The sequence below is a fragment of the Malus sylvestris genome, chromosome 11, assembly GCF_916048215.2.
Source record: "Malus sylvestris chromosome 11, drMalSylv7.2, whole genome shotgun sequence".
In the NCBI taxonomy this organism is placed as follows: Eukaryota; Viridiplantae; Streptophyta; class Magnoliopsida; order Rosales; family Rosaceae; genus Malus; species Malus sylvestris.
In genome coordinates, this window is record NC_062270.1 from 29,518,849 (window position 1) to 29,663,027 (window position 144,179).

General features: G+C 37.1%; 9 protein-coding genes, 4 long non-coding RNA genes and 1 pseudogene across 17 annotated transcripts; 4 read left to right on the forward strand and 10 right to left on the reverse strand.

The window, feature by feature from the left end:
* Positions 1 to 21,539: 21,539 nt before the first annotated feature.
* On the forward strand, positions 21,540 to 22,163 carry LOC126590364 (uncharacterized). Its single transcript, XM_050255835.1, has one exon. It carries the CDS (start codon positions 21,540 to 21,542, stop codon positions 22,161 to 22,163), a length of 624 nt encoding a protein of 207 aa, XP_050111792.1.
* A 15,028-nt stretch (positions 22,164 to 37,191) lies between these two features.
* Positions 37,192 to 38,830, forward strand: LOC126588244 (uncharacterized). The gene is made up of 4 exons (XM_050253334.1): positions 37,192 to 37,477; positions 37,637 to 37,697; positions 37,808 to 38,031; positions 38,347 to 38,830. Exons 1-4 carry the CDS (start codon positions 37,328 to 37,330, stop codon positions 38,443 to 38,445), a joined length of 534 nt encoding a protein of 177 aa, XP_050109291.1. The 5' UTR covers positions 37,192 to 37,327; the 3' UTR covers positions 38,446 to 38,830.
* LOC126588246 (uncharacterized) lies at positions 38,107 to 41,789 on the reverse strand. Of its 2 annotated transcripts, XR_007611379.1 has the most exons (3): positions 40,967 to 41,476; positions 39,588 to 40,053; positions 38,107 to 38,441 (listed from the first exon to the last, which is right to left on the reverse strand). It is a non-coding gene; the product is annotated as an uncharacterized LOC126588246 (long non-coding RNA). The 2 variants fall into 2 exon arrangements; XR_007611378.1 differs by lacking the exon at positions 38,107 to 38,441 and having other exon boundaries at positions 39,385 to 40,053; positions 40,967 to 41,789.
* A 144-nt stretch (positions 41,790 to 41,933) lies between these two features.
* On the reverse strand, positions 41,934 to 42,831 carry LOC126588249 (uncharacterized). The gene is made up of 2 exons (XR_007611382.1): positions 42,603 to 42,831; positions 41,934 to 42,522 (listed from the first exon to the last, which is right to left on the reverse strand). It is a non-coding gene; the product is annotated as an uncharacterized LOC126588249 (long non-coding RNA).
* A 2,017-nt stretch (positions 42,832 to 44,848) lies between these two features.
* LOC126590365 (uncharacterized) lies at positions 44,849 to 54,848 on the reverse strand. Its single transcript, XM_050255836.1, has 6 exons — positions 53,676 to 54,848; positions 53,279 to 53,320; positions 53,098 to 53,178; positions 52,469 to 52,500; positions 45,390 to 45,580; positions 44,849 to 44,938 (listed from the first exon to the last, which is right to left on the reverse strand). Exons 1-6 carry the CDS (start codon positions 53,687 to 53,689, stop codon positions 44,849 to 44,851), a joined length of 450 nt encoding a protein of 149 aa, XP_050111793.1. The 5' UTR covers positions 53,690 to 54,848.
* A 134-nt stretch (positions 54,849 to 54,982) lies between these two features.
* Positions 54,983 to 56,922, reverse strand: LOC126588243 (uncharacterized). Its single transcript, XM_050253333.1, has 2 exons — positions 55,924 to 56,922; positions 54,983 to 55,113 (listed from the first exon to the last, which is right to left on the reverse strand). The coding sequence occupies exons 1-2, from the start codon at positions 56,276 to 56,278 to the stop codon at positions 55,085 to 55,087; spliced, it is 384 nt and encodes a 127-aa protein (XP_050109290.1). The 5' UTR covers positions 56,279 to 56,922; the 3' UTR covers positions 54,983 to 55,084.
* Positions 56,923 to 57,109: 187 nt separating this feature from the next.
* On the reverse strand, positions 57,110 to 60,650 carry LOC126588241 (GDSL esterase/lipase At5g55050-like). Its single transcript, XM_050253330.1, has 5 exons — positions 60,275 to 60,650; positions 60,022 to 60,164; positions 58,575 to 58,808; positions 58,236 to 58,479; positions 57,110 to 58,038 (listed from the first exon to the last, which is right to left on the reverse strand). Exons 1-5 carry the CDS (start codon positions 60,537 to 60,539, stop codon positions 57,818 to 57,820), a joined length of 1,107 nt encoding a protein of 368 aa, XP_050109287.1. The 5' UTR covers positions 60,540 to 60,650; the 3' UTR covers positions 57,110 to 57,817.
* Positions 60,651 to 78,075: 17,425 nt separating this feature from the next.
* Positions 78,076 to 79,826, forward strand: LOC126590366 (uncharacterized). Its single transcript, XM_050255837.1, has 3 exons — positions 78,076 to 78,586; positions 78,798 to 79,708; positions 79,803 to 79,826. Exons 1-3 carry the CDS (start codon positions 78,076 to 78,078, stop codon positions 79,824 to 79,826), a joined length of 1,446 nt encoding a protein of 481 aa, XP_050111794.1.
* A 59-nt stretch (positions 79,827 to 79,885) lies between these two features.
* LOC126590368 (5'-adenylylsulfate reductase 3, chloroplastic-like) lies at positions 79,886 to 82,486 on the reverse strand (annotated as a pseudogene).
* Positions 82,487 to 83,200: 714 nt separating this feature from the next.
* Positions 83,201 to 85,518, reverse strand: LOC126590369 (uncharacterized). The gene is made up of 2 exons (XM_050255838.1): positions 84,003 to 85,518; positions 83,201 to 83,640 (listed from the first exon to the last, which is right to left on the reverse strand). Exons 1-2 carry the CDS (start codon positions 85,516 to 85,518, stop codon positions 83,201 to 83,203), a joined length of 1,956 nt encoding a protein of 651 aa, XP_050111795.1.
* Positions 85,519 to 85,608: 90 nt separating this feature from the next.
* Positions 85,609 to 85,803, reverse strand: LOC126588402 (uncharacterized). Its single transcript, XR_007611450.1, has 2 exons — positions 85,758 to 85,803; positions 85,609 to 85,690 (listed from the first exon to the last, which is right to left on the reverse strand). It is a non-coding gene; the product is annotated as an uncharacterized LOC126588402 (long non-coding RNA).
* A 21,787-nt stretch (positions 85,804 to 107,590) lies between these two features.
* On the forward strand, positions 107,591 to 110,940 carry LOC126588221 (lactoylglutathione lyase GLX1-like). Its single transcript, XM_050253290.1, has 9 exons — positions 107,591 to 107,717; positions 108,062 to 108,183; positions 108,294 to 108,421; positions 108,577 to 108,641; positions 108,759 to 108,974; positions 109,076 to 109,123; positions 109,448 to 109,558; positions 110,240 to 110,392; positions 110,626 to 110,940. Exons 1-9 carry the CDS (start codon positions 107,646 to 107,648, stop codon positions 110,689 to 110,691), a joined length of 981 nt encoding a protein of 326 aa, XP_050109247.1. The 5' UTR covers positions 107,591 to 107,645; the 3' UTR covers positions 110,692 to 110,940.
* Positions 110,522 to 114,045, reverse strand: LOC126588220 (probable tetraacyldisaccharide 4'-kinase, mitochondrial). Of its 4 annotated transcripts, none has more exons than XM_050253287.1 (9): positions 113,798 to 114,045; positions 113,249 to 113,372; positions 112,898 to 113,134; positions 112,414 to 112,563; positions 112,068 to 112,277; positions 111,786 to 111,845; positions 111,359 to 111,439; positions 110,941 to 111,090; positions 110,522 to 110,649 (listed from the first exon to the last, which is right to left on the reverse strand). In XM_050253287.1, exons 1-8 carry the CDS (start codon positions 113,968 to 113,970, stop codon positions 110,956 to 110,958), a joined length of 1,170 nt encoding a protein of 389 aa, XP_050109244.1. In that variant the 5' UTR covers positions 113,971 to 114,045; the 3' UTR covers positions 110,522 to 110,649; positions 110,941 to 110,955. The 4 variants fall into 4 exon arrangements, with proteins under 4 accessions (XP_050109244.1, XP_050109245.1, XP_050109243.1 ...); XM_050253288.1 differs by lacking the exon at positions 110,522 to 110,649 and having other exon boundaries at positions 110,675 to 111,090; positions 112,068 to 112,093; positions 112,232 to 112,277; XM_050253286.1 differs by lacking the exon at positions 110,522 to 110,649 and having other exon boundaries at positions 110,675 to 111,090.
* Positions 114,046 to 129,093: 15,048 nt separating this feature from the next.
* LOC126588252 (uncharacterized) lies at positions 129,094 to 133,094 on the reverse strand. Its single transcript, XR_007611383.1, has 2 exons — positions 131,037 to 133,094; positions 129,094 to 129,443 (listed from the first exon to the last, which is right to left on the reverse strand). It is a non-coding gene; the product is annotated as an uncharacterized LOC126588252 (long non-coding RNA).
* Positions 133,095 to 144,179: the final 11,085 nt, after the last annotated feature.

Genomic DNA, 144,179 nt, shown 5'->3' on the forward strand with positions numbered 1-144,179 from the left:
ACCCACCCAACCCATTTATTTTCGGTTCGATTGGGTGGGTTTTGCGGTTGAAGATGAACTAGGATTGCCTACTGGTAGCTTAGAAGATATTGCCACCTCAAGTCTACCAACGCCATGATATTATGATAAGAAAGATGGTTATGGCCTGTGGGTCTGATTTAGTGGTTACAAATTATCTATGGTTCACTAAACTCTAAAAAGTGAAGGTGAAGATTATATAAGGAGATTATAAGAAGGAATCTTTCATAAGGCTAGTACTTAGGCCATCTCCAACCGAAGGTTGGCCAGATGACTCGTTTTAACCCTCAGGCCCTCCAAGATATTAATATTTTAATGAATAGTATAGGGCCATATTTGCCTCTATCTCCAATCGAGGGCCAAAGGGCCATAGGGCTTGTTTTAGCCCTGTCACAAAAAACTGTCTCTAACCTAGGGCTAAACATAATTTATTATTTAAAAACTACAACTTAAATTCAAATCTAATGGCTAAGTGACGTTAGCATGACGTCAGCTAGCCGTTGGATTTGAATTTGAATTTGAATTTTTTTTTGGCTATAAATAGGGTGGATATTGGGCTATAATTCACATAACTTTGAATTCAATCTATTTCAATTCAATCTCTTTCAATTCAATCTCTTTAGTTGGATCCTCTTCGGATTCCAACTGGGGGTCCTCATCCAATTCCAAATTTGAAGAAAAATAGGCGCAAATGAGACGAGAAGATGAGGAGTCTGATGACGAAGTTCAAGTAAGGTGTAACAAACAAAATAGAGCAGCAGCTATGGCTGCGGCCATGGTGTGTTAGCTAACTGAGGAACAACCTCAATAGGGTGGCTTTGTTGCTGGTCGCTCTTACAAACCACGAAACAGAGCGATGACGCATGCCAATCTGATGAACAACTACTTCAACCCCAACTCGGTGTACACAGAAGAGGATTTCAGACGTCGCTTCAGAATGAGGCGTTATGTCTTTGAGCTTTTACTTCGTGATGTCCAGCAGGTCAATCTATACTTTCGACAGAAGCAGGACATAGTAGGCCGCCCTAGTTTCTCACCTCATCATAAAGTTATTGTTGCACTCTGAATGATGGCTTATGACTCCCTAGTTGATTCGATGGATGAAACCCATGGTATGTTTGTGTCTACATGCCTTGATACTCTTGAACAATTCTATGACACAATCATTCAGGTTTACAAAGACGAGTACCTCCGCGAGCTAAATCAAGAAGATCTGAATCGAATCATTCGCAAAGCTAAAGACCGTGGGTTTCCGGGCATGATAGGGTCATTAGATTGCATGCATTGGGATTGGAAGAACTGTCCCACCGAATGGCAAAGAGGCTTATGCGGAAGGTCAAGAAAGCCAATTGTTGTGTTAGAGGCGGTTGCCTCATACGACACATGGATCTGGCATGCTTTCTTTGGAGTCCCTGGATCCCAAAATGACATTACAGTTCTTGGGCGTTCACCATTATTCAATCACCTGACGGAAGGTAAAGCACCTTAACTTGACTACTACATCAATGGCCGTCAATACTATATGAGGTATTACTTGGTAAATGGCATTTACCCAAAGTGGGCGACACTTGTCCAAGCAATTCCAAACCCTAGGAATGATGTGGAAAAACTGTTTACCTTATACCAAGAGGCATCCCAGAAAGATGTTGAGAGAGCTTTCGGTATTCTACAAGCACAGTAGAAGATCATCAGCGAACCGGCAAGAAGGTGGAGTCGAGAAAATTTGGACTCCATCATGATGTCTTGCATCATATTATACAATATGATAGTGGAAGATGAGCGAGATGGGTATATTGATGGAGAGTCCGATGATGACCACGAAGATCCAAATAGGTCAAGAATGGCTCGTGCAAAAATATATGATGGACCTAATTTGCCTTTCAATCCAAGAATTGGTAGTATCTCTATAAATGAGTACATGAGGTATTATAGAATGATATGTTCCCGTGCCACAAACAAGTACCTACAACAGGATCTTGTTGCACATCTTTGGGCTAAAAATAGCATGGAGTAGGCATTTAAGTTTTATGTTGTTAAATGTTTTTAAAAATGTTGTTTAAGTTTTATGTTGTTAAATGTTTATTTTTATTTTTTATGTTTGCTAATGTTATTTAATGTTGTTTCATATTGTTTAATGTTGTATAATGACTTAGCAAGTTATAGGAAAAAAAATAGAATTTAAAAAATATATGAAACAAATTTTGTAAAATAGAAGTTATAGGAAAAAAAATAGAATTTTAAAAAAATATGAAACAAATTTTGTAAAATAGAAGTTGTAGGAAAAAAATAGAATTTAGAAAAAAATATAAAACAAATTTTGTAAAATAGAAGTTAGAGGAAAAAAATTGTGTAAAAAAGAAAAAATTCAAAAATAACGGCTAGCCGTTGCATTTGAAATTTGGCCTAGAATTCTTGTCGGATTGGGTCAGCCGTTGGCCCTTTGGCCCTTTTAGATTCCATGGGGCCCATGAGCGCTCTGGCCTAGCCCTCGGTTGGAGATGGTTTTCGGGGTATTTTCGACCCTCTGGCTCTCTGGACTCTTCGGTTGGAGATGACATTAGAAGTTGGAGCAACGATTGGATGAGTCGTGGTGTCTTGGTGCGGCGGTCCAGCGGCAATTCCAACAAGGGTGAAAGAGATAGTGGGCCATGGCGATATGACGAGTAATGCTAGAGAGACTAAATTTGTAAATTAAATGATGTGTCACCAATAGAAAATGGGCACATTTATCAATGATTAAGTAATAATCCACTCATTAATTTTCATGTCATTTAGTTTCCCTAGCATTACTCGGGCTATGACTTGCTCAATGGAAGAATATCACATAATGGGTTTGTTAAAGCCAATTAGATCATGACACATGTAAAGAAAAAAATATGTTTCTGATGGCTAATGGACGGGTTTGGTTAATAACGGGTTACAACTTTTGTACACTGAACACTAATCTCCAGGTTTAAAACCGACCCAATGCAGGCAGTCATGGGTGGGTCGGGTGGGTTGATCGGTTTCTTCAAATAAGTGCCCACCGCTATCGTCTATTAAGTGAAAAATGTAATACACTAATTTTTCTGGTGCCGGAGTCTCATCTTTTGATTGTTGCGTGGATGCACTGTCCCGACTCTCACACTCCACACTCCACACTCCACACTCCACGCACCATCAAACTTCTTCTTCTTTCTATATTCTTCCATAGAGAAATTATATTCACACACCCCAAATTACTTTTCCCACACTTTTTTATTTTTTTAATATTTTCTACACACCACTAACACTTGATAAATAAATATTAAAAAATTAAAAGAGTGTGGGAGAAGTAATTTAAGGTGTGTGAATATAATCTCCCTCTTCCATATTGGAACACTTGTTTGTATTTTTGTGCATTTTTTAATCTTATTTGATGACACAAAACAATTGTTTACAGATTTCTCATATGTTGCAATCTTGCATCTTTGTCGTTCTGACTTTTATAATTGATAGAGATTTTTGCACCTGAATTAGAAAATACATGTTAGGGTTCTGACTTTCTCTGCAAAATCTATATCTTAAATGGTTTATGTGATGATGTTTACGATTACTACTCTTCCTGTAAAACTGCTAAGGAACTCTGGGATGCACTCTAAAAAAAATATGATACTGAAGAAGCGGGAGCCAAGAAATTTGCAGTCAGTCGCTACCTCAAGTTCCAAATGACAGATGATAAATCTATGGAGGCCCAATCGCATGAGTTACAGAAGATTGCTCATGAGATCATATTTGAAGGAAGAAACCTGGATGAACAGTTCCAGGTTGTTGTGATCATTGACAAGTTGCCACAAAGCTGGAAGAAGTTCAAGAAGGATCTGTGACACAAGACAAAAGAGTTTTCTCTTGAAAGCTTGATTACTTATCTTCGAATCGAGGAATAAGCCATGAAGCAAGATTTAAGAGAAGAGGTCATTGTCATCTCGAATACCAACAAGAAGTCATACTCGAAGAACCATGCTACTGTTGTTCTCAAACTTAATGGTAAGAATCTGAAGAATGTCACCAAGACTCGCTCCAACAATAAGAACCCTATGAAGCTACAAAACACCTATCGCAATAACAACAGAAAAGTACCCCCTCAAGAGATGAAACCGTTGAGCCATTTCTGTGCTATAAGTGTGACAAGCCTAGACACCTTGCACGTAACTGTTGCAACAAACGGAGAACTGCTCCACAAGCCAATCTCACAGAGGATCAGCTTGTTGCAATGGTGTCAGAGATCAACTTAGTTGATGGATCTGAGGGGTGGTGGGTGGACACTGGTGCTTCATGCCATGTCTGCTATGATTTTGGACTTTTTAAGTCCTACACTGAGGCGGAAGACATAAGGGTTCTATTGGGTGACTCTCACTCAACACATGTTGCTGGAGTTGGAGAAGTGGAGCTCAAGTTCACTTCATGGAAAACTGTAATATTGAAGGAGGCGCTGCATGTTCCAGAGATCAGGAAGAATTTGGTTTCAGGTTACCTAATCAATAAGGCTGGGTTCACACAAACTATTGGGGCTGACTTGTATACTCTCACAAAGAATGGTGTCTTTGTGGGAAAGAGGTATGTCACTGATGGAATGTTCAAACTCAATGTTGATGCTATGAATAAAACTGTTGTTTCTGCTTACATGTCATCTTCTTTCAATGTGTGGCATGCTAGGTTATGTCATGTAAATAAGAGGTTAGTAAATCAGATGAGTAGCTTAGGACTAATTCTTGAAATCTCAGTAAAATATTTTGAAAAATGTGAATACTGTAGTCAGGCAAAAATCATGAAAAAACCACACAAATCAGTACATAGAGAAACTGAACTACTTGACTTAATCCACTCTGATATATGTGAGTTTGATGGTGTAATCACAAGAAATGGGAAACGTTACTTCATCACCTTTATTGATGATTGTTCAAACTATTGCTTTGTCTATCTGATGAAAAACAAGATTGAAGCACTTGACATGTTTAAACTTTTCTTAACTGAAGTAGAGAATCAATTTAGTCGAAAATTTAAAAGGCTTCGAAGTGATAGGGGACTTGAATATGAATCTGCTGCCTTCAATGATCATTGTTAAAATCTAGGCATATTACATGAAACAGCTGCACTTTACTCCCAAAAAATGAATGGCAAAGTAGAAAGAAAAAAATAGGACACTTTGTGAATAAACAATTGCTGTGCTTCTTAACTCTGGTTGTGCTTCATATGGGTGGGGTGAAATTATTTTAACTGTCTGTTATGTTTTCAACAAGGTTCCCTCCTCAGAAACTAAAATTGCACCGTATGAAATATGGAGAAATAGGAAGCCTAATGTGTCCTACTTAAGAACATGGGACTGCTTAGCTTATGTATGAAAACCTGACCCAAAAAGGTCAAAACTAGAGAGTAGAGCTCTTGAGTGTGTCTTTATTGGTTATGCATTCCATAGTAAAGCATATAAATTTTATGATTTAAAGAACCATGTTGTTATTGAATCTAATGATGCTGATTTCTTTGAAAACAAATTTCCTTTCATGTCAAGGAATAGTGGGGGTTTAACCTCAACTAATTTAAGGAAGGATGGAACGAGCAATCATGCTCTTAATGATTCGGTCGAAACTAGTTTCGAACCAAGGAAAAGTAAGAGAACCAAAGTCATCAAGGATTTTGGGGGAGTCTTCCAAACTTATGCTTTGGAAGAAGATCCTTCAACGCTTTAAGAGGCTTTGTCTTCTGTGGATACATACTCATGGCAAGAAGCTATAAACGATGAGATGGATTCACAGGAATTAAATAGAACTTGGCATTTGGTTGAGCTACCTCTAGGATGCAAAACCATTGGCTGCAAATAGGTGCTGAGGAAGAAGCTAAAATCCGATGGCACAATTGACAAGTTTAAAGCCAGGTCTGTAGCTCAAGGTTTTAGGCAAAGAGAAAATGTCGATTTCTTTGACACTTTCTCACCAGTATCTAGAATTACATCCATTCGAGTCATGTTTGTATTAGCATCTTTACATAATCTTGTTGTGCATCAAATGGACATTAAAACTACTTTTCTAAATGGAGAACTAGAGGAAGAAATTTACATGGATCAACCTGATGGTTTTGTAATACCTGGGCAAGAGCATAAAGTTTGTAGATTAAATAAGTCACTTTATGGTTTAAAACAAGCACCTAAACAATGACATGCTAAATTTGATTGTTTACTTCTTGATAATGGTTTCAAAATTACTGAAAGTGATAAGTGCATGTACGTTAAAACTGAGGGTAATCTATGTGTTGTAATTTGTTTGTATGTTGATGACATGCTTATTTTTGGCTCTAATATTCAATTGGTTAATGAAGTAAAAACCATGTTATGCAATAACTTTGATATGAAGGATTTAGGAGAGGCAACTTTAATTCATGGAATAAAGGTTAACAAAATTGAGAAGGGATTTTCTCTAAGTCAGTCACATTGGTACCCTCAGATATGCTACCAAAACTGAGAAGGTTAACAAATATTTTGATTGTAAGCCTGCTTGTACACCGTTTGATCCTAGTGTGAAGTTTTTTAAGAACATTGGTGAAAGTGTTAGACAAACTGAGTATGCAGGCATCATTGGTAGCCTCAGATATGCTACTGATTGCACTAGGCCAGACATAGCCTATGCAGTTGGTGTTCTGTGTAGGTACACGAGTAGTCCCAATATGGAACACTGGTATGCAATTGAAAGGGTAATGAGATACCTTAAGAGGACCATCAATTTTGGTATGTGTTATGAAAAGTTTCCTGCTGTTCTTGAAGGATACAACAATGCTGATTGGAATACACTATCAGAAGACTCTAAAGCCACGAGTGGCTATGTTTTTAATATAGCTAGAGCTACAGTCTCGTGGAAATCTAAGAAACAGACCATACTTGCTCAATCAACAATGGAATCTGAAATGATTGCCTTAGCAACAACTAGTGAAGAAGCAGGATGGTTGAGAGATCTTTTGTCAGACATTCCATTATGTGAGAAACCAGTTCCTGCTGTGCTTATTCACTGTGATAGCACATCAGCTATTGCAAAAGTGAAAAATCGATATTTTAATGGAAAGAGACGACAAATTCGTCGAAAACACAGCATAGTAACTGGGTTTCTTTCCAAAGGGACTGTTAGAATAGATCATGTCAGGTCTGAAGATAAACTTGTTAACCCTTTGATGAAAGGATTAGCACGAGAAAAAGTTTGGAAAACCTTTAGCGGAAAGGGGTTAAAGCCTTTGATAAGTTGAGTCACTTGTGATGGTAACCTAACCTTTGGACTGGAGATCCCAAGAAATTGGTTCAACAAGTAATAACAAGTCATGAAGTGATATGGACTCATGCCATACTTTTTGTAGAAGTCGTCTGCAAAGGCATGAAATCCTGTAGCACGAATAAAGGATGAGTTATGAAACTCTTAATGAAAACTATACTCTAGTTGAGTAGGATATTTAGCTATAGGAGTATCCTTGATAGTTTCACCTTTGTGATAGTAAAGGTGAGGCCGCCACTATGAAGTTCCTAGGGCTAACTTCTAGCACTATCACTAAACTGGGATACAAGCACATGGCCGAACTGTGCTTGCCTCGAGCTTCACCCAAGAAGAGTCGTGTGTGCTTTGTTGTCAGAGATTGAGTTCAAAACTAAGTGTTACTCTTGTTATTCTAGAGCAATGTCACTATGTTTTGGTTCAAGTTGAATAACACCATCATTTATGCACGACTCTATCACAGTTTTCCCAATGTTCAAGTTTAAATAACCAAGTGGGGGATTGTTAGGGTTGTGTGTTTATTTACAATTTAGAATTAGTCAGATAGGTTAACGTTGGATTCCTAATTTTATGGAGAATCTTTTTTCAACAGAAAGTTTTGTTTTGTTAAGAAGACCTATTCTTTCTCAACTAATTGATTTGCTTCCTGATTTAATGGCCGGATTTTATGAGCATTTTCTCCTCAACTATCCCAATGTTAATATCTCTCTAAGTAGTATTTAAATGCTAGGGTTCTAGTCGAGAAAGACACTACTGAAAAATGAAAAAATATTTTGAGAACATTGAGTTGAAGAGTGGGTGAAAGCTTTGGATCTTTCTTAGTGCAAAGGAAGGTCTATTCAGTTGTGATTCTAGGCTGTTTTATCCTGGGGACGGCGTGTCACTTGTGACTGCTTGCACATCTTGGGCAGAGCCGCGAAACGTCTTAAAGAAAGCGACATTGTCCGCGACTCAACCCAAGATATCTCTGTGGTCTTTGGTTCTTCAATTTTCCTGGTAATCTCGTTCCTTGTCTTTGATTTTGTGCAGTGTTTTCAACAATACAAAATGTTATTATTGTTAAAATATTCGAATGCATATAGTAATCGAAAACAATAAGTACTTCAAACCAGTGACGGATTCAAAGTTTTAATCTTGGGTCCTAGTGCAAAAGTAAATGTTTTTTTAGTTGGGCATTTCATTGAGCACTGATGAGCATGTTGTCCTCTACCAAGCTATATTGCTCGCATGCTAACATATGTAAAAAATTGACGAGTGCTATCAAGTGATCCTAGTGACGTTTGTCGAGACCCCTTGCCGAATAATGTCGACCCATTATGTCGAGTGTTTTAAAGATATGTCAAACATGCATTTCATCAAGCACTTGATGAGAACAAAAGAGTCATACCAGACATTTGAAAGGTCACAAGAGAACCACACCAGTTGTTTCTTTGGACTCTGGACAGTCCCTGTGGACCCACACGTGCTGACTAATATTAGTAAGGATAATACTTGCATTCTCTTATAGGGGAATGTACATATTTCACCTTTTATGAATAACGTCTGTTCATCATATAAATTTTATAATTAGAACAAACCAATTTTTTAATCCTCTTGAAAGAACATACGCATTAAAAAAAAAAAATTCAAATTGAAGATTGTTTATGCATTGAAAGTAATGCAAGTATTACCTATTGATAATAATACTTGAGGAGTACTAAATCAACACATTATTCTAGTGGAAATGCACACAATAATTTACAGTGTTGGAGCTAGGAATGCCATCTCTAGTTCCTTATTAATCAAATCATCTAACTCATCTGTACAAATGATATTACGTCTCTTTTAAGGCCACTGGGATTAGCTCAGTGGTGTCGGTAGTGGATGGGGATGGCTACAATTGAAAATTTGGTGCGTGTGACACAAATTGCCTTCCCACACAAAATGAGTAAACCGTGGAATAGTCGATATTTGGTGTGGACAATGTGTCAATATCACACTTTGTTTCGTTCGGAATGGGGGTATATATTTTTAAGCGGGAAATGACAAACACATATTTTAGTCTTTTACACAAATGTATTTGTTGTTTTCGTTTAATTTATTTAATCTGATAACGAAAAATAAAGAGGAATATGTGAGATGCAAAAAGAGTGTGTGACAATCACTTCCCTCAAACAAAACCATCACCACCACAAAATGGTGAGCATTTTTCTTCAAACGGACTTCACTTCCACATGGTCACATACATAGCATCCTAATCTATTAATATGTCATGTAAAAGGAAAATTACATACACATTTTATTATGAAACGAAAATGTCACATGACAATAAACTTGTTTTATATAATTCCTTCACAAAATAAGTAAACTGTGAGATAGTCGATTCTGCGGCCAAAGTATCAATATCACAATCTTTGTTCCTGTGGGAATGTGTTTACCATTTTCTGGTGCATGGGAACATCGATCTGTGATAGTGAGATATGGGATTTACAGCTTGGCAAAATAAATTGCAGATGATATTTATCCAAACAAAACAATTATTATAAATATGTGAGGAGGACAACGAATGGTTGCCAATTGGAATAGTAAGTGTCGAAATTCAAACCCCTCAAGAGTCGAAATTCAAACCCCTTAAGAGTCAAAATATATGTATATATTGGACTATAGTCCTGTCGACACGTCGGTCCAACGATTTGGGCTCCACAAGAAGATGAGGCCACTAACCCATTTTTGGAAGGGAAGCATCTAGGTCAAGGGGGCCACGGATGATTGATTGATTCTGCAGGACATCTGCATTAGTTGTCATGTGTGTTCCATTTTGTTGATTTTTTGGATGTTGATTTTCAGTTTGACAACCATGTTGTTTGTCAACCGACGGTATTTTCAGCACAAGCTTATTACAATATGGAGAGGGGAAGAGTTTCAACGAAGCAGTGGGTTGAAAAAGACGTTATTGCTATGGACATTCACCACTTGCTTTGTCAATCGACATTTTGTTTATTTCAAAATTGTTAAAATAGGGTATGTTCATATAATGTGGACGTTTGATCGAATCCAAAGGTTGGCTAGTTGGTTAGGCCTCCTCTTAATATATCTAGTGTTGTGTTTGAAACCCACACTTGTTATTTTAGTTGTGGCTTTTAGTTTGGGCTAGAAAACGGCTTTTTTTTACAGTTGAAAATGGCCTTTAATTGTATTTACAACATAATCCTTATAGTTTCTTTTTGTGATAGGACAATCCTAATACTAAATAATTTTGAGATTATACCATAAAATTAATTAACAATGTAACCAATTTGGATATTTGTCGTTCGCATTTGCACAAATACAATCAAGAGATTCAAACTTCATATTTTATTTGAAAAAAAAATTAGACACAAAAAAGACTATATTTTCATTAATTATGTGGTAATTCAACTTGAATACTCAATTTCTTCCCTCCGCTTTCATATATTCATATAACTCTTTTATCTACAAGTTATTCTATATAGTTTCATACAAAAATACATTATTCACTGAGCAGAAAAAATAAAATCCAAAAAAAAAAAAAAAAAGGTCTCCTTCTTATTTTCTGTCTAAGCCGCACTAGTCCTGGGATATCCCTTGATAATGAATTCTTATATAATTTGCACATGTATTTCTGGTAAATAAACACAAGCACCAACCATTATTCACGGTTAATATTTTTATATTTAGCAAATGGACCTTGTCACAATATATTATCATCACAATTTTTTATTACAAGTCTGCAACCAGAAAATAAAGTAAAAAGAAAAATAATTCGAAGTTACAAAATGGCAATAGTGATGCTTATCGGGAAGTTTATTTTTAAATTGAAAATCATTGCTTGTGGTCAATGTCATCGACGACTGCAAGCACAATGAAATTCAGTACTTATCGGTGATGAGCAGAGCACTATTATTCGCCATTCTGTGATTTCAAGTTCTTTTTATCTCTTCACTTTGTTTTCTGGTTGTAGAATTGAAGTTTTTTTTTTAATTTTTAATTATTATTATTATTTTTTAAATACTGGATATATTAACCAGGGCAAAAATGCTAAGAGTACAACACAAGCTCACTACGAAGCAAGCAAACAAAAAACAAATCGGAGGTGCAAGGGGAAGGAAAGCCGACTCTAAAAGGAAGCAACTAGCATCACCCCTGCCACTCCCAAACAACATTACTGTGGGCAAGGTAGACCATCATGGTGAAGTAAATGAACAAGTGAAGATGGGGGTTTGTCAACCCAAGTGAAGTCACACATCTCCATTGAACTCCTCGACGCCAAACAGTCTGTCGCCGTATTGTGGACTTCGCCATACGTAACCTTATAAATAGTTTGTTTTCATTAGTGCCCCTAGTAATATATTGTGGCAAAGTCTATTTGCTAAATATCCTACTAGGTATAGCCAGAAAAAAAAAAAAATTAACCTACATAATGGTTGATGCTTGTGTCTATTTACAACAAATACGTGCAAATTATAAACTACAAAATTTCTTCCAATTCAGGCCTTTGGTTTGTTGGAGCAGTAAGATCCTAGACATTCTGTGACAACCCGTCCCTAATTTTACGAATTTATTAATTTTAAAAGAGTGAATTGACAAAAATGCCCTAGAGGTGAGGCTGTTGACTTTTGTTGACCGTCTTTACGTGACGCGTACGAGCCACTATTTTACCGTACTCTCAAAAAAGACAGTCAACAAAAGTCAACAACCTTGCCTCTAGGGCATTTTCGTGAATTCATTCTTTTAAAATTAATAAATTCGCAAAATTAGGGACGGGTTGTGTCACAATCTACCCACTTTAAAAAAAATTTCGTCCCTGAAATTTGAAATAACTTGCCATACATAAAATACTCAAAGATAGAAAGAAAAAAAATATATAAGAGGAAATCAAGTTAGAGCGGTTGCATAAAAGATAATGCCATTCTGTCACGATTAGATTGCTATGATTCCTCTTTCATGCCTCCAAACTCAAACTTTTCTTCTCCTTCAATACAATACTATAATATAATACTTTTATAAAAACATAAGGTCAAAAATAGATATATAATAACATAACATCAAAATACATATATACAATAACATAGAATTAAAATAGTTGTACTGAAATCAAAATTGAACATAGAAAAATTTCACCTACACACTCGTAGCGTCACGTACTTCGAAGATATGTGTGTAGCATCCTTGGGTCAAGCCCAAACAATAAATAAATAGATAAATAAATAAAAATACTAATGTAAACAGGCCTACTTGCCCACTTACTTAATGAATCCAACAAATAAGTTATCGATATTACAGTCTGCAGCTCGCAATACCAACAACCCACTGTTGTCACAATAAGCAAGCAAATAATTCCTGAGGGTGAAATATTACCATCTTGCCCCCACTAGAAAATACGTATAAATCAACCGAATAACGCCTTGATCGTGCTCACGTACTACCTTCTCGAGTGACAACGTCAATAGCACACAATATTTGCTACATCGTAATCTCGATCATTTGAATACATGTTCGCAAAACTTTATTGTCTATCATGTATTGTTCGTAGAATATCTATACAACGTCTCCAACGGTGCCTGTAATGCCCTGAAAAATTAAAATATAAATTAGTTATGTTTATGGTTATGTGGAGGAAATTGCAAATAAATTGAATTAGGGTTATGAATTTTGAATGGGGAAAATGTGGAATCCCGTTCCTTGATTTGATTATTATTTATGTTGTATAATTTTTCATTATGTAGAAAAGACAAAAATGCCCTAGTTGGTTTAACGTAATTATATGAGGACGTATTTTATCCTCATATATTTTAAACTATTTCTTGTCATATTTGGATAAAGCTCGGTCCCACAAGCGTGTAGGCGAAAATCGTTCGCCAAACGGAGTTATAACGAATGAAATAGAAATGAACGAGGATAAGGGCAAAATCATTTTGCCGTGAATCTGGAATGCTCCAGATTTGCTGGAGCTTTGTCTTGGTGTAGAAAAGCCACGTGGTGGATGTGGGTTGAAGGGGGGGTGGAAAAAGAGACCAATGGGGGAGGGGGTGAAACAGATAAAGAATGGAAAGGAGGAAGAATGAGAGGGGGGCTGCCTAATCGGGGAGAAGGAAAAAGAGAGAGTGACCAATGAGAAGGGGGAGCAAGGAGGGGAAGGAAAGAAGGAAAAGAAACGAAAAAAGAAGAAGGGGAGAACGGGTGTTATTCCTGACCCAACCCGGCGACAAGCAACCCGATGCCATTCGCGGTGTTTCATGGCGAATGGCTGGAAACACCTACCCAATCTCCCCTCTACCATTTTCACCCAAAATCAGAAGAAATTTAGTTGAAGTTTGGTGGAAAACCCACCGTGCGTGCCGCGGGAAACCTTGGCTAAGATGCTCCATTTGTGAAATGATTTCCTTCAATCACCATCACCAAAACACTTCTCTTGAGGCTTGCAACAAAACCCAAACAACTATAGGGGTGGCGGAGCAGGGGAGGTGAAGGATCGAAGCCACCAATTTCTAGGGTTTCCAGCGAGTTCGAGTGAAATTGGGACCTTTCCCAGCTGAATTGGACTTCGACCCAAGTATGAAATTTGTTCCTCTCATTGAACTCTACTTGCTTGTAAAATTTGGTAATTTTTAGAGTTAGTCGGAAAATTAGGTTTTCGTTCGTCGGAAACCACCACCTGCGACGGCGCGTGACTAATGGGCCGACGTTGCCTTTTCATACAAATTTTGATATTTTAAATCCATAATTGGTACCCATTTGAGGTGATTCGATTGTGAAAGCTAATGTTGAATATTTTCATTACTAGAATATTTTCGGAAATGGATAAAAGAATGAATGGTGAACTACGAAAGGCTTGATCCCGCATCAAGAGTACGTAGGTAGTCTAACAGGGGTTAGATGCAGCCTTAAATAATTGAGATTAATCTTTTGTTGGGAATTTGATTGAAGAAGAGAAATTTTGGTGAATTATTTGAGAATTTAATCTTATGTTTTTGGTAAGTAAATTCTGGTTATAGATTTTGTGAGTGATTAAGAAATTTAAATAAAGAATTGTGATTAATGGCAGTTGGTTAAACAAGAGTTTAATTTTGGCCTATCATCGAAATTAATTTCCGAAATAAAAATTTCGGGTAGAGGCGTTACAGTGCCAATCCAAAACCGAAATTGTAACCGTAGTTACATGCAACTCTAATAAAGATAAAAGTCTGTTACAACCATACTAAGTTGGCAGAACGGAAAAAACGCAACATGTACACTAAGGTCTAGATGGTTCGTTCAGATTGGTTGTTAATTTGAGGGTGAAATGTGATAGTGGATAACAACTTTGTACCCATGGCTTTCAAGAATACTTCCCAAGACTTGGAAGTGAAACGCGCATCAAAGTGAGATACTATAATGACATGCAACTATGTAGCTGAACAATGTAGTTCACAACGCCTTATCAGCAGATTCATAATGAATTTTGCTCGGGTTTAGCGAAAAACTATGCCGAGAAGACTAAAAGAACACTCAAGAATTTGAGGGTCAAAACAAGTCCATCAGATCTAAAGTACAAGATAACTGGATTGAATGCATAACATCTCGGTACAACAGTAGCTTCTGAAATATTCAATCACCAATGGTAAAGATTTGTTTAGCAAAGTAATTGTTGGGTGATTAAGGAATTAATAGCCACAACTAAAATTTCAATGTCCGAGCGATTCTCCTAGACGGTTGGTCTGCTTAAAAGAAATAATATGAAGTGCAATAGGGTAGACACGTATCCAAGGTCGACTGGAATGTCTTCCTGCACTAAGAGGTGAATATGGAATCACAGTCAGAGTAGATGCCAATCAAAATGCCATAAAATCTGAAGAAAAAAAAATCAAAATTAGAAATTTTATTAAGTGGTAAAAAATGTAGTCCCTCTGGACCAACGGAAAGTAAGCTGACTTGTCAAGTCGGTTGATAATCACCACAACATTATCATAATCTCCACATGTACAAGATACCTCGTACCGAGACCTTTATGATGATATTTCCCCATCTCCATTTGGATACAGGGAAGTGATTATAACCACTCGAACGATTTCTTGATGATTTGTAAATAACGTCAAATCGATACTGGTGAATTCCAACTGAAATGGAATAGGAAAGGCCTAAAGTGTTCAAAGGTAGATATGTCTTTTGTTGTAGTAACCAGCAATTTCGTTTGCATAACCAGGGTAATACACGATAGTGCAATGGTAAACGTTGATTTGGTTTTTCCATTGCCATTGTCAGAAATCTAGTTCATTTCAAATAAAGATGCATTTTAGAAGTCTAAGGTTAGTAGAGATTTTGGAAACGTTCCTCCACAGAGAAGTGTTATCCAATTTTTAAGTAAAGATGGTAATTGTTGACTTTGGGGGGTAAAACGATAAGGCCAACTTGGGGGTAAAAATGCTACAACTGAAAAGTCGCTAACAAACTGCTGATAAAATCGATAAGGCCAAGGATATATCATATTTCACAGTGCTTTGTGAAGATTTCAACTTTCTTCTGCTACAACCTTTTGGGGAAAAGAAAGGACTATCGTCTATTGAGATCACGTCTCCCAAGAAAAGTACCAATCCAACAAAGCTAACATTTGAGGAATTTGGTATAAAACTAACTGCCGGTATTTGGAGAACTTGATATCGTTGCTGAAATAGGTGAGAAAGTCACCGTCACCTGATTGAGTCATTAAAATATAGGTACGATCCTAAGGTTCAGTCTTTCACCTTCTTAGATAGGTTTAAGGTTCCCTAGATAAAGTGTTTGGTTGGGTAAATTCCTAATCGGTATTTTGATCGAAGTCCCTGACATTAATGTAAGTTACTATATTTTTTAAATTAAAAATGAAAAATTGAAATTTGTATTTGTTTATATTAATGAGATTTTAAATATAACCCATAATTTGTGAGATTAAAATTAATAAAATATAAATTATACTCTCTATTATATTGCGTGTGTGTGTGTATGTAAATATGGGTACATTCATCAAAATTAACAAAAAAAATTATTGTACCAAAACATGGGTACATTCTTCAAAACATAGAAAAAAAGAAAATATTTGGTTTAATAACATTAGTAAATTTTTTCGATTAAACTTGATATAGATACATTCTCAAATCAACGAAAAGGAATGTACCCATATAAGTTTAAAAATGGATTAAAAAATTTGAATGGATTTTATATTAAAAAATTGGGTACATTTTATATTGAAAAAATGGTACAGTTTACTTATAACAAATTGGTATATTTAAAAATAGGTACATTTAAGATTAAAAAAATTGAAAATTATATGAATGGGTACATTTAAGATTAAAAAACTGAGAATATTTTTATAAAAAAACTAATCGGTACAAACTTATTCTAATTTATTTATTTATTTTATTTTGGAAATGTTTGAATTGAAAATTAATTAGGAGTTTAATAGAGGTGTGATTATTAAAATCCTACATCAGTTACTAATTTTTATTTTTAAAATATGTAATAAACATGTAAATTCATTATCATATTAATGCTAGAGACTCCAATCAAAATTTAAAAACTAATAAGGCTTCAATCAATAAACATTAGTAACTAGGGACCGGATACTAATTTTTCCTTTATATAATCATAACTTAATTATAGAACAACACTTTTGATAAGGTTCTGAAAGATGCAAGCTTTGTGAGCAACCTTACTACGACAATTAGTTAACACAAAAGCATCTTACCGCATAATTTTATTTTTCTTTTATGTTTCTTTAACATGCAAGAAATCACATTATCAATAAAAAAAAGTCACAAAAGTATCACAATCTTTTATGCACAAGATATTCCAATTTTTCCTTGGTATTCATCTAAGCATGTATGATGAAACCATACCAAAGACAATCAAACGGTACGAAACAATTGGACCATAAACGTTTCGATATCAAACATTAGTTCGTATTAGCTTCACACTCCTTATAAAGACCAACATGTAACCATCCAATGCAACCATATGCAATAGACAAAGACGATAGACAATGCACATAAACATCATATATACATTATATATAGTCAAGCAATTTAACCATGTTGTCATCTTTAAGATTATAATTCAACTTGAGTCATACTAGCTTGAATCAGGGTGAGGTTCCTTACACTACATTTTAGCAAATTATGGTGCAAAATTATGAAACCCTTGCTCTATAGCATGAAACTGATGAAACCTTGCTCTACAGCCTAAAACTGATCGCGTTGGAAATGATAACTTTCCATTTGATTCATGTCATGATGGTATATGCCATATGCATGCGTACATTAGTTACTGTTGCAAGACTTGGATGGTAGAGCATGCTAAAACACTCATTAATTTATTATTCACCAAAATTCAGCATACTAGTTGCTTAAAATTTTAAACACAATAGAATAGAAATCCGAAACAAGTTTCCATGAGTGCGTTCCGATTACTCTAGATTTACTATAATTAATATATATATATATAAGACTAATCCTCAAGTTATGTAAAATAAACCAGATACACTTATTATTCATATAACATGTTAAGAAGTCACGTTTGTCCTATTAATAACCAAGAGACAAGCAAAGAGGACTAACCAGAAACTGCCAGCATAGGTTTCTTTATGAGCACCGATTACTTATAAATTTATAACAAATAAAATACATAACCAATGACCACGAAAATGTGAATTGTAAAAGAAGACACATATACGTACAACATATCAAAAAGTCAAGCATTTTCATGCTCCATATATGTGCCATTGATTAAGCTTTATTCATAATTTGCCAAGAAATTTATGTGCATCGACATCTCTCATGAAGAGAAATATATATAACAACGTGATTTCCCACGCCAAAAAAAAAAAAATTATGACATGGCAAAAAATATTTTTATCTCACGCTTTCATTAACATTGGTCCCTTACATGCCTATAATGAGGCTCATAGCAGAAGCATTGGTACATAAAAACAAAGAACTCTACTTCTTGATCACGCATTACATGGGTTAACTCATGAAAAACTTTCAACACCTGTGGCAAAATTTTCACAAACTTTTATGAAATAAATTCATACTATGCCATCCTAATTGAACCAAAAATAATGATCTACACCTTTGGGCAAGAAGATCGTCGATCCCTTTGTTATAATTAAAATGCAAGTTTGATCAAAGAACCTTGAAATCACTAGTTCTAATATCAACCAAGGTCTATGTGCCAATACACACACACACACACACACACATCAACATTATTGTAGTGTAGTCAAGAAGACATTATCTGTATGCAAAAAGTGCAGCAGCAAACAACATATTGGAAGTGTTAAAAGATAAATGATTACCTACTTGGAGAAGTCATAGACGAAACCAAAGAATAGCTTCTACTTTGCAAACCTAGATGTGAAACAACTTCAAATATTAAACATAGATTTATGTTACACCTTTCACTACAAAAAATATGGGCACTGTGCACAATAAATTATATGTGCCCTTTGAGGCTAAAGAGCACCAACAATTGTTCCCACAAACCAAGAGCAATAGTGTAGCAACTATATTTCTATTTGTGCCCTCTATGGGCGTTGCCTTTTATTAGAGGGCATGATATGGCCATGTGTCCTCAAAGAGTTGAGCACATATAAGGTTTTTTTTCCCTTGTTCTGACATATGCCATTTTAGATGCATGTTAGCACAATTTTTGTAATTGTGCCCTATCAATTAAATTGTAAAAAAAAATAAAAAATTCGAAATACCTTCAACCCACATCAAACATAGAATCTAGTTACGAAAAACCCTAAAAACTGAACAATTTTTTTATAGACTTTCACCGCTGGAACTCAAAATACATACTCCTATTGATCATCACATAAAATTTTCTTTTAGAAACAGAGCATGATTGATTGACTGTAAGAACTGTCTTGATGAATATCGATACCTTTTTTCTTGTATATCAGAATTAGTAATCTTGATCTTCGGGAAGAATTTCGGTCTGTTCCGTATTAACGTTCCTCTTCTTCTACTTCCTCATTTTCCGTTTCTTTCGTTTCGGCTTCCGAACTACTGCTTCTTCTTTCACTTCTTCTGCTTCCTCTTCTTCTCATCCTCCTCCATCTTCTTGTTTTTCTTCCACTTCTTTCCCCTTACCCTTCTCATTGATCTTTCTTTTCCCTGGCTCCACATTCTTAGCGGTGCTTTCACTCAACTGCGAATTGAGTTCTGTCATGGCGGGGGCAGGAGGAAGCACATCGTTCTTATTATAGGGAGCAAATAAAGAAGGATCCCCAATCGCCATATCTTTAAGTTTAGCCTGTTGAACTTGAGTCCAACAGTACTAGCGACAATGCGACCTGCAGCCACTCCAGGGGTTTTAGATTCCATTTTGGTCCAAAACACAACCATTTTCAACAATTCAAAAGCTAAAACAAAGGTACAAAGGTAAGTATTCAAAATTTACCTTCTTTAGGCCCATTGAATGGCCGATGATAACCTAAAATCAGCCTGAAATATGAGCCCTCGCAGGAAATCTGGGGAATTTGTCCTTGAGTTGAAACTGTAAAATAATAATCAAGTATAACATATTAACAGCGAAATAATGCAAACACATAACCAAGATAATCACTAACTTGTTTGAGACATCTCGAAGGTACAAAGGGTCTTCTACGACTCTTCTTCCGCTGTATGCAATGTCTTAGTGAATGGGGCCTGAGCTTTAGGGTTTCTTGCGTAAGAAGAGAGTGTAGGGAACCCAAGTATTTATAATATCAACAGCAGTAATCAATAAGGACACTACCCATTGTGTGACTGCTTATTAATCTAACCTTATCACTGTTATCACTTATCATTCATATTCTATATAATAGTTGTAATTCTATCATGACTGTTTAAGCTATAAACCTTAATACATATTGTTTATCAGCTTACAAACATAGTTATTGTTAATCTCTAATAGTCTCACGTGTCTGATAAGATCCATCCAAGTGTTTAGCTCTCTTTAGAACTTACATTCTCCCACTAGATCTTACACTTGGAATGGTTCTGATTATCTGGAATGAAAACTATTCTTAATTGGCCATGAGATTAGCATAACATAGTCACGGTTTCAAGTCTAGGTCATTAATCAACATCTACAAAGAACTAAAGGGTAACATACTTATCACTCTAAATAATATCCCCATAGTCACTCGTGTAGAGCTGAGCAACACATTAAACTCCAGTGACTATGGGGATATTATTTAGAGTGATAAGTATGTTACCATTTAGTTCTTTGTAGATGTTGATTAATGACCTAGACTTGAAACCGTGACTATGTTATGTTAATCCCATGGCCAATTAAGAATAGTTTTCATTCCAGATAATCAGAACCATTCCAAGTGTAAGATCTAGTGGGAGAATGTAAGTTCTAAAGAGAGCTAAACACTTGGATGGATCTTATTAGACACGTGAGACTATTAGAGATTAACAATCACTATGTTTGTAAGCTGATAAGGAATATGTATTAAGGTTTATAGCTTAAACAGTCATGATAGAATTACAACTATTATATAGAATATGAATGATAAGTGATAACAGTGATAAGGTTAGATTAATAAGGAGTCACACAATGGGTAGTGTCCTTATTGATTACTGATGTTGATATTATAAATACTTGGGGTCCTTGCACTCTCTTCTTATGCAAGAAACCCTAAAGCTCAGGCCCCATTCACTGAGACATTGCATACAGCAGAAGAAGAGTCGCAGAAGACCCTTTGTACCTTCGATATGTCTCCAACAGGTTAGTGGTTATCTTGGTTATGTGTTTGCATTATTCCACTGTTAATATGTTATACTTGATTATTATCTTACATTTGATATCAGAGCTTTCACATACCAATTAACCCTAAAAGGAAAGCATAAAGAATTGTTTTAAATTTCAGGTTAAGGACAAATTGTGTATTATGCAGGATGAACATCTGTATACATGTGATAGCTAAAGCTATCTATGTAACATGGATGTTTTTCATTAAGAATACAAATTAGTATTGGCACTAGGGATTGAAGCATCGTCACTGATCATCTAAAGATGTTCAGTAGTCCATGTTTTGATCTTGAGTGGCATGACACTTCACATTCCAAGGTATGAACACAGTCACTTCTTGCAATCCATAAAGGGTTGTAACAATGGCTACATAAAATCATATGTTGGCTGTGAAGGTGTTATGACTAAAGAAAACCTTCATATAACTCACTAATCCAAAGATTCTTAAGTCAGTGATATAAAGAATGGGAATTAAATATTAACATTTTCCATGTTGCAGCCATGAACTCTAGCTCCATGAACCGCAACACAGTTGAACCACTCACTGGTGTCAACTACAAAAAATGGAAACAAGACTTGGAGATAGTTTTAGGTGTCATTGATATGGACCTAGCACTGAGAACTGAGGAACCCCCATTGCCTATTGATGGTTGCACTTCGAGCCAAAGATCAAAGTATGAAAAGTGGCAGAAGTCAAACAGAATTTCATTGATAATAATCAAGAGATCCATGACAGATGTTATTCATGGAGGATTTCCAAAGTCTTCAAATGCACATGAGTTTATGAAATCCACCGAGGAGAAGTACAAAGAATCCAAGAAGACTAAAACTGGCAATCTTATGAATTCACTCACATCAATCAGGTATGATGGTGAAGGAAGTGTACGTGAATATATACTCATAGTAATCGACATTGCTGGAAAGCTAAGAAACCTTGAGGTACCAATTTTTGAAACCTTTTTGGTTCATGTCATGAACTCTCTGCCAGATTTTTATACTCAGTTGAAGGTCTCTTATAATGCTTTGCAAGCTAAATGGGATGTGAATGAATTGATTTCGATTTGTGTGGGTGAAGAAGTGAGAATTAAAAAGGAAATAACTGAAAGGAGAAGATTGAATCTGTGAATTATGTTCAAAGTTACACTAAGGGCAATAAAAACTACATGCCTGATGCCAACAAAATGGAGGGTACCAGAAACATTCCCACCTCTAGAAAGACTTTCAAACTTAATTCCAACTCCACTGTTTTCAAATGTTATTTTTGCAAAAAGACAGGCCACATGAAGAGGAATTGTCCTAAGCATAAAGCGTGGCTTGCAAAACAAGAAGCAAAAAAAGGTAAAAATAAATTTTCAAACATTTTTGCTTGTTTTGAATCAAATTTGATTGATGTACCTAGCAATGCTTGGTGGCTTGACTCCGGCTCTTCTATTCATGTAACGAATTCATTGCAAGACTTCATAACAATAGAGCACCAAATAAGGATGAAGTTAAAGTCTATGTTGGCAATGGAAGAGGAGTTGAAGTCAAGGCTCTAGGGACTGTTAGGTTAAAACTAGATTTTGGGTTTTGTTTAGAACTTGAGAATGTGGTTTATGTACCTCCATGAGAAGGAAATTGGTTTTGCTAGGTTTTTATTCCACTTTGAATAATATTGGCTTCAATGTTTTTTATAAATCTTCTCATATATATGCACCGGCTCTTTATATGATGGAATGTTCAAATTCCAACTAAATAAAAGTGAAAATATTTTCAATGTTGAAAAGGAAGTCTCAAGTCCAAAAAACTCATCAAACCTTTGGCATAAAAGGCTCGGCCACATCTCCAAACCTAGAATGGAACTATTAGTCAAAAACCAGATTTTCCATCCATTAAACTTTAATGATTTTAAATTTTGTGTTGATTATGTCAAGGGAAAGTTAGTGAATAAAAGAAAGGATCAACTAGGAGCAAAACAACTCCTAGAAATCATTCATACAGATATTTGCGGCCCTTTCCCTACGTAAACAATTGAAGGAAACAAGTATTTTATTACATTCATAGACGATTTCTCTAGGTACTGTAACATATATTTGATCATCGAGAAATCTAAAGCATTGGAAGTTTTCAAAATTTTTAAAACTGAGGTTGAAAACCAGTTGGAAAAGAAAATTAAAATTGTAAGGTCTGATAGAGGTGGTGAATACTATGGAATGTATACTCAGACTGGGACGCATCCTGGTCCTTTCGCTTTGCTCTTGCAAGAAAATGGAATTGTTGCGCAATACACAAATCCAGGCACACTTGAACAAAATGAGGTTGCAGAGAGGAGAAATCGAACTTTATTGGACATGGTACAGAGCATGATGTGCTGAGTGAATCTTTCTAAGTTTCTGTGGGGAAAGGCAGTCAAGACTTCCAACTATATTATCAACAGAGTTCATTCGAAGTCCGTCAACAAAACTCCCTTTGAATTACGGACTACAAGAAAACCCAGTTTGAATCACATGCATGTTTGAGGGTGTAAAGCTGAAGCTAAACTGTACAATCCTAATGGTAAGAAACTTGATCCAAAGACTGTAAGTTGCTTTTTTATTGGATACTCAGAAAGATCGAAGGGCTTTAGATTCTATTGCCCTAATAATCATGAGACTAAAATAGTTGAAATTGGGAGGGCAATGTTCATGGAAAATGACATGGAGTTTGATTCTGGGACAAGGAAAGATGATTTTATATTTGATGAAGAATCTGAGATAATGATTGAATCGCAACCCACTTCCACTTCAATTGAAGGCCCTACACCTATACCAATTACTGAACTAAATGGAAGCCCTATTGAAGAGATTGAAGAAACTGAAGATAACCTGCAAAGATAACCTGCAACAAGGGCAAAATAATGGTGAAGAGATTACAGATGTCCCTGACACAACAAACGAAAATACTATGCAATAAGATATTATGACGGAGCCTACACAGACAATAGAAGATAATGTTGCCACTATTAATTCCCCTATCATCTTGAGAAAGTCAACTAGGGTAAAAAGATCAATTGCCCTAGCTAATTTTGTGTATATGACTGAAGCTTCAGAGAACGTTATAGACTTGTCAGAGTTTGATGATCCAAAACTTTCAAGGAAGCTGTCACTAGTTTAAATTCTGAAAAGTGGTTGGAGGCCATGCACAGTGAGTTAATCTTTATGAAAGACAATGGAGTGTGGGAGTTGGTTGAACAAACTGATGCAATCAAACCAATTGGTTGCAAGTTGGTAGTCAAGACTAAAAGAGGCTCAAATGGAAATATAGAAAGACATAAAGCTAGACTCGAAGCAAAAGGGTTTACTCAAAGAGAAGGGGTTGATTACAAGGAAACGTTTAGACTTGTGTCAACCAAAGATGCGTTTACGGTTATAATGGCAACAGTAGCTCATTTTGATTTAGCTTCGCACCAAATGGACGTTAAAACTATGTTCTTGAATGGTGATTTGGAGGAAGACATATAAATGAAGCAACCAGAAGGTTTTGAAGTGGAAGGAAGGGATAAATTAGTCTGCAGGTTGAAGAAATCAATATATGGTCTCAAGCAAACATCAAGGCAATGGTACCTAAAATTTTAGAAAGTAATGAAGGAACATGGATTTACTGAAAATCCTTCAGACACTTGTATCTACCTGAAAATCAGTGGGAGCAGCTTTATCATGTTGGTTCTCTATGTAGATGATATTCTCAATGACATAAGTTGGTTGGATGAAACCAAGACTCTCTTGCATCAAAACTTTGAAATAAAAGATCTTGGGGATGCCTCATATGTTCTTGGCATTGAAATCAAAAGGGACAGAAAGAGAGGTTTGTTGGGGTTGTCACAAAAAGGGTTCATAGAAAAGGTACTTAAAAGATTCAATATGTTTTCATGTGGCATTACTGAGATGCCTATCTCAAAGGGTGACAAGTTAAGCAAAGCTCAGTGTCCCAAGAATGATTTAGAAAGGAAAATCATGGAAGAGAAACCGTATGCTTCTCTTGTTGGCAACCTTATGTATGCTCAAGTCTGTACAAGGCTTGACCTTGCTTTCACAATCAGTGTACTTGGGAGATTTCAGGCCAATGCAGGTGAAGCTCACTAGAATGCAGCTAAACGAGTATTGAGATACCTTCAGAGAACCAAAAAGCATATGTTAATCTATGAGAAGACAGATAATCTGGTTTTGTAAGGGTATAGTGATTCAGACTTTGCTGGATGCCCAGATGATCTCAAGTCAACTTCAGGTTTTGTTTTTACCATGGCTGGTGGAGCTGTGAGTTGGAGGAGTGTGAAACAAGCCACAGTTGTAGCTTCAACCATGGTGGCTGAATATCTTTCTTGTTGGGAAGCAATGGGCCAAGCCATTTGGACCTAAAATAAGAACTTAAAATTTGGGTTAAACTTAAATTTGGGTTTCGAATATAAACATCCAATGATAAATAAATAAAATTAATTATATTTGATTTGATTCGGTTCAGTTTAGTTTTTGAATCATTGAAACTGAACAAATAACTTTCGGTTCGGTTCGGTATTCTTAATTTGTTTCAATTTTTTTTGTTCATTTTTTCGGTTTCGGTTCCGTTTTCGGTTTTTCAAACCCACCCCTTCTTTCCGTTGTGCTTTATGCGTCTCTCTTGGATTTAACTCGTCTTGTTTTGTTAGGGGAATGTGAAGGGCTTTTATTACTCAGATTTTTAACCAGGACAATAATCAAAGAAACAACAAGAAAATTGAAATTTGAAAGAGCCAAATTGATAGCACAGTGGTTGGATTGATTCCTTTTCTAGAGGGAGAAATCAGGGAGCTAAGTTTTCGCCGATGGAGAAATCAGGGAGGAGAAGACGGAACCAACGTTGAAAAGCCTGGCTACAATGGCGTCGTTTAGGAGGATGGCCATTCCCTTAGTTTGAGGAACACAGAGTAAGCTTGACTTTCCTCCATTTGCTTCAATCGGTGCTAGAGAAATCTGATGTTTCTTTTTTGTTTGTTTTCCCTATTTTTTTTTTCTTCCATGAGAGAGCTGGTGTAAGTGAGGAGAGATTATCTGTTGTAACCATGGTATAGTTTTAGTGGTGTTGCTCATTCAATAGATACTTGTCACGTGTTCAAAAATTGCATCAACTGTTTGTGACGGATCTAACCTTGGTTGGGTTGGGTTATAGCCCAATTGAGAGTTTGGAGAAAAATGTAATACTTGTTATAAAACTAATGAGAAAATAGTAGAGAAGTGAGATGTAGATAGTAGAGAAAGACAACAGAAAAATGTTCTCCATACTATCTTTCATCTTTGAAAGGCATCTATTTATAAGCTTACGGTGAATTGGAATTTAACCCCTACTTAGTACAATAATAAGAGCACTGGTTACAAAACATTAAGGCCTCGTTTGGCACACCGTATAAAGCATCGGATAGTACTAATAATACGGAGTACGGTGTTTGGTGTCCATTTGTATTAAATAGCCACCGGATAAAACAATCCAGTCCCACCAATTTAATACAGCCTATACCCGCTTAGTTATCCTCCCCTATCGGTTGGTATAATTAGTCAGGCGTCCCCTTTTCTTCGACCCTCTCTTCTCCAGCACACTGTGAACTCCTTATCAACCATAAACAAGGTACTGCCGCTCTTTCTCCCTCCCTCCATCCCAACCGCCAGCAGAGGCTCCGGTGACAGAGGAGCCCAAGAAGGAAGAACAGCCAACCGAAACCCAGGACTCCATAAGAGATTTCATATCGATTTCTTCATTTGCTCCAATTTTTTGCTTCTGGGTTTTCAATTATGGTGAAATCTGCACAAACAAGGTTCAAAACAACCTCTTCTGAGAATTATTCTATCAATTTCTTTTCCTTTTTATTCATTTTCTAATACGCAAAGGTCTGTGGGTTGGCCTTCTCTCTCCTCAAATCTTCACGTTCATCTCTTTCTTCATCCAAAGCTTTCATCTTCATGTCAATGCCACATCCCACCATTAAAAAATTCAAAACTTAAAATCTTTTCCATTTTTTCAATTTCAACTCTCTCAAATCTCGTATTCGAATCCACGGTTCACGGACTTCAATCTGGTCCCCGACCATTGGGGCTTCGATGTCCGGTCGTGGCTGGAGGCGTTCGCGGCAGAGTACTCGCTGTTAGAGGAGCTTCGGCTGAAGAGGATGACGGTGACTGATGAGAGTCTGGAGAGGTTGGGTGTTTGTTTTAGTGGGTTCAAAGCTCTTTCGTTTGTCAGCTATGATGGGTTCAGCTCCGATGGAAATTGTTTTTCACAAAAATAATAACAGTACGATTTATCCAGTACAATACCAAACACAGTATTAAATAGTCAGTCTCTAGTCCGATATTACACCAAACGCCCGACTAATTTAGTCAGTACTATCCGCTGACAATTTATCCTATCCGACTGAAATAGTCAGTACAGTCCGAGCTGCCAAACGAGGCCTAAGAGAGGAGGTTATTGATATTATGGTGGTCATCCGCATTCCATACATTTACATTACTTCCCCTTGAATGTTTACCAGCCAATGATATAGTTGCCTTATTGAAAATCTTGCGTGGGAAACCTGATGGGATAAAACCTAAGCGAAGGGAAACATAGTGCAACATTCTTTAGGATCATTGATATAGTGCTAGATGTGCTCAATATTGCCTCGTTAAAACATTATTAGGTGAAATTTAGTGGGACAAAAACTTAGTCGAAGAGAAAAAAAGTACAACGCGCATATGTCCTTTATTTTGAAAGTTGTTGGATGCTCCCCTCATGAGATATTGTCCCTGATAACAACATACTTAAACTATTTGATGGTAGGAACATTAATAAAAGTGAGATTGTATCTATCTTCTTCAGAATGAGCTTTGGCAACTCTAGTATATAATTTCTTCAGTATCATCATAGACTATCTTTCATTTGTATAGCTAATGAGGTTAGAGAAATACCAAAATATCTAGACTATTTTTATGAAGTATTTCACTAATGTAAAGTGATTAGAAACAATTCAGAAAATAATTATACATGCTTTAACATAGCACTAAAATAATACAATATGAAAAATAATACTTTACTTATACGAGGATAAGTGTATAGATAAACTACATAACATAGCTAGACATTCACAAGAATTCTTGTATGCTATTTAAGCAATTCATGAACTCTGCAAGAGTAAATTTCCTAACTTCTTCAAAAATGAATACGTTGCAATGATTTCGGGCTTGAATTAAAATTCAATTTAATAGAGTACTCATTAAGGCAATTTAAATAATTTTCTTTTAAGAAAAATTGAGTATATACTTTGAACGGGTTAATTAAACTAACATCTCTTGAGGCTTATCGATTTTTTTACAAAACCCTTTCACATTTAAAACATTACACTAACACCCCCCTCATGTTTTAATTCACTTTTAAATAATCCCTTCAGTCAAAGTTCTACTAATAAATTAACAACTTTACCCTTACAACTAATTAATTAAATAGAAATATATTAGAAAAAAACATTAATAATAAATTAAACATTAAAAGAATAAATTAAAAACTTAAAAAATAGAAAAGGCGAAAAAAATAAGAGTAAACCTAAACCTTCCCCAATTCCATTCCCCGCCGTTTTCCCTTCTCGTCGTCCCACCATTGCCACCTTCATCCTTTTGCTTCTCCCCCGCCCGACCCTCGCTACTCACTACCCCGTCACTGCTTTAACAATTTTGCATGCCAAAGCCATCCATAGCTTCTTCAATCTCTCTCTCCTTCTTTTCCTCTTTCATCCCGCATCTTCTTCCTCTCAACAAAAGCTCAACTGGAAGAGAGGCGAGTTCCCGGGCGTCTCGGATACATCGACTCCAGCGACTTACAGAAAAACTTGCGCTCCTTCCGCTTTGAAAAATGTGAAGAATAAGGTGGATCAGAAGAGCAATGCCAAGGCCTAGGTCAACACTGTCACCGAGGCCCTGTCCGACGCCATTGAGAAGAAGCAGTGTCTCTATGCTCTTGAGGTTTTTGCCCTTAATTTAAAGAAAAATTAAGAAAATTTTCATCTTTGTCTGAACAATCTGACTGACGAGGCATTTTCTGTTCTTAACCTGATGAAGACCCTCCCGCAATGCCAGTTACTCACGGTGCCTCGATAAAGGTTTGCATTTGATTTATTTCATTTTAAAATTTTAATTTATGTTTTAATGTTTAATTTATTTATTTTTAATATTTTCTTTATTATTTAATTAATTAGCTATAAGGGTAAAGTTGTCCATTTATTAGCAGAATTTTGACTGAATGGATTACGTGAAAGTGAATTAAAACATGAGGGGTGTTAGTGTAATGTTTCAAATATGAGGGAGTTTTATGAAAACTCAATAAACCTCGGGGATTGTTAGTATAATTAACCCAACCTTGAGCTTAGGCTCTTTCAATACTTTGATATTATCTTTAAGCAATTTATAAATTTTCATGTCACTTTCATATCTTTTGGGATTTGTTCTTATGTATCCCTAAAAAAATCGCTTAGATATGCTTTAAGCATTATATAATCCTTAAAAAATTTCACATAATTGTGAATCCCCATAAATATGTAGTATAAACGCTTCATAAGAATAAAACATGGTTGCATATATAATTTTCATGTCTCCATGGTAAACCTTGTATGGTACCAAGTGAGTTTATTTTACACATATTCCTATCCTTTTTGGCTTTATAATTGCGTGTTTCAATTATAAGTCCAACCGCAAGTGGCTCTTTGCCACAGTGATAAAAAGATGTTGAGCTGTTGCATAACGGCGTGAGTTCAAACTCCGTGAATGACTAATCTAACATCTAATCTAAGGCCATCTCCAACCGAAGGGTCCAGAGAGCCAGAGGGCAAAAAATAGCCCGAAAACAGTCTCCAAGGGCTAGGCCATATGGCTCGTGGGCCCCATGAAATCTGAAAGGGCCAAAGGGCCAAAGCATTGGCCGCATGCAACCAACCAGCCAACCTGGGGGTGGCCAGAAATTCCAGCAATCCTGTCGGATATAACCGACAAGAATATATTTAATATAAATTTATTCATGTCTGTTATATCCGATAGGAATGCTTAAACAAAAAATTGAATCTAACGGCTAGCTGACGCCAGTTACTGTTGGATTCAATTTTTTTTTTTAATTCTTAAAAGTTCTAATGTTTTTCCTATAAATACCTAAACCATTCATTCACCATTGCTCACAAAATTTAATTTGTAGTTTTAAATTTAATTTGTAGTTTTTAAATATAAGTTGTAGTTTTTAAATTTAAGTTGTTGTTGTTTTTAAATTTAAATAATAAATTATGTTTGACCCTATGACCCTTTGGCCCTCGGTTGGAGACGGTTTTTTGTGACATGGCTAAAACGAGCCCTTTGGCCCTCGGTTGGATATGGAGGCAAATATAGCCCTGTACTGTCCATTAAAATATTAATATCTTGAAGGACCAAAGGGTTAAAACGAGTTCTTTGACCAGCTCTCGGTTGAAGATGACCTAACCAAATTTATCGTTTGACAAAAAAAAAAAAAAATTATAAGTACAATCATTCCACATCTTTTAAATATATTCAACTTCATTGAATTGCCTTCTCCAGTTTAGCCAATTATATTTTAGTTGTCGGCATTCATCACTCTGTATAATATCATCTTATAGCCCTTAACAATATAGTACGTACTGTAAATCCCATATGTCATAGATGATTATCCATTTGACACCACTTTAGATAACTAATATTGCATCTTACAGATAACATAAATCACTTGCCACAACTTTAGATTATCAAATCCGGACACCAATCCTTGTAGATACTGATTGTTTTTTTTGTTTCCTCACTTTCTCTATGTAAACTTTATTGAGAATAATGTTTCTGATTATTTCCCATTAATTCTCAAAGTAATATTACACATGTATATATAGTTACACTTTGGGTAAAAACAAAATAAATTCCCTACAGTAACTATCTAACTGAAATAGTAACTATTATGAGTTACCATTACAATGAGGTACTATTTTATCCTTATCACACCCCCTCAAGCTAAACGGAGAGGATTGAAGAGAGAGCTTGGACCGAAGATGAAGAAATCTTTGTCGAGGAAGAGACTTGGTAAAAAGGTCAGCAAGTTGATCAGCATTGCAAACAAACTGAACTCGGATCAAGTGGGCTAAAACTAGCTCACAAATATAGTGATAATCAATTTCTACATGCTTAGTACGAGCATGAAAGACAGGATTTGATGCTAAGGCAATAGCAGAAACACTGTCGCACCAAATCTGAGGAATGATAGGTAGCTGGAAACCAATATTAGTGAATAATTGACAAATCCAAGTGAGTTCGGCTGCAGTATGAGCCAAGGAGCGGTACTCAGCCTCTGTAGAGGATCTAGCAATTGTGTGTTGCTTCTTTGCAGACCAACTGATGAGAGATGGACCAAGAAAAATACAAAACCCTCCTGTAGATCGTCGATCCCACGGGCAACCCGCCCAGTCAGCATCAGAGAAGGCTTTAAAGATCAAGGAAGAGGAGGATTTTGGAAACCACAAACCAAGGCCAAGGGTACCTTTTAAGTATCGTAAAATCCGTTTGACTGCCTGAAAATGTTGCTCTCTGGGTGAATGCATGAACTGGCATACCAAATTAACAGCAAAGGATAAGTCCAGCCGGGTCCAAGTTAAGTATTGGAGAGCCCCAACAATTGATCAGTACTCTGGCGGAGGATACCATATTGAGAATAATGTTTCTGATTATTTCTCATTAATTCTCAAAATAATATTACACATGTATATATAGTTACACTTTGGGTAAAAACAAAATAAATTCCCTACAGTAACTATCTAACTGAAATAGTAACTATTATGAGTTACCATTACAATGAGGTACTATTTTATCCTTATCAAACTTATCTTGCGGCTTGAATTTCAATCTTCTTGATTGCACTGTCATCCATATAGCAAAGATATTCACAACAGCAAATACAAACCACCCCCCCCCCCCCCCCCCACCCCCAAACAAAAAAAAAAAAAGAAAATAAGAAAACAACGACGGTAAAATTGGTCTCCCCGATCTAATTTTATTTCATCACCAATTTCTTAAGTATTCTACTTTAGGGACTCAAATACGTTTGATTAAAACATGATAACCAAAATAGTAGATCAACATCTTCATGATCGCTTAATAGGTGCCCATAAGAGCGGTTATATATTGTAACATAAATAATAGGGTAAATTACACAAAACTACTTCAACTATGGGTTGAATCACAATCTCATACCTCATGTTTTAAACAATATAATTTCATACCTCAACTTATGAATTCGTTGCAATGTCAGACCTCAGTTAATTTTTTTGTCAATTTGTCTATTAAATGATGATATGGCAGGAATGGAGCTCACTTATTCCCCAACTAAAATAGAAAATTAATAAATTACTAATTTTTTATTTAACAATTAAAATGAATTAAAAAAAGAAAAAACCTTTCTTCCTCAAATTTTTCCAATTTCCCAAATTTTTCCGGTTCCTCCCCTCACCTCAGGCGCTTCAACGTCGGCGAGGACTACCCCGTATTTGACAGCCTCTTCGATATCTGCATGGCCTCCGTCAGCGGCTCAATCGTCGCTGTCGATTCCGACGTGATTCCCATTTGGGTCGTTGAATTCCAGGTTTCGACCCATGTCGAACTTGCCGGCGAGCAACGGGGCGACGAATGGGACGTTGACATTGGTGAAGAGGCCAAAGTATTGGCTGGCGAAGGCGTTGGGCGGCGAGGTGGAGTTGGAGAGGACAAAGCAGAGGCCGAATCTCGGGATCGACGGGAGGATGGAGAAGATGAAGGTGTTGGTGAAGGAGGCGACAGAGGTAGAGTTAGAGGTGTGTTTTCTGAGAATTTTTGTTGGGTAGAAGATGCAGCCTACGGCAAACTGGTAGGTGTTATTTGTGAGGCGAATGGCGGCGTAGAGTCGGGCGTCGTTGATGAGAGTGAGGTCGGTGGCAATGGTGATGTTGGAGAAGGAGTTGAAGCGGAAGTCAAGAGCAGAGGTGCGAAGAGGAAGAGGTGGTTGAAGAGAATGATGAAGACGGCTGAGAAGGATGGGTGGGGGGACGGTGCAAGTATTTAGGAAGGTAGTCGACGATGGGGGTGTAGGAGAAGGGTAGTGGAGCAAACTCGGGGAATTGAAAATATCTGAGGAGTATAATTTTTTATTAATTCATTTTAATTGTTAAATACAAAATTAATTTTTTGTTAATAATTAATTAATTTTTTATTTTAGTTGGAGAATGAGTGGACCCCACTCTTGCCACATCATCATTTAACAGTCAAATTGACAATAACTTTAATGAAAGTCTGATATTACAACGAATTTATAAGTTGAGGTATGAAATTGCAATGTTTAAAACATGAGGTATAAGATTGTGGTTCGACCCATAGTTAAAGTAATTTTGTGTAATTTACCCTAAATAATATGATTTTCAGAATTAGTCAAATGTAAAATCTTTATAGATGAGAGAACTTAGGGTTCATAATACAAAAGACTTAAATATAATCATTTGAAGCAGCTTATAATTAAAATGCCTCCAACATGTAATAATTTGGATAAATTACATTTTACCCCTCAAGTTTGGATGCAATTACGAAATGAATTTTACTTTCTACTGGAAATGAATACAAAACATAAGTATATTTTCTATTACTAACGTGGCGGCCATTCTATGTAAAAGGATCATCGCAAGATCCTTTTCCTAGAGATCCCATGATTGGGACTGTGGATGCAAATTTCTTTCTCCTTGTTCTTAGACAAATTACACCTACAAAACAAATAACACCTTAGGTCAAGGCCAAGAGCCTCACGTGCCCATGATGAATGGGGGTTAGGGGGGCTTTGGCCGAAGAACCATTGATGCCAAAGTTACAATTTTGAGAGAAAAGTGTTTAGAGAATTTTGAGAATTTAGTAAGAGAATTGGAATTGAGTTTTGGAGAAAATGAGATGGTATATATAGGGGTGTGGCCGGCCCCCTTAGGAGAGATGGTGACCGGCCATTTGTGGTATTTTTGGGTGTAATTTGTAGTTAATTAGTCAATTAATAGATTAATTGGGTAATAAATCAATTAATTAACTAATTAATATAATTTGGAAGGAATGTTTTGGGGGTTACCTTGTGGAGAAGATTTGATGAGGATTGATGAAATAGGTTTTGAATAAATAACTATTTTGGACACTTTTGATTTGATTGAGGGATGATTGTCCACTGCTCGTGAGTAGGAGTCCCGGTGTTCCTCGAGGGTAATTTTGTCATTTTAATCCTAGAATTCACGTGTCGCCTCCATATTTTTCTTGATTATTTTTGGCTCCACAGGGATCGTTCATCGTATATCGTATGGTTAGTTTTCATTTTTAAATTTTAAAATGATTTTTTACCGCAAGATGTACGATGGACGGTCACGATCATGGGATCCCCAAGAAAAAGATCTGGCAAGTATCCTTTTCCCCATTCTATGACCTCTTAAGATCACTTGATCAGGTTTGCAGAACCTAATATGAAATTTACCATCACTAGTATTCAAAACTCAAATAATTCTAATCTCAAAAAATCCTCTTAGTAACTCTACTTCGAAAATATTTCACTTCAGGGAATGATGTAGGACTAACGAGATGTAACATACAAAATTTAGGTCTAATAAATAAAACATTGTTGTAGTCCTACTAGATTAGGAATGAGATTGTGTAAATCCTAGTATATCTTGAAATATCTTTTATATTCCTATTAGGAGTTGATTACCTATTAAGAGTTATAATCCTAAAAGGATAAGGAATTAACATTCCCTACTACTATAAATAAAGGTACAATGGGGGTGGAATAGAACACACCTCACAATTACACATCTCTCTCTTCTTTCTCTATGCCGCACCTTCCCTCTCTCTCTGGCCTCCATAATTGTTCAGTAAATTATGCTTACAACAAACACATATTTATTAATATATAAAAATAAATAAGTCCAAGATGAGAAAAATACTAATATGATTGGAATTTCATGATACAACCAAGTGCGATAAAGGGTGCTTCATTGAAATTTGAACTCTGGAGAAGCTTTGAATTAGATATGAAGTCAGCAAAAGAAGGCATTTGCGTGTTTTTATTTTTGTCAAACGATAAATTTCGTTAGATTAGTCACTAACGGAGTTTGAACTCACACCGTCATGCAATGGCTCAAAACATTTCCACCACTGTTATAAGAGCAATTCCAGTTAAGGGCTCCCCATGGCAATATGCAATTGAATCCCCTCTAGTGAATACTAACTGCTTTTAATGAACAGTAATATCTTTTTGCATCTCCATCTCTAAACTGAATAGCCATGACAATAGACAATAAAATATTAGTATTTATTTATTTTATAAAATAATATAAAAAATTAATTTAAATTTCGAATAAAATTTTTAATCGATCTTGTCATGTCAGGTGTCATTATCCGAAAGTAAAATTTTTGTAGATAGATTTCGATAAAATTTTTAAACAATTTTGTCACGCGATATGTCTTTACCTATTTAGAATCATTGAAAATATTGAAATGTGGTGTAAGGTGGGAGAAAATGATAAGGTAATTATAGAAAAAAAAATTTATAATTTTATAATTTTTTTTGAATTTTTTTTGGATTTTTAATTTGTTTAAAAAAATTATTAACTTAATTAATCTAGACCATTGGATTACAAAAAATTTGAAATCCAATAGCCCAGAACGTGACACGTGGCCCACCCAAACATTTATGAAATTTTTATTTAAAAAAAAAAGTAATGTTGAAAAAACTAGATCATTGATCTGAAAATCAAATAGTGCAGATTCAACATGATTGAGTGGGGTTGACATGTGGGCCCCATCATCTGAAAATATGCTGGAGATGCGTAACCACGCGCCTTCTGCAAATTCTTTTAAAATGTGGTTGACATCAGCTTGACGTCACTTTCCCCTCAGGCACTTGGGCCTTGAATTCCGGCTTGACCTCTCCCACGAGCTTCCCTTTAGTCCAATAGCCCTGATGGGCTGGAGCTAGTTTTGGGGGCAATTGGATTGGATTTGTTGCCAATCTCCATTGCTAGATACTACAGTGGGGTTGCTCTAAAGTGCTACTTACGCGTTTGCACGTTTGCAACAAAACAAAAAAGACGTTATTTTGGTGTCGGTCAATTTAAAAATATTGATTCATTAGTTCATTTGTCTTTGGTCAGCATAAGAATCCAACGAAATTTCAGAAAAAGGATTTTATATGTCACTGGATTAGCAGCAGTCAACTGCCCCACGTATCTAAACATGAACCTTCGTCGCATGTTGAAAAGTAAAATCGCATATAAATACAAAAGATATACACCTACTTAGACAGATGTGAGAACGGCGATATCCTGTCGAAAGTTTCCAGTTATTGCAGATGAGAGAACAATAATATTTTAAATCCTAATTCATTTATTTTTAGTCAGATTTTTTATTCCCTTAGTATTTCTTGGTAAAGACCACGAAATATCTCCAGGGCGGGACAATTATTTTGGGCAATAGAAAGTAGTAGCAATTTCCCACTTTCTCTTGACCACGTAATCAACTCCTCTTTTCATTAATATGGGGTTTTTGTTTTTGTTATTTTTCTGAAGTTTTAACTTTAACTCCTTTTAATTTAATTATAATTTTAAAATCATTGAAGGACAATTTAAAATTTATAATATTTTAAACACTTTTGTGTTGCTCTCTTCTATATCTTTATATATAAAGCCCGAAAAAAAAAAATGACTCATTCATAATCTCAACTTACCCTCTCTAATTAAAATTTAAAATAAAACAAATTAATTTTAACAAAATTTCAAACTAACAGAACAAAACTACCAACTACATGAACCATTCTTCTTTTTATTTTTTATTTTTTATTTTTTTTATTTTTTTAAATTTTAAAAAATAAAATAAAATAATAGTATAAACAAAACAAAAAAGGCGAGTAAAGAGTGAGATGTAAAAGAATAAATCGTCACTGCGGGTGAAAGACTGGTTTTATACATGGAAGAAAGAATGCTGTACACTGTAGACGCGTTAACTGACAGCAACAACAGCGAAAGAAGGAAGTTGTAAGGAAGTTGTAAGGAAGTTGTTATAAATCGGAATGGAGGAAGTTGTAAGGAAGTTGTTATAAAACGGAAATGGAGGAAGTTGGAAGGATGTTTATGTGGTGTTGGCGTCGTCGTTGGAGGAGTGGTGACGCCCACTGACGCTATATAGATCACTAGATTACTAAAGGATAAACATATTAATTGACAGCGTCAACAGCGGAAGGAGGCCTTAGTGATGGAGATGGAGATGCAGATGAAAAGTTACCTGAAAGATGGCAATGTTGGTTCCGTCGTCGGAGTAGTGACGCCTACTGACAGCAATGTTGGTGTCGGAGTCGGAGTAGTGACGCCCAATAGCACTGCCAATCACGAACTTGCTGCTCAGGTTCTCCCTGCTTCCCTCGCTTCCCTCCCTTCCTTCCTCCCTCCCTCCCTCCCCTCTTTCTATCCAATCAATTAAGTTCATTAGTTCCCCTATACCAAATTTCTATATGCACCGTTACCAACTCATTTTTCGTATTTTATTTCAACTTTCAACTTCCAGCCCTTGCTCAAGTTGCGGGTCGCAGCCTTGTTTTTCAAAGCTGCATATCAATTTATGGAAGGTGCGTGCGGTTACTCTAAAAAACGCAAACTTATTGCCTGATGGTTGGCTGTTTTGCTCGTTATGTTACAGTTATTTCTGTATGATTCTAGTCCATATACGGTTGTGCAGCAAAAGGTAGTTGGGAGATGAACGAGATAAATACAACCGAGGAAGCAATTCCAACTAGGTACTACTGCTACAGGTGTCGTCATCTGGTCACTGTGGATGTCGAAGTCGAAATCAAATGCCCTTTCTGCCAAGACGGCTTCATCCAACCATGCGAGGGTGTTAACTCACGCTACCTAACCATGTCATCCGAATCTGAGCTTTCTGAAAGTGGTTCAGATGGAGAGGTGCGCACCATTTTAATTTAAGGAAAACTAATTAAAATCGTTTGAAAACTTTAAATTTTAAAGATAAGAATAAAATAAATGGTAAAGTAAATAGTACCAAAATTAATCTTTTAGTGTGAAAATTTGATTTTTCATCAAAGTGAACAGCACCGGAAGATTTTCGTTAAAATTCCCTTTAATCTACCCTTTGATCAAACCTTCATTGTCTTAGACTCTTAGCTCTTAAAACAAATATTATCTTCCCGTATTCGTTTATCATTCATAATTTCAAATGAACTTTGAAGTAATTTGGGCGATTCCAACTCTTGATTGCAGGGCCTCGTTGACGAGCAACGCCATGTGATACGGGTATTGGTCTTGAGCTTCAGTCAGCTGGTTTTTATCCTTGGGATCGGAAGGTTCTCTGTTTTCTAACAAAAAAAATAGAAAACTTTTAGTCCTAAAAAATGATTGCTTTTAGATAAATACTGTAAGTAAGATTAAAAACTAATTTTAGTCAATTGATTTGTGTCCAAATGAGATTAAAAACTAATTTTAGTTGTTTAACTCTTGTCCAAATCAGCATTTATATTTCACGTCATATTTAATTTCTTTGATATAATTTACTATGTTTTGTCTTCCTATATTACCCCTAAATATTACTATTAAATGTTTTTTTTTTATTCAAAATGAGCATCGGCCATTTAAGGATGCAACATCAAAGGACACCTTGACTTTTTTCATGTTGTAATTTAGGCAGGATGATATGAAAAATCTTTCCGGGCACTATCATAAATTAATCAAAGTCAAAATTAGTCTACTAATGTGGAACATACCAAGAAGGTCAAATAACTAATTATAGGGGGCACAATGGGAACAAAAAGAGCCATTAAAGAGTTTAAAAACAACAAAATATGAGTTATAATAATCATGATGACATGGAGGAATAAGATCAAGGCTTAAATGTTAAAATAGTCGTTGTGTTTTAGTTATTGGATCAATAGTCCTTATGTTTTCAATTTGACCATTTTAGTCCTTATGTTTATCTTCATTGACCAATTAAGGACATTTTCATTAAATTTTTATAAAGAAACTATAATTACTATAAACTTTTTTTTAAAAATTATTTATTTGATTTAAAATATTAAAAAATAATATTAAATTAAAAATTAGAAAAAAAAAATTATTCTCTTCTCAACTCTCCGACCTCCTTCCTAACATTGTCCTCTCTCTTTTCTATGCCACAACCTTAATCATTTTTTAGATTAAAAGTTTTATCTCTTATATGTGTTATTTCTGATTGATTTGCATTTTTATATAAAGATAAAGAGTAATTATATATCATATAATTTTTTTTATGAATTTTCTAAAAGATATTGAATAAAATGTCCTTATTAATTGGTTAAAAGAGACAAACATGAAGACTAAATTAGCCAAGTCGAAAACACGAAGACTAAATTGGTCATATGACCATAAGACAGGGATCATTTTGACATTTAAACCTAAGATCAAATATCTAATCCCACACCAGGTTTTAATGAAAAAAATTAGAACTTAATGTGGATCCTATTACTCACTAGAACTTCTACTGCAGGTTACTTCATCAGAGTGGATCCTGTTACTCACTAGCTGCGGCATCGAGATTCTGGCATCGGTTTTTGATCAGGTTTCCTCCCCACTTAATCCTCACTACGCATTAATTGGTATGCTGTTGGCAATTGTGGCTGTACTTGTTTGCATCTGCGAGCTCCTTCAAAATGCTATAAAGGAAAGAGTTGTATTGAGGAGTCGGGGAATGCTATGGTGTTTTCACTATCCAACTCCAAATAACATGCTTTTTGGTACATTCCCTGAAATTTTTGGATTAGGTCTGGCCATTGTTCAATGCATTTGCTCAGCAGTGCAGTATCATTTCAGCCGTCGCCATGCTACTAGTCCTATCAAACTGTCCCCTTTGCCTGTCGTGTTCGCTTTCAGTTTGGTTGTTTCAAAATTACTTCAGAGTCGGAGGTGCACCGTTGATGACACTCTTCAGAATGGTACCTAAGCAAAGACTAGATTCAAGTGAACATCGAAAATGAATCTGAAAGAAAAAAGACCCAGAAATTTTTCTCAGCAGGGAAACATGTGAAGTTGTCACCTTCAACTTGTTACGAAAGTTCATACAAGCTTCTGTGTAGAAATAGAAGATCATTGTTCAACAAATTATCAATTTCTTTTATGTTTAGCAGTATTGATTGCTGGGAGAATTAATTAAATTCTGCAGAAGGCTTTGAATTCTACAATTGTCCGATCACATCCTAGTCCTACAAATTGAGATGATTGCCTAAAACAGAAAGAGATCTTCTTAAGTGATTCGCACCTTTGAAATTTCATCAAAGGGTAAAAAATTATTACACATTTTAAGAGGTCAAAATAAATGAACCGTTTGATGAAATTTGAAAAGTTCGGATCACTTGATAGGGGATTCTCGCATGTCTTCTTAATTAATCCCGAAGCTCTAAAAATAAATTTAAAAAGTCACATAATACTACAATTCAGTACGATTTAGTAGTATTTCTCTTAACTGATAAGTATAAAATTTTAAGTTATTGCTTGTACATTATAACGCTAAATCAACTCTTCATTTTTAATGTAAATAATATCATTTATTAAAAAAAGAAAAAGAAAAAAAAAGAGGTTTAGACCAAAAATTTAAAAAGAATTAAAAAGAGAGGTTGCCATTGTTCCACTGTTAGCATTCTCAGACAACTTAGGTCCGAATCTTGTCAATAATAAATTTGATACCAAATTAGATTTTATTGCGTATCTTAGCTAAACTTCTCATTCCTTAATGAAAATATATCGTTGTATGAAAAAACCAAGGCTAGTAATAGAACTTGATAAATTCCCGACGATATGAAAAATGAAATAGAAAAAGAACTAGAGGTAAACAATTAAACAAATAAATACCTACCACATCAGGTTTAGGCCACAGCATGACGGAAATGAGGTGGGGAGGGCTCTCAATTGAGCATCCATCTTCTTCCAGGGACTATATTTACAGATCGCGTATCACAATTGGCAAAGGGAAGCAATTTTATACCTTTTCAGTCTTGCTCCGTTGCTGGCTGGGCTGTATAACATCTCAACCGCCTTCTCTGGTTGTCTCTCTTGTCACCGGGGCTGTTGATCGTGTTCCCCTACTTTGGGTTCGATATTTTGGCGGAGGATTGGAGATGGACCTGGGCTTGGAAGCAGCAGACAAGCTGAGACGAGACAAGGTTGTAGCGCTTTAGCTTGAGACGGCGCTGGGGTTTTCTCAGGGAGAGGAAAGAAGATACTGACTGCATTGATCATGGAGGGTGTGAACGTTAAATGTGAATGGCAATATCCATCTGCTGTTATATATACTGTGTGTGAACACTCTTATTTCCGCTACATATTGTGTGTTCACACTATCCATTAACACAATCTTGTCTTATTTTTTATTGTGTGTTCACACAATCCTCTCTTGTTTCCGTTATATATTGTGTGTGAACACAATCCTCTCTTAGTTTTTATTGGTCGACCAATCCTCTCTTATTTGGATTACTCTATTATTTCGTGACTGACTTGTGTGTGAATGCAACCTAATTACTTGCGTGGGACCCCTGTCTCACCGTGTACCCCAGCAGCTTCCTCGCTCTTTCTTCCCTCCGTCTACAACACGTTATTTGGATTACTTTATTACCCCTCCAGTTTCCCCCCTCTTTCTTCCCTCTTTCTGCATCACGTTATTTGGATTACTTTATTACGCCCTTCAGTTGCCTCTCTCTTTCTTCCCTCCTCCAACACGTTATTTGAAATTATTTTATTTGTTGCTATGTGTTGTGCACCCCCAGTTTCTTCGCTCTTTATTTACTCTGTGTGCAACACCAATAAATAATATGATTTAAATTTACTTTAATGACAATCAAACTTAAAATTTTTCATTTAATAATAAAAATGAATATTACAAATCACAATACGTTATTTGAATTATTTTATTATTTGTTGAGCTGTGTGCCCTGGGATCCGCCCACGTGGGACACCTCCCTCTCCGTGCAAGCCAATGGCTACTGTTATCTACTAACTTTATTTAATGATAAGGGCAAGAGGAAAAAAAAGAAAAATACATAACAGAAGTTCGGTGCTTCAGCCTCTTCTCTTCGAAGCTCACCTCCTCTGCACCAACTCCTTCACTGTCGGCATCCCCACCCTCCCCGAACTTCACCTCCGATTGCCGGCCAGCAACCGCCATGGCGACGAGCTTAGCAACAAGGAACAAGAGGATCAGAGCCAGCGACGCCGTCCACTGCCCTTGTTAGCCTTCCTTCTCTCTTTCTTCACCTTTGAGTTTCTGCTCCTCTTCTTCTCCGCCAACCTCTCCTTATAAGCCTCCAGGATTTCATGGATCAGTTGCCGGTTCGACGAAGCGTCCTACCGTGCCCAAAAACTCATGTAGCTCCTGAAGCAGTCACACTGGAACGTAGGAGGGTGGTCCACCTAAAACTATTTCAAACCCATATTTGATCCAAGATACTAGAAGACATTACTAGCAACAGATTACAACAAAACCAAGCTAATTTTACCTCCTCTTTTCAAGGGTTGTAGCTTGATTCCATTAGAGCAACTCTCACCGAGAACCCCTGCTTGGATTATCCTACTTCCCATTACCAAATTTAACATGCAATGGTACCATAGTTATCCCCAGCTTGCATAGGTCTTGTATTTTGGTGGTTTGGGGTCTCAATTAAATTGGAATTTGTGGTGATGGTGCTTGGAGTTCTTTTTGGATATGGTGGTTTAGAGAGAAGGCAGAGAGTTTGAAAAGAGAGAGAGAGTTCTGGAGTGTTCACGTGGGAAAAGGAAAAGAAGAAAGAAAAGGGGAAGAAAACAGAGTGGGCCAGGTGACAAACACAACACAGTGGTGCAGTACCGTTAAGTTTCATAAACAGTGTAGTAAGTTTCATAAACAGTGTCATAAGTTTTCATAAACAATGCAGTAAGTTTTATAAACAGTGTCGTAAATTTCATAAACAGTGTAAAAGTTTCATAAACAGTGTGAGGACATGAGTTTGCGCGTCAGATTTTTTTAAATTTTTTTTAATATTATAATTATGTCATTTTCATTAAAATTTAAGTTCTTTTGTCCTTTTTATTAAAATTTAAGGGTTTTTCATTAAAATTTAAGTCTTTTTAATTAAATAAAGTTATAGCATGGTTTTTTATTAAAATAAACTTAGTCCAAGCCCTTTTCATGAAAATTCCCCCAAAAAAAAAAAGAAAAAAAGAGAGAAGATAAACGGGATAAAAAGGGTAAATGGGTAAACGAGTATTAAACGGTTACGGTTAAATGTGTATGCGTTTATGGGTATAGTTAACCGTTTATAAACGGTTATGGGTATGAGTATAACCGTTTAGACAATTACCCAACGGGTAAACGGTTATGCGGGTATGAGCATAAACGGTTATGGGTAAATAACCGCGGTTACCCGTCCGCCATAACCGTTACCCATCCCTAGTCTATAGTCACGGATTGCAGATAGTGTGCAAACATTGATGTCGTACAGCCATAATTCTTCTAGTGTAAATTCATAAATCAATGGTCTTACTGATAGTTTACATTTGTATACTTCACATCCCTTAGAGGCGAGGAACAAAGTATGTGCTCGGAATCGTTAACAATGTCAAGTATGTATGCCATTCAATTGTGAAACACCGATATGAATCCTTGTTTACCAATTTTTGTAGGCCTCAATATCCTGACGATGTTATAACAGAAACGAGATCATTTTAATGTTTAATTTAGGCTTTAGTAGCTTTTCACCTGATCACAACATCAGCATGGAAATATAAGCAGGGTATCCAAACTCCACCTGTACACTCATCTAGAAAGTACTGAATCTTACAGTGTCAACTATTTTAGATATCACAATCTAATTGATGAGTACAAATTGTATTGTGTATTTTATCTCGAAGACTATATTTTCTTGTGATATTTTAGACTTAAATAAAAGAAATTACATGGTTTTGTGCTTTGAAGGCCAACTTAGTGAGATGAAAAAAGTTCCTATTATTTTCCTTAATGTTTAGTCAAATGTGTTGCTTGAGTTTTATATGGTATAAAAATAATGTCTTTTACCAATCAGTTGAATTAGCAAAACCATTTGGGTTTGGCATATTGTCCATGTGTCATGGAATTAGTAATACCTTTCCACCATTTAACAACATTTCCATCCCTAAAAACCCCTTGGCAATAGTTAATCCAATCCATCTAAATAAATAGTAATTGCTTGTAATGAATGATAACTGTCCAAGTGCATCTGCACTCCTAAACTGAATTGCCTAGGCAATTCAGTTTAATTTTTTTTAATAAAATAATTTAAAAAAATTAATTTTAATTTTGGATAGGATTTTTAACCAATTTTGTCACGTCACGTGTCATTATCCGAAAGTACAATTTTTGTGGATAGATTTTCGAAATTACCTAAATACAAAAAATAAATATGAAAGTACATAAAGTACTAAAAATAAATACGGCATTACATAAATACAAAACAAAATAAATACAAATTACAACCCAAAGTGAATGGAAGATTATGGGTGCTGAATTTCCTAGTGACCTCCTTACCGATCTGTGGATCTCTGTTGCTAGGACCCCTTCCACTTGTTCCCTGTTTCTTGCACGATTCCTTCGCACCACGTCCTCTTTTTCCAATCTTTAAAAATATTTAGGATTCAAAGACATTCCTTCTAGAGGCTTGTTCATAGTGTCACGATCTTCTTGAGTCATCCTTTCTTCTCTAAGCATCTCCCTTTCTTGCCTAAGTAGTTCTTATTGTCTCTCATTAGCCACATCACGTTTCTCAATAGCCGCTATGATTGCTTGTATATTCACAACTTTAGCTTCATCTCTAGCCACGTCCTGCAACAAGTTTAGTTCACTTTGGCAAGCAAGTTCTTCCATATATTTTGTATACTTACTTATGGAAGAACTCCTTTTTTTCTTTGTAGCTTTTTTACCTTGAGGCCTTAGTGAATGAGGGGTTGGTTCCAACACTCATTCAAGGGTCGCTTCTGGCACTTCTAATTTATCGCCTTCCTGTTGATGCGAGTTTACTTCTGCCGGATAGTGTATAGGGATATTGTGCATGACAAGTTTTGGACCGATTGACACAACTCTGTATTTAGGACAATTTTTTACAACATTCCAACATTCCAACATTCCGAATGGTTGAATGATTTGTTTTTGTTTTTCGCATTGTACCAAGCTTGTGCTCGAAGAGTCTATAAAATGTGGGAGAAGACAATTTTATAATTAAATTAATTAATGTCAATTTGGTTGTAATACAAATAAATAAATAAAATATTGTAACCTGATTCACTAAATTTTCGCCACTTCGACGATTAGAAAGAGCTTGAGCGTTTGCGTCTCTCCAACAGGTAAGTGATTGGTTGAGTGTTTTCCAACGAGCAGAAAAAGATTGATCCATTCTTCTAGCGCGAATCTTCTCACAAAACAAGGTATGAACCGTCTTCCACACTTCTTGCAAGTGCATCTCATTACCTGTAATCGGATCATGAGTAGCTTGAACCCAGCATTCACACAACTAGGGTTGGGTTCAACTTGCAAATTGTGCAAAATTCCTTGTGCCACTTCCTAGCCACATATACATAATTACCGAAAATCAGTTATCGCTAGCCAATCGTCTTCTTGCTGTTGCCAAAAATTGGTTGAGCCAAAATTATTAGTTGGTTTGGTTGGTAAATGGCACAACCGGTGGTTTGCAAATAAGGTACAAAAAACAACAGCGACCATGCACCAACCTGTAAACAACAAACTAGAAAAGAGAAAAAGAAGTTGTTGTCGCTATTTTTCAATTGATGATAAGCCAACATAATCATGACTTAAAAAATTAAAATGGAAATCAAATCAAAACTTAATAAACCAACAACAATTGTCAGTAAACATAATCCAAATAGTTAAAAGTTCACAAACTCAAAAGTCTAACTAATATAATTGTCTCAATTCAATTGTAGCGACTAATGCTTAAACAAAAAACTCAAAACTCAAAAGTATGGTTCTGGTTATTATAACCAGGGAGGTGTGCATTGAAGAGAAGAAGAAAACTAAGAGATCAAGGCTGCTCAAAGTTGTGCAAGAGTTAGAAAAAAAAAAAAAAAAAAACTGAACATCCTTTATTTTTTAAACCCTAAAACTAAAGAGTCATTTATTTTCTAAAACCTTAAAAATGAGGAGTCAAGCATGTAAAAAATACCTAAAATATCTAAATAGAAAAAAAAAACAATATATATATATAGGTAGATTAGCCCGACTGCAGTGACTTTACTCTTACTCGAAAGCACTTGGAGGGTAGTGAGTCATCAGCTTTTTACTTGTATTGCCACTAAAAGGTGCTTTTTGGTTGATTGTGAGTTAGTCCCCATCACTTGACATTTAAATCATAGGCACATGGCCTATGCATTAATGGGAAGGCGCCAATTTGTCTCTGAGCTTGATGCTGGGCTTCGGACAAGTCTTATTTTAATCGGCATCTTTGGGCTTCTACATACTTGTTGCCCAAGGTTCCAATATTAACCCAAACAGAATGTACATGAAGTTCTTTATTGGCTCTTCGTCCCCAAATATGTTCAGTTGTGACATCACCTAGAAGAAAGAATGAACTTCCCAATTTGGAAACTTGCAATTTTGCACTGGAACTGGATCAAGAAAAGGCTAAAGAATGAGTTTTCTTAGGTTCAAGTTTTGACTCGTCATCTCGAGATAACTTATTTTGGGTTATACTGTTGGATTTTTTAGATCGACGAGCCTGAGAGCCTTACTCTAACGACACCGATAGTGTCCCTAACTTGGTAATTATCACTGCCTAATTCATCAGGTGTGATGTTTTATCACAAAATGCTCCAGTATTAGTTAGAGTGGGGTAATCCTATTTAAAGTTACTATTTTTTACTTTCTCCACTGATGTGGGACAGCCAACACGCCCCCTCATGTTTGAACCCCATTTAGTGGTTCACACGTGGAGATCCACTCATCGGCGATTGAAACTCAGAGGTCTGCTCAAATGGAATTCAGAGCTCTACATATTCATTTTCCTTTGAAAAGTGTTGTCTTTATAAGTTAGGTACAGTCAGTATTTATCACATAAACAGTAGACGCAAGGGCTTTGATAATTTTCTTATCGTAATGCGAAAGTTCCACGATTTCGACAAGAGATTTTAAGTGTCATGCTTGAGTGTCGAAGACCCTTACACAATGGCAGAGCCATGTTAAAGGCTGCCATCGGCTATAGCTCAAGTAGCTTTTGGTGAAAAATAAAAATTTACATGTAATTTTCATTGATTTTCGGATGTAGTTAGCCCACCATATATTTAGTCACTAATTCTAATTCTCTCAATTTAATTACATAAAATTATATAATATAGTTTACAAACTATCTCTCTTTTTATTACATCCTTTTTCTCATCGCTTCTTCTACATATATGTTTCAAGTTTGGATTTGTTTGAATTTTAACACGTATTTGTTTTTTAAAGAAAAATTCTTGGCTCACCTTGTGAAATTATTTTCTTGAGCTAGTTGATACAGTGGAAAATGCAATATCAGGTTTCTTTGTTTATAAAGATTTAAATCTTTAAGCTGGCCCACCCGATGAAAAATTCCTAGCTTTGCCATTGCCCTTACACCATCAGCTTTGCGCCCAAAAATTGCAAACTTCCAACCCAGCCCCTCTCCTCCAGAGCTAAGGAAGCAACTCAAGGAGCTGATGAGAATAGGCTCCGGCCCTGTACAACCATTGTAGTCTTTTTTCAGCGCGAATTTTCGGTCATGCCTGAAGCATGGTAATTTATTATTTACATAATTAACAAACTAACCAGTTACTGCTGCCGAAATTGCTGAAGTGAATAAATTGTGGTGTATATGTTAACTCTATTTTCTACCAGCTTCGCTGCTGTTTAAGTACTATAAATAGCTTAGCCAGCCGCATCATTCATCACAGTCGATAAAAACTCAAAGAGTACCATATAGATTTAGGGATTGGATTATATATACAAATTATAATTAAGTAGAGTGATGGCTCGGGCACGCTGTTTAGGGGTTTCGAGTACTATAATGGCCACTGCTATCTTGCTTTGCAAAGGCTCAGACGGCCTTGTATTGTGCCAATGTGTTTACTGAGTTCAGCTCTTGCATGACGTTTGTCGGGGGATTGTCTTCTGAACTATGGAAGCAGTGCAGTGACTCCCTCAAGACTTTAAATGCGATGGCAAGACAGCGATGAAGGTGGTCCGGAGATAATATGCAAATGCATTGAGGACTTGTCTTATTGGACCAACGTTAGTTTCAATGCCTCTCGCATCCAGGATTTTCCTACCAAAGCTCTTCAAGACGCATGTCCAGCCAAAGAAGAAAGAATAAAACTTTGACAACAAGAGAAGCCAATACAAAAGAAGTCTTGGTCAAGGTCGCGGACGTGGACGTGGTTGGAACTTCAACAACCATAGCAACTATGAAGGAGGAGGAAGCTCAACAAAAGGTCGTGGAAGAGGACACTCAAACTTGAGGTATGAAAAATCTCAAGTTCAATGCTACAATTGTCAAAAGTTTGGGCATTATGCTTGGGCATTTAGAGCTCCAAGCAACAGGCTTGATGAGAAGGTCAATTATGTGAAAGAAGAGAAAGAAGATAATGACATTGTGCTACTAGCATGCAAGAACAATGATGGAGACCAAGACTATACATGGTATCTTGACACTGGTACCAGTAACCACATGTGGGGAAGAAAAAGCATGTTCGTAGAGCTCAATGAATCGGTGAGTGGCAACCTTTCTTTTGGAGACGAATCCAAAATACCAGTAAAAGGAAAAGGTAACATCCTTATTCCCCTGAAAAATGGTGGTCACCAATTAATTTCAAATGTCTACTACGTGCCCAATATGAAAAGCAACATTTTGAGCTTAGGTCAACTCTTAGAAAAAGGTTATGATATTCACATGAAAAATTATAGCCTTTTTCTTAGAGATGACAAAGGAAGATTAATTGCCAAGGTGAAAATGTCAAAGAATAGGATGTTTCCTATGAATATTCAAAATGATGTTGCAAAATGTCTCAAAACATGTTACAAAGACTTATCCTGGTTTTGGCATCTTCGCTTTGGGGGACTAGAGTTATTGTCCAAGAAGGAGATGGTGAGAGGCTTACCGTGCTTCAGCCATCCTGATCAAGTTTGCGAAGGATGTTTACTTGGGAAACAGTTCAAGAAAAGCTTTCCAAAGGAGTTGACCACGAGAGCCCAGAAGCTACTCGAGCTTATTCACACCGATGTGTGCAGTCCAATAAAACCAAGCTCTTTCGGTAAAAATAATTATTTCCTTATCTTCATTGATGATTTTTCAAGGAAAACCTGGGTGTATTTCTTAAAGCAAAAATCATAGGTATTTGGAGCATTCAAGAAGTTCAAAGCCGCCGTAGAAAAAGAGAATGGTTGCAAAATCAAAGCCATGAGATCTGATCGAGGAAGATAATTCACTTTGAGGGAATTTCAAGAGTTTTATGAAGCAAATGGAATTCATCATCCTTTGACAGTTCCAAGATCCCCTCAACAAAAGGGTGTGGTGGAAAGAAAAAATCGAACTATCCTCGACATGGCTCGAAGTATGCTCAAAAGTAAGAGATTGCCTAAAGAGTTATGGGCAGAAGCTGTAGCATGTGCTGTCTACTTATCCAGTCGGTCTCCAACAAGAAGTGTGTGGGGAAAGACTCCGCAAAAAGCATGGAGTGGAAGAAAACCAGGTATTTCCTATCTAAGAGTTTTTGGAAGCATAGCCCACATACATGTACCAAACGAGAGGATAACCAAACTCGACGATAAAAGTGAGAAGTTCATCTTCATCGGCTATGACTCAAATTCAAAAGGTTATAAGCTGTATAGTCTGAATAATGGGAAGACGATGATCAGTCGAGACGTGACGCTTGATGAAGAAGGAGAATGAGATTTTGGCTCTCATGCAAGTGATCTTCACTTCTTTCCTCAGTTTGAAGAAGAGAATGAACAAGGGATGATAGAGCAAGCAAGAGAGGTTCAACAAGAATCCACTACTCCACCTGCTTCACCAACATCAACCAATCATGGTAATTCACCAGCATCAACATCGTCACTTGACTCCGATGGCTTTGTGTCATTTTGGAAAAATAACGAGTTCCCATGTATCATTCTTCTGGATTGCTTCGATTTCTTCATCCATTGCTTTCCTCCACTTAGTATCTTGCACTACTTCTTGGAAGTCAACTGGTTCACAATCAACAAAGAGACAAAAAAACGTAGGATTATCAAGTTTTACAAAGAAAAATGCCAACGGAGAGGTCGAAAGATACAAAGCGAGATTAGTGGCGAATGACTATAGTCAAAGAGCTGGAATCGACTATGATGAGGTATTTGCACCCGTTGCTCGGTTGAAAACTATACGATTACTAATTTCTTTGGCAGCTCAAAACAAATGGAAGATTCAACAAATGGATGTGAAGTCTGCTTTCCTAAATGGAGTCCTTGAAAAAAAGTCTACATTCAGCAACCGTCAGGCTATGAAATCAAAGGGCATGAAGACAAAGTTCTGAAGCTGAAGAAAGATCTTTATGGGTTAAAACAAGCACCATGAGCATGGAATAGTCGCATTGACAAGTACTTCCAAGAAAACAACTTCACCAAGTGCCCTCATGAACATGCTCTCTACGTCAAAGTCAAAGATGGAGATATTCTAATTGTGTGCTTAAATGTGGATGATCTAATCTTCACCGGAAGTAATCGAAGCATGTTTGAAGAGTTCAAGAGAGTGATGACCAAAGAATTCGAGATAACCAACATCGGGCTGATGGCATACTACCTAGGCATTGAAGTCAAGCAGAACGAAGAAGGCATTTTCATCTCCCAAGAAAGCTACACAAAGGAGATACTAAAAAAAGTTCAAAATGGATTACTGCAAGCCCATAAGCACGCCGGTGGAATGCGAAGTTAAACTAACCAAGCATGACAAGGGAGAAAGTGTAGATCCAACATTTTTCAAAAGTCTAGTTGGAAGCTTATGCTACTTGACTTGCACAAGACCAGATATTCTCTATGTCGTCGAATTAGTCAGTCACTACATGGAGAATCCCACAACTACACATTTGAAGACTGCCAAAAGAATTCTTTAATATCTTAAAGGTACTGTTAACTTTGGTTTGTTCTATTCAAGTTCTAATAACTACAAACTTGTTGGATATAGTGACAGTGATTGGGCAGGAGATTCCGACGATAGAAAAAGCACTATTGGATTTGTTTTTTTCATGGGAGACATTGGATTCACATGGATGTCAAAGAAGCACCGATTGTCACTTTCTCTACCTGTGAAGCTGAATACGTAGCTGCTACCTCATGTGTCTGTCATGCAATCTGGCTGAGAAACTTGCTGAAAGAATTAAGCATGCCACAAGAAGTGCCAACAGAGATCTATGTCGACAACAAGTCTACAATAGCTCTAGCAAAGAATCCAGTATTCCACGATAGGAGCAAACACATAGATACCTGCTATCATTACATAAGAGAGTGTATTGCAAGAAAGGATGTGCAAGTGGAATACGTGAAGTCACAAGACCAAGTCACCGACATATTCACCAAACCACTCAGGCAAGAAGACTTTGTCATATTGAGGAACACAATTGGCGTCACAAGACAAGATTAAGGGGGGATGTTGAATTGTAATCTTGTATTGGCCCAAAGATAATGGATCCAGCCCATGCACAAAGAAAGATCCATGCACATGCTAGAGAATTCTAGCAAAGTTCAAGTTGGTGGAAGAGTCTAGAAGAATGGTGAGAATTCCACCAACATACAAGATTAGTGTAGATAATTCTAGCTTAGGAAGGTAGTGGAATTATCTAGATATCTCTAGCATGATGCTTCCATGCTTCTCCAAGGTTCCATCCGTGCCTATAAAAGGAGAAGGCATCCACACCATTTGTAACAACCAAGAGAGCAAGTAGTGAGAAGTGAGAGTGCCATGTGAGAAGTGAGAAGAAGCAACAAAGCTTCTAAGAGTGTTTGAGTGTTTCCTCTTATACTAAGTTTGTGAGTGAATAAAAATCTTGTGTAATACTTTGAGTATTCTTTCTTTCTCTTGCCTATCAATTCCGCTGCATTACATTCTTTTTTGTGAGATAAACATCTCCAAAGTAGTGAAGTCTTTTTAAGCCCCAACAATTTTGTAGTCAATATTTCAGTAACGCACTTGTCATGTTTTATCTTTTACGTAGTTGAACCAAGCAAGTTCTTCATTAAAACTTTAGCATACTTATCTTCTCTCTCTATATATATAGTACATACAAGTACACACAATATACATGTATATATTTGGTCAAGCTCTATCTCTATATCTATATAATATATGTATCTACTAACCATAGCTAAGAAGTGCATGCCCAGGAACTATCCTGCAAGAAATGAAAAGTGAAATCACAAGCATTAAATAGAAAAATTGCATTGAACAGCAGTGAAACATAGAAATCAACACATGCATGAGCTTGGAATCAGAGGTTGCTAATACTGACTGTACACTTCACAAAGCTACATCTGATATTTTGAGTCTAAGACGCAATTAAACTGTTTAGACCCGGGAATTATAATCGCCTACTGGCTCTGTAATTGAAGCAACTAGAGTGCCACCCACTGACGCAATTATCTCACACAAGAAAACAAGTTAGCAAGATATAGATACATGCCTAGTGGTCAGATGACACAGAATTAATGTAGATTAAATGTGTTAAGATTAAAGAACATGTTTTAAGCATGAACCCTGTGATCCAAACCGTAGGATTCATATCAATTAGTAGTCTCAGAAATGCAAATGATTTTTTATTCTTAAGAAGTACTCTGCCTTTTAAAAATACTCGTACACATGCCAATGAGATAAATCTTATAACTGGAGCACTGAGAGTTATGCCTATACTACTAAAAAGATGCAAGTTCAGTTTTATCTCACATATTATAATTACAATTTAGTACAGGGAAGCTGTTTGAGTATACCTTACCTTATCCCTACTTGATGCAAATCAATCATAAATGTCGACTTTTCGGCACTCATAAACTTGCTTCCCATTGCGCAAAATATTCTGTAAATAGAAATAGAAACTATGGTCATTGTTTTTTTTTTACCAATGTCATGCAAGCATAACACTGTACGTAAGAAAGCTGTCGGTATGTAGATCAAACCTATCAGTCAAGCCAACAGTTGCCGAATCTGCTGGTACAAACCTATCAGGAAAACAATTAAAAGCTATCTGAAAAGAAATTTTTGTCAATGTGTAGATCTGCAAAAATTTCTACACCAGAGGCATAGCCAATGGCCACCTATGTGAAAGAGACACCAAAAATCAGCAAGAGGGCTACCATAGAACCAATTCAATACCATTAAAAATAGTCACAACCATTCATACAATATAGACATGTTAAACATGTATCTTAGAACAATTCAAGAGACTACACATGTCAAAAGTATCACAACCCTACAATTACAAACACATCAAAAATACAATACGATTCTTCAATCATGGAGAACCCCTAGTCCTAAACCCTAAAATCTAGTCACGAGGACTAAAACATTACAAACCTGAGAACTATCATAGAGGCTCCACAAGGAAAAGACCACACCAACCTCTGATGATTTTGCAATCGTTTGGCAAAGAAACCTAGCTATAAGCCCTTCCAGCAAACTTCGAGTTTCCTTCTTGTAGTAATTTGTTGGGTGCACAAATCATAAACACCACCACTTCATATTTGAACAACAATCGCCGGTCTAAAATCCGATATTGAACAAACCATGGCCATGCACAACCACAAAATCTCTCTCGACAAAGCAAGAGAGCGACCACAACCACGAACTGAGGACTCTCCTCAACAACGCGAGAGAACGACTGCAGCTAGAAACAAAGATGGGAAAAAAAAAAATAGATCAAGAAGTATTGCCTGAACACAACACCAAACGCAAGGGTTGGCAACTAGGGTTTTTTCTCTTGATTTTCTCTTGTCTTGCGAAGAATCTTTGGCCTTTATTCACATGTACCAGGGTGCATATATTAATTAAAAATTAGTCATGTTTCATTACTTTTAATTTGTCTTACATTTTCTTACATTGAATGCGTGTAGAGATTAATTTGTAAAGTTTTCTTTCAACATCTGGTCATTAATATAAAGATAAGGATGAATCATTGCCAAACAGGCATATAAAACAAAACCAGATACTTTGTATCAAAACTCAATGCCGCACACATATTTATGCTCACTGTATTTTCAAAAATGTTATTCTAGATCTTTCCTGTTCTTCTATAAAAAGGGCCCAATGCTTGTTTGTTTTGTACATGTTTATGAATAAGACATATCTTGATCTATAAGCTTTAGATTATGATTCATGTAGAGAAAATGATGCAGAGTTTTGAGACATTTGATGGTCAAGATGAAGCGGAATATGGTGATAGTTCTAAAGAGCTTGAACCATATGCAGTTCTAAATAATCGCATCCATGATTTATAAGAGGTATATATTAACTTTCATCACTCTTCTATTCACATTTCAGTTTTATATATTAACATTTTTTTTTAATTTTATTTATAAAACTATCTCTAATATAAGTGAGTCTCACATACTATGGTAAGGCCCACTTATATTCAGCGATCTTAATATCATTTTGTGATCATTATCAAGCCTAAGTAAAATTTAATCCTCACCACTAATTTCATTTGATTCAGGAGGATGTGACACACCCCAACCCAGAATGTCCATCTGGACTCTGAATCAAGTTGTGATGGCCAACACCAGGAATGTGACGAAGCCATAAAGTGTAGTGATGTGGAAAATGTGAGTAAATTTAAACCTAAAAGTGCCTAAATGTTAGAGTGTGCTTGGGAGAGGGAATGAACCCATTTCACAACTAATGTCATAGCATAAGTAAAGTACCGTAAAGGTAAAAGAGGAATTATACCATCGGGGAATATTCCCATAACAACATTTTGCCAGAAATCCTCATTGACACGAAAGCTCAGTTACTAAACCTGGAGGGGTGAAAAATAAGGATGAGTGCGCCTAAAAATAAAGCTTTATAAAACCTTTTTGAAAATGTAATATAATCCCTAGTTGTAAAACAAGTATAGTTTCCAAAATATACACATGCACTAGTATCTGGCAGTGATACCTTTGTGCCAGAACGTCGGTTCACAATTTTAGGGTAACAAATAATATCAAAATATCATATATGCGTTAATTAGCGATGCGACTGATAGACTAATTAGCAGTGACTACCTGAGCTGAAGAAATTAAAATCGTGGAAATTTAGGAGCAAGCCTTGACTCATAGTTGTGTTAACCATATTACCCAGTTAGGTAACCTGAACATTCTTGACCAGTCATTCTTCTGGTGTAGTGAAAGGAAGTAGTATGGTATGTTTCGAGGAGCTATATCCCTGGTGTCATTTCTCAAAATTTTACCTGGGATACCACTGAAGTGGGAAGTTGAATACACCATTGATTCAATTGCTTATATTACACAAATTCTCCTTGCATCATATCGAACGACTCTTTCAACTTTGAGAAAACTTAGTTACTTGCCTCTTCTTATGTTTCTCTTCATATGCTTGTAGCGAACCCATTAATTGCTCTATATTAATTTTTCCAAGTTTTTAGTTTCTTCAAGTGTCACGACAAATTGCTCAAACTTGGGGTCCAACAAGCGTAGTATCTTCTCCATAATTCTAACATCTTCTAACTTTTCTTCGTTTCTTTTTAATTGATTGGAAACGGCTAAGACTCTTGAGAAATAATCAAAGATTGATTCAGACCCTTTCATTTGTAGAGATTCGAACTCACCTCTTAATACTTGAAGACAAACCTTTTTCACTTGTTCGGCTCCTTTGTAAGAGGTTTGAAGCTTCTCCCATGCTTGCTTGGTAGAGGTTGCACTCGAGACCTTCTCAAAGCCATTGTCATCTAATGCTTGGTAGATGAGGTAGAGAGCCTTCTTGTCTCTCTTTCTTGAATCTTTCAAACTCTCCTTCTGGGGTTGGGACAAAGTAGCTTCATCTTTTGGCTCAGTGTAGCCTTTCTCCACAACTTCCCATACATCGTGTGCTCCCAAAAGGGCCTTCATTTTGATACTCCAATTATCGAAGAAGTTGTTGTCGAGCACTGGAACTTGGAAGGCTACCATAGCGTTGCTAGCCATAGCTCTGGTACCACTTTGTTGGGGCTTAAAAAGACTTCACTACTTTGGAGATGTTTATCTCACAAAAAAGAATGTAATGCAGCGGAATTGATAGGTAAGAGAAAGAAAGAATACTCAAAGTATTACACAAGATTTTTATTCACTCACAAACTTAGTACAAGAGGAAACACTCAAACACTCTTAGAAGTTGTGTTGCTTCTTCTCACTTCTCACTTGGCACTCTCACTTCTCACTACTTGCTCTCTTGGTTGTTACAAATGGTGTGGATGCCTTCTCCTTTTATAGGCATGGATGGAACCTTGAAGAAGCATGGAAGCATCATGCTAGAGATATCTAGATAATTCCACTACCTTCCCAAGCTAGAATTATCTACACTAATCTTGTATGTTGGTGGAATTCTCACCATTCTTCTAGACTCTTCCACCAACTTGAACTTTGATAGAATTCTCTAGCATGTGCATGGATCTTTCTTTGTGCATGGGTTGGATCCATTATCTTTGGGTCAAGATAAGATTACAATTCAACAAAAATGTCATAGCACGTTTAATTGTTCCTTTGGGTTTTCCTTCTCGTGAATAAATCGTTACGGACTCTTGGTGGCTGCTATAATTTTCCAGTAGAACGAACTAATTGTACTGGTTGTATAGGTGTCCCCGAGTAAGTTATTCAGAGAGCATCACTTATATTGGACGCTCTTGGCAATGAGAATGTATCAACTATGGATCAGCAATGCAATACAAGGTTTTAATCCCAAAACTGAATCTGTGATTCAGAAATGTAAACATGACATATTATATAGAATAACACTTCCCCTGCAAAACCAAAACCATGAGATTGAATGTAGCAATTCTATAATACGCCGGAATAACATTTTTCAATCATATATTTTTTATTTTAATTGTACAAGTTTCTATATCTTTATGATTTGTTTTCTCCTTGATCCAATTGCAGAATGTAGTGGACAAGTGCTGGCATTTGATTTTCGCAAGGGCGATATAGGTTTTTTTTCTTCAGGATTTATTTCCAACTGAGCCTTAAAACATTACAAAAGGCAAATTTTTTGTGATAAGATACAGCATTTAAATTTTGAACCCTAAAGTGTTATTACTTTATCTCCTTTCTTTTTGTCCAGGAAACTTTATGCTTTTCAGATAATTTTCCCAAGATTGTGAATGCAGAAAGATATACTCCGGTTTGCAATTTATGACTGAAGCCGTCAATGGACGGCTTCGATATCCTCGTGTCTCCGTCCAAGAGAAAGGTTGAATCGTTGGGCCAGATAATTCTTTTACCATTTCTTCTCCTACGTATATCTAACTCAAATTTTGATGTCATACGAAGCGCATGATGCTGGAATATGATCGTTTCCCTTGCATTTCAAAATCTGTCTATATGCTTTGCTTCTTTTGTAATGGTACACATGTAAACTCATTCATTCGCTCTTTACTGCACATGAACTTAGCCCAAATATAACCTCCCAAGAAGGCCATATTCTATCTGAGATTGCGTCTTTCGTTTGGAGTTTGTGGCCCGAGCTTTTTATAGAGCAATTAACTCCTTCACAGTCATTGGGGATGAGTATTCTGAAGGGCCATCGAAAAGTTTATCCACTATGATACCATGAGTTGCCTGTGTAGGATGGTAAAAATCCCAGAAGACATGATCCCTTCTGTTGGAGCACAAGGATGCAACTGGCAGGCAAGGACCCATGGCGTTAAGCTTCCCAATCCCACAGCATGCAGCTTTAACCTCTGTAAATCCTGAAATCGAATACGAAATTTTGGTTTGTCAGTTGAGTTAACTTAAAATTCTACCTCTAGTTTCTTACAAAGGCGGCAAAATATCGGTTATCATGATCTGTACGTATTAAAATTGACAATTTTACTACACAACATGCTAGACGGAATTGTGCTTAGATTATTTTTGCTTATGAAGAACGAAAAGAATATATGAGTACCGTAAGAAGCTGCGTTTTGTATGATGTTGGTCAAGACAGTGTAAGTGTCGAAGAGGGTGTAGCTTATGCCCAACTCCGGTTTCAATTGCTGCAACATGGACTTAAGGGCTTCATTGTACATGACAGACAATGAGTTTGCGCCATCATTGCACTCTTCCGTATTTGAATCCCTTTGCGAGGGACAGCATCCAACCGGCCCAGTCCCGACAACTACAAATTTTTGGGCACCAAGAGCATGTATTCTCTGCCAAACAACGGAGAAAGAAACACATTAAGCATTGAAGTGCAACTAAAGTTTCACTATGCAAGCATGGAGCTAAGCCAATGTAATCTTGTTACCTGTAATTGTTCCTTTAGATTCGACGCCATTAAATCCGTGTACTGCTGTGGCGTGTATTCATTTTGGAGGTTGGATTTTGTAACGTAGTCGAAGATGTCATTGCTTCCAATCACAAGGAGAAACAGAGATTTTGAAAGATGGTCTTTGGCGCCCTCGGATCCTAACTGTAGCCCAATGTTTTGATGTACTTCTGAGTAGTAGTTCACTTGGTATGACAAAGGTATTGACTGACGCTGTGACGGAAAATAGGCAAAGCATTAGTTGTTGGACAAAGTTATTCAATTTGCTCTTCACCAGCCGGTCATGTGATGGACATTTTATTCAAGAGAGATATATCTTTAGTGACACATCAGATTTTAGGTCACTCATCATAACTTGCAAAATGAAAATGCCACGTGACGTTGTTCTTTCTACTAAAAAATTTCTCTTTATAAGAAGGTGCTGCAGAATACACCAAAGTTTTCTTGTAAAAGCTTTTTCACCAACTTTCATAAGTAACATGGACCACCCAGCTCATGTAAAAAACGAATTGGATTCTAAAGCATTTTTAGTGGAACGGAATATATTAACATGTGCTAAAGAAAGTGTGTTATTTTTATTTTTATTTCCTTTTTTGGGTATTTATTGACCCTAAAAACTACCAAGCCTACGTGACGCGCAGGCCGGATAATTAATAAGCTAACTACGTTCTTCGGTTGTGTGTGGGGCGTGCCAACTTGTCGTCCGAACTTGGCCAGGGAGTAAAATGTGTTGATGTCGAGTTGGGCGCGCTGCTGACTTCTTGATCTTGCGACTGCGGTCGAGGAAGCAACACGTCTCGGCCTTCGGGTTCTAGAGCCTGAAGATAAGGTTGCTAGTCTTGCGAAGTTCACGGATCGTCAGTGCCGGGTTCGGTCATAGTGATTATATTCGTAAGAGTATAAACACACCGAACTGACACCAAACTATACAGACACAAGTACTCAAAAGAGATGTATGTCTTGATGACAAATGTGGTTCGGCCGTCAGAATGCCGAACTCTAAAACTTACTTAGGAATATCCAATCATAAAACAATTCGGCGTTCAGTGTGTCGAGCCCAGTATTCTGTAACACCTCACTTCACCGAGAAGGCTGATGAGATGACCTCTACCAATAAGGACTCGAAAATCCTTCTTAACCGAGACTCTGAAGCAAACCTTCAAACAAAACAGGTTCGTCTCCTAATCCCAAGCACTTTAACTTTGAGACTCCTTAATATACAAGGATTTGACTACTCAACCTCTATCCAAAACAATCCTCTTCATAGCAGGATTCGGCCAACCTCGACAGAACAGGCCCATGACAAGATTCTAAATAAACACCATCAGGCTGAGAATATCTGAGCTCAGCCCAAAATATCATTATGGCCCAAACAGTTTCTAGTGCTATTTTTCTTTTGAAAGAGTGTTGAAAATATTGCACTTACAAATTGTTCATCCGAGCCATTGAAGATTCCAGCTCCTCCGGAGGCGAAGCTAACTCCGTCGACGAAGGATAGTATTTTTCGCCTATTGGACTTGGATACGAGTGCCAGATATGGTGGCGACGGTAGTAACCCTATTTTCTCGGCTGCCAAACAAAAGATAACAAGGTTATATATACTACGTACCCTCTCATTCTCCCAACATGCATAGTTGTCACTAGTCATGATTTATTAACTGATGATATGTTAAACCTACCAAGAAAATCTGCAGAATTCTTGCCATTGCCAAACCTCCCCGTTGCTACTTTGTCAGGATAATCAACCCCATTATGAGGAAAATTTGCCTTGACTAGAGAAATTTTTAGGTAATTGTTGTTACCAACATCGGCTAATGAGTCTCCGAACACGTAAATGGCCGGAACCATCTGAGCTTCCGAGAGAGTGACGATGAAACTAGTAATGAAGAGAGAGAAGACAACGAAGGAAGCCATTGGCAAAACATCAGTGTGATATTTAGCCATGTTATGAATGAATCGTGTCTAAAAGTTCCCTCAAACTTTGGTATGTGATGTGTGATGTTTCTGTGTGATGGTTTGAGGGACATGAACAAGTGGATGTCCTCTTATAGAGAGGGATAAGTTGATGAGTACAAATTTCGTGTATGAAAACGAGGTTTTAGCCGTGTAGGCTCTAGCAGTAGCAGTAGCAGTAGCACTCATCTGAAACATCTTATCCTGACACTAATATTGTCATTACGTTTATGTACTTTATAATTTGTTCTTCAACTCTTGATTGTCTCTTCTCAACATATCAACATTTTGTCATTGGGAGTTACTTTTTTTATTTTTATGAGAAGTGTTTTTTTGGATAACTACTTTTGTTTCCTCATTTAATTGTTAAGAGTTATCCGGATGTCAATTTCATTAATCATCATCCCATCATCCCATCATCTTCAGAAATAAAGTTGAGTTTCCACTGTATATCAATTGACAACATAGGAAGTAGTTCAACATCTTAAAAGTCCTTGCATTTTTTTCACTAATGTAAATTTTTTTATGTTCACATCCTCACACATCCCCTCACGTGTGACGAATTTTCAAGCCCAAACATGTGGACAATACGAATTGGATGACATGAAACACGTGTGGATGTTGGGCTTCACACATAGGCAAACCTATTCTGATACCATAAAGAAAATTAAGGTTGTACCATAAGATCAATTGACAATATGGAGGGCAACTCAACCTTTTATTAGTCTTTGCAAAATTTACTCTTTCACTGATATGGAACTCTTTTACCTTTATATTGTTACACATCATCGATCACCATTGATCATGCCCATTATTCCTTAATTGTTCTTTTGGTTATTTCTCTCGTTGATATATTTGTTAATTTTGCTAGTTTACCTTTCTTAGTGACATTATCATTGCATAAATACTACCCAATGAATAAACATCGAATTTCACCATATTATTTTCGACGATTTTTATAGAAACAACTACATATTTATAAGGAATATGAAATAAATTAGCTATAAATTCATCATCTACGAGATACGAATCCCACTACATTATTCTCTCTTATAATAGCATTCTTAGAATTAACATTTATCACATCTTTTGTATATCTAATTGGTTTTTTGTTGCTAAATTTTCATTTTTCTCTTTCCCGTTTCAAGGAACAAAAGTAGGAAGAAAAAATCATAGAATATGAACACAAAAAAGAAAAAAGATATGGAGAAGAAGAAAGAGACATCATGGGTTTAAATACTGATTTGGTACTGATGTGCTTTTATAAAAAGTGGGTATAAAAAAAACTGAGCTAAAAAAGGTGTTTGGTAAATACTTAAAACAGCTTATTTTTACAGTTTTGGATGAAAATAAGCTGAAAACGTGAAACAGCAAAAATGAGCTTATTCTCACAACATAGCAGAATCAGTTTTTTTTTTAAAGCACAACAATACCAAACCAGCCCTAAGTGGGGCTCCACATATGTTAGGGTAGGCCAGTGATCTAACGTTAGAAACGCGTTGTAGACTTGTAATGGCCACTTTGGAAAGTCAGTATCTCAGTTTTCTAGGAGCATCCCAATGGAGATTTTATCCTCCTTGAGACTATCATATTTGTAGCTCTAATAAAAAATTTCATCCCCAATGAGTCTGAAAATGAAGCTATATTCATCACATAGGCTAGCAACTTCAATCCTTAAGTCGCAAAAAATTAGGTTACATTTAGCCCCAAAAAGTAGGGCACTCACACCAAATTGAGGGCCCAATCTTGGGTTTTCCTTTATTTTTTAGTTCATAAATGGATGAGCCCTATTTTTAAGTGAACATTAACGAAAAGCTTCTGGTACTGTTCACTTTAACGAAAAACCACATTTTTACACTAAAAAGTCAATCTTGGTACTATTTACTTTACCCTTTATTTTGTCTTTATCATTAAAACTCAAAGTTTTCAAATCATTTTCATTAGTTTTCCTTATTTTTAATTCTCAAACATGATTTTAAGGGTTTATTTTTCAACCGTTTAATATTTTAAGGGTTTATTTTCAACCGTTTGTTTGATTAAGAAAACATATACAAACAACGATTATTTTCTGTGTGATTGACTAGAAAAAAAATGTAGTGCTTTGTCTTTAATTTTCTAAATTGAACAATTCATTAAAAAGCGATGAAATTTAACATTGGTAGTTTACAGACCTAAACCAAAAATATAAACAAATGACATAACTAAATTGTGATAAGATAATCCAATCCAAAGATTGTTATCAAATGAAAATCTTGTTTGATTTCGGAGAATGTGTCAATCAGAGAAATAAACCAATGGATGAGATTGAAATAAGATAATCAAATCCAATGGTTGTTGTGAAATGAAATTTTATCTTGTTTGATTTCATATAAACAAACCAATGGATGAGATTGAGATAAGAGAGCCTACAACAATGTATAAGTGATGAAATCTAATTCTGTTAGAATTTAAATTTTTTTTAGGTTAAAAAGTTCATAAATTTAAATTTAACATAACACGTCCAAAAATCAAGTTAAGAAAAGTTAAGACAAAAATAAATTTACCGTGTAATCAAACTACCACATAAATAAAATATATAGCCTCATATAGAGCCCGAAAGATATATAGCCCCTTATTGGGAGAGATTCTTTTTTAGAGCCCCAAAGATTTCTCGGAACTTTAAATTGGCCTATATCCACCACTTTTCTAGCCTCATATAGAGCCCTTCATTGGGGATGCTCTAATAGAGGTATTTGTCAGTTTGCCTCCGAAGTTGTATTGAACTGCCAATTTTTTCTAAACTTTAGTTCTAGTAGATTATCCCTGAACATTTATAATTAGTCAATTTCTCCCATAAAATTTAACTTTAGCCGATTACCCCTAAAATTTAGTAAAATGCCAACTTCCCCCTAGCGTTAGATTCTAAAATTTTCATCTACCCAATTTTTCATTCATTCTACCCACATATAAGTGTTGTCCACATGATCAAAATGGGGTAGAAAATTGGATGGAATTTTTTAAAAGTCTAGCGTCAGGGGAGAAATTGACTATTTATAAAAGTTCAGGGATAATTGGCTAAAATTTAAGTTCAATGGAGAAATTTGCTAATTATAAAAGTTCAGGAGAATAATTGGCTAAAATTAAAATTCATGGGGGAAATTGAAAGCTCTATACAAGTTTGAAGGCACATCAACAAATTTGTCCTTTTAATTTTACAATTTTTAATCTCTTAGGATGCCCGTATATATTCTCTTGCTACCATTTAACCACATAGAAAGTTTTTTTTTTTTTAAATACGTCGTTTACTTTATAAGCACATAGCAAGCAATGATAGGCCGAGTAACGCCACTTGTTGTAAGAGAGAACCCCTCCAATCTAGAAGTGAGATGCTCTCATCTTAGCCTAAAATAAAAATTTTGCAATTTAATTTACAGTCACAGCTAAAACAAGAGTGGAAAAATTATAATCAACCTTAAATTTAAGAGAAATTTATCAAAATGATAAAAAAATTAAATATAAATAGTTGAAAACCCGAATATTCATAACATATCTATTAAATTTCAACGGCACATCAATCTCATTCTAAAAAACTGGTATTAAAAAATAATCATTTTGATCAATTTCTCTAAACATAAACACGTATCATCTATTCATTGAAAAATGTATACACTAATTTTTCTGGTGTCGGAGTCTAATCTACTGATTCCTGCGTGGATGCACCTTCCCGATCTCCCACACTCCACGCACCATCAAACTTTGCTTTTTTCTTCTTCTTTTTGTATTCTTCCATAGTCGAACACTTGTTTGTATTTTTGTGCATTTTTTATTTTCTTTGATGACCCAAAACCATTGTTTACAGATTCTCATATGTTGCAATCTTGCATGTTTGTGGTTCTGACTTATATAATTGATAGAGATACTTGCACTTGAATTATAAAATACTGAATGTTATTTATTATTAAAATATATGAATGCATACAGTAATCGGAAACAATCATTACTTCAAATCAGTGACAAATTTGAAATTTTAATCTCGGGGTTATAGTGCAAAAGAAAATAGCTAGCACGCGTAGTACGTAAATGTTTTTTAGTTTTTTTTTTGGTTGGCCATTTCCTTTACCAAGTTATATTGCTCGCATGCTAACATATATCGACATTTGACGAGTGCTATTAGGTGATTCTGGTGACTTTTGTCAAGAATCCCTACTGAATAATTGTCGATAGTTCTTCCATTCATTTCATTAAATACCTGATGAGAACAAAAGAGTCTCGTACCAGACACTCGAAATGTCACTAGAGAGAACCTTACCAATTGTTTTTCTGACCTCTGGAGGGTCCCTGTGGACCCGTCCTTACTTCAAACCAATATTAGTAAGGATAATACTTGCATTCTCTTATATGGGAATATACATATTTCACCCTTTATGAATAACATATGTTCATCATTTAAACTTTATAATCGGAACAATCTAATTTTTTAATCCCCTTTGAAGATCATACGCATAAAAAATGATTCAAATTGAAGATCGTTTATGCGTCGAAATGTATGCAAGTATTAACCTATTGATAAAATGAGGAGTAAAACACATTCTTCCTAGTGGAAATTCACAAAATAATATACAGTATTGGTACCAAATTAATAAAATCATCTAAATCATTACAAATGATATTATGTTTCTTTTAAAGCCGCTGGGTTAGCTCGGTGGTGTGGGTAGTGGATGGGGATGGGGATGGCTACCACTGAAAATTTGGCATGTGTGACACAAATGGCCTTCTCACACAAAATGAGTAAACTGTGGAATAGTCGATGTTTGGTGTGGACAACATGTCAATATCACTCTTTGTTCCGTTCGGAATGGGGGTGTTTATTTTAAGCGGGAAATGATAAACACGTATTTTAATCTCTTGTACAATTATGTTGTTTTTCTTGTTTAATTTATTTAATCTGATGACTAAAAATAAAGATGATATATGAAAAACTAAAACAAATGTGGGAAATTAACCTCCCTCAAACAAAACCATCACCGCCACAAAATGATGAGCATTTTTCTTAAAACGGATTTCCCCTCCACATGGTCACCTAACATCCTAGTCTATTAACATGTCATGTAAGAGGATAATTACCTATAACATTGTATGATCACAACAACTATGTGAGACTTCGATTGTGTTAAGCGGCATATCTTGGAGTATCACTGAAGATTGTTTTCTTTCCTTAATTATAGGAATAGATTATTCCCTGTAATTCATGTAAAGTTGACTTCCTAGAATAGCCTCTTGTATATTGTATAAATCTTGTACTCTTTGTAAATAAGTAATTAATGAAATCAGATTACCTTCAATACTTCTCTTACACGGCCTAAACCCTAGCAGGTCACAACCCTAGCAGTAGCAGGTCCATATTTTAACAGATTGTGCGGCCAATGTGTCAATATCCCAATCTTTGTTCCGGTGCGAATGGGTTTTACCATTTTTTTGGTGCGTGGGAACATCCATCTGTGATAGTGAGATATGGATTAACAGCTAAACAAAATACATTGTAGATGATATTTATTCAAACAAAACAATTATTGCACCGATATGTTTGGAGGATAATGAATGGTTGATTACCAATTGGAATCGTGTCAAAATTCAAACCCCTCGAGTCAAAACATATGTATACGTTGTATATTGTATAAATCTTGTACTCTTTGTAAAGAAGTAATTAATGAAATCAGATTACCTTCAATACTTCTCTTACACGGCCTAAACCTTAGCAGGTCACAACCCTAGCAGTAGCAGGTCCATATTTTAACATGGTATCAGAGCACCGTTTTTGGTGACTCTGAATACCCCCCCAACGCATTTCGCACCACAACAAAACAGTATCATCATGAGTGAATCAGGAGCCAGCACAAAATCATCAGAGATGGCTGCTGACCTCTCGAACCCGTTCTTATTACACCCCTCTGATCAACCTGGGAACATCTTGGTCTCCAAAACCCTTCAAGGAGACAACTACAGCACATGGAGCCGTGTTATGCGCATCAGTCTAAGTGCTAAGAACAAGCTAGGCTTGGTTGATGGAACCATTGACCCCCATGCTAAAACAGATAAACAATTTGCATTGTGGCAACGATGCAATGACATGGTCCTTGCATGGATCCTGAATTTTGTGCATGAGGACATCGCAAGCAGCGTCTCCTACTACACATCAGCAGCAGATGTGTGGGCCGACTTGCGTGATCGCTTCTCCCAAGGGAACAATTCACGTGTTTATCAAATTAAGAGAGAAATTGTTGAGCACAGTTAGGAGCAACAATCGATCTCAGTCTACTATACGAAACTGAAGGCATTGTGGGATGAACTGATGTCGTATCATGAGCCCCCGAAATGCACTTGTGGGGGTTTGAAGAAGATTAATGAATGTGATGAAAAGGAAAGAGTGATGCAGTTCCTTATGGGGTTAAATGAATCCTATGCCGCAGTACGTGGGCAGATCTTGTTGATGCAGCCACTCCCAGACACTCGGAAAGCATATTCTCTTGTTTTGCAACAAGAGAAGCAAGTGGAGGTATCTCTCACTCGTGATAACAACAATTTGCATGCTATGAATGTGACAAGCAACAGGGAACCTGTTGCACAGCGAGGTAATTCTTCTCTTAAATGCTCATATTGTGATAAAAAATATCATACCGTAGATCGATGCTTCTACCTCTACAGCTTTCCACCGGGGCATAAATACCATGGAAAAAAGGTGCCCCCTCCTAACAAGAAGAAACATGTGGCCAACCAAGTAAAGACTGGCGATGAAGTTGCCAAGTTCACTGATTAGCATCACCATGGAACCACCAGTGACGGGCCCAAGTTCACTACTGAAGAATACAATCAAATCATGGCCATGCTCAAGAAAACCAACCTTGATGGTAATCCACAACATTTTGCAAACGCCACAGGTACACTTACACCCTCGTCTAATACATCAGGAGCCTTATCACAGAAAACCCTATATTGGATCATTGATAGTGGGGCAACGGATCATATATCTCCTTCACCTCACTTGCTTGACAAGAAATTCATGTCTGATTCTGTACAATTGCCTAATGGGGGAAAAGCCAGTATAGAGTCTGTTGGTTCTGTCCAAGCCACTTCTCTTATTAAACTTGATGATGTGTTACATGTTCCCAACTTTCGAGTCTATTTATTATCCGTTAGCAAACTCACCGAGTCTTTACAATGCATAATGATTTTCTTTCCCACCTTTTGGGTGATACAGGACATGGATACGAGGAGGACGATTGGCCTGAGCAAGCGATATAATGGGCTCTATTACTTGTCGCCGGAACAAAATCCTCACATTGCTCACAATGTCAACTGCCATTCAAACCTTTGGCACCGACGCTTAGGACATCCCTCCACCGGTCCCCTACAACTTTTGACCAAGCAAGTTCCAACTATCATATTTGATTCTAGTCATTCGTGTGATATTTGCCCTCTTGCTAAACAAACTCGTGTATCTTTTCCATCAAGTTTCATCTCCTCTCAAGCACCTTTTGATTTAATACATTGTGACATTTGGGGACCCCATCGAGTCAATTCCCATTCGGGGCTCGATATTTTTTTACCATTGTTGATGATTATTCACGTTTTACTTGGATTCATCTTATGCGTTTAAAGTCTGAAACACAAAGCTTGTGAAGGGAATTCTATGAGATTTCATGTGGGATTTCTAGTGACTAGCATGCATATACAATTCAAAATTTATATACGAAAGCAACGGAAGCAAGTTATCAAATAATATCAAAGCAATAGTCATGTAAATCCCCTTCAAGATGCATAGGTTTATGTAAGATGCATCAAAACAAATTTATATGAGAACAAAGTTTAGGAGTAGTTTTATACCTCTTGATCTAGATCTTAGACCAAGGATGGACCACCTCCAAGACCTTTGCTCCTTGAACTCCTTGAGCCTAGCCTCCTTCCTTGCCTCCTCCACTTTGTTTAGAATGAGTGCTCCTAGGTTCTCTTCAAGTTTCCAAAATTGAAAACCTCTAAAGATCCTCACCCACTAGTGTAGTGAGAAGGATGAAGGAATAACCAAAGGGGTGAAAAGATGATTGGCTAAAATCCCCCTTATGGTGGTCGGCCCTTTGAGTGTTAGAGAGATATTTTTCTTTTTCTCTTTTGTTCTTTTAACACTTCAAAAACTCTAATGAAACATTTGCTATAAAGTTCCTTTTATAGCCAATAAGAAACAAGTCAACATTTGACCTTTCTCTCCCTCCTTTGGCCGGCCCCTTTGTGTTGTTTGGGCTTTGGTCTTTTATTTATTTCAAGTCATCCAATGCTTGAATAAAAGCCCAATGGGTTTAGGCCCAATGGGCCCAATTAAACCTGAACGTTTCTTTAAGCCCAAAACGATCTTATATCGCTTTTATGATTTCTTTAGACTTTCTAATTAATCACAACACTTAATTAATCCAATTAATTATTTCCATCATCCATTAATTACTCACTACAAGAGTGTGTTGGTGAACAATCGTTTTAGGTTCTAATTAGCAAGGCAGTGAGGTGATTGGCACCAATCCAATTGATTATATTTAATCCAATCACTTAGTGAATTAAAACTTACTTTTAATTCACCTTCTTCTTTGACGACTACATTTAATCATCTAGAAGAACTCACAAGCCATGAGTGACATCTAACCATATATCATGGCTACCCAAGCTAATGTAGAAGTAGTTCGGAGAACCTATTCAGTTGGAATTACAATGTAATTCGATCTTTCTCTAAAACAATACTCTCAATCACACCACTAGGGTATGGATATATTATGTCAAACCCCTAATGTGATTACTCCTTCTTATATGATTCAATTGAGTCGTATAGGAACGCTTTCCTTTATTACGCTGGATACTTCGGCCGAAGATTCCAGAATCATATCTTAGAGTATTCATCATCTCTTAACGAGGATTAGAGATTCCTTGTTGCGCATTCACTTGCCTTCATGACTAAGTGGCTTAACCCCGACTATGCCGTGGACACCCGCGGATGGAGTGACTTTGACATAATCAAAGATCAAGTACTTAACCACAAGACAACGATGATGCCTCAGGTCAAAGGACTACTTACATTATTTCAACCATTAGAGTTACTTGATTGACATGTGAGTAGACCTCCATGCAAGTACTCTCGTTTGATTGTGTTCTGTGAACTCATTCCCTTAATGAGCACCTACATACTTATCTTAGTGTCACTACACGAATGGGATGAGACTTTCCATCCTTCTAATTGAAGCGGACATAGTATGTACCAGTCTATGCATTGTCAGTATTCCTCCGACAATATTATGACCATGAACCTTTTGGACGTGATGGTTATGTGAAGAAGGTCTTTGTAGTCTAACTTCATTAGATTACTTTTTCAATCGATCCATTGTCCATGGATTCACTATTTAGGACATATATCATTTATAGAGATAGTCCTAATTAGTATCTTTGCCATTTGATGTATAAGAGTCATCTATACATTCATTCATTGTCCTGAAAGGTTTCTTCCAAAGATTGACTTTCAGGGCATATTTCCAACAGCTTGTTATGTTCCTTTATTGCTTGGGTTCAAACACAATTTAACTGTATGATCAAGACGATTAGGGCAGATAATGGAGCTGAATTCCTTTCTTTACAATCTTTTTTTACTAGCAAGGGCATTGTCTTTCACATTTCTTGTCCTTTTACTCCCCAACAAAATGGGGTAGTTGAACGAAAACACCGCCATCTTTTAAATGTTGGAAGAGCGCTACAATTTCAAGCCAACTTACCTTTAACATTTTGAGGGGAAAGTGTTCAGATAGCATGTTATTTAATCAATCGCTTGCCCACACCACTCATTCACCACAAAACTCCTTTCAAGCTTTTACATCGTACTCTTCCTGATTTCACCCACTTGCGTGTGTTTGGTTGCTTATGCTATGCCACGAATCTCACTCCCACACACAAATTTGATCAACGTGCTCGAAAATGTATTTTTGTTGGATATCCTCTTGGTCAAAAAGGGTACCGTGTGTATGACCTAACTACCTACAAATTTTCTATTTCCTGTGATGTGGTTTTTCACGAGGACACCTTCCCTTTTATTTCCCAGCCACCAGATCATCAACCTGATAGTGTTGTTCTACCTTTACCCCTTGATCCTACCATTACACCATCCTTATCACCTCATTCCCCAGACATTCAACCTGCCACAAACCCCACAAACCCCAACCCTCAACCACCCCTCGACCCCATGCCTTCCCCAGACACCCTCGACACCGTCACCTCCCACGACACACTTCCCACCATGACTCCTCCTTCGCCCCTTCCTCTTGCCACTCGCCACTCCACCCGTTCCCATAAACCCTCCGTGCGACTTTAGGGCTACCATTTATATCATGTACACTCTCTTGCTCCCGGTGCCACCTCTTCTTCCATGTCAGGTACACGTTACCCTTTATCACACTATGTTTCCTATGCTTATCTTTCTTCTTCCCATCGCTCTTTTGCCTGTGCCATTTCTACCATTGTTGAACCTACTACTTTTGAGCAGGCTAACAGTGATCCTCAATGGCAAGATGCCATGTAATCCGAACTCCTGGCTTTGGAACAAAATCATACTTGGACTCTCACTCGACTTCCTCCTGGTCATCGGGCTATTGGTTGCAAATGGGTCTATAAGATCAAGTACCATTCTGATGGGTCTGTTGAGTGTTATAAAGTTCGCCTTGTTGCCAAGGGCTTTACACAACGTGAAGGTATCGATTACAAAGAGACTTTCGCCCCTGTCGCCAAACTCATCACGGTCCGTTGTCTTTTAGCCATGGCTTTTGTTCGTCATTGGTCTCTCCACCAATTGGATGTTCAAAATGCCTTACTCTATGGGGACCTTGGGGAAGAAGTCTATATGCAGCTGCCTCCTGGTCTTCGTCGGTAGGGGGAGCATAATGTGTGCTGACTTAACAAGTCGCTATACGGGCTCAAACAAGCCTCTCGTAGCTGGTTTCACAAGTTTTCCATAGCTATACACCAAGCCGGATATCAACAATCCAAGGCTGATTATACCTTGTTTACCAAGGTACGTGATCACTCATTCACAGCCATACTAATCTACGTTGATGACATAATTATCATAGGTAACGATGAAGAGGCCATTCGTGATCTTAAATAGTTTCTTCACACTCATTTTCGCATCAAGGACCTTGGACCATTAAAGTATTTTCTCGGTGTAGAAGTGGCTCGGTCTTCTCAAGGTATTTCTATCTCTCAACGGAAATACACACTTGATATCCTTGATGAAGCAGGCTTACTTGGTGCTAAACCTGCAAACTTTCCCATGGAAGAAAACTTGAAGTTATCTCCAACGGAGGGGCAAATTCTTCACGATGCCTCGAAGTATAGGAGACTTGTTGGTAAACTCATTTACCTCACGATAACCAGGCAAAAAATTTCATATGCAATTCATGTACTCAGCCAATACATGCGACAACCAAGAAAACCACATTTAGATGCAGTTCATTGTCTCTTACGATACTTGAAAGGGGCACTTGGACAATGACTTCTATTTCCTTCAAAGGGGGACTTAAACTTGGCTGGTTATTGTGATGCCGATTGGGCTCGATGTTCAATTACAAGAAGATCCGTTACGGGTTGTCGCATATTCCTTGGAGGTGCATTAGTGTCTTGGAAGACTAAGAAACAAACAACCATTTCTAGGTCTTCAGCAGAAGCAGAATATCGTGCCATGGCTTCTGCAACATGTGAGCTTACATGGATGAAATATTTGTTGGCTGACTTGTAAGTTGATCATCGCATGCCAACAAAACTAGATTGTGACAATCAAACTGCTCTACATATAGCAGCCAATCCTGTGTTCCAAGAGCGTACCAAACATATGGAGATTGATTGCCATGTTGTCCGTGAGCGTATTCAATCAAGAGTTATCACGATAGCTTATGTCCGAACTGGAGCACAATTAGTGGATATATTCACCAAGCCGCTTGGACAAGGGGTGTTTCGATCATTACTTGGCAAGATGTGTGTGATTGACATTCACACTCCACCTTGAGGGGGAGTATTAAGTGGCATATCTTGGAGTATCACTGAAGATTGCTTTCTTTCCTTAATTATAGGAATAGATTATTCCGTGTAATTCATGTAAAGTTGACTTCCTAGAATATCCTCTTGTATATTGTATAAATCTTGTACTCTTTGTAAAGAAGTAATTAATGAAATCAGATTACCTTCGATACTTCTCTTACACGGCCTAAACCCTAGCAGGTCACAACCCTAGTAGTAGCAGGTCCATATTTTAACAGATTGTGCGGCCAATGTGTCAATATCACAATCTTTGTTCCGGTGCGAATGGGTTTTACCATTTTTTTTGGTGCGTGGGAACATCCATCTGTGATAGTGAGATATGGATTAACAGCTAAACAAAATACATTGCAGATGATATTTATTCAAACAAAACAATTATTGCACCGATATGTTTGGAGGATAATGAATGGTTGATTACCAATTGGAATCGTGTCAAAATTCAAACCCCTCGAGTCAAAACATATGTATACGTTGGGCTATAGTCCTGTCGACACGTCGGTCCAACAAATTGGACTCCAAAAGAAGATGAGGCCACTAACTCATTTTTGGGAGGGAAGCATCTAGGTCTAGGGAGGCCACGGATGCCCTTGTGTGTTCCATTTTGTTGATTTTTTGGATGTTGATTTTCATTGCCATGCTGTTTCTTAACCGACATTATTTAGTAAAAGCTTATTACAATATTGAGAGAGAGCAAGGGGTTGAACGACACAGTGGGTTGGAAAAGACCGTAACCATTATGGACATTCACCACTTTGCTTTGTCAATCGACATTTTGTTTATTTTAAAAATGTCAAAATAGAGCAAGCTGATACGATAAGTTGCACATGTATTTGTGGTACATAAACACAAGCCAACCATTATGTACGGTTAATATTTTTATATTTAGCAAATAGACCTTGTCACAATAAATTATCAGGGGCACAAATGAAAACAAATTATTTACAACGTTACCTATGGCAAAGTTCACAATTTACACAATTAACAGATTGAATATGTGTGTATATATATGGGAGGGAGCCGAGTTACGCAAAAGCACCACAATTTTTCATTACTAAATTTCAAGCCTGCAACCAGAAAATAAAGTGAAAAGAAGAAAAAACTGGCAATAATGGTGCTCATCATGAAGTTTATTTTTAAATTGAAAATCATTGCTTGTCGTTCGTCAATGTCATTGACGACTGCAAGCAAAATGAAGTTCAGTCATTATATGTTAAAAATAAATTCCATGATGAGCAGAGCATTTTTATTGGCCAATTCAACCTCCACAACTTCCAAACCTCACTCACAACTATTTACAACTGAAGGCATACCATTGTCTGATCCTACCCACTATAGAAGCTTGGTTGGGGCTTTGCAGTACCTGACTTTTACCATGTCAGATATTGCACACTCAATGATTGTATTGTGTCAGTATATGACCAATCCTTCTGAGTCTCATATGTATCTAGTGAAAAGAATTATGAGGTATCTTAAGGGTACATACAACTGTGGGTTGACGTACACTCAGTCTTCTGATTTTCAAATCAGTGCTTATTCTAATTCGTATTGGGCAACATATATCAACATAAGGAGGTCCATTACTGGTTATGTTGTTATTTGGGATCCAATCCGATATCGTGGCAGTCAAAGAAACAGGCTACTGTATCTCGAAGTTCTACAGAAGCCGAGTACAAAGCCTTGGCACATTGTGTTGCAGATGCCTTTTGGATTAGATCTCTGCTTAAGGATGTTCATCAAGTTCTTACACAACCTCCTACCTTGCATTGTGATAACCTTTCAACTCTGGCTTTGTGTTCCAATCTAGTGTTCCACTCGAAGATTAAACATTTGGACACAGATTATCATTTTGTAAGGGAAAAAGTTCAAAAAGGGGATCTTCGTGTTCAATACATATGAACACATGAACAGGTAGCAGATGTATTCACAAAAGGTTTACATAGTCCAGTGTTCATTCAACATTATCATAGTTTACATATTGGAGTCTCTGATGTTGGTCAACAATCTTTATAAGCTCGAGAAGCATCAAGTGCAGCAGATACAAAACATGACAATCCCACCAGTTCTTCATTGCAGATGCAAACAAAACTTGGGAGTTCCCAGTTTTGTTTGAGGGGGGAGTATTAACCAAATAAACTGAATTAGTTGGAATCAAGTGCGACTTATCTTCAAAACAATTAGAGTTAGTTGGAGTTAGGTGTAAAGGGTAAAAGTGTAAAACTGTGCAACATAGTCTCTATATAAGCATTGTCTTAGAAACTTAGAGGTTCATGATGTAATATTTCCTTTTTACTTATAATATATCACTGAAAGGTTCCTCTCTTATTTTCTTCTTCTTTGATTCCTTTAGTTTCTTCTTCCTTACAATTTCTGTAATTCAATAGCGTTAATAAGGAGAGCTACGAGAAGAGGGACCGAGAGAGAGAGTCTAGTCATAAAATATTAAAATAATAAAATACCCAAAATTCAAATTTCATAAAACACCCTCAAGTTTCGTAGTTACGTAAAAATTTCATCGTAGCTCCAAATTTGATTTCGCTTGCACCTACGTGTTCGTATCGTCGAATACTTTGAGGGTACATAAATTAATAGCTCATATGCATCACGTAATGATGGTTAACGAAAGTCAATAATCTCGCCACTAAAGGCATTTTTGTCAATTCACTCTTTTAGAATTTATATATTTGTAAAATTTGGGACAGGTTGTCACATTACCTACAAAGCAAATTAAACATATTTGGTTAAGGACAAAGCTAATCACTCAGAGATGAGGATTTGACGAAGAACCTCTGATGCCTAAGTCTTTATCAAAAAAGAGAGATATTTAGGGTTGAGTTGTATAGAGTTAACTTCAACTTACTTGAAAAGTATGTAGAATGAGGTAGTTATACCGAGCTAGGGCCGATCACATGTGTCAGGATTCACATGCCATGTATCGGCGTCCAATTGATGAGAGTTTGTCATCCATTAGATGCAGTAGAAAAGTATCTTTAAGATGTTTGAATATTTTAAAGATGTTTGGGGGCGTTATTAAATAAATAACAATATCTAAGAATTATCTTTGGATGTGAAATAAAGGAATATGTCTTCAATTAGAAAAACTTAAAGGTAAGAATTACTTATTAATTTTATTTTTAATTTCTTTACCTTATTTCCTTGTCATGGGCATTAGAGCTTGGAGAAATTGTAGTCAGCATTTTAGATCTTCTTCGTGGTTTAACAATGTGTGGAACGGATGTGGGTTTCGCCAATTTAATGAGGGCATTTTCATTAATTGTGAATAAAAATTCATGTGTGAGCTTCAAAATTTTATAAATTATTTTTGGCTCCACATATATGAAAAGGGTATTATCTTCATAAGCACACTAGTTGTGTGATTCTTTTGTTTTCAAAAATTTGAAATTTTTGAAATCTCTATAAGCATTCTAATTTTGATCCAATCATTTTGAAAAGGGAAGTGGTTTTCACACCCCTTATACCCTCTTACACAGTTCTATTTAATCTTAATCGTAAATTCTGTTTGATTTATTCAATTTGATGACCATAAATAAAGAGAAGCATGTGAAATTCCAATCCAAATTGCATTCTAACCACATCCAAGTAGTGGATGCTTTCAATCGCGACTTCATTTGGAATACTCAATCTTGATCTGCCAATAGGCTTTCACATATTAAATAGTAATGTGCCGATTTGATACTTGAAATTTTATCCGACTGAAAATTAAATATGTTTACGATAATGAGTTTAAGGATTTATTTTCAAAAAAATTATAATTTAGGAACTTAATTTTGATGAGCAGAATATTGCATATTAAAATTTGACTTGTTTCACTAGGTTTATACTACAAGGCTTTTGATCACGTTCATTGACTGCAGCTACTGAATACGCAGAAGATGGAATCCAGTATTCAGCTCCAAAAGGATGGTTTTGCAAAAGATTAACACCCCACGTTTTATTCAACAAAACATGCGGCAGAGATCGACGAAACGATTGATCTTACCACCGTATTTACACTACATGCCTACTCTGCCTAAGATAAGTACCACCATAAACACTTCCATTGATATTCAGATAAGACTGCCTAACTTTGCCTAAGACTAACACGAACAATTTCTTGTGCCAGTGCTTTCCTGCAACAGTTATCAGAGGCGGAGCTACAGTGGGGTCAATGGGCTCGCACGACCTCTTGGAAGCCATGGAAATAACCTTAGAGGTCCCTTAGAGCTGCTGGTGCGACCTCTTGGAGTTGCACACCACGTAGTCGACGAAATGTTTGAAAGAAGAAGGCTTGCAGGTTGAAGAAGAATGAGGCGCGCGCGAGCCTTTTTTTTAAAACAACCTGGGCAAAACGACGTCGTTTTGGCCCAGGGAATTTTTTTTTAAATGACCTGGCCAAAACGACGTTGTTTTGGGCCAGGTCTGAAGAAAAAAAAAAACCAGCCTCTCCTTCTTCACATTCACAGATCTGATTCCTCCATTCCAAAACCCCTAATTTTCTTTTGTTTTCTCCTCCTCCAACCCTAAGTTCCAAACTCAATCCCCCCCCCCCAAACCCTCAACTCCATCTCCTCCCATGCTGCCGCCATTGAGGTGCCTTTGTGCTGCCATCGTCGTCGCTGTGGTGGTGGTGCCGCTAGCTACTCTTTTTGTATTTGCTCATTTTTATTGTGAAATTTCACAATTCAAGTAAGTTTTAAACCCTATGTATGATATATTTAATTTAATTAAAACCTAATTCATAATTATTTTGATTATATTGGTGGTTTGATTATATTGTGAGTTTTTATTTTCATTATTTTGTATATGTAGAATATATGTAGAATATATTTAATTTAATTGAAATTCAATTCATATTTATTTTGATTATATTGATGGTTTGTTTATATTGTGAGTTTTTATTTTCATTATTTTGTATATGTAGAATATATTTAATTTAATTGAAATCCAATTCATATTTATTTTGATTATGTTGACGGTATGTTTATATTGTGAGTATTTATTTTGAATATTTTGTATATGTAGAATTATTATGGAACGGTTTTTTAAGAGAAAGTCATCATCGGGTTCGGGTAGTTTGAATAATGTTAATAGTTCAAATACTGTTGGTAGTTCAAGAACTCCAAGTTCAAGACAACGTTAATTAGACGGTGTTTTGGGTAATCTTCAAGCGGATCCTGGATTAAGAACTCAAATGATAGATTATGATGCTATTATGAGAGATGAGGTCCGAAGATCATATCTATAAAAAGGACCTTGTCAACCTAGAGGTCATAATTTCCCAATGGTTTGATGAGTTTGATTGGTTGGAGTATAGTATATCTAAAGATGCGGCATTTTGTCTCTATTGCTATCTCTTTAAAACCAATTTGAACAAGTGGGTAGTGAAGCTTTCACTAGAGATGGATTTAAGACTTGGAAGAAAGGGAGAGAAAGATTTAAGATGCATGTTGGACCGGTTAGGAGTGTTCATAATAAGGCTAGAGAAGCTGCTACAAATTTGATGAATCAAGCTACACATATTGAAACGGCAGTGAGCAAACACTCCGACCAAGCTCGTAAGGCTTATCGCACATGCTTGAATGCATCAATCAAGTGCACTAAGTTTTTATTACGACAAGGTCTTGCTTTTCGTGGCCATGATGAAGGTGCCACTTCAAGCAATAGGAGAAATTACTTGGAGCTATTGCAATTCCTTGCAGATAATGATGATAAAGTTAGAGAAGTTGTGATGGAAAATGCTCCGGGGAATCTCAAATTACTAGCTCCTTGCATTAAAAAAGAAATTGTGAATTCATGTGCTCTTGAAACACTTGATGCTATCATTGATCGTCTAAAAGATAGATTCTTTTCAATATTGGTGGATGAAGCACGCGATGTGTTAGTGAAAGAGCAAATGGCTATGGTGTTGCGTTATGTGGATGACAACGGGCATGTAATTGAAAGATTTGTCGGTATCTAACATGTTACCGACACTACTTCAAGTTCACTAAAGGATGTTATTGACACATTCTTTTCTTGCAACGGTTTGAGCATTTCCAAGCTACGAGAACAAGGTTATGATGGGCAATATGAGAGGTGAGTTGAATGGCCTTAAAACAAAGATATTGAGATAACAACCTTGTGCATATTATGTTTATTGCTTTGCTTATCAACTTCAACTAGCTCTTGTTGCTGTAGCAAAGAAGAATATAGACATTGCCTCTTTTTTTGCAACGACTAATAGTGTGGTTAATCATGTTGGAGCATCTTGTAAGCGGCGTGATTTACTTAGACAGCAACTTCAAGAAGAGCTTGCGATAGCTTTTGAAAATGATTGTCTTATAACGGGGCGAGGCTTAAATCAAGAAACAAATCTCAAACGTGCCGGTGACACACGATGGAACTCACACTATGGTACCTTGATTAGCATCATTTCCATGTTTTCATCCGTGGTTCATGTGCTTCAAATGGTTATTGATGATAATCCCAATGAAAGTGTGGGTGAAGCAAATAAGTTAATGAGAGAAATACGTACTTTTGAGTTTGTGTTTCACCTTTTCTTGATGAAAGTCATATTGGGACTCATAAATGATTTGTCACAAGCATTGCAAAGGAAAGATCAAGAAATTGTGAATGCAATGGCTTTAGTGAAATCATGCAAGGAAAAGCTACATTGGATAAGGAATAATGGGTTTGATGCATTGGTTGATGAAGTATCTTCTTTTTGTGAAAAACATCATATTGATGTTCCTAACATGGAAGAGGCATTTATACTTCCAGGGAGGTCAAGGCGTAATGCTCCAATAAAGACAAATCGTCATCATTATCGTGTGAAGCTCTTTATTTATGTCATTGATGAGCAAATTACGGAGTTAGATGATCGCTTTAATGAGGTAAATACCAAGTTGCTTATTTGTTTGGCATGTTTGAGTCCGAAAGATTCATTTGTAGCTTTTGATAAACCAAAGTTACTTCGTCTTGCTCAATTTTATCCTCAAGACTTTTCGGATGAGGATTGTTTTGCACTTAAAGATCAACTTGAGATTTATATTCATTATGTGCATTCCAGTAGTGATTTCTCTCAATTGGAAGGGGTTGGTGATCTTGCAAAAAAAATGGTGGAGACAAGGATGCATCAAGTATTCAATTATGTATATTTGCTCATTACATTGTCTTTAGTTTTACCAGTTGCAATTGCTTCAGTGGAGATAGCATTTTCTGTCATAAATATTGTTAAGGGTCCACTTAGGAACAAAATGGGAGATCAGTGGTTGAGTGATAGCTTGCTTGTTTATATTGAGAGAGATATTTTTGCTTGTATTGAAAATGAAGCTATAATGCTTCGCTTTCAAAATATGAAACCTCATCGTGGACAATTATAGCTTGTAATGTTGTTTCCGTTATTAATTATGAATGAAAGTACTATGATTTCATTTTCAATATGTTTTTCCATCCTAAATTTTTATTTGGACTTTTACACTAAGACCCCTTGTGGTAAGATTCCTAGCTCCGATCAGGTGCATTGAGTTCTAACCGGAGGGCATTCCCAAAAGCCAACAACGATGCTACGTCCCTCTTCTCCGATGGATACTTGAAGGGCTTTGACGAGTGTTTGGGGAAGAAGAGTATTGTTGGGAAGCTCCCCAACTTCAGTTCTCTCTGTGCATATTCCTTGTGTTCCCCATCAGACCTGAACTTACCCACCTTTACCCATGTTCCTGCCAGATTCTCAGCTAATTCAACGTACGATCCTTCCATTGCCCGCGAAAAATCTGGAAAAGAATCAAGTTAGTGTCAGAGTAAGCCAATTTTCGGCTTTACAAGGTAACCATGGCAACAAAATAAGAATAGTATTCACCTGGCAGAAACGGCACCATGGTGCATAAAGAACAACAAGCCAAGGTTCACTTCGGTTTTCCAATCTAGCCAGGTTCTCTATCCCAGTCCTGCTCAAGGAAACCAAGTTCTTGCTGTTAAAGATGTCTGGGACATTGGCACTCCCATTTGTTGTCGACATCCCATTTCCATTGCCGTTGAGGTGCAGCGCCGCTTTTTGTTCGATATGTCCGTTATGGAGGCCACATTCCTTTGCCTTAGCATCCTCCCACCACCATCTTCCCTCCCTTTCATGCTGCCCTGGCAGCACCGGCCTTGTGCATGGCTCACACCCGATTGAAATGTAACCTTGTGAGTGCAAAGGATTGACAGGAACATCCATGACTTGGAGGAAGTTCCATATGTCATGGCCTTCCGCATTGGCAACAGGATTCCATTTTAACAAGCTTCCAATTCCACCATCAATTCCTTCAAGGGATGGATCCACCTGGACCAGGATTTCAGCTCTTGTGCCAGGAGACTGGTCTTTTCTCTTCCCAGTGATCCAGGCATGGAGACCTTTAAGGGATCGCCTTAAAGGCCTAACCTTCCTTACCCTGCAGCACTCTTGATGGCCGTCTTCATAGAATGAGAACAGTCATTTGCCTCGCACTAGTGCTTGAACTTCAACGGCATTGGGGAACATGTATTCAATGTGAATGCCATAGTGCTTCTCAACAGTGTCGAAAAAATGGTATGCCTCTGGGTTAAGCCTCCCAGTATCCAGGCTGAATACCATGAAGGGCCGACCTGTTAGTTTGGCATACTCAACCAAGGCGACATCCTCAGCTCCACTGCACAAATGAACATTAACTAAATTTAAGTTTTCATTGTAAATGATTATAAACCCCGGTAAAAGTAAAACTGTCGAAATTGAAACATTTTACTTGAGGGAATAGGTTCGTTAAACACTATGTAGAAGAGACTGAATAGTATTACAAATAACAAGCCCGTCTAGCTCAGTTGGTGGGTTCGAGCCCCATGGTGGGCGCATTTCAGTTTTTAGTAATTTAATTTATTTACCAAATCAAGAAATTAGCACTAGAAAAGGTGAAATTACCTGAAAGCAATGGCAATGTCATTCCCAAATTTGTCAAGAGCCTTCTCCATGATTTGAAGTGGGGAAGCGGCTTCCAACTCTTTCGCCAGTTTTTTGTAATCCTTTCGTACTATGTTGCTGCCAACCTCTACAATAACCCCAACAATCAATTTACACAACAATTCCTTCACGTCGATGAGAAAACGAAAAGATTAATTTCAAGCTTCTCACAATGACATAACAGTTACCAGTTAGCACATTATACCTGGAGATATTTGTTCCTTTTCGATTCTGCGGAAAGGGGTGTTGCCAATGATGGTCTCCGGCAAGCGGCCCCAGCCTTCGATTGAAACGAGAATTGATCTGATGGATTCAAAGAAGATGTCCTTTGAGCTAATGTGTTTGAAATAACAAATAAAAAAATGCATTAAATCCCATTCAAATTCAATTAAACAAATTAAAGAACAAAGCAGAAAACTACACAAAACCCACAAATTATAAACTCAATTTCTAAGAATTCAATCCCAAAATAAAAAATTAAACAAATTAATCATTTGGGTAATCACATTTCACATTGCATGATCATGAGCACCAATTCAATTCAAATTTCATAACCAACAAGTGAAGTCGATGAGATCAGAGTCAGCTCAGACAGGCAAATGATAACGAACCACATACATTTCAACAACAATAATAAATAAATACAAAAAAATTGAAAAAATTAAAATTAAAAGAGGGAGAGAGGGTTACGAGATTACCTTTGGGCTTGTGGAAAGAGAGCGGAGCGCGAAGCAAAGATTGGAGGGAAGGAGGCGGAGCTAAGAAAGCCATGAGAGAAATCTGAATGCTTAGAGAGAGAGAGAGGGAGAGAGAGAGAGTCTGTGTACCGTGTTCGCGTGGAGAGCACAGGGAAAAGCGTTAAAATGCGGTAACGGAAACAGTTGACGAATGTCACGGTTCATTGAACCTGGATGCGATTTCGTTCATGAAGTCACTACTATTGTATTTTCCAAGGGACGCGATTTCGTGCATGAAGTCTCTACTATTTTATTTTGAGAAATTTGGAAAAGTAATCATATTTTAAACTCCATATAGAATTATAACCACTATTTTAATTTTATGATAATTCTAACTAAAATTTAATGTTAAAAGTACTAATATACCCTTAATGAAAATTTGGAAAAGTAACCATATTTTAGACCACATATAGAATTATAGCCATCATTTTAGTTTTATGATAATTCTAACCAAAACTTGATGTTGAGATCTTGAAACATAAAAGAGGTAGCCTCCTCAATACTACCTAATACCCCTATTCTCGAACCCTCCATTTCCTACACTCTTTTATATATATATATATATATATATATATATATATATATGGATATTCAAATGTAATCAGAGAAAGTGAGATTTGAAGATAACCTAGTCAACATAAAAATTAATTAGGAATTGAATCTCCGAAGCAAAATTTGAATCTAAAAATAGAGGAGCAAAAAGCCTTTTAAGCTAAAATCTGTGTGAGGTTTTTCTGCCAAACTGGTGATTGAAAATATAAAAGCCAATAATGTGATAAATCCTGGTGATTGAAAATATAAAAACCAATAATGTGATAAATCCCGAATAATATAAAGCCCAATAATGTAATAAATCGCAAAGAAAAACATTCACATCATGTGTTGGAATGGAGTCTAATTGGATTCTTGCAAGTTTGGCGATTGTGGCATGTCCCACCACAGCGACTGCACTTCTTCACTATCTTTTCCTCTCCCTGAGATGGGATTCTGTTTGTCTTGCGTCTTCCAGATACAACTTGTCTGATTGGAGGTAACACAACTCTATTATGCACCTCTTCTGGCACACTCCATTCACTCTTGTTTCCAACCGGCCAAATGGGCTCTGCATACGCTAGCATAATTGCATTGGCTGTGTAGAATTTGGAGCACATAATGTACACTGATGTGTTGCGAATTCGACATGCAGCAGTTGCATGGACACATGGAAGCTGGTCGAGATCAAACCTTCTACACGTGCATGACTTGGCATTTAGATCAACTATATGATATAAGTCAGCCTCATGTACTTGCAATGCATAATGATTAATGGAAGATACTTGCATAGTTGACAAGTAACAACCAACAACAAAAGACCAATTAATCATAATTATCATATTCTTTTATCAACCTGTTTATTTGTTTAAAACATTTTAACTATGTTTTTTGTTAACAAAATATGTGCACTAACCACATAGATTTGGCCGTCATCCAACTCACTTAACCATGAAATATTACATGCTTCATGGCCACAACTGATTAAATAAAAAGTTAAGAAGAGTGAAAATAGCTTTTTGTTGGTTCCTTTTTTTTTTCCTTCGTTTGTTCTTGGTATGGATTCTATGAGAATTTAGGTGTCCAATGTGCATTAGGAATGTGAGAGTGCATAAATATGTAAACAAATCATAGATACTGACATACGCAAGCCTCTATTTTGATTCTTGTGCACTTTTTCCTCTGCCCACTTTGTGAAGGTCGAATTCCATGAACTTGCTGTGTTCCGACGTTCGTTGAACCACTCTTGTAGTATACCTCTAAGGTGATCCGCTAGAGCAATGATAGGCAACTTTCGAGCATCCTTCAGTTTTGCATTCATGGATTCGGCAATGTTGGTTGTCATCATGTTGTATCGTTTTCCACTGAAATGTGCCCGAGCCCATCTATGATACCCAATTTCTTGAAGATATTTTCCTACTTTTCCATCTTTGATTGCCCAAATATCAGTCATTACACTATTAAACTCTGACACAAGGTATGTTTTTGCCGCAGTGTAATATAAGTTAAACATCGTTTCATCATCACCAAATTTATTCCTCATGTTGCCAGCTACATGATACATACAAGCTCCATGATATGCCTCTGGAAACACAGTTTGTACAGCTTTACCAATACTTCCATGTCGATCAGATACAAACACCAAGTCTGTTACCTCTCCAATGGCACTTCTCAATTTTGTAAGAAACCATGTCCATGAAGCGTCATTTTCAGAGTCACCCACACCAAATGCTAAAGGATATATTTGATTTTGTCCATCATGGCATACAGCAACAAATAAGGTGCCAAGATATTTACCCTTTAGAAAAGTCCCATCAACTGCTACCACAGGCCTCATAGAACCACGAAATCCCCTTATAAAGGCTCCCATTGCCATGAAAAAGTATAAAAAGTGATTATTGTCATCCGTTTCTATATGTGTTATTGTCCCAGGGTTTTTACTTTCTAACATGGCACAATAGGCAGGAAGTGCGGCAAAAGATTCCTCTGGCGACCCTCGGATCATGTCAAATGCGTGCTCTCTTGCTCTCCAAGCTTTCTCGTAGCTCATATTAACCCCAACTTGTGCTCGCATATCCTCAATGATGTCTTTAGGTCTATATACACGTGATGCCCCCTCATACTTTGACTTTATAAATTGGCCAACAACAGAACTACTTGCTTGCCGATGATCACGCTGAACAACATCTAATGAACAAGAATGATTAGTTTCAAATTTTCTTACTTCAAAAAATTCTGACACTTGTAACTTGGTTGCATGAAGTCGCCACTTGCAATTATGATCCACACATCTAATTTCCAAACGATCCTTAGTTGATCTTTCCACTTTAAATTCATAATTCTTCCTCATTGCAATCATAGCTAATTGTTTTTGCAACTCTTTCTTACTCGAGTACAATTGTCCGACCATAATATCTCCATCTATATTCAAATCTACAATATTATCATAGTCTTGTATGTTCTTACGCTTGTTACGACGAGACGACGATAGATTGAAATTGACATCATTCGACTGCACATTATCGAAATGGGTACTGTCATGATAGTCATCAGTAAACTCAAAACTCACATCTATTGAAGCCTCACTAATTTGGGCATTGTCTTGAAGAACTTGACTTGGTTGTTCATCACCCAAAATGTCATCATTCTCTTGAATTCCCATTGTTGGTGATGGGGAACTGCATGCAATTGGGTGTTCATCTTCACGTTCATTTAGAGGATATGTTGTAACATATAACGGAATCTTGTTCGGTTTTGCAGAAAGACTTTCACATACCCAACTAGTCACATCGTCGTTGTCTACAATCTCCATCATAGTTTGTATCCCTACATTGCTAATGCATTGATAATGTACTGAGATTCTAAATTCACTTGGACTAACATGAAGACGTTTATATATACCTTGTATAAGATCTGGATGAGTAACTTCAGTTGACACTACCATTGCTTTCGCTTAATCATTTGTGTATTGGCTATCAACCCTCCTCCATCCGTAATGGACCACGGTCACAAATTGAGTCATTTTCTGAAGGAAAAAAAAATTAATTAGCGCATCTAACTAACCTGCAAATATATTAAAATTAGGAAAAAGTTATAGAAAAAATTAATTAGCACATATAACTAACCTGGGTTTTGGGTTTAGGGTTTCGGTGGTGAAAAATGGACACCTCCTTGCAGCAAACCCCAAAACCTTAAAATTCAACGCCAAGCAAAAGCTCCTGATTTTCCAATGCTTTACCAAAGCTTTACCGATGCTTCCATGGACACCTCTCTTCTCGTGATTTTCTTCCTGTTTTTCTCTCGCTGTTCTTTTTATTTTTTGTCAAAATTCAACGCCAAGCAAACCCCAAATTGTTAATCTCTCGCTGTTCTTTTTTTTTTTTTTTTTGGTCAAAATCTCTTCCTGTTTTTCATTCTTGGTTGACTGATGTTGATTAGGTTTTGTTTTTGTTGTGAGAAACCCTAATATTAAGGGTATATTAGTATTTTTACATCAAGTTTTGGTTAGAATTATCGTAAAATTAAAATGGTGGCTATAATTCTATATGAGGTCTAAAATATGGTTACTTTTCCAAATTTCCCTTTTATTTTCAAGGGACTAAATTTTAAATTAAATTTTGTAACTTAAACAGTATAGGTTTTTATGATTATTTCATTGTTGATTAACGTATTTATTTTTTATTGATGATATATCACTTAATTTACAAATTTAGTTTAAAAATTGTTTCCCCAGCATTACCCTATTTCAAAACAATAACCAAAAAGTCATATCCTACTAAGTAAGGTCAGCTGTATGAATCCTAGAACGTCACTGCGTTTGACTTTGTGCCACGTCTTCGTTAGACCCAAGTACTCCAAGTCTTTTCTTAGAGTCTCTTTCCAAATCTTCCTCGATCTTTCTCTACCCCCTTGACCCTGAATTTCTATCTTATAATCGCATCTTTTAACTAGAGTGTAGAATGAAATTTTTAGAGTACCAACAACACTTCCCTAAAATTAAACTTATTATAATGACGGGCCAAGCCCATACCAAACAAGGGTTATACTATGAAGTCCATGGGTCTACCATTAGCAAGGCCCAAAACACTAGAAGTCATTAGACCGATAAAGTATTCTTTTATATAAAAATTTAAACTACATATTAATAAAAAGGTTGTGATATCCACATATCCCAAATTACTTCTCACACACCCTTCTAATTTTCGGCCGTCGGATCGGATGAATTGAAGAAGATCAACGGATAGAAATTAATAAGGGTGTGTGAGAAGTAATTTGGGGTGTGTGGATATCATACTCCTAATAAAATTTTAAGGAAAATTAATGAAAAAGGCTTGAAAACTTTGAGTTTTAATGATAAGGACAAAATAAAGGGTAAAGTGAATAGTACCAGGATTGACTTTTTAGTGTAAAAATGTGGTTTTTCGTTAAAGTGAACAGTACCGGGTGCTTTTCGTTAAAGTTCCCAAAATTTTAATTGTCACCAAAAAAACGAATAAAATTTAATTGTTAACCAAAAACAAATAAAATTACTATTATGTTGTGGTCTATTTTATCTGACAGAGGGACTAGGGCCGGCGGCAGAGAGAGAGAGGAGAGAGATGTGTGTTTGTAGAATTGTAGGGGAATGTGTGTGTTGTTATCCCTCCTACATTGTGCCTTTATTTATAGTAGTAAAGGGAGAGAAGATATTCCTTCTCCTCCAAGTAATACAAGTTGTAATAGGAAAGGATAACTAGAATCAAATCTTATCTAGGATTTACACAATCATACTTAAGCTAGGAATGTTTACAACACTCCCCCTTGAGTGGGTAAATACTCAAGGTAGATTCAGCATCATGCAGAAGTTGAGGAAGTCGACTCGTCGGCATTGATTCCAAGGAACAACGCTTATTCTCAATAAGGTAGGAACTTGCATAAGTAGTAAGTCTCACTAAAAAACCCTAAGGCTATGGCAAAAACCCAAGTAGGGACAAAATCCATAGTCTAAGGAAAAATGCGTGAGAAATGCAAAGTCAAAAGAAACGTCTACAGGACGTCATCAGGGATATGACCAGCCCAAGGTGGGTGCCTCGTTAAAACCTAGTTAGGTAGCAAAAACCCAGTGGGAAAAATGCTCCTAATCGTAGGGAAAAAAAGTACATTAAGATCAAGCAAGTATCTAGAAGATACTCCCCCTGAGTTTGACATAATTCCAAAGAGAAATAGCAAAGTTACAACTCAGAAAGTTTACGCATACCAATTCCATGAACAAGCTTCTGAAACGTCGCCTTCGGTAGTGATTTGGTGAAGAGGTCGGCCAGATTGTCTTGTGATCGGATTTGCGTGACTTCAATCTTCTGATGCTCTTGTTGTTGATGTGTAAAGAAGAACTTCGGCGCAATATGCTTGGTGTTGTCTCCTTTGATGTAACCCTTCTTGAGCTGTTCGATGAAAGCTGCGTTGTCTTCAAAAATCGTCGTCGGGGCATTAACGGCGGGATGAAGATCACAGGAGCTTCGAATATGGCCCACTACTGCTCTCAACCAAAAGCATTCCCGAGTTGCTTCATGTAAGGCGAGAATTTCAGCATGGTTAGACGAAGTGGCAACTAAGGTCTGTTTAGTTGACCTCCAAGATATTGCGGTGCCTCCAACGGTAAAGACATAACCCGTTTGAGAACGCGCCTTGTGCGGATCAGATAAGTATCCAGCGTCGGCAAAACCAACAAGGCGAGAATCAACCCGATGAGCATAGGGTGCGGCATCACTCGAGGATTCGTAGGGATAGAATAAGCCCAAATCCGTAGTACCCTTAAGGTAACGGAAGATGTCTTTCACGCCAGTCCAATGTCTGCGTGTTGGTGCATTGCTGTATCTTGCCAAAAGATTAACAGTGAAGGAGATGTCGGGTCTAGTGCATTGAGCTAAGTACAATAAAGCGCCTATCGCACTTAGATAAGGAACTTCAGGCTCCAAAATCTCTTCATCATCCTCCTTCGGACGGAAGGGATCTCGCTTTGCATCTAGCGTACGAACGACCATAGGAGTACTCGAAGGCTTCGCTTTATCCTCATTAAAACGGCGCAACACCTTCTGGGTGTAGTTCGATTGATGTACTAGGATTCCATCCGAACAATGCTCTATCTCGAGGCCGAGACAGTATCGAGTCTTACCTAGATCTTTCATCTCAAATTCCGACTTCAGGTGCGAAGCAGTTCTCGCGAGCTCTTCAGGAGTTCCGATGAGATTCATGTCATCGACATATACTGCAACAATCGCAAATCCGGAATGTGACTTCTTAATGAACACACAAGGGCATAGTTCGTTATTCACATATCCCTGACTAGTCAAATACTCACTTAAACGGTTATACCACATTCTTCCGGATTGTTTCAAACCGTATAGTGAACGCCTCAGCCGAATTGAGAGCGTGTTCCAGGGTTTGGAAATATTTGAACCAGTCAATGTAAGTCCTTCGGGAACTTTCATATAAATTTCCGTATCAAGATCCCCATAGAGATACGCGGTTACTACGTCCATCAGCTGCATATCCAGTTTTTCGGAAACTACCAAACTGATAAGGTATCGAAAAGTAATCACATCCATAACGGGTGAGTAAGTTTCGTCATAGTCAATCCCGGGGCGTTGTGAGAAACCTTGTGCTACAAGACGAGCTTTGTAACGCACAATTTCGTTCTTCTCATTACGCTTCCGAACGAAAACCCACTTGTAGCCAACGGGCTTCACATGTGGAGGAGTAGGAACTACAGGTCCAAACACCTTACGTTTCGCAAGTGAATCAAGTTCGACTTGGATTGCTTGTTTCCAGTTTGACCAATCAGCTCTACGTCGACATTCATCAACGGAACGCGGTTCAATGTCATCGCTCAACATGATCTCAGTAGCTACTGCAAATGCTAATGCATCGTCGACAATCATCTCATTTCTACGCCACACATCATCTAAGCTAGCATAATAGACCGAAATCTCACGATTCTCGGAAGGAGGATTCGTCTCTTCAAGGACGCTTCCATAATCTAGAATTTCCTCATGAGTTGGGTAAAATGAGTAAGCGATAGTCGGATTCACGGTAGGCTCTTCAGGACCTTGTGCCGTGGTTTTCCTCTTCCGGGGGTGTGAATCCTTTGAACCAAGGGGTCTGCCACGCTTTTGTGTAGGGGCAGATGATTGGCTAGCCGCTAATGTACGTGGATCACCAGAATTGGCGTCCCGGGCTTCCAGGAGGGTAGTCCGTCGTACATTTGGTACATCCATCTTTGCAGGCGTATTCGCAGCTGGAATATGTGATCTTGTCACGCGCGCTAGATCGGTGAAAGCATCTGGCATGCTCTGAGCTATGCTCTGGAGATCTAATATACGCTGCACTTCAGCTTCAGACTGAGCGGTGCGGGGATCTAAATGAGACAAAGTGGGAGTCGTCCACGATAATTCGTGTCGTTCATTTGGAACGTTGACGTTCTTATCTCCCCCTAACGACGGGAAGACTGTCTCATAGAAGTGACAATCCGCGAAACGAGCGGTAAACAAATCGCCTGTCAAAGGTTCTAAGTAACGAATAATCGAAGGAGAATCATATCCGACATAGATTCCCATCCTTCGCTGAGGCCCCATTTTTGTACGTAAGGGCGGCGAGATCGGCACATAGACCGCACAACCAAAAACGCGCAGATGCGATATGTCGGGTTCGCATCCGGTGACCAACTGAAGGGCACTAAATGGTTGTGTCGCAACAGGCCTCAGGCGGACCAACTTTGCTGCGTGCAATATTGCATGGCCCCAAGCAGCGATCGGGAGCTTGGTACGTATGACCAACGATCGAGCAATCATTTGTAAACGCTTAATGAAAGCCTCTGCCAGGCCGTTCTGGGTGTGAACATGGGGTACAGGATGTTCAACTTCAACCCCAACCGACATGCAATAGTCATCAAAAGTTTTAGATGTGAATTCTCCAGCATTATCCAATCGAATAGATTTGATCGGATAATCAGGGTGGTGAGCCCTGAGCTTGATAACCTGAGCCAACAGTTTGGAGAATGCAGCGTTCCTTGTGGACAACAAGCACACGTGTGACCAACGTGTAGAAGCGTCAACCAAAACCATAAAATATCTAAATGGTCCGCAGGGAGGTTGAATCGGTCCACAAATGTCCCCCTTAATCCGTTGTAGAAAAATGGGAGGATTCGAACGAATCTTGTCATAAGAAGGCTTAGTAATAAGCTTTCCCATAGAACATGTTTGACATGCAATTTCATGGATCGAACCTAAGCTTCGGGTTAGTGGATGCCCGTGTGAAGTTTTGAGGATACGGCGCATCGCTATTCGTCCAGGATGTCCCAAACGATCATGCCAAAGTGTAATTTCGTGCGCGGTCCCTGTGGTAGGGCCGGCCACATAGTGGCATTCTATGGGGCGTATGGTCATATTGTACAGACCACTCGGGTTACGCTCCATCTTCTCTAGAATACGCTTCTGGCCATATTCGTAGGAAGTTACGCACAGAAATTCAACTCCGTTTTCTACGTGGGTTTCAGCGTGGTAATTGTTATCTCTAATGTCCTTGAAACTTAGTAACGTTCTTCCGGAACGTGGAGAATAGAGTGCCTCAGCAATGGTCAAGATTGTACCATTGGACAACATTATACATGCCTGACCGTATCCTTCGATCAGGTTGGATGGGCCTGAGAGGGTTGTCAGAGGTGCATTCTTAGGTACGAAGTTAGTGAAATAGATGCGTTCACGCAAAACAGTATGCGTGGTTGCACTATCTGCCAGACAACTAACTTTCCCACTAGTCATACCTAGAATGAAAAATTAATTTGAATCGGTCACATGCATAAAAGTTTATAAAAACAAGTATCAATTCAAAATAATTTCATTTATTCAAGGATTAAAAACTTAATATCCAAAATAAATCGCCAACTAATAATCCAAAACATAAAGGAAAATTGTTCAAAATCAACCAAAAAACAAGGTGGGGTTCGGCCACAAGGTGGAATTCGGCCCCAATTGTCTTATTTTAACTGAAAAATAAGTCTATGTCTAAGATTCTAATCTTCCATAGGAGTGGTATCCTCCTGAAAATCAGAAACCTCCATCTTTGTAGTCTCCGGTTCGTCCACTTGCAGGAAGTTTGATTCAAACTTCGTACGACGAGAATGATATGCATCCACAACCTTCTTGGGAGCACGGCAAATACGGGACCAATGGTCCTTGGAACCACAACGATAGCACATATCGTCATTCATTGTGGCAGGTGCTTTGCCCTTATTCTTGAACTTCAGGGCCTTGGGAGCGAGGTTTGGGCGCTTCTGGGCTTTGTTTCCTCCCTTGGATGGGCCTTGGCTCTGTTGACCTTGGTGGGATGGCTTCTGGCAGCCCTTACCACGCCTCTTTTGGCGTTTTGGGTGCTGATTAGTGCTATAATGTGCTTCAGGCACAGCAGTAGCCCCAGTAGGTCGAGCTTGATGATTCTTCATCAACAGCTGGTTCTGCTTTTCAGCAATAAGTAAAATAGAGATCAAATCCGAGAACTTAGTGAACTTCTGAGCTCTATATTGTTGCTGCAGGACAATATTAGAAGCAGAGAAGGTCGAGTAGGTCTTCTCCAGGAGATCCTCTTCAGTCAAAGTTTCATTGCAAAACTTGAGAAGTGATCGGATTCGACAAACTTCAGAATTATATTCATTCACAGACTTAAAGTCTTGGAAGCGCAAGTGCTGCCAGTCGTGTCTTGCTTCAGGCAAGAATATGTCCTTTTGGTGATCGAAACGATCAGCCAAAGTGACCCATAATGCACGTGGATCCTCCTCAGCAAGGTACTCAATTTGTAGAGCGTCATGGATATGTCTTCGGATGAAGATCATAGCAGTGGCTTTTTCAGCCTCGCCAACAGGTTTATCTGTTGCTTCTTCAATAGCAGGACGCAAGTTCTTTGCAGTGGGGTGGAGCTTCACATCTTGAACCCACTTGAGGTAGTTCCTTCCAGATACCTCCAAAGCGGTGAAGTCGAGTTTGTTCAAGTTCGACATGTTCCTATCACAAAATAGATGGACAAGATGTGGTTAGTGTAATGGAGAAAAATCAATCCATTCACATAGGAGTAGAACATACAGGTTCTAATAGACATGTATTGGTTTAATTTTGCATGAAAAACTTCGGGTTTTCATGGGTGATATGTTTAAGTGAAAACTTCGGGTTTTCTAACAAGGCATGTGTATAAGAAACTTCGGGTTTCAAAGTAATTATGAACTGCAGGTTCATATATTCCTGCAGGCAAACACAAATATATATGCAAACAAATATGCAAAGAATATATGCAGAAATATTGTATAATGATAAGTGAATTAATTTATTTTTGGTCTTCGGGGCCAAATTAAAGTGTGGGTGAAAATATAAAAACCCATATTATTTAAAAAAATTAAATAATAAAATCTCGGGGCCTAAAAATATAGGCCGAGAACCCTTGGGTGGGGCTACAGGCCCACGGGGAGAGCGGGGGGTTTGGGCTGCTGCGGGCAGACTTCCCAGAAAAAAAATTTTTCTTTTTTTCGGTATGGGCCGCTGCAGGCGAGCCCAGGAAAATAAAAAAACAAATTGTTTTCTTTGTGGGCTGGGGAAAAACATATGGGCCAGGAAACCCAAAAAGGTTTGCAGTGGCGAGCCCAAAAGAAAAAAATTTATTATTTTTCAGCCTGAGTCGAAGCCAGGCCCAAAAAATTTGGGATCGGGCTGGATCCAAGAAATCCTAGCGAGGCTAGGTGATTCCACCGGAGAAGATGATCGGCGCCACCACTGCAGGTGGCCAAATCTTGGACGGGAAGACTCGGAGGTACCCTTCTGGGGTGTTTTCGACTATGATTACAACATAGAGAAATTAAAATCTCAATTGTTGCAATCAAACCCTAGAAATTTCGAATCGGGTTTTTTTTTAAAAAAACCGATGAGATTCAATTGAATCTCGGTCAATCGATGTCAGGGACGAGCTTCAGGCTGTTAGACAAGTTGACCCGAGGTGTGAGGATGGGCTGCAAGCCATCCTAGACGCCATAAACGACGTCGGGTTTCTGGGTTGGAGAAGAGCTGCATGCTCTTGGCTTGGGGGTTGCGATGCAGGCTTCAGGCCTAGCTAAGGAGAAAGGCTGGGCCATCGCAAGCTGCGGGCCTTGCAATATGCAAAGGCCTGGGTTCGAAAGAACCCTAATTTTTCCGATTCCAATTTTTCAATTTTTATCAATTAGATGCATATGTAATTCAATGAATCACATATTTACTTTGATGCATATGCAAATAATAGTTTCAATGCATGTACATATGTAGGATTCAATTCATGACAAATATCAAATTCACATAATTGTAGCAATTTTGATTATGAAGCATACACAATTTACGTAGAATCTAAAATACGTAAAACGTAAAGTTGGGTCATGCATCATGGTGAATGTTCATGCTATCAGGGCTTGCAAAATATCGAGTTAAAAGCCATTGTTTGGAAAGAACCTGATTGCGTGATGATATGGATGAACTGGTTTGATGCAGAAAAAAAATCTCCAACGTCAGATTCCTAAGCGCAGCAGTAGGAGCGTGCTGATAACGTGTTGTGGTCTATTTTATCTGACAGAGGGACTAGGGCCGGCGGCAGAGAGAGAGAGGAGAGAGATGTGTGTTTGTAGAATTGTAGGGGAATGTGTGTGTTGTTATCCCTCCTACATTGTGCCTTTATTTATAGTAGTAAAGGGAGAGAAGATATTCCTTCTCCTCCAAGTAATACAAGTTGAAATAGGAAAGGATAACTAGAATCAAATCTTATCTAGGATTTACACAATCATACTTAAACTACATATTAATAAAAGGGTTGTGATATCCACATATCCCAAATTACTTCTCACACACCCTTCTAATTTTCGGCCGTCGGATCGGATGAATTGAAGAAGATCAACGGATAGAAATTAATAAGGGTGTGTGAGAAGTAATTTGGGGTGTGTGGATATCATACTCCTAATAAAATTTTAAGGAAAATTAATGAAAAAGGCTTGAAAACTTTGAGTTTTAATGATAAGGACAAAATAAAGGGTAAAGTGAATAGTACCAGGATTGACTTTTTAGTGTAAAAATGTGGTTTTTCGTTAAAGTGAACAGTACCGGGTGCTTTTCGTTAAAGTTCCCAAAATTTTAATTGTCACCAAAAAAACGAATAAAATTTAATTGTTAACCAAAAACAAATAAAATTACTATTATACATTATTATACATAACAAAAAAAATTACAAAAGTAAAAATGTGAGCATTAAAATAATTTTGCACAAACAAATTTTTACTTTTTTTTTTAAAAAAAATCTCACAGCTATCAATAACATAAACTCACTCTATCTCACATTTGCACCCTAGGTCTACTTTTCTCTTGCACTTTTTCAAACTTCTCCAATCCACTAATTTATTTGACATAATTTGACATTAATAAATTAAATTCCTTTTAAAATTTTAGATCACACACAGTGTGTGTACTGAATCTAGTATTCAATTATGATGATGAAGGCTAATGACTAGCCTACGCCTGACAATGGGGCGGGTCGGGAACAAATGAGGATCCTCTCCTGATCCTTCTTGTGAGGATCCCGGGGATCTTCTAATTACATTCGTTCATTGTATATCGTGCGGTTATAAATCATTGTAAATCTTTTATTTAAATTAAATATAAACAGTATCTAACGAAAATTAGTTGCACGATGTACGATAAACTGATGTGATTGGAGGATCTCCGGGATTCTCACAAAGAGAATCCTCATTCGTCAGGAACCATTAACCTTCATTGAAATGTTTTTTCTTGTTAGAATAATAAAAAAAAAATTTTAATTACATGATATTGTATTTAAACAAAATGAAACACATCATATAATAATATAAGCAACATTAAATATTACAAAAATTACTCTTAAGTTTGAACGAAGAAAAAGAAAATTTCTAGATTATAAAAATATCATATATGTTCGATATTTTATAATCATACACAATATGGTTTCGAGAAGGAAGGTCTTACCATATATGTCGCATCTAATTTAAAAAGTGCAAATTGCCGAGGCATTTACACCCACGGGTATTTTTGCCATCCTTGACAGAGGTTGACGTACTTTAAGGAGGGTATTTAATTTATCACGATTAAACCACGTTAACTTCTAATATTGACTTCTTTATAAAAAGAGAAATAAAAAAAGGAAAGTGAGAGAGGAATGGACTGGAGGGGAGAGAATCCTACTCCTTACTCAGGAGTATAATTAAGGATTTAGTTATATCATACAGAGAGTTTAATGCCCAGAGCCTTGCTCTCAACTCTCCCCAACTCACCCTTCCCAAAACCAAACCCTAGGTTTCTACAATCTTAGTCGCTGGCTGTTTGCTCCAGATTGAGGTTGGCGGCAGCCACTCCCCACCTTACTCTCAGCCTCTCCCCCCTCCCCCCCGGCCCCAACTTTCTGCCAACCCATTTACCTCTTTTATTCCCTTTTATCCCTCCCCCTTCCCAGCGCCGCCCCCTCCCCGCGTCTCCTCCTTCCCCTACCTTCTATTAGCTTTTATAACACCTCATCTCCCTCCCCCCCCCATGTAGTTCTTTCCCACCATTTCATAAGTAGTTCGTCCTTGGTTGTGTGCTTCTACCCAGATTTTGTAAGCAGTATATGAATAAAATAAATTATTGCTGCACAACAAACCAACACAACACTAGGATTACCAACTAATATCAGATTCACCGTAACTAGAGAAACACCAGTTTATAATCTGTAAGACACTTACCTGGAGGCATCGCCATTGAAGAAACAACAGAAGAAGGAGTCTTCTACCTCCAACACTCGAAATGCTCTTCTCTAAGTGAATAGGGTTTTAGATAATATTCAGAGTGTTTGTGAGGAGGCAGGGACTTCAACTATATATATCCATCCATGTTACTAGAGATTCACTCGATCCAGCCTATTATCAGAAAGAGTGATAATCTCTATCACTTAATAAGTTTTAGTCCTATCATGACTCTATATACTAGTATATATTTGATAAGGATCAAAATTGAACAGCTGCAACATATAAAACTCCACGATTCTTGTCATACCAAAACTCTCAGACTCCTTGTGTTTCGCATAACTAGTATGACTAGTTAAACGCCACCCAAGTAGTCCAGTTGTAATCTCATTGTCATTCAAACAAGTTTTACATTCTCCCACTTGAATGTCAATGATATATCTCAATATGATAAGAATCATGATGATCATAGAGTTCACAAAAGCTTGCAACTGATCCTTCTCAGTAACTTGTCATCTTTAAGAAAAATATAGGACTACAGAAAACAAAGCACGAATAGCTTGCACTTTGCACTCTGTGATCACATACATATTTAGCTTAAAAACACTATGTCACTCTTGAGAGTCATGACGTCAAGAACTGACAATTCAAAATGTCAGTTCCAATTAACAAACTGAAATAATTCCAGTACCAAAATTGTTTGTAGAAACATAATCAGCCAATTTAAACAAATCAATAACGATAACAAATTTGCAAGATAACTAACAACCTTCAAGCAGTAAACAAAATTGAAACAAATCCAACACAGTTTATGGAGTGCTTACTCCCACTCATTAACTGAATCAAATACCTCTTTTACTCCCATGTTGAAAACATGTTTCTTGAAAACTCCCACTGGTAAAGCCTTTGTCATTGGATCAGCAACCATTAAACTTGTGTTGATGTACTCAATTTCGACAGTTCCTTTCTTCACTTCATCTCGTACTTTTAAGTACTTGATGTCCATCAATCTGCTGGCATAAGATCTCTTGTTATTCTTCGAAAAGAAAACTGCAGCTTTGTTGTCACAATACAACTTGAGAGGCCTTTCAACACTGTCAACGATTTCCAATCCTTTCATCATGTTTTTAAGCCAAATGGCTTGTTGAGTTGTTGCATAGCACCCTACAAACTCAGCTTCCATAGTTGAAGATGCAATACCTTTCTGTTTTGCACTTTTCCAAGATACTGCACCATTAGCCAACAGAAAAATATATGCATTAGTTGACTTTCTGTTGTCCACACACCCTGCCAAGTCCGAATCCGTGAACCCCACCAATTCCAGCTTGTCCACATGACCGTAAGTTAACATGAAATCTCTTGTTCTTTTGAGATACCTCAGTACCTTTTTCGCTGCAACCCAATGACATTCACCAGGATTTGATTGAAACCTACCAAGTACACTCAGTGCAAAAGCCAAATCCGGTCTTGTGCATACCTAAGCATACATAAGACTCCCTACAAGAGATGCATAAGGCTTGTCTTTCATTCCCTCCTTCTCTAATTCATTTTTGGGACATTGATCACTGCTCAGTTTGTCTCCTTTGCCGATAGGTAATTCTCCATTCGAACATTTGTCCATATTGAATCTTTTAGCAACTCTATCGATGTACTGCCTTTGAGAAAGACCAAGAGACTTCATACCGCGATCTCTTACAATTTCTATGCCCAAAACAAATCGAGCTTCCCCCAAGTCCTTCATGTCAAAGTTTAGAGTGAGCATACTCTTAGTTGATTGTAGTAGAGACATATCGGAGCTAGCTAATAATATATCGTCCACATAGAATACTAAGAATATGACCTTCGCACCAAGGACTTTCAGATAAATACACTCATCCAGTTTGTTCTCTTGGAAACCAGAAGCTACCATTACCTGATCAAATTTCTTATTCCATTGCCTCGAGGCTTGTTTTGGGCCGTATATAAGCGTAAAGTTTTTCCATTCTAATGACATGAATAAATTACTTGGTGAAGCGTATCTTAAAGTTGATATGTGGCAAATGAATTGTACGTATGAGATTGAATGTTTTAATGTTCAAAGTGTTGGTTCAAAACAAATGCTCACTCATGAAAAAACCTCAATGCTTTGCACAAAAGGTTGGGGCACATCTCTAAAGAAAGAATCATCACACTTACAAAACAAGACTTGTTGCCACAGCTTGATTTCAGCAACTTTAAAGAGTGTGTTGATTGTTTTAAAGGAAAACTCACCAATACTAGGAAAATAGGGTCAAACCGTAGCCAATCTTTACTGGAAATTATACACACTGATATTTGCGAACCCTTTCCAATTAAAACCACATGTGGAAAATCATATTTTATAACTTTTATTGATGATTTTTCACGGTTTGCATATGTATTTCTTATTTCTGAAAAATCTGAAGCCTTGCATTGTTTTAAAATATTCCATTTGGAAGTCGAAAAACAACTAGAAAAACACATTAAGATTGTGAGATCCGATAGAGGTGGTGAGTATTTTGGCAGGTTCACTGAAACTGGACAACACAAAGGACCGTTTGCAACTTATCTTGAACAAAATGGCATCGTGGCTCAGTATACCACCCCTGGGACTCTACACCAGAATGGAGTTGCTGAACGCAGAAATCGCACCTTGAAAGACATGATCAGATTAATGTTTGCACATTCAAAGCTTCCGATGTTTCTTTGGGGTGAAGCATTGAAAACTGCAAACTATATATTGAACCGTGCACCAAGCAAGTCCGTAGACATGGTTCCATTTGAAGCTTAGACTGGAAGGAAATCGAGCTTTCATCACTTTCGTGTATGGGGTTGTAATTCTGAGGCCAGATTCTATAATCCAACAGAGAAAAAACTCGATCCAAGGACCACCAGTTGCAAGTTCATTGGATATTCTGAGAAGTCTAAAGGGTATAAATTCTATTGCCCTCACAGTCACTTGAGGGTTATGGAAACCCATAATGCAAGATTTCTTGAAGATGAGGATGAAACTGACATCAGCATATCAGCAGCTACATCCTCAAAATTCGAAGAAATTACACTTAATAGTGACGTTATTGATTAGCATGCATCTACTCTTATTATTCCCATGGACATGCAGCCACACCTTTTTCATGACAATTCATATACGGTTCATGAAGCTGATACAACCAATGAGGAGTATGTGCCCCATGCAGACGTCCAGGAACATGAAGTCCATGCACCAGTACACTCAACTCGAGCAGATATTATGAATGATCCAGTACCTGCAATTTTCGAACCAAATATTCGAAAATCACAACGAGTACGTAAGGCAGCATTATTGCCTGATTTCGTATACCTAAATGAGGCAGAACATACTATAGGTGATGAAGATGATCCCTTATCCTACAATCAAGCCATAACCAGTTCACGGTCCACATTATGGCAACAAGCCATGCATGAAGAATTGGAGTCCATGGAGAAAAATAGTGTATGGAGCTTAGTTCCAAAGCCATCTGGGACAACAAAAATTATTGGTTGTAAATGGGTGTTCAAGACAAAACGAGACTCACAAGGCAACATTGACAAACACAAAGCAAGGTTAGTGGCGAAGGGCTTTACACAAAGGGAAGGCATTGACTATAATGAGACATTTTCTCCAGTCTCAACAAAAGATTCCATGAGAATAATCCTCGCTCTCACAGCACTTTTTAATTTAGAACTTCATCAAATGGACGTCAAGACGGCATTTCTAAATGGAGATCTTGAAGAAGATATTTACATGCAACAAGCACCCGGATTTGTTAAAAGGGGGAAGGAAACGATGGTTTGTAAACTGAATAAGTTAATATACGGCCTAAAACAAGCCTCGAGGCAATGGAATAAGAAATTTGATCAGGTGATGGTAGCTTCTGGTTTCCAAGAGCACAAACTGGATGAGTGTATTTATCTGAAAGTCCTTGGTGCGAAGGTCATATTCTTAGTATTCTATGTGGACGATATATTATTAGCTAGCTCCGATATGTCTCTACTACAATCAACTAAGAGTATGCTCACTCTAAACTTTGACATGAAGGAATTGGGGGAAGCTCGATTTGTTTTGGGCATAGAAATTGTAAGAGATCGTGGTATGAAGTCTCTTGGTCTTTCTCAAAGGCAGTACATCGATAGAGTTGCTAAAAGATTCAATATGGACAAATGTTCGAATGGAGAATTACCTATCGGCAAAGGAGACAAACTGAGCAGTGATCAATGTCCCAAAAATGAATTAGAAAAAGAGGGAATGAAAGACAAGCCTTATGCATCTCTTGTAGGGAGTCTTATGTATGCTCAGGTATGCACAAGACCGGATTTGGCTTTTGCACTGAGTGTACTTGGTAGGTTTCAATCAAATCCTGGTGCATGTCATTGGGTTGCAGCGAAAAAGGTACTGAGGTATCTCAAAAGAACAAGAGATTTCATGTTAACTTACAGTCATGTGGACAAGCTGGAATTGGTGGGGTTCACGGATTCGGACTTGGCAGGGTGTGTGGACGACAGAAAGTCAACTAATGCATATATTTTTCTGTTGGCTAATGGTGCAGTATCTTGGAAAAGTGCAAAACAGAAAGGTATTGCATCTTCAACTATGGAAGCTGAGTTTGTAGGGTGTTATGCAGCAACTCAACAAGCCATTTGGCTTAAAAACATGATGAAAGGATTGGAAATCGTTGACAGTGTTGAAAGGCCTCTCAAGTTGTATTGTGACAACAAAGCTGCAGTTTTCTTTTCGAAGAATAACAAGAGATCTTATGCCAGCAGATTGATGGACATCAAGTACTTAAAAGTACGAGATGAAGTGAAGAAAGGAACTGTCGAAATTGAGTACATCAACACAAGTTTAATGGTTGCTGATCCAATGACAAAGGCTTTACCAGTGGGAGTTTTCAAGAAACATGTTTTCAACATGGGAGTAAAAGAGGTATTTGATTCAGTTAATGAGTGGGAGTAAGCACTCCATAAACTGTGTTGGATTTGTTTCAATTTTGTTTACTGCTTGAAGGTTGTTAGTTATCTTGCAAATTTGTTATCGTTATTGATTTGTTTAAATTGGCTGATTATGTTTCTACAAACAATTTTGGTACTGGAATTATTTCATTACCTTTCTTAACAAGCCAATTCTTGAAGCCATTGCAGTTCTTTCTTAAGTGACCTGTTTCTTTGCAAAAATAACACTCATTTTCTTTCTCAGGTTCAATGTTAACAGGCTTTATTTTATGAGATCCTTTAGAGATGATGTTAGTATTTTTAAATGAAGAAGAAATTTCTTTCTTCTTCTTCTTACCAGCAGCCACTGTTGAACTTTGAGTGAAGTCCCTTTTGCGTTTTTCTCCTTGCACAAAATTCACATCTACTGATTTGTCACTCTTGAGCCGATCTTCTTCTTGTGCACACATAGTGATCAGTTCATCGATGCCCCATTTGTCTTTTTGAGTGTTATAAGAAACCTTGAGCTGTCCATATTTTGGAGGCAATGAGTTCAAGGCCATATGAACTAAGAACTGGTCAGTCATGGGTACTTCGAGATCCTTCAACTTATGTGCAAGATCAACCATCTTGAGAATGTGTTCTCTGACACTTCCCTCACCATCAAATTTCATAGTGGTAATTTGAGTGAGAAAAGTCGCAGTTTCAGCCTTGTCAGATTCTTTAAATTTGTCCCCAACTGCAGCCAAGAAGTTTTTTTGCATTGTCTAGTTTTGGAACACCCCCTTTAACTGATGGAGCCATAGCTTTCCTCATAATCATCAGGGACATTCGGTTTGTTCTCTCCCATTTTTCAAACTTTGCCTTATGATCTGCAGTGCTCTCTGCAGTAATTGCTGCAGGTTTATCCTCCCTTAATGCTAAATCGAGATCCATAAGGCCAAGAACCATTTCAACATCCTCCTTCCACTTCTTGTAGTTAGAACCGGTCAGAGTCTCAATATTGTTGAAATTGAGGGATGTCATATGAGGAGCTGCAAAACCAAATATTTATTTTATAGGTTGTTAGTCATTATGTATCAACAAACAGAAGAAAAGATTACGCCTAATCTTTTCCCAACATATAATCGTATAAACATAGTATCATCTTTAGACAGAAACTATTTATACTAGATTTGCATAGCCAAAATATTGAACACAAGGGCAGTTTACATGACTCCAACACTTTTGAGCAGATGAAGAATGCAATCTTGTCAATTCAATATTTCACTATACATTGAATTATTTATTTAACTTGAATAAATAAACACTTTTGAGCAGATTATTATTCACTTGATACAAATAAATCACATGTCTAATCCTTTAGACAACAAGCCAAAATCAACAACCTAAACACTTTTGAGCAGATTAGGTGTTGAGATCCTTGTTTACGATTCAATCTTATTTATCAGTTTGGTTTTGACAAATAAAACATGAATCCAAAAGTTCTTCTGGGTTGATTGTTCCAGTATTGCAATTGTTCTTCAAATGATCTTCTCTGGACAAAATAGCAAACACAACTAGAGGTATACACAGCAATATTTGATCATACATATATATAGTGATCATGCAAATTTCTTTGTTAGTATGCAGCGGAAGCATTTAATGACAGAGGATCAAAACATATAGATCATTCATATCGAGAGTTAACCATATATTAAATAAGGAACCCTAGCCATGTTGGGTTGGCTCTGATACCACATGTAAGCAGTATATGAATAAAATAAATTACTGCTGCACAACAAACCAACACAACACTAGGATTACCAACTAATATCAGATTCACCGTAACTAGAGAAACACCAGTTTATAATCTGTAAGACACTTACCTGGAGGCATCGCCATTGAAGAAACAACAGAAGAAGGAGTCTTCTACCTCCAACACTCGAAATGCTCTTCTCTAAGTGAATACGGTTTTAGATAATATTCAGAGCGTTTGTGAGGAGGCAGGGACTTCAACTATATATATCCATCCATGTTACTAGAGATTCACTCGGTCCAGCCTATTATCAGAAAAAGTGATAATCTCTATCTCTTAATAAGTTTTAGTCCTATCATGACTCTATATACTAGTATATATTTGATAAGGATCAAAATTGAACAGCTGCAACATATAAAACTCCACGATTCTTGTCATACCAAAACTCTTAGACTCCTTGTGTTTCGCATAACTAGTATGACTAGTTAAACGCCACCCAAGTAGTCCAGTTGTAATCTCATTGTCATTCAAACAAGTTTTACAGATTTGAGTCATCCCCGTTTCAAGGTTCCTCGATTTTGGCTAGATTTGTGGTTTGGGAAGGTTTCATGGTTGTTGGTGGTTGGCTCCACTTCCATTAGCTTGTTTCCATGGCGGTGACACTCCCCTCAACCGATTTGGTTGCTACGCATCCTTGCACGTTCAGATCCGGTAGACTTGCTACTTTGGCGTTCAAATCTGACGATGGCCCTATCTTAGGTGTGGTCTTGGTTCATGTCCTGCTCACTGAGATGAGCTGACGGTGGTCCATTCTCGAAGTAGTGTTTGATTTTGTTGCTTGCCCTATGAATATTGTAGTCGCGTGTTTGCGGTGTTTGGATGTTGTCTTCACTTTATGCGTTGAGTTCGTGGTCTCGTCTTTCAACAATGATTTTTGTGGTTTCGCTCTATTGGGATATTGGGATGATTTTATGTGGCCTCGCATTTCTGCGATGACCTATGCGGTCGCCAGTATAAGTTTATTGCGTCTATCGTGTTTTTGTAATGGATTTGTATTGATGCGTTTTGTAGGGGCATGACAATGTTTGTGGTAGCCATACAGGGATTTACTATTGTTTGTTTCACTGTGCAAAATTACTCCATATCAATTTCTTGGTCACTGGAGCTTATGTACCCGATTGACAACCTCTGTAATTATTTGTGAAGTTCAATAAAACACCACTCTATCATTTCTTGTAAAAATAAAAAAATAAAAAATAAAATAAAAAGATTTAGGTATAGACATTTGGAGTATGGTGCATTCATCAAATGCTTGGGCCATATAAATCTCTATGGTTCAATACCACTCAATAAAAATTTCAAAGTTATAAGTTCAAAATCAAATTTTCAAAATAACCAAGTGAGGGTTGTTAAAAATCTGCCCTAAAAAGCAATCATAAGATGAATTTTATGGGCATTTCAAACGTTAATAATAATTAAAGAACAAAAGATAATTTTTTATTTTTATTTTTATAGTTGTCATGTTAAAAAGTTATGTGCTTAAGCAATAAGTCCAATGAATATGTAATAGAGAGTGTATTCTAAAAAAGTTAGATTCATGAGAGCTTTCTCTCTCATACTCATTTCCTAAAAGTTCATGATCGTAGGATTTCCAATTAGGCATTGACAATCCACAAAGGTCACATGCTATGTCTTTTAGAAGAAATAACTAGTCTTGAGTCACTGGTGTGGTAAACATTAAGGCAAGTATGTAGGTACTCTATATAAGTAAGGGTTTCTGTAAGTGTTATGCATATAAGTACCGGTTATAAACCAATAGAAGAGTTTTGTTTAAGCGTGCTTACCAATAAAAGAGTTTTGTCTAAGCGTGCTTGAAGAACCTAAGATGAATCAAGAAGATGTCCATCGATCCTTGTGAGGGGATGATCAGGGCTGTGTGGCAATACCCACAAAAAATAAATGACTATTCATTATTCGCTCTTGTGGGGGCCTTTTGTACTTAAAGGAAAATTATTGAGCGTACTAAAATCTAGTGGTTGGGTTCAATATTCATGAAAAGTTGGGTTTGAAATGATCCATGTTAGGGAACCAAGACAGCCTAATAAAAAAAGGGTTAAGGGCCTCCAAAGCCTATAAATAAAAGCTTCTTTCGATCTCTCTTTGGCAAAAGGGAACTTAGAAGTCGGCAAGAAAGAAATTTGAGTAGCCATGGATATCGCTAGCAACTTGCAATAATTGAGCACAACAAATACATTATGTAGAAAACCAAAAGCTCCAACCAGTGCAAACACTGGGTTCGTTTTGGGAACATCTGCCTACTATTGATCCAATTATCATACGAGATCGTAAGCTTAGTACTCTTCGAGCGAATAGGTGAGTTGCACCACAGTATTCCTTAGTATAACCTTCGAATAATAGCAATTGGACCTTAGAAAGAATCCCCTTGATGCTACTAAGATCTTCTAAAATCTTTTGCCATTGTAATGGCTTAAGTTAGAGTACATCATCAAATAACCTTGTCATGATACAATGATTATTTGCAAAGTTTTGTAGACATGCAAAAATGAAAACTTCGTTCTTTGCTTTATGAAGTTCTCACTGTAAGAGAGTTACCAAACTCATCTCGTCTTACATGTTGGGGGGTTTGCACCACGCCCCACGTTGTAGATAACAACATGTCATCCGATGGTACAAGAAAAATGACATTACAAACTCATCCACGGAGTACTTCATCATGCGAGATCCTAGAATATTACTAGTTGGTTACTAAGGCATCATCCTGGTGAGTCTACCAAACCCACGACAACCTCTAGTTTTCAATGGAATATATAGATATTCTCCATATCTATAAACTACCATTGGCACCACATGCACACACTAACCACGACTGTGTCTAGAAGACACGTAGCTTAAAGCTATTTAAGTGACTAGATCCGTTATTTTCTATTGTAGTGGTTCGTTAGTTATCCATGTCATTTTCTTCGAAAGAAAGTGTCCTAAAGCCATTGCAACTTATCAAAAAAAGCTACGACGAACCCCTTTCTACGACAAAATCAAGGAGCATCTCGATACGCACAAGAATTTTAATAAAATTAGCTCAAATGTATCTTCTGTGAATCTAGTTTAGTACAATTGTGTGTTTTATTATATATATTATACATTAACAAGATCATCTTGCACTCTTCTATGTATATTTATCCTTTTGTGTTTTTATAAAAAAAAATGAGTGTATGATGACCTTTTTGGAGCAGCAATAACAACTTTCTTGTATAAAGGTTCATCTTTTAGTAGTTTTCATGCCTTCCACAATGTGCTAGAAAATTGAGTTTTATTCCAATTTTATAGGAATCAAACCACAATCCACCTCGACACGATCATCATAAATGGTTCGTGCAACGGTGGCGGATGCGGGCTCGGGATAATCTAATTCTACAATAAGCTGGAAATTTTGAGTTATATGAGAATGATTCTAATTTTTGAGCTCAATGTGTTGAACTCATTGTGTCAATACATATCATACTCATTACTCATATAACTATAGCAATAGTGTTATAATTACTAACTCTTTTTAAATATGAACACATCGGCCAACCCAAAGAAAAATATTGTCTTTTTCTTTGAGAGTTGCTAGCTATTAATACTGTAAAAGATTCATCATGCACTTCTCTTTAGTGTAAAAAATTAAAAAAATTAAAAAAAATGCAAAATAATTTTTTTTAGTGCCAATAACAATTCTTTACGTCTAGTAAGAAAATAAATGCAAAATACTCCCTTTTTTTTTTTTTTTAATGACAGTACGTACATTATAGTCGAGAAAATTCAAAACGTTTACCTAATCTAGGATCAAATCTATGGCCTCCTTTTCGCCTTATGTAAAATTAATTTTTCCATAGTAAATGAACTTCAGATTCTTTTAACACAACTAATCTAGATTGTGCATACCTAGCCAAGTCAAATGATGGAGGAAAGAACTTCTCAACTTTATATCCAAAATTTGACCAAAATCATGAAAATACTTGGCGTGAGAGAGGATTATTCAATTCTTTTAACACAACTAATCCAGATCGTGCAAACCTAGCCAAGTCAAATGATGGACGAAAGAACTTCTCAACTTTATATAGAGGTCCAAAATTTGACCAAAATCATGAAAATGCTTAGCATGAGAGAGGATTATTCAATGCAATAATTTTTCAATCGAAGAAAAGTCAGAAAAATCCAAGAGTTATAAATAGGCGACAATCGATCTGAATATATACAAGTTTTCGAAGTTTGGAATTATCACATACTTTCATTCGGACCTTTTCCTTATTGTCCAAAAAAATATATGTACATTTATACAACGATGGTGATCAAGTCCGAGCAATTGGTGTGTGTTATTCTACTGTTCCTCTCTTTGGTAAGCTGTGTGTGGTAACCTAGCTAATATGTCATCAGGATCATCTTTTTATATTTTTTAAGTTTTTATAACTAGTTAAGCAACTTATTTATCCAGATTATTCATATTTAGAATCGTTAATGGCATACTTTTGGAAGAATATCGATACTATTAGTTGTTCAAAATTCTGGTTTTCCTCATTCTATAAAAATACTGATATCTAAATAAGTCATTATTCAATAATTAAATTATTTGAGGTATCGTCTTGCTGTGTACATGTGTGTATATAATATATGGTTGAGTTTGTAATTAATTATATCACATAATTTGATTAATGAACATCATCTATATATGTTAATGATCAGATGGGATCAAGTATGGCAGCTCGGGCAGTACCCCATGACGATGTGTTAGAATGGGTACAGAAAGATAGTCGTCGTTTCCTGCGTGCTAATATCAGAGTTAGTGATCTTGATCGCACCATTAAGTACGTATTTAATTTGGCAAAGTATTCTTGCATGCATGCAAATTCGTTTCAGGTTAAGCTTGTCTAATACATAATTAATTAATTTTTTTTCTCAAAATATTATTTCTCAGGTTTTACACACAACTTTTTGGATTGAAAGTATTGAGTAGAAAAGATTTCCCAGAAGAAAAATACTCATATGCGATCGTTGGGTTTGGACCTGAAGAATCTCACTTTGTGATAGGGCTCACATGCCATCGTATGTTAATTTCTTCACTCCAAAACTTTGTCTAAATTGATCAAAACATATATACATATATATTAGGCAATTGAACTCTTAAAGAAACCCTAATATTTTATGCGTGTATGTACTAGCAAATACTGATTTATTACTCGTACGATCTTAATTCGCAGACAACACAACGGACAAGCTAGACATCGGAACAGCCTTTAGTCACTTTGGAATTGCAACCCAAGATGTATGTGTCATATTGTTCATTTACTTTCGCTGAATAATAAGTTTGAAACTTTGAGGAGTAGTGACCGTTTGGTTAACATTTTCGTTTCTGTGTGTTTGTGAATCAATCAACCTTCAGATTTATAACACGGTTGAAAAAGTTCGAGCCAGTGGTGGTGTGATCACTCGTGAACCCGGGCCCCTCGTAGAAGGAGGGGATACCGTTTACGCCTTCATGAACGATCCCGACGGCTACAGTTTTGAGCTCCTCCAGAGGCCGCCAACTCCAGAACCACTTTCTCATATATGTCTTAATGTTATTGATTTAAATCGGTCTATTGAGTTCTACAACAAGGTTGATTTTGCGTACTCTCTCATAAACCCCTTTATTCCATCTTAGCTATGATTATCAGAATGCTTACACAATTGCATTTTTTGCTGAAACGCCATGTGCAGTCCTTGGGCATGAACCTACTACTAAAGTTTGACGTCCCTCAAGAGCAGGTATATATATGTGTGTGTATTTTTTTCTTTTTTCTTTTACCTTCTAGATCAGTTTTATACTTTCTTTTACATGATGACATTGGTGGTGAGAGTTTGGACTAAACCAGATAATGAGCCAACTATAAATTGATATCGAGTGAGAAGAGGACTGTCACTCATTCGAATAATCATAAATTCGTACCAAACTCATCACGGAAAGTCAAAACATGTCTCACTTACAAGTTGAGAGAAAAACCACTAAATTGTAGTGCTGGTAACGGAATTCATTTTACTTTGTAATACATGCACAACAAATGTAATATTAATTATTATTTTGTGCTGCAGTATACCGTAGGTATGGTGGGGTATGGATCCAATCTCACTCAAACAGTTGTGATCGAGTTGAAATACAATTATAATGTGACGGCATATAGGAGAGGAAATGGTTACGCACAGGTGAGCTACACCCATGCATATTTATACATTTCATTCAGTCAAACACACAAATGAAAGAAATTGCAAAGCGCGTTGAGTCGTTGTCATTGATTTGGCCAAAAATTAGAATCCAAAATCTGTTGACCTTTTTCATCAAGATGTCTATTGACTTTCTTGACTCATTCTCTACTTTACAAACCAAAAATACACACACACTTGCCTCGCCTCCTAATTATTGATTACGTATAAATTCTAGCGTCTAAAAACCCAATCACGTTAACTCTACAGCCCAAACACAAAAAACACATTTACCTCACCACCCCCTCCCCCCCCAAAAAAAAAAATTATCGAACCCACAAAACCCCCTAGCCGAATGAGGATCCTCTCTAGATCCTCCTTGTAAGGATCACAGAAATCCTCAAATCGTATATGTTCATCATACATCGTGCGGTCAGAAATCATTTTAAATACTTTTATTTAAAATTAAATATAAATAATACCTGATAAAAATTAATCGCACGATGTACAATAAACTGACACGATTTGAGGATCCGGAGAGAATCCTCATCACCTAGTCCCACCTCCCTCTCTGTTTGGCCCCTTCGTGTTTAGGGTTTTGTTGAGTGACTGCAATTAAAGATTAATCCTTGGTCATGGATTTCTATGTTCTAATTTTATTTTTGTCCAACATTGTATTCCAAGGTTGCTATTGGCACTGATGACGTGTACAAGAGCGCAGCAGCCGCAAAACTGGTTACCAAGGAAGTTGGAGGGAAAATAATAAGACCACCGGGTCCAATCCCAAAAATTCACACCAAGATCACAGCATTCCTTGATACAGATGGCTTTGAAACGGTAAGGAACTAGAAAACCACATGAAAACTATATTCTTTGTTTCTTTCATGCTGTTATGTTGGAAAGATTCGAAATCTGAACATATCTTAGTCCTAACTCATTGCGTCACTCTCTTTCACACCGCTTGAGTTAACCGGCAAAGGCAACATGAACCTCCTTTCATTGCATAACTCAAAGATATATTATTTTTTATGGGCGCAAGCTTACAGAAACATTTCTTGTTAACCCTCTAGGTGTTGGTAGACAATGAAGACTATCTGAAAAGAATTGAAGAAAGAGCGGTAAAGCAAAATCCATAGCGTTTGGTACTGCCCATGTATTTGTAGTCTGCTCATGTATTTCTAGTTGAATAAAGAAGCCCTGATTCGAATATGTATTCGTTCTACGTATGTCCCTTTCTCCAATTGTTTCTCTGCATCCTTGTTAGGTTTTCTTTTTTCCGTTCTTTTCTGTTTCTAGGTTAACGATTCATTTTGCCTTACTGTAACTAAGCAAACTTTATTTGTCCAAAAAAATAAAAAAATAGCAAACCTGTATTCTGTTTGTACCTTGTAAGTTTTCTTTCAAATCTCCTTCAACAGCTTTTTGAAGCTATCTTCAGTGCGTTCACCGCGAGGTATGATCTTCAATTCAGAACAGAGTGCCAAGATTTCATAAGGATCCAGGTGCTTAAAAATCCCCGGGTCTCGATCATAATCCTGATAGCATGAAATTTAAATTCAGAAAGAAGAAAAATGAAATGATGTAGTCAGCAGTCTTGATTAAACAATCCATTTTTCAACAACTCGCCACCCTACATCAATTGAAAGGGAAGACATGCCTCCCACAATTCTCACCAATATACATAAGTTAACATTATCGTATGATAAAGGAAACGACTAAGCAAGAAAAATATTTTAAGAAATTTTTAAAAAGATAAGAAAGAGAGTGCTGTGCTTATGCCACCTGCCATAATGTTTATTTTACCTTTTCTGTGACTATAACGACTGGCTTGGAACCAAATGCATCCTCCAGCTCTCTTAGTTTCTTCCTCATCATCTCAATATCCTAGATTCAGAACAGAAAGACGAAGTCATCACATTAGCGTCCAAATCAACATTTAACCAACCCTGCGGGCTAAATTCTGTTTTAAAGCAGCATTACACACCATCTACTTGTGTCTGATCAGAAGACTGAAATTAGATTATATTGACAAGACTGGACGGCAATGAAAAAGAGTAACATATTTTTCATTTTTTGGAGGGACAAAGGCAGCTACAACATATTTACATTTTACTTATGCAGCAAGCATTCAAAGTATAAAGGTGTCTCTCCATCATTTGGTTTAACAAAAACTGCATGGGACGTCGGGACATAATCTCATGTCAAAGAAGAAGCAGAAGATTGAATGTACCTTGGGCTGAAATATGTGATGGTCGCTGAATTCAAGTCGATCAACATAGAATGCCCCTATCTGCAGCAAGTTATCCACATTAGAGATACAATCACAGATAATAGAAACAAACCAAACGGCAACGAAATAAATTGTAACCACGGAGTTTGCCGCAAGACAAAAAAAAAGACCTTTATGAAACTTCTTGGAATCTCCTCCAAGAAGGAAATTGGAAAATTGATCAGCAGCAAAAACACACAAAACTATGTTTATGTATAGGAGAGGTGGGCAAGAGTATAATACCTTCTCCATTCCCTTCACAAATGCATCTGCAGAACCAATGGCAGAAACACATAATAAAATGCTGTTAGACAAAGCTGTAATTGGTTTTCTGGAGTTGACATTTCCCACGTTGAAGAAAAAGCAGGGATCCATTTTAGTGAAGAAAATTGGAACAGATTTATTAACTTCTCTTAGCATGGAGTCTATATCTGTGAGCCTTTGTTCTGAAACCTGTGAGATTCACAAACATAAAATTGTCAATTAATGACTTTCCCTGGCTAACATATACAAAGTTAATGAGGGCGCCCGATTCATATAATCTTTAAGTCACTTTTTAAAACTAGAAATAAAAGGTCAGTTTATATACCAAATCTGCATGATGGAGCACAACAGCATCTGCCCGTCTAAGTGCATTCAAGGGTTCCCTTAATGGCCCACGTGGTATTAAGTGACAGTTGCCCCATAGTGTTAGTCCATTAATCATTAGAATCTCCAGATTACGCTGCAGGCTCCAGTGCTGTCTTGCAAATTTTTATAGCATAAAGCAAGAGCATAGCACCTCAATAAGCATAAGACAACTATAACCAAAAGTAACAAAAAGCAGCAACTAGGAGTGGGATTACAGATTCATGGAGTTAGCATCCAGACCACATATTTACAAAAATAAAAATAGTAGCAGAGCACAGGAAGCTCTACATGTCAAAATATAAATATGTTAAACGGTTAAAGTTTGATTTAGGCCAATTTGGCATGCCCCTCAAACTTCTCTTTGAACAACCATAAAAAGCACCCTTTCCTTTGCCATCCGGCACATCCCATATTAAGGATAGAGATAAAATATATAACTATACCTGCATTCCGTCATCGAGAACTACAGCACCAATTGTTTCTGAACTAGGATGATTCCCCACTTTCTGCCCTAGGTTAAGTCCATCAGCGTAATTACTTGTAGAGTAAGGATCAACATAACCATATTTTTCAAAGAAAAGAGCAGCAATAGCTGCCCGATTTGCACCGACACCTATCTTCACAGGCCTTCCAAGCAAATGCCTACGAAGCATTTTGGTTTCATCCCCACCAGCATAACCCTACCAGAGGCGTTTCACAAAATCTCGGGTCAGACTACAGAAATATCACTTGAAAATTCATTGACACTTTAAATAACACCTAAAAATTCAGACACAAAAACCAAAATAAAGTACCCTGGTAAGAATGAGAGGAGAAATTCCCGAATCGGCTAAAAACCGCGCAATGAACTCCACCATCGGAGTTTTCCCGTTGCCTCCCCATGTCAAATTCCCAACACTGATCACTGGCACCGGTAACCTTCAAATCAGTAACTCCCTTTTAATTATAGCTAAAATTAGCAATTAACTAAATATATAATTATGTCAAACAAGGGCCCTGCATTGATTCCATCTAAATTCTACAGTGTTTGATTTCGGAGAAATTCGCAAAAAGCGCCAAATAAAAGTTGGAAATAAACAGAAATTCAAGCTTGAATTTGGTTGCAATAGCTGCCCTAAGTGAAACGAATCATTAGGGTTTCAACCAGATAATCTAATTATTAGAGCTTCTAAACAACACCGACGGACAAACACTTTATGGACCGTTTGGTTGCTGAGAAACTGTGAGAAAATGTAGCACAATTGGAGCACGCACTTTTGAATGTGATACAAATTGATTTTGTATTTCAATTTTCCGAGCATCCAAACAAGAGATAAATAATGAACCGGGGATTGGAAGAGTACCGGTGCTTTGTGAAGAGGGCATAGTGGTAGAAGGAGCGGCGGAGAGAGAGGGCGAGCCTGTAGAGAGAGGAGGCGAAGGAGAGGACAGGGATAAGAGAGCGGTGAAGATGAGTGAGCTTAGTGGGGTCCTGAGTGTAGGCGATCTCGCTCACCGCTTTCCTCAGTTTCTCCATTGAAGACGACTAAGCCAAGCACCGAAGCATTGCCCATGAAAGAGAGGGAAAGATGGAGGAGTTTTTTTTTTTTAAGCGAATTTTCATGAAAATGTTTGGACTAGGATTATTTTAATTAATAATTATATTATAATTTTATTTAATAAAAAAATTAAATATTAATGAAAAATTCTTAAATTTAATAAAAATGACAAAATAATTTAAATTTTAATGAAAATGACACAATTTTAATAATAAATAAAAAACTGATGCGAGAGACTTATGTGTCCTTCACATATATTGTTTGTGAAACTAAACATTATTTATGAAACATACACTATTTATGAAACTGAACAATACTACACTATTTATTGGTTCAAATTCATAAATAGTGTCTAGTTCTTAATCCACTTTCATAAATAGTATCTAGTTCTTAGCCATGTTTCATAAATAGTACCTAGTTATTGGGTTTAGTTTTATAAATAATGTATAGTAATTGATACAGTTTCATAAACAGTGTTTCTTTCTTGGTCCGGTTTCATAAATAGTGCCTAGTTATTGGTCATCTTTCATAAATATTGTCTTATTCTTAGTCATGTTTCACAAATATTGTCTAGTTTTTAGTTCAGTTTCATAAATAGTGTATAGTCTAGTTTCATAAATAATTTCCGCCTATTGATTTAGTTTTGGAAATAGTGCCTAATTCTTGTTTTCGTTTCATAAATAACATCTACTTATTGATTCAGTCATATAAATAGTGTCTACTTATTGATCTAGTTTTATAAATAGTGTTTAATTCTTAGTTCAGTTTCATAAGGCTTGAAACTTAAACCTTTTAGTCCTATAAAAGCACCCATTGCACAGAAAACGATGAACCCATAAATGATCATTTAGACCAAAACGTTGAAAAGATTATGTTCTCAGTAATTATATTTAAAAGGGTTTTTATCACAAATGGTCCCTAAAATTGATCATCACCATCAAGATAATCCCTAAAATTAAAAATCAATCAATGTAAATCCTGAAAATAGGCGTCGCAAATCAATGTGTTCCTTCTATCACAATTCTATTAAAAATTCCGTTAAGTGTTGATGTGGCACATAAATGGGCCCCACAAGATTTACCCATTTTTATCACAAATGGTCCCTGAAATTGACCCACACCATCAAGATAGTCCATGAAATTGACCCACATCATCAATATGGTTCCCTGAAATTGAAAATCAATCAATGTGGTCCTTGAAAATAAGTGTCGCAAATCCATATGATCCTTCCACCACTATTCCCTAAAAAATTGTTATGTGCTGATATGGGTTTAATAATTAATTTAAAAAGTTATCTAAATACCTTTATGGAATTTTTTCCTTATAGTAGGGCCTACTCCGAAGAGAGGTCCTTTCTATAAATTCTCAAAAGCACAAGGCTTAACCAATGCCTAAAAGGGGGTATGAAAATATTTTTCAACCAACAATAGACGCACCTCGGTTATAACTTCATTATCTCAAGGTAGACCTCGATGTTTTTTGCATCACCAGATCACCAGAGAAGCGCCGAACAATCTCTCTAAGATTAAGATTGTGAAGATGTTGATTGCCTAAATGTTAATGGTAATGTCTCAGAAGTTGTTGTCAATGGGCCAAGCCATCACCAAAGGTAATCTCGATCCAAGTTCAATTCAATGAAGGGTGTCAAAGTGTGTAAAGATGGGTGTATTGATTTTTTTTTTTTTTTTAGGGAATAGAGAGCGAAGGAGGTAGAGAAATATGGACTAAGATCGGAAGTGATTACAGGACTGGGTTTTTGGGTTGACATTTTTTTATTAACTATTAAATTATAAAGTCAATTTGTAATATTTTTTTATAATTTAATTAGACTTGTGTAACCAATTTATGTGTCACATCAGCACATAATAGAATTTTTTATAGAATTGTGACGGAATGACTACATTGATTTGAGACACTTACTTGCAGGACTACATTGATCAATTTTCAATTTCAATGATCATTTTGATGTCGTGGGTCAATTTCAGGGACCATTTTGATGTTGTGGGTCAATTTCAATGACCATTTGAGAGAGAAAAAAAAACTTATAGGGCCCATTTATGTGCCACATCAGCATTTAACAAAATTTTAACATAATTGTAACAGAATGACCACATTTATTTGCGACACATATTTTCAGGGACTATATTGATTGATTTTCAATTTAAGAGACCATCTTGATGATGAGGGTTAATTTCAGGGACCACTTATGATAAAACCCTTATTAAAAATCTATTTTCAATTACCAAATTAAAATTTCCTCACATTTGTTGCATACCTACAATAATCAATGTAACTCTCCATCCAATTTCTTGAGTTTGGGTGTCGTCTTCAAGAAAATTTTCCTTTTGCCCGTAACACAAGTGGCATACCACATGTTATTATGTAAGCAGTGGGAAAATTTATTTTTTATGTTATTAATTTTTTTAACACAAGAATCTCACAACTTGTATAGAGACGTGGTGTACCACCCCATGTTCCGATCACATTGAAAAATCTCTCGTCATCTTGACTACAATTGGAAAACAACACCACAAAAATAAAATTGGGGAATGTAATTCAATTTGAAGTCTTTTTCTTATTCTAAGCAAAAAAAAAAAATCTATTAATGTAGCTGACAATGTGACACACCCCGACTGGAATCGAGGCATGCTAGCCGTCACGTGAGAGTGACGTAACCATAAGCTCAGAGCAAAAGTGATAGTGATATGAAAATGTGAGTAAATAAAAACCAACTAACTAACTTACACTAGATAAATATAAATAAGTGCGAGTGGAGGTACTTAAGGTGTAGATACACATATTCAGAGCATAGGTAACCTAGATGCAGTCCAGCAGGCTAAGTATTAATTATACAAGACATGAAAAAAATTCCTACATTAATTGAAGTCTGTTAGAACCATTGTAGAGTCCTCGTAAGCCACCAACACGAACGTCTAACTAGAACCTGGAAGGGCGCAAAACAAAAAATGTGAGTGGGAAAAAACAAAGCTTTTTAAAACCATTTCTCTTTCCAAAAATAATAACCCCTCACCGTAAATCCCGTATAATTTCCCAGAAAATAGTAATACATATGTATGTAGAAATCATGCTCGAGAGTAGTGAAAATCAAGTATATGCCATGTCAAGTATCTTAGCAATGAAATGAGTAAGCCAAGTGAAATAAATCAATGTAAACTGATATGTCAATCGAAGTCACCTAACGTATCATGTACGGCTGAGCCTATAGCTCATCTACCAATTCCTGCACACGAGTGATCGGATCATATTTATATATATTTTTACTTCGAATTCACTCGTCTTTTCTTAGTTAGTTCCTTATATTTTTGAGCTATTTACGTTATTTTTGTGTTTATAGGATTTGTTATGCAAAGAAAATAAAAATAGCACAAATGAGTTTTAAATAATAAATTCGTCGAAAATTGCTTTAGTCGTTCTCATTCTGTCATGGATTATTGGTAGAATTATGTCACGGCATAAACAAAAGAAATGGGGAGAGTCGGTCAAAGAGGGAGCAAGAGAGCATCATGATTTATATTTTTTTTACCTCGTTGACTCCCATATTCTTCACTTCTGAAAACAACAGGAAGCTGCTTTGCAGCTGGAAAGGAAGGAATCCAAGACGCAAAGGCAGGGACCAGAAACGAAAAGAATAATAGAATAAAGGATAATTGGGGAAGGACGTGAGAAGAAAGGGAAGGCAGCGAGGCTGCCAGAAAAAAAGAAAGAAAAAAATATAAAAAGGAGAGGAAGGCAGGTACGGGACAGAAGGGGGGGTCTTGGAGCGGGGTGGACAGAGGAGCTGCCTTTGGGCAGCTCGCAGACAGACGCAGCGGAACAGAAAAATAATTGGGGGAGAGAAGAGACTGACGTGGGCGCAAGAAGGGAGCACGGGAAGGAAAGAAGACAGTACGGGGAGAGAGGAAAGGAAAAGCAGGAAACGGTGAGGCGCAGCGAGAGGTCAGGAGGTCAGGAGGTCAGCACGCAGAAAGGAAAGAAAATAAGAGGCCAGTGCACAGTAGGCGCAGGAAAGAGGAGGAGAGACTGACACGGGACTGAGGGCAGAGACCAGCAGAAATGGGAGCAACACAGAGAAAAGTTTCACTCCATTTTTCTTGGTTTTATCTTCTCAAACTTATGTTTAATTTTTGGTTTAATTTTAGAATAATGTGTAGCTAAATTTATTTTGGCTAGAGGTTAATTCAAAGCCATGAATATATTTGTAATATGAATTGATTACCTTCGGTTGTGATTTCATAAGTTGTGATTTCAATTTACTTATCAGTTCGTATAAAAACTGATTTGTGTATGTTGGTTGAGAGTGCACGCTTAATTTACATGCATGAATTTGATGCTAGAATATAAGTGAATTTCACCTAATCGTTATGAACTTATTTTCACAAGTAGTAAAGATTGCTAGTCACAATCACGTTAAGTAAATTCTTGGCAAGAGTATCATGCTTTTCATAGTTACGAATGTCTCGTCAATGCTTATAGTTTTCACAAAGTTTAATGATCTTTGATTGTATCTCTATTGTGCTTTTCACGTAGGGGACTTTTGAAGAATGTTTTGAATTGTTGTATGCGTTTTCCCGTCCAATTCAATAACTTAAGGAAAACTTGAAGATTAAAAAAGTGCTGTTCACGGTTAATCTGGAGTATTGAAATTCACAATTTATTGAAAGAACAACTGAAAATCAATTTAGGTTGCATATGTGTCATGTGTGGAGAAGAACCCTCTAGCTAATCCGTCATTTATCATTTTACCTTAATTTCATATTTTTGTCAATTCTGTAATTTAATTAAGTTTAATTTACTTTTCATCAAAACCAAACACCCATCCATTATTAAATTATATTATTTATTTAGTTTTCTTTATTGTTAGTCTTTTAATTTAATTTCCATCCATTTCAGTTCCTAGTGTTTAATTTAATTGTTTTCATTATTTTGAGTCATTTTAAGTGTGTTTCGAGTTATTAGAGTTTTTAGCCTAGTTTTGTGTCCTTGAGTCTTGTTTAATATTTTTAAATTAATTTAGAATAGATTAGCAATCCCTCCTAATCCCCGGCCTAGAACGATACCCTACTTACATCTATACTACAATTGTCAAAAAGAGGGTTTAATTTGTGTGTCAAGTAATTTACGCATCAAATTTTGGCGCCGTTGCCGGGGATTAGCAACTTTGCTAATCCTTTTATTTTTGTTTTTGTTTATGTTTATATTGGTGTTTGTGTATTTTACTTTTGATATTTGATTTATTTTTTTTTCTTTGATTTTAGGTTCAAATGGAGCCGAGGGAAATTTAAAGGAAAGATGCGTCCGGCTAAAGACGTTAAATCAAGCGCTTCTTGGGAGGCAACCCAAGCATTCAACGAATGGAGACTTTGGAATCACTAACCCAATCAGCTTTGCATTCTTCCACCCTTATCTTTACTGCTTTCATTTTGTTTTGTTTAGTTAGTTGTGTTATTTGGTTGATTTCTGTGAGTTTGTGTTATTTAGTTTAAGTGTGGGGGAAGGTTAACCAAAGTCTCTTTACATTAATTTACATATATAAAAAAAAAAAAAAAAAAAAAAAAAAAAAAAAATTTAAAATAAATAAAAAAAAAAAAAAAAAAAAAAAAAAAAAAAAAAAAAAATGCAAATATTTTACAATAATGTAAACTAATAGTATTCATTGGTCGGGTGGTGCTTCAGCAGTCGGTGGTGCTTCAGTAGTAGGCGGGGCTTCAGCAGTCGGCGGGGCCACAGAAGGAGGAGGCGGCAGAGGTTGATCAGTTGGAGCTTCACTACGCGGTGCCGCTCCAGAAGACGAAGGCAGATGCGGTTGGAACAAACCCACAAACCTCCGATGATCAAGTAAAATTTGACCATCGGTGTCCTGCATCTGGTCAATCTTTCTCTTCATGGTTGTGGCATAGTTGTGTGCAAGCTTGTGCAATTGTTTATTTTCATGCTTGAGTCCTCTAATCTCCTCTTTGAGACTCTGTATTTCAGCCACCAACGATTCAACGTGACGGGTTCGAGCAAATAGGCGTTGGGCCATGTTGGATACAGAACTCGCACACTGCACGCTAAGAGCCAGAGACTCCTTAACCGCCAATTCATCAGACCGCCTAGCGAGCAGTCTGTTATCTCTGGGGGTGACAAGGTTCCGGGCCACCACCGCAGCAGTCATGTCATTTTTCATCACCGAATCCCCCACGGTAAGAGGACCGGTAGGGGATATGAAGGATGGGCGCCATATATTGTCTGGTGAAGGCGGAGCTGCCTCTTCACCAATGTTCAAGTCAAAACGACGATCGGAAGGGCCAGACATTTTTCAGAGGTGGTGAAGAAAGAAGAGAGTCGGAATGATCAAGATTAAACAAGTGCAAGAAGGAAGTGTTTACAGGAGGGAGCTCAAGTGTGTTGTGGAACACGATTAACGCCTCTATAAAAAAGAAGAAATCAAATAGGCGCTCCTCAGAGAGGCGTCCTCTCGCAAATCGAAGAGTCGGGACTCCTTTCTCAAAAGCCGGATTCTTTTCTGAAAAGAGGCGTTTCATTTCTTAAAGGCTGGGCTTGCTCAGAAACCACGAGCCGAACCCCGGATTTCAAAAGATCAATTTGTCCAGACGTGTCGTCACTTGTCACACGCAAATTGCTTTGCGAAATTCTCGGGCAGTTTGTCGAAGCACCAATGCAGAAATCGAAGAGGGAAATTCAACAGTCAAAGACACGCTAGCTTTCTCAAAAGCTGGGCTTCAACCCACGGGCAAATCTTCTTTTCCAGATTTATCCGCACGTGTCACATGCTACCTCTACAATCGACGATGCTCAGAGCTCGAAGCGCCGATTCCAGATATCAATGAGGAATCTGCTTTGCGGAAATTACGGGCAGCTTTGTCAGAAAGCGCGTAATTTGTACTATTCATCCATCTACCGGCTGCCGACAATGAGTGAGATAACAGTTCCGGTAGTGAAGAGAAGTCCTATAAGTTTCTACCTTCGCTTTCCACAGCAAAGGCACACTCTCTCAGCACTTCTCTCTCAGCACTTCTTCATCTCTGAAAATGCATTCCCAAAGAATCCTCCTAAGTTACTCTGTGTTCCTAATTCCTTGGGATACTCTTGCGAACAACCCATTTCAAAGCAAAAGTATTTCATATCATAAAGGTTGAAAGCAAGAGTATCTCATATCATGCTTTCTCCCTGTCCTTTCTCCAGCCAGCACTTGCTCTCGAGTACTCATCATCTTGTGTTTCCTCTTCGTCTCTTACGTATAAGGGAAGTGAAGATGATACCTCGAAGCATGTGGAGACAACGTGCTGATTCATCCTCAACTAAGGACAAGGAGAAAGAGAGCAAGAGGTGGGCACTTGGAAAGATTGAAGAAAGAAACAGACCAACACCTCTCCCTCGTGCCTGCCCGCCATGCAGAGGAAACAAGCAGAGAAGAATGCAGCTTGCACAATCATCCCAGCAGAAGGAGTCTGAGATGAAGAACAAGAGAAGCTGCCACATCTGCTTGGAGAACAAATAAGGAACTGCAACATCACCAAAGAGCAAAGCCTCGCCGTACAATATCATCAAATCATCACTTGCAAGTAAAAAGCTAAGTGTCACCCCGTTCAAGAGGAAAGCTGTGGAAAGTCAACAAGCACGACCAATGATTACTTATTAGTTTTATTCATTATCTTTTATCGTAATTTTCAATTTTTCGTTTGCAATTTTTTTTTAATTAATTTTCTTGCGTACTTAACTGAATTATTTCTTTTCTTTGCAGGAACTTTTGGTTATTTCCACCCTTGAAGTTGATTGCAGAATTTTAGCTTGGGGGTCATCGCTTGATTTTACTGCAAATTAGGGAAGTTTTCAGTCCAATTGCGTTATTTTGTTTCTTATTATTTATTTTATTTTATTTTATTTTATTTATTTGCATTATAGTGTTTTCTGACATTGGGGACAATGTCAAGTTTAAGTGTGGGGGTAGAAATCTCCAGAATTTCATTTGTCTCTGTGTTGTTGTTTTTTGTGTTCTTAATTAATTTTGTTTTCTTTTAAAATAAAAAATAAAAAAAAACTGTGTTGTTGTTTTTTGTGTTCTTAATTAGTTTTGTTTTCTTTTAAAAAAAAATTTAAATTAAAAAAATTTCGGAAAATTTAAAAATCCAAAAATATTGTCTTGTTTCCCTTATTGTTTTGAATTAGATTTTTGTTAGTTTCCCGACCCAATGATATAATTAGATCAAATTTGAATCACGATTATCAAGAACTTAGTTAACATGTATTTTATGAAATTCCTAATTCTCTTGTTAGTTTTGTACATGTTTGACCATCTTTGAAAAACCAAATGCACATAGCCTTGTTAATGTGAAACTAAAGTATGACTTAAAGCTTCATATGTGAATTTAGTGACCATATACATCCTATGTGAGTTTTTGAGCCGATTGAAAGTGTGTGCATTTTTCATACACTCTTATTCTTTCATGTGTGATGAACTTATGTGAGATACATCTCTAGAACTTGCGTAACGATCTTTCGAAATGTTTGTCATTGATTGCATGAACTTGGAAATGATAGAGGCATTAGGTTTACCACTATGGCCCAAATAACCATGTTTCCCAAAGAAAAATGATATCATTAGTTTGCCAATTTGAGCCGTGTTTGTTGAGCCTTTTATTTCTTATCACCAGATATGTCTACCCTTATACCTGAAACATTTTTCCTTACCCTTTCCAAGCGAGCAATGCAAGATTGTTTTATGAGAAACGTTTGTGAAATACTGTGAAGATGTTTGGCAAAAGAATAAGTGTGGGGGTATTTCATGTTTGTGAATTAAAAAAAAAAAAAAAAAAAAAAAAAAAAAAAAAAAAAAAGAAAAAGAAAAGAGAAAGATTGTATAAAAAGAAAATAAAAAGTTTTTAAAGTTTCAGTTTAAGGGTGTGATTGGAGGTGCTAGAAGAATTGTTGGAGAGCTTGAGTTCTTATAAATCTAAAGAAAAGAATCGCTTTCAATGTAGCTTGGAACTTGTGTTTTCCTATTCTTTCGTTTCAATAACCCTATCCCTAAACCTCATTACATCCAATAAAAGTCCTCTTGATTTAAGTTTTGCAATTATGATTGTGGAGATGAGATCTTTATGCAAGCTTATGGTAGAAATTTCACATTTGATTCTTTGAGCGAAACACATTAAAACTAAACACATATGTGATTGAGTGTATATCCCGTGAGAAGGTTACTAGTTTGCATATGATGATTTTAAAAATAAAAACTTGAAATTGCATTAGCATGGCTATCTCACACACTACACTTCAAGGATGATTCAAAGATTACTGCTAATATTTGAATAAGAAAGATGAACTTGGATTAGTTCCTTGATGCTAGCTATGGTTCTTGATGATTTGTTTTCTTGAATGAAATTCTATGAGGGTCACATAGAGGGAAGCTAATGTTTTTCATGTTATTACTTTTTCTTGTTTTCTTTGTTTTGCTCGAGGACTAGCAAAAGTTAAGTGTGGGGGTATTTGATCGGATCATATTTATATATATTTTTACTTCGAATTCACTCGTCTTTTCTTAGTTAGTTCCTTATATTTTTGAGCTATTTACGTTATTTTTGTGTTTATAGGATTTGTTATGCAAAGAAAATAAAAATAGCACAAATGAGTTTTAAATAATAAATTCGTCGAAAATTGCTTTAGTCGTTCTCATTCTGTCATGGATTATTGGTAGAATTATGTCACGGCATAAACAAAAGAAATGGGGAGAGTCGGTCAAAGAGGGAGCAAGAGAGCATCATGATTTATATTTTTTTTACCTCGTTGACTCCCATATTCTTCACTTCTGAAAACAACAGGAAGCTGCTTTGCAGCTGGAAAGGAAGGAATCCAAGACGCAAAGGCAGGGACCAGAAACGAAAAGAATAATAGAATAAAGGATAATTGGGGAAGGACGTGAGAAGAAAGGGAAGGCAGCGAGGCTGCCAGAAAAAAAGAAAGAAAAAAATATAAAAAGGAGAGGAAGGCAGGTACGGGACAGAAGGGGGGGTCTTGGAGCGGGGTGGACAGAGGAGCTGCCTTTGGGCAGCTCGCAGACAGACGCAGCGGAACAGAAAAATAATTGGGGGAGAGAAGAGACTGACGTGGGCGCAAGAAGGGAGCACGGGAAGGAAAGAAGACAGTACGGGGAGAGAGGAAAGGAAAAGCAGGAAACGGTGAGGCGCAGCGAGAGGTCAGGAGGTCAGGAGGTCAGCACGCAGAAAGGAAAGAAAATAAGAGGCCAGTGCACAGTAGGCGCAGGAAAGAGGAGGAGAGACTGACACGGGACTGAGGGCAGAGACCAGCAGAAATGGGAGCAACACAGAGAAAAGTTTCACTCCATTTTTCTTGGTTTTATCTTCTCAAACTTATGTTTAATTTTTGGTTTAATTTTAGAATAATGTGTAGCTAAATTTATTTTGGCTAGAGGTTAATTCAAAGCCATGAATATATTTGTAATATGAATTGATTACCTTCGGTTGTGATTTCATAAGTTGTGATTTCAATTTACTTATCAGTTCGTATAAAAACTGATTTGTGTATGTTGGTTGAGAGTGCACGCTTAATTTACATGCATGAATTTGATGCTAGAATATAAGTGAATTTCACCTAATCGTTATGAACTTATTTTCACAAGTAGTAAAGATTGCTAGTCACAATCACGTTAAGTAAATTCTTGGCAAGAGTATCATGCTTTTCATAGTTACGAATGTCTCGTCAATGCTTATAGTTTTCACAAAGTTTAATGATCTTTGATTGTATCTCTATTGTGCTTTTCACGTAGGGGACTTTTGAAGAATGTTTTGAATTGTTGTATGCGTTTTCCCGTCCAATTCAATAACTTAAGGAAAACTTGAAGATTAAAAAAGTGCTGTTCACGGTTAATCTGGAGTATTGAAATTCACAATTTATTGAAAGAACAACTGAAAATCAATTTAGGTTGCATATGTGTCATGTGTGGAGAAGAACCCTCTAGCTAATCCGTCATTTATCATTTTACCTTAATTTCATATTTTTGTCAATTCTGTAATTTAATTAAGTTTAATTTACTTTTCATCAAAACCAAACACCCATCCATTATTAAATTATATTATTTATTTAGTTTTCTTTATTGTTAGTCTTTTAATTTAATTTCCATCCATTTCAGTTCCTAGTGTTTAATTTAATTGTTTTCATTATTTTGAGTCATTTTAAGTGTGTTTCGAGTTATTAGAGTTTTTAGCCTAGTTTTGTGTCCTTGAGTCTTGTTTAATATTTTTAAATTAATTTAGAATAGATTAGCAATCCCTCCTAATCCCCGGCCTAGAACGATACCCTACTTACATCTATACTACAATTGTCAAAAAGAGGGTTTAATTTGTGTGTCAAGTAATTTACGCATCAACGAGTCAGAACCACCTAATGTGGTTTGTACGACGGGTTGTGTGTAAATAAATACGCTAAAGTGCTACGATCACATAAAGGGTGTGTGAAGTATCGCAAGTCACCTACGAGTCGGAACCACCTAATGTGGTATGTACGATAGACTGGCACCTGCCTTGGCTCCAAGGTGAGCGTGTGGTGCGGAAGGTGAACGATCACGTGAAGGCTAGACCCTGGCCTCGGGCGAAGCACTAACACCGGGGTGCAGGATAATGAGCATTAAATGCATCTAAACATAACCATACAGACTGCAATCACTATCATCAATATGCACTCACCTAAAATTTACATGGGCATCTGCAGCGTCATGCAATAACATGTATATCTATACTAATGCATATACTAAAATGTAATGCAATTGACATGGCATTTAAAAACGTAAATCCATTTAAAACAATTTTTGGGAAAATGGAAAACATATATACGTATATATAGAAAACCAAAAGCCCACTCACTGGTATGTAGCAGTGTTGTAACCCCTAAGTCTCGTCTGGCTACTCTCATCCTTCGGAAACGTCTCACATATATGCGAAACAACTAATTTAACGTTAATTTTAAGCACATAACCAAAACCGTGTAATAACTTCTCATACGCTGCTCAATTGGGGTGTTTGAATATACCATCATGGCCTACTTAACACCATGAGCATCCCCATATTTTTAGAAAAAATTTCTGATATCTCATGCGCTGGCCACACCCATGCACGTGCCTAGTACATTGACAGAATCCTTAACGGCGTTAGGGAATGTTCCGTTTAAAAACTAACGGAGTTACCTGACACCATCAGTATATTCTGTCAAAGTTGATGGAATATTCTTTGTCTTCTCCGGTGGTTTCACTGGAGCCGCCGCCGGCCGCTGTCTGCAACGCCGGATTCTGAAAACTCTTAAAACCTTAGTTTCAACTTCGTTTTTCAACCAAATTTCACAAATCTTATGTAGATCTGAAGCTCTCAACAAGGAGAACATATTCTTACCTATTTGAAGACCTAAAACCTTCAGGAACTAGTCAGAAAATAGCTCAACACAACCAGCCAAAATTGGAACTCGACAAACCCAAGTATACCGATGTTCAAACCACTCCAAAACTAGCCTAGGATCCTTATAGAGTCGATTAGGACGTTTTTTTAGCCTTAAAAATCTCATGAAATATCCACGATCACGTCAGAGTAACAGAGTACCTCACAGGAGCTTATGGTTCTTCACGATTCCGACGTCTTTTCTTTGAACAAAGGGTAGCGTTAGGCTCGCAGGCTTGCAAGGAACTCGAAGGTGGTCCTTAGAAGTTCAATCTGTGAAGTTTTGATGGTGTTTGAAGATTGGTGAGCTCAGGTCGTACAGACGAGAAAGAGAGTTCGAGAAGGAATGAGAGATGAGGGTTGCACGAGCATGTGTGTGTGTTTGTGTGGTCACGGGTTGGCCAAAAGAAGAACAAATCTTAGACCCTAATTGGGCTATAGAATTTAGTGCTTAAGCAATTGAGTCCAAATGGAAATAAAACCAACCCCAATTCCACTTATTCATTTGTAACATTTCCATTATGAACCTGATTCGACCCTAACTCGCGTCAACACGCTCGTGACGATGCAAACAATTTAATTACGTCAACGAGAAAAATAATTTAAAACTATATACGTACATCCACGTCACTAATCCTCGAGGGCATTATCGTCACTTTACACTCTTGGGGATAAATAAATATATAATTTGGGCCAGGTCGTCACACACTGGGAGAAAAAAATGGAGTGTGGAAAGGGGGGATGCGCCCAGCGCAAGTTGGGTTATTTATTTATTTTTATTCTTTTGTCCTTATCATTAAATAAAATTAGTGGATGGTTTTTATTAACATGTAAAGATTTGAAACTTTTTCATTAGTTTTTTTTTTTTTTTATTGTAGGAGGGAAAAAAAAAGAGGTTGATGTTCAATTCACTGATGTTCCATTCTTTGTAGGCTCAGATGAATAAAAGTGAGCCCAAATGATCTCAGATAAAAAGGTCCCAAATTTGGCAATAACTCTTTATTTTGATTCTGAGATTTGAATCAGATAAGAGTGATCTCTTAGTTTGTCCACTGTTAATCATTTTGGTCATTCTGTGAAAAATCCTATTAAATAAGGACAAAAATAACAAAAATGCTCCCAATTTAATAAATAATGGGTTAAAATGATTTAACAAAAATTCAGGGTTTGTCATTTTATACATATTTAATTAAAATTTATCATAGAATAACCAAAATAATTGATAGTGAACAAACTCATGGACCATTTCTATCAATTTCAAATCTCAGGGACTAACATGAGGAGTTATGCCAACCTCATAAACTATTTTAGCTTAAAAAACCATTTTTTATTATTTTGTATTTTTAAGAGGTGATCTTTATTAGAGGTGGTGCTATCCACACAACTATTTCTTACCTCTCATAAACATTTCAATTTTCGGATCGAATGAATTAAAGAAAATCAATAAATAAAAATTAATATAGGTGCGTAGGAGGTAAAAAAAGTGTGTGATAGCACTACCCTTATTTATATTATGAACAATTCAGATTATAAACATGACATTCCATAAATTGACCACAAAGTCTTTTCTTTCCCATTTTGTGTGTTGTATTAGAGATAAATCTAAGGCCTCGTTTGGCAGTTCGGATTGTACTGACTATTTCAGTCAGATAAAATAAATAGTCATCGGATAATATTGACTACATTAGTGGAGCATTTGGTGATGTATTTGATTAAAAAACTGATATTTAAAAAAATTAAAAAAAAAACGTAAAATAAAAAAAAATAAAAGAGAGGGTCAACGCTGCATCAGTGCCTGGAGATTATCGTCATGGATTTATTTGAGATTTACCTTTGTTTTCCTAATTTATTGCTCATTTTCGTTGTAATTGTATGAAATTTGTTTATTATAATGTTATTTTTTGCCGGTGCGATCTGGGTGTGGGTGCAAGCAGGGGTTTAGGCTCCTCAATATACAAAGATGCAAAACCCATGAAATTCTTTATGTTAATGAAGCTTTTGATGAATTTCAGTTGTGACATTGGACCTTAATTTGTTGCAGCAACATCGTAGAAGAATAGATCTGAGTTTTTCTATTTTATTTTTTTCTACAGGTCATCGGTGTACCAGGATTGAAACTGTGGAAGTGTGGACGAGAGATGCCACTGAATATATATTGAAGACTGGAAAGGGAAACGGGGAGAGAGGGAGGGAGCACGAAAGAGAAGAGAAAAAGATCTTTGGGACGGAGAAAGAAGAAGTTCGCCAAAAGAGCAGATGCGCGAAGAAGAAAGAGCCTCAGAGCGTTTCTACACCCGACTAATTAATATCGAGCTTAAGAAGTGTATTAACTAGCGGATGTCAACCGTATTTATAAAGGTTGACCACACAATTAAGCGGGTGATTATTTATCCGATAAGGGCACCAAACAACCAGTTTTGTATTATTAGTCCTATCTGATGCTTTATATGGTGTGCCAAACGAGGCCTTAGACTCCTTCCTTGTTAGACATGTAAAAGTGTTTCATAGCAATATTATTGATAGCATAAGTGATTAGCGTTGCTAGACCAACCCTACTGTTGTGTTTTTCCACACACATTATAATCCCACATACCATATAAAATTAAAAAGAAATGATTTTCAAAGAAAACACAAGAGCCATAAAACATACCAACCCAGAAATATCAAGGAAAAATTATACATAGAGTATACATTTAATACTTACTTTTATATTGAAACAACACTTTCTAAACATCTCAAGGAAAGACAAAGTTAATACATGTAAAAGATGACATCATTAGTATTTTTTCTCTAGAGTGTAAGTTACAACAATACCCTTAGTGGTAGAATTTTTTCACAATTCCATCCCTTCATCTGTTACTCCTTTCTCTCTCTTTTTCTCTTCAAGAAATATTAGGCCGAAGGTGAACTTGGCGTTTGAAAGATTGGCAATGGTCGAGTACGGGTTGAATTGATTCTTAAAAAATGATCGAGGACAAGTTGAATTGATTCTGCAAAAATGAACGAAGACGGGTTGAATTGATTCTGCAAAAATGGCCAGGGACGAATTGAACTAATTCTGCAAAAATAGTCGAAGACGAATTGAACTAATTCTGAAAAAATGGTCGAGGACGGCTTGAATTGATTCAGCAAAAATGGTCGAGTACAGTTTGAATTGATTATGCAAAAATAGTCAAAGATGGGTTGAACTAATTATGTAAAAATGGTCGAGGACGGGTTGAACTGATTCTAGTAATAAAGGATACAAATTGATTTCACATATAGTTTCAAAACTGATTATACAAAAATAGTCGAGGATGGGTTGAACTTATGCCACATATTAATTTTGTTGAAATTGTGAGGACTGGGTTCAAGTAGCAGCCATAAAGCCTTAGGGGTATGACTGGTATTTTAAAACATTGTTTCCATATTTTTGGGATGAGCTTTAATTGATTTTATGTTTTTGTCTCTCATTGACATATTTAAAAACTAGTGAAGTTCTTTGAAATATAGGGAAAATATTTGGCTTCATATAAAGCTCCCAAATATCAAAACCCCTTCAAATCTTTGACCCAAAAGCTAATATCCATATATTATTTTTAATTTTTATATAGAAGCTAATATTCATCTTTAAAATAAAGAAATCCTTCACAAATTTGATCCCATAAAACCCACATCAAATATCTCTTTGTTGCTTGCATGAATTCAACTTCTAAACCTCTCTTAGTAGGACAAGGATTGTCTGCCCTCCCACTTCCCGTGCTCTCCCGTGTCCTTCTGTTTTGTGTGGTCATGGTTAAGCCACGTCAACATTTTATATTGTTTTTTTATAGAGATAATAAGACAAAAATTAATAGTAATATAAAATGTTGACGTGACTTAACCGGGACCACAAAAAACAGGAGGGCACGGAAGGGCACGAGAAGTAGGAGGGCAGACAATCCTTGTCTCTCTTAGTATGATGTTCTCTCTGAATAGTCATGTTTGTGTGTTTTGTATTAGGACAGTAATGATTACCCGAAGAAGTAACATGCCATTCTCATAATTTTAATTAGTCTACTGATAAATTCTTCATACCTAAATTCTTCTGAGTCTCATTTTTTTTTAAATCTAAGTTAGGATCGTATTGCCATCTTTGAAATTGAATGTGATATGAATATAGTACCATTAGTTTGAGAAGACAGAATAGTAAGAAGGGGAGGAGGAAGGTTGTTCGGCGGTGAAAGAGAAGGGGGTTGCTGTCAATGACGTAGGTTGTTGAAGAGGGTTTAATTTTGAGCCATTAGATCTTTTCTTTTACCGCTAGATGTGATCATATTTGATCTCAGCTGTTGAATTTAATGTATTTAAAAAATTTAAATTAAATAAGTTTGAATCTTGACACATTATGACCCGGAAGGTCCACCTGGATCTTCGAATTGAGTTGTGCTGGCCGACACCGGGAGGTGACGAAGCCATAAGTGTAGTGATGTGAAAAATGTGAATAAATTTAAATCTAAAAGTGACTAAGTGCAAGAGTGCGCACGTGAGCGGGAATGAACCACATTTCACAAGTGATGTCAAAGCATAAATAAAGTACAGTAAAGGTAGGATAAAAATTATACCATCGAAGGTAACCTCCAATACTAAGACTTGCCAAGAATCCTTGTCGATTTGAAAGCTCAACTACTAAAACATGGAGGGGCGAAAAACAAAGGTGAATGGGCCTAAACATAAAGTTTTTTAAAAACCTTTTCAAAAACATAATAACCTCGCTGTAAAACAAGTATAGTTTCCAAAATACACTTACTACGTATGGTATGAAAATACTTACCGCAGCCTACAATAACTCAAGAATTTCATATGTCACAAAAATTCATAAATAAGAATATAACTTCCGGTAACCACAATATTTCGCTAAAATAAACATATCACATCAAGTGCTCATCGACATATGCTGACACATGAGTTCATGTAGATGTATTCTGACATGAACATGACTAGTTGTAATATGATTTACACTTTAGTACTACAATCACGTGAAGACTGGTGCTATGCACATCACATACAAATCCTTATTGCCTAAAGCAATCTAGGACAAGACTAGCACCTACAATGGAGTTAAAGTCAGCGTATGATGCAATGTGAATATGCACATAAAGCTTGGCTCTGGCCCAGGCGAGTACAAACACCAGTGTAGCACACGATGAGCAGATAACCTAAATAAAGTCATGCCACAACGATTCAATAATTCTAGGCAACATAATACTATTCATAGTCGTAAATCTAATTAAGGCGTCTCGTAGGATTTATAATGGTTTCCAAATTCTCAACATTACTACGTTTCGTATAAACGTTAATTTAATTACGGCATCACATAGAAAATCCGTTATTAGATGTATATATGGAAACTAAACAAACATATATATATAAGAAAAGACCCACTCACAAATCATGTCGTCGAGTCAAACCTGTCTTGCGGGCATCAAAGATCCTTGTAATGCGTTTCACCTAGCAACTGAACCACTTGCGTAAATATATAACGCACTAATGTATAAATGCATTTCACCACACACCGCCACACGATGGCTGCATTGGCAGCCACGCGCCACACACGTTACTCTCAGTGGTTTCCCCATGTGTGCCCACGCGTCTGCGAGTACACTGGTACTCGTCTTCCTTGCTAAGCCTGCAAATTTGTAGGTTGCAAGACCGACTTTTAGAGCTTCAAACGAGCTTAAATCCAGATCATAATCAACATTTTATATATGGATATGAAGCTGGGAATGAGGGGAATCGATATATACCTACACTGGATCGATTCATGGCCGGATATGGCCGGAAATCACATATGAAAGTGACCAAATGGTCACGGACTTTGCTAGAATTAGGGGAACTTTTTCCTCCTAGTCGCGCTTTTGTACCATACCTCACTAAATCAGACGTCCAACATCTAGACATTGTTTCTAAAACACATATGAGGAAGGGCGGAGGTGACCTGAGGCTTACCTAAGCCGTGAAGAGTGAGATTTGTCGAAGATGAGGGTGCTCACGATGTCACTACACAGTGAGGTGATGGAGGAGATTTGGAAGCGTTTTCCTTCGTTTCTGAGCTTATAGAACTCATAGAGGGAGGTGTGTGACCAAGGTGCTGTGATCGGGGGAACTCGTCGGAAAAAATGGCGAATGGTGGTGGCTTGAGTTCGATGGAAATAGCCGCAACGCCGTCTGTGTTTCGTTTGGTCTATGTCTGAGACAACAAGTGAAGAATGAGGTGATAACAGAAGGTTAATAAGGAAGATGGTGTGTCCTGGTCTCGGCACCAATGGAAGTAGAGGGAGGTGAGAATTTGAGTGAGAGATGCGGGAAGAGATAGAAACAGGAATGATGGAAAAAAAAAGAGTGAGAGATATGGAAAACATGGGATGGAAAAAAGAATGAGGTGTGGGCCCCATTGACCCACAAAACAAACCCATAAATAGAAAGAAAAAATATCTCCCATGCAATGTGAACACATTCGTAGTTCCGTAAAATTTTAACCGTAATTCCGATTTTGATTCCGCTTATGCCTACGCGTTCGTGTCGTTGAATACAACAAAGATAAACTAAAAGAATGTTTTGTACATCTCACTATATGTTAGTCAACGACGATCAAACAATCTCTCTTAAAAGGGTATTTTTGTAATTTCACACTTTAAAAATTAATAAAGCCGTAAAATTAGGAATAAATTGTTACAAATCTAGACCGTTTGATCAACCAACAGTCTAATAATTTAAATCGATGGATTGAAAAAGATTCATTGGGCTCGTTTTGGGTGGCCGACATTCTCGTCAAGGGTGGGCCCCACTTCCAGCTTCGTGCCTTACGCGCATCGCCTTGCTGCGGCTTCTACTTTTCTGGGCGTGTCCACACGCATTAGATGGCTCAACCTTTTAACCCTGACTTGAATTCTAGGTTAAATGTGCCAAAATTTTAGGTTTTAATCCAAAACATATTTTAGACTCATCCATTAGAAAAGGATTGGGTTACTTTAAAACCTAAATTTTGGTGGGCTAGCCTTTTAACCCTGGCCTAAATTCTAGATTAAATTGCCCAAATTTTAGGTTTTAACCCAAAACTTTATGCCCAACCATTGGAGAATGATTTGGTTATTTCAAAACTTAAATTTTAGGTCTTAACCCAAGGGTTGGAGATGGTAAACCAAACTATAAATATTAGACCCTCAGTTTTTTTCTGGTTAAAGCTAACATTCACTACTTACTAACATAAAATACAAAACAAATCCCCAATCACAAGGAAAGTACAAAGGAAAATATGGACCTCCAGAACATTACAAGGAAAAAGCCCAACCTATCACCAGGATTGGAGCCCAAAACAACAACACACAGTAAAAAAACCTAGAACTAATAACAGTTTTGAGATCAACAAATGCCGACACGAAACCAAGAAAGCTCTCATGAGCAATATCGTTAACAAATGCAGGCAAATGGAATGGCCAATAAGGGCCATTAAAGGTGGTGATGCGAACACCGGAGCTGAAACTCTACACACCCTCCCGTAGATCCGTGAAAAATGCGGTGCATGTGGGTCAAGAGGTAATGAATCCAATGAAAGAAGGGGAAATGATGTAGGATGGAGGAAATATAGGGATGAGAAGGCCATAAAGGAAATGAAGAAAATTGATTGTTTTGAGACTAGTGAACAAACATTGTGGAGAATATGAGAAGGAAAGTCAGAATTGGGGGCTTTCCGATCTATGACAAAGGAGTTAAGGTTTTGGGTCGGAGAAAATTTGGCAGAAGAACAAAAGGAAAAGAAGGCTGACAGACGCATAAAGAAAGGAAACCAAAAGGGAATCGAGGTTGCCATCGACCTTTAGCCGAGACAAGGGTCGACGGCTGACTAATATTTCTGTTCTGTAATCCCATACATGTGGTGAGAATAGCTCTCAGTATGAGAGAATTTACTATAATAAACCCTACTTTTGGTAACCTAATTCAAATTCAACTCTTTTGACTATTAAAAGTTCAATTATTTGTAATACATGATTCTATGTTATTGCCACGGTCCCAACAATCCAATGACTATGCTTTGAAACTTTAGAATGCAAATTATACTTTTCCTCGTCACCTCGAGTATTAATTTGTAAATCATTATAATTAATGATGGGGAAACTATTTATTTAAACTATATTTTGTGAATTATATGACACAGTTGTTGATGATTTGACCAGTACTTAACCACTGATTAACATGCTTATTTCTTATTGGTAACATAACACACCCCGACCAAGGTCAAGGCATGATGACCATCAAGTGAGAGTGACGTAGCCATGTGCACAGTGCGGAAACGATAAATATAGCAAACATACGAATAATTAAAAACCATATTACTAGTGTGCACTTCTAAACAGAAAATGGTAGGAGTTAAGTACAACAGTAACACTCATAGTCAGAGCATAAAGTCTAGGTGCAGTCCAGTAGGACAAGTACTAGTTATACAGTACCAGGAATGTCCTACTATTATATGGATAAGTCAGAACTGCCGACGTCCTCTAGCCACCAACAGCAATCTTACTTAAAATCTGGAGGGGCGCAAAACAGAAAACGTGAGTGGGCAAAAACAATTGTTTTACAAAATCATTTCATTTATAACCATATCTAACCCCTCGCTGTAAAACATGTAAAATTTTCCCAGAATCAAGATGTAAGCATATATACATATATGTGTATATATATATATATATATATATATATATATATATATATATATATATATATATATCTGAAATCATAACCATTCAATTCATGCTTCACATAATCATTTTCATATGCATGCCATGCCAAAATATAATAAGTAACAATCCATGTAATAATGATTTCATAGAAGTATGACATGTTAGCATCAACTCCTGAGTAGTCTGTATGGCTGAATTCATAGCTCAAACTCAATCTAGTCGGAGTCACTACTATGACTTATACGGCAATACATTGCACATAAGTCGGAACCACTAAAATGGTCTGTACGACAAGGTTGGGTGAGATACAGTTATGCTCAATTCTACTTTCTCAATACTAGCTGTGGGATAATACGTTAGTCACCTACGAGTCAGAACCACCTATAGTGGTTTGTACGACAAGACTGTGCACCTAAATTGGATTCAATGTGAGCATATGGTGCGGGAGGTGACATAATATACAGGCCTGTGCCAACTCTCTCTGGCTAAATCGCAATCACCTGATGTGCAGGTTTATGAGCTCATTGTTTCTCAGTCACATCTCATATATCCAACCAAACATGTTCATCACGCTACTCAATTCTTCAAATAAACTTACATCTCATTTATTTCATGTCATATATTGTATGGCTGCACCTAACATTTCGTTAGGCTGCCTACGTACTCTAAACAGGGATCAAGCCGTTCGTAGTTCACATAGACCAAATATAACTTACCTGCACTTACCTGTGCCTCCACAGCACCACAATTATATATATATATATATATATATATATATATATATATATATATATGCAACCATGAAATGCATATTCAGAATATAATGGCATTTGGCATATTATTTCAACGCATATTTTCATTTAAAACACATTTCAGGGAATTATATCAAGTATATAATTATATACTGAAAACAAAAGCACACTCACTGGTATGTCGACGGGTCGTAGCCCCTGAGTCGCCCGTGGATATGCTTGTCCTCGGAATAAATCTCACCTATATGCGATTTAACTATAAAAAAGTTATTTTAAAGCACATAGACAAAACTAGCTAATAACTTCTCATACATTGCTCAATTTGAGTATATGAATATACCACAGTGATCTACTCGACGTCACGGACGTCGAGATATTTTGAAAATAATTTTCCTAGGGCCCACGCACCCTCACGAGCCTGGGAGGCCACGGTGTCATGCGCCCCCCACGCGCATCATCTTCTTCGTCCAGACGCCGGAAAACTCGCCGACGCCGGAAAACTGGGCAGCCTTGTAATCAATGATTTCTCCCTCGATTCTACACCATTTTTCATGAAATTTTCACCAAAACTTCACAAATTTCAAGAGGAAGAAGGCTATACCTTTTAAAACTTCCAAATCCTTCGAAAACTCGTCGGGACAATTTCACCAAAACCGGCCAACTTTGAACCTCATGATCCTGACGTCCAAAACCTTCAAACAAAGCACTCCGAGCTTCCTTGGGACCTCACTAAGCTCGTTATAAGCTTGGATTGTCCTAAAACACAACCATTTAAAAGTTCATGAATAGTGCTCAACTCGGAGCTTGAGTTTTCAACGTGAAATCGAACGAGTTCTTAACTGAAATGGGTATCTTTGAACTCGTATGGTTCTCATGAACATAATGATACTAAATTTGGCCACGTTCCTTGAAGATTTAGCTCGGTTCGACCTTGTCCGTACGAAGGAGATGAAGGAGAGAGTGAGTCTGAGAGGGAGAGTACGGGAGTGAGAGAGAGAGGGTGATGTGGATGTGAGTGTGTGGCCTAGAATTGGTCAACAATTCAAAACACATAATATACCTAATCCTAATTGGTCCAAAATAATTAGAATTTGAGAATAATGATCCATGCACAACACCTAGACCACATCACACAATTTAACGTCCAAGGGTATTTCCGTCATTTCACACCGTCGATAAATATAATTTTGGGACGGGTTGTGAGAATCTCCCCACCTTATAAAATTTCGTCCTCGAAATTACATATAATCAATACATCTTCTAATAATCATAAAACAAGCGTGGATACATCTCTCTCATTGGATCCTCTGTCTCCCAAGTAGCTTCTTCCACTGACTGGTTTCTCCATAACACTTTAACCAGATGAACTGTCTTGTTTCGTAGTTCTTTATCCTTCCAATCCTACAGAGTCACTGGTTCCTTATCATAAGTCAAATCCAAATTAATTTCCAAAGGTTGAGGAGGAATCACATGTGAAGGGTCTGAAACATAATGCCGAAGCATCGAAACATGAAATACATCGTGTACCTTGGACAACTCTGGAGGCAACTCAAGCCTGTAAGCAATCTCACCGACTTGCTCGGTGATCATATATGGTCCAATGTACCTAGGACTCAATTTTCCTTTCTTTCCAAATCGTACAACACATTTCCAAGGTGATAGCTTCAGAAACACCCAATCACCTACATCATACTTCCGATCAGTGGCATGTTTGTCTGCTAAGCTCTTTTGTCGATCTTGGGCCACTTTCAGGTTAGACTTAATTACCTGAACATTTTGTGTAGTCACATCCACAATCTTAGGGCCCACTAAAACTCTTTCACCAACCTCCGACCAACGTAGAGGCGTACGACAAGATTTTCCATAAAGTGCCTCAAATGGTGCCATACCAATGCTTGAATGATAATTGTTGTTGTAGGCGAATTCCATCAAATCCAAGCAATTATGCCAACTATCTCCAAACTACAGCACTGAAGATCTCAACATATCCTCTAATGTTTGAATGGTCCTCTCAGATTGTCTATCTGTCTGAGGATGATATGCAATACTATAAAGTAATCTCATACCAAGAGCTTCCTGGAATGCTATCTAGAACTTAGAAGTAAATTTGGGATCCCGATCCGAGATAATATTAACTGGCACACCATGGTACTTCACAATATGTGAAATAAATAGCTTAGCTAATCGGCTTAACGAATACTTCTCCCTCACTGGAATAAAATGTGCTGACTTTGTAAGTCGATCAACTACTACCAAAATGTCGTCATAACCATTCTGTGTGCGAGGAATCTTGTACACAAAATCCATAATGATATTTTCCCATTTCCACTGTGGAATAGGAAGTGGCTACATCAACCCAAACGACTTCTTCCTTTCAGCTTTAACCTGTTGGCAAATAACACACCTACTCACATATTCGGTAATTTCTCTTTTCATACCTGGCCAATAGTAAAATGGTCTAATGGTATGATACATCTTAGTTCCTCCTGGATACATCGCATATGCCGAAATGTGTGCTTCATCCAAAATTTCTTTCTTTAACTTTGCATTATTCGGCACATACATTCTGCTTTCCTGCATAAGCATGCCATCAGTTTCTCGAATCTCAAAATCTTTCTTTTTGCCTTGATTCCTTGCTTGAATTATTTCCTGAGTCTCCTTATCAATCATCTGAGCCTCAAGCACACGGTCAATTAGAACTGGCCTAATCTGAAAATTAGCAAGCAAGGCTTCTTCTCGGTCTTCCACTCCTAGCTCCACTCCAGTGGACCTCAAATCTGCTAGGAGAGGAACATGACAATCATAAATGGTATTAAGTCTAGCTGGAGTCTTCCTGCTAAGGGCATCAGCCACTGCATTTACACGACCAGGATGGTACTCAATTGTGCAATTATAGTCACTAAGTAACTCAATCCACCTTCGCTGACGAAGATTAAGATCTCTTTGAGTAAACAGATACTAGAGACTCTTATGATCTGTGAAGATCTTACATTTCTCACCATAAAGATAATGTTTCCAAATCTTCAAGGCAAAGATGATAGCTACTAACTCTAAATCATACGTAGGGTAATTCTTCTCATGAGGTTTCAACTATCTCGAAGCATAAGTAATTACCCTGCCATGTTGCATCAATACACAACCCAAACCATTCAGAGAAGCATCACTATAAACCTCATAATTACTGCTATCATCTGGAAGTGCTAGAACAAGTGTGTGAGTAAGATAGTACTTCAGCTGCTGGAAACTTTGTTCACATTTACTATCCCACTCAAACTTAACATCCTTTCGAGTCAACCTCGTCAATGGCAAAGCAATCACTGAAAAATCCTTAACGAACCGTTTATAATACCCTGCTAAGCCAAGAAAACTCCATACCTTGGTGACGGTTCGAGGTTGCTCCCAATTCTCCACAGCTGCAACTTTCTGATAATCCATTTGAATGCCTTGAGCAGAAATGACATGTCCTAAAAATGCCACTTGATTCAACCAAAATCACATTTGCTAAACTTAGCATATAGTTGGTGTTCCCTCAAACTGTTCAACACCAACTTTAGATGTCTAGCATGCTCAGCCTTAGACTTAGAGTATACCAGAATATTGTCAATGAAGACAATAACAAACCTATCCAAGTATGGCTGGAATACTCGATTCATTAAATCCATAAAAGCTGCAGGTGCATTAGTTAACCTGAATGACATCACAAGAAACTCATAATGACCATATCGAGTCCTAAATGCGGTTTTTAGGACATCTTCATTTTTAATCTTTAGCTGGTAATATCCCGACCTCAAATCAATCTTAGAAAATACACAGGCACCTTTGAGCTGATCAAACAAATCATCAATACGAGGCAATGGGTAACAGTTTTTAATGGTCACCCGATTTAATTGCCTGTAATCAATGCACAACCTCAAAGTTCCATCTTTCTTCCTCACAAATAAAACTGGGGCTCCCCAAGGTGAAGTACTAGGCTGAATAAAACCTTTATCCACTAACTCTTGCAGCTGCACTTTTAATTCTCTTAATTCAGCAAGAGCCATTCTATAAGGAGTCAAAGATATAGGATTCGTACCTGGAAGCAGATCAATAACAAACTCCATCTCTCTATCTGGCGGCAATCCAGGCAAATCCTCAGGGAATACATCCGAAAAATGTCTGACCACACGAACATCATCCACACTACTAGGAGTATCATCATTCAGCATCACATGAGCCAAATATCCTTGACAACCTTTCGACAACATTCTCTTTGCTTTCATGGCTGAAATAATACCATGTCTCACCCCACTAAGCTCTCCTACAAATGTAACTTCAGGTAATCCAGGACAATTAAATTTGACTATCTTTCCATAACAATCTATCTTGGCACGATTATAGTGCAACCAATCCTTGCCCAAAATCACATCAAAATCCATAATATCCAACGACATAAGATTAGCCGGCATGATAACATCCTCTACTATCACTGGACATCCTGAATATACCCGATCCACAAAACATCTATCCTCTCTAGGCATAGAAAACTCTAAATCATATCCTAGAGGTGTAAGATAGGGTTGCGTCACTTGAGCAAATGTATGAGAAATAACAGAATGTGTAGCACCACAATCAATCAACACTCTAGCAAAATGACCAAGAATATTTAACGTACCCATGATTAAGTCTGGATTATTCTGGGCATCTTGCAGTGACATGTTGTAGATACGCCCCTGACTCTGCTGTCGTCCACTGAGACCTCTGTTGGCATGAACACCACGTCTCTGCCTCTGCTAACCTGACTACCTTGAAGATCCTACACTACTAGCAGCAATCTTTCCCTGCTGGGGCTGTCTCCCTTGATGCTACTGAGATCCTCCGGCTGAGTGAGGCTGATAAGACATAGATCCTCCTTGGTACTGAGGGTACCCACTCTGATACTGAGGATTACTGTTGCTATTGTTGCCCTGAGGTGTAGGGAGCGGCATCGCCCTGGTAGTGATAGGCACCTCTTGTCCCGTCTGAGTATAACCACCAGATCCTGAAGCGTACTAGGTAGGTGCAGATGATGAGAAAGAAGGTTGTTGGGGTCTCTGCTGACTCTGAGGGCATTGAGCAGCCCTATGACCCATCTGTCCATAAGTATAACATCCATTACTGCCTCTCCTACACTCCCCAAATGCCGATTATTACACATGCGGCATAAGGGAGCACCAGATCCACCTGAACCACCAACATCTCTCTGCCTCTGGAATCTAGGGCCTCTAGTAAACCTGCCACCTCTCCTCTGCATATTAGTACTCAATCCCCCGCTATAAGAGCTGGAACTGCCACCACTATTCTTAAAGTTCTGAGTCTTGCGGGGTCCTTGTAATGTTTGCCCTTTTCCTTTGTCATCACGTCTCTGACCCACATCTTTCCTTCCTCATCCTCACTCTCACTAGGCATATTATATGAGGCCTCAATCCTTAGTAGAATCTCATAGAACTTCTGGTAAGAGGCATAGTGAGTCGATGTCGCTATAGAACGCCATTTCTTCTTAGTACCCAAACTGAAACGGCGAAGCATCTCTACCGGATTAGCAGCAACCTCCGGATCATATCTAGACAGATCAGTAAACATCCTGTAATACTTATTAGCAGACATCTTTCCTTGCCTCAGATAAGTAAACTCCTGTTTCTTAAGGTCGATATAAGCAGGAGGAATGAACCTTTTCCGAAATAGCTCTTTAAACATTTCCCAGTCCACAATCTCCTCTGGGGTCATCTCGTAAGACTCCTGTCTCCACCAAGATGCAGGCTATTCTCCCAAAAACCAAGTAGTCGTCTCGAACCACCTATTAGGAGGAAGATTTCCCTGACTCTGCATCACCTAGAAGGTCTTCTCTACATGATTCAGCCATTTTTCTGCCCCCTCATGACCTTCATTACCCATGAAGTGAGTTAATTTCAGATTATGAACTATCTCAAGAGGCGTCCTCTGAGGAGTACGGAATGCTGTCTGAATGACAGAAACTATAGCTTCCCCTAATTGAGCAATATCAGGGAAACTAGATTCAACTAGTTGACGAGGCTCTCTACGAGGCGGCATAGTTCTGACATAAAACATCACAAGGATTAGAACATTCAAGAATTATGCAGGACTGCTAAACCTATGCTCTGATACCAAACTGACACACCCCGACCGAGGTCAAGGCATGCTGGCCGTCACGTGAGAGTGACGTAGCCATATGCACAGTGCGAAAACAATAAATATAGCAAACATGAGAATAATTAAAAACCATATTACTAGTGTGCACTTCTAAACAGAAAATGGTAGGAGTTAAGTACAACAATAACACTCCTAGTCAGAGCATAAAGTCTAGGTGCAGTCCAATATGACAAGTACTAGTTATACAGTACCAGGAATGTCCTACTATTATATGGATAAGTCAGAACTGCCGACGTCCTCTAGCCACCAATAACAATCTTACTTAAAACCTGGAGGGGCGCAAAACAGAAAACGTGAGTGGGCAAAAACAATTGTTTTACAAAATCATTTCATTTATCAACATATCTAACCCCTCGCTGTAAAACATGTAAAATTTTCCCAGAATCAAGATGTAAGCATATATACATATATGTGTATATGTATGTATATATATATATATATATATATATATATATATATATATATATATATATATATCTGAAATCATAACCATTCAATTCATGCTTCACATAATCATTTTCACATGTATGCCATGCCAAAATATAATAAGTAACAATCCAGGTAATAATGATTTCATAGAAGTATGACATGTTAGCATGAACTCCTGAGTAGTCTGTACAGCTGAATTCATAGCTCAAACTCAATCTAGCCGGAGTCACTACTATGACCTATACGGCAATACACTGCACATAAGTCGGAACCACTAAAAAGGGTATGTACGATAAGGTTCGGTGAGATACAGTTATGCTCAATTCTATTTTCTCAATATTAACTGTGCGATAATACGTTAGTCACCTACGAGTCGAAACCACCTATAGTGGTCTGTACGACAAGACTGTGCACCTAAATTGGATCCAATGTAAGCATATGATGCGGGATGTGACATAATATGCAGGCCTGTTCCAACTCTCTTTGGCTAAATCGCAATCACTCAAGGTGCAGGTTTATAAGCTCATCGTTTCTCAGTCACATCTCATATATCCAACCAAACATGTTCATCATGCTACTCAGTTCTTCAAATAAACTTACATCTCATTTATTTCATGTCATATATTGTATGGCTGCACCTAACATTTCGTTAGGCTGCCTACGTACCCTAAACAAGAATCAAGCCATTCGTAGTTCATATAGACCAAATATAACTTACTTGCACTTACATGTGCCTCTACAGCACCACAATTATATATATATATATATATATATATATATATATATATATGCAACCATGAAATGCATATTCAGAATATAATGGCATTTGACATATTATTTCGAAGCATATTTTCATTTAAAACACATTTCAGGGAATTATATCAAGTATATAATTATATACTGAAAACAAAAGCTCACTCACTGGTATGTCGACGGGTCGTAGCCCCCGAATCGCCCGTGGATACGCTCGTCCTCGGGATAAGTCTCACCTATATGCGAATTAACTATAAAAATGTTATTTTAAAGCACATAGACAAAACTAGCTAACAACTTCTCATACATTGCTTAATTTGGGTATATGAATATACCACAGTGATCTACTCGACGTCGTGGACGTCGAGATATTTTTAAAATAATTTTCCTAGGGCCCATGCGCCCTCACGCGCCTGGGAGGCCACGGTGCCACGCGCCCCCCACGCGCATCATATTTTTCGTCTAGATGCCGGAAAACTCGCAGGCACCGGAAAACTGGGCAACCCTGTAATCGATGATTTCTCCCTCGATTCTACACAATTTTTCATGAAATTTTCACCAAAACTTCACAAATTTCAAGAGGAAGAAGGCTATACCTTTTAAAACTTCCAAATCCTTCGAAAACTCGTCGGGACAATTTCACCAAAACCGGCCAACTTCGAACCTCGTGATCCCGACATCCAAAACCTTCAAACGAAGCACTTCGAGCTTCCTTGGGACCTCACTAAGCTCGCTATAAGCTTGGATTGTCCTAAAACACAACCATTTAAAAGTTCATGAATAGTGCTTAACTCGGAGCTTAAGTTTTCAACGTGAAATCGAATGAGTTCTTACCTGAAATGGGTACCTTTGAACTCGTATGGTCCTCACGAACACAATGTTACTAAATTTGGCCACGATCCATGAAGAT

Coding starts and splice junctions, on each gene's coding strand:
- LOC126590366 (XM_050255837.1), top strand. CDS start 78,076: ATGCATGTTGGACCGGTTAGGAGTGTTCATAATAAGGCTAGAGAAGCT. Junction 78,587..78,797: donor TGTAATTGAAAGATTTGTCG/GTATCTAACATG, acceptor AACTTCAACTAG/CTCTTGTTGCTGTAGCAAAG. Junction 79,709..79,802: donor ATTTCTCTCAATTGGAAGGG/GTTGGTGATCTT, acceptor TAGTTTTACCAG/TTGCAATTGCTTCAGTGGAG.
- LOC126588241 (XM_050253330.1), bottom strand. CDS start 60,539: ATGGCTAAATATCACACTGATGTTTTGCCAATGGCTTCCTTCGTTGTC. Junction 58,809..60,021: donor ATGGCTCGGATGAACAATTT/GTAAGTGCAATA, acceptor TTTCCGTCACAG/CGTCAGTCAATACCTTTGTC. Junction 58,480..58,574: donor ATCTAAAGGAACAATTACAG/GTAACAAGATTA, acceptor GTTGTTTGGCAG/AGAATACATGCTCTTGGTGC.
- LOC126588243 (XM_050253333.1), bottom strand. CDS start 56,278: ATGGCTAGCAACGCTATGGTAGCCTTCCAAGTTCCAGTGCTCGACAAC. Junction 55,114..55,923: donor TTGTCTTCAAGTATTAAGAG/GTGAGTTCGAAT, acceptor TCACCCCTCCAG/GTTTAGTAACTGAGCTTTCG.
- LOC126590369 (XM_050255838.1), bottom strand. CDS start 85,518: ATGGGAATTCAAGAGAATGATGACATTTTGGGTGATGAACAACCAAGT. Junction 83,641..84,002: donor GAATCAAAATAGAGGCTTGC/GTATGTCAGTAT, acceptor CAACTATGCAAG/TATCTTCCATTAATCATTAT.
- LOC126590365 (XM_050255836.1), bottom strand. Junction 53,179..53,278: donor ACTGTTGGCTTGACTGATAG/GTTTGATCTACA, acceptor TTCTATTTACAG/AATATTTTGCGCAATGGGAA. Junction 52,501..53,097: donor TTGCATCAAGTAGGGATAAG/GTAAGGTATACT, acceptor CATTTCTTGCAG/GATAGTTCCTGGGCATGCAC.
- LOC126590364 (XM_050255835.1), top strand. CDS start 21,540: ATGAACTCTAGCTCCATGAACCGCAACACAGTTGAACCACTCACTGGT.
- LOC126588244 (XM_050253334.1), top strand. CDS start 37,328: ATGGAGATGGAGATGCAGATGAAAAGTTACCTGAAAGATGGCAATGTT. Junction 37,698..37,807: donor TGCATATCAATTTATGGAAG/GTGCGTGCGGTT, acceptor ACGGTTGTGCAG/CAAAAGGTAGTTGGGAGATG. Junction 38,032..38,346: donor AAAGTGGTTCAGATGGAGAG/GTGCGCACCATT, acceptor TCTTGATTGCAG/GGCCTCGTTGACGAGCAACG.
- LOC126588221 (XM_050253290.1), top strand. CDS start 107,646: ATGTACATTTATACAACGATGGTGATCAAGTCCGAGCAATTGGTGTGT. Junction 108,422..108,576: donor GATAGGGCTCACATGCCATC/GTATGTTAATTT, acceptor CTTAATTCGCAG/ACAACACAACGGACAAGCTA. Junction 108,642..108,758: donor TTGGAATTGCAACCCAAGAT/GTATGTGTCATA, acceptor ATCAACCTTCAG/ATTTATAACACGGTTGAAAA.
- LOC126588220 (XM_050253287.1), bottom strand. CDS start 113,970: ATGGAGAAACTGAGGAAAGCGGTGAGCGAGATCGCCTACACTCAGGAC. Junction 112,564..112,897: donor TTCTCGATGACGGAATGCAG/GTATAGTTATAT, acceptor TTTGCAAGACAG/CACTGGAGCCTGCAGCGTAA. Junction 111,440..111,785: donor ATCACATATTTCAGCCCAAG/GTACATTCAATC, acceptor TTCTGAATCTAG/GATATTGAGATGATGAGGAA.